This window comes from Trachurus trachurus (assembly GCF_905171665.1).
Source record: "Trachurus trachurus genome assembly, chromosome: 18".
NCBI lineage: Eukaryota > Metazoa > Chordata > Actinopteri > Carangiformes > Carangidae > Trachurus > Trachurus trachurus.
The window spans coordinates 8,914,907-9,059,085 of NC_139909.1; the positions used below are offsets into that span (position 1 = coordinate 8,914,907).

At 41.0% G+C, this 144,179-nt stretch overlaps 10 protein-coding genes and 1 long non-coding RNA gene across 11 annotated transcripts in view; 3 read left to right on the forward strand and 8 right to left on the reverse strand.

Moving 5' to 3' along the window:
• Nucleotides 1-33,382: 33,382 nt before the first annotated feature.
• Nucleotides 33,383-66,393, reverse strand: LOC311001847 (butyrophilin subfamily 2 member A1-like; the record flags this gene model as incomplete). The annotated part of the gene is made up of 5 exons (XM_083993026.1): nucleotides 66,323-66,393; nucleotides 33,908-34,270; nucleotides 33,720-33,809; nucleotides 33,525-33,646; nucleotides 33,383-33,436 (listed from the first exon to the last, which is right to left on the reverse strand). Exons 1-5 carry the CDS (start codon nucleotides 66,387-66,389, stop codon nucleotides 33,383-33,385), a joined length of 696 nt encoding a protein of 231 aa, XP_083849152.1. The 5' UTR covers nucleotides 66,390-66,393.
• On the forward strand, nucleotides 57,464-60,407 carry LOC311001487 (uncharacterized protein; the record flags this gene model as incomplete). The annotated part of the gene is made up of 4 exons (XM_083992575.1): nucleotides 57,464-57,584; nucleotides 58,027-58,275; nucleotides 58,357-58,473; nucleotides 60,265-60,407. The coding sequence occupies 4 exons, from the start codon at nucleotides 57,464-57,466 to the stop codon at nucleotides 60,405-60,407; spliced, it is 630 nt and encodes a 209-aa protein (XP_083848701.1).
• Nucleotides 63,737-64,775, reverse strand: LOC311001291. Its single transcript, XR_014596157.1, has 4 exons — nucleotides 64,662-64,775; nucleotides 64,405-64,538; nucleotides 64,123-64,309; nucleotides 63,737-64,025 (listed from the first exon to the last, which is right to left on the reverse strand). It is a non-coding gene; the product is annotated as an uncharacterized lncRNA (long non-coding RNA).
• A 4,532-nt stretch (nucleotides 66,394-70,925) lies between the features above and the next one.
• On the reverse strand, nucleotides 70,926-84,111 carry LOC311001848 (myelin-oligodendrocyte glycoprotein-like; the record flags this gene model as incomplete). Its single annotated transcript, XM_083993027.1, has 5 exons — nucleotides 83,925-84,111; nucleotides 82,649-83,011; nucleotides 72,367-72,456; nucleotides 71,034-71,158; nucleotides 70,926-70,937 (listed from the first exon to the last, which is right to left on the reverse strand). Exons 1-5 carry the CDS (start codon nucleotides 83,986-83,988, stop codon nucleotides 70,926-70,928), a joined length of 654 nt encoding a protein of 217 aa, XP_083849153.1. The 5' UTR covers nucleotides 83,989-84,111.
• A 7,902-nt stretch (nucleotides 84,112-92,013) lies between these two features.
• On the forward strand, nucleotides 92,014-97,877 carry LOC311001849 (uncharacterized protein). Its single transcript, XM_083993028.1, has 6 exons — nucleotides 92,014-92,154; nucleotides 92,780-93,037; nucleotides 93,505-93,753; nucleotides 93,926-94,042; nucleotides 95,967-96,032; nucleotides 97,761-97,877. Exons 1-6 carry the CDS (start codon nucleotides 92,124-92,126, stop codon nucleotides 97,814-97,816), a joined length of 777 nt encoding a protein of 258 aa, XP_083849154.1. The 5' UTR covers nucleotides 92,014-92,123; the 3' UTR covers nucleotides 97,817-97,877.
• A 7,172-nt stretch (nucleotides 97,878-105,049) lies between these two features.
• On the reverse strand, nucleotides 105,050-111,871 carry LOC311001850 (tripartite motif-containing protein 16-like; the record flags this gene model as incomplete). The annotated part of the gene is made up of 2 exons (XM_083993029.1): nucleotides 105,050-106,267; nucleotides 111,395-111,871. 2 exons carry the CDS (start codon nucleotides 111,869-111,871, stop codon nucleotides 105,050-105,052), a joined length of 1,695 nt encoding a protein of 564 aa, XP_083849155.1.
• A 3,772-nt stretch (nucleotides 111,872-115,643) lies between these two features.
• Nucleotides 115,644-117,323, reverse strand: LOC311001852 (tripartite motif-containing protein 16-like; the record flags this gene model as incomplete). Its single annotated transcript, XM_083993031.1, has 2 exons — nucleotides 115,644-116,626; nucleotides 116,717-117,323. The coding sequence occupies 2 exons, from the start codon at nucleotides 117,321-117,323 to the stop codon at nucleotides 115,644-115,646; spliced, it is 1,590 nt and encodes a 529-aa protein (XP_083849157.1).
• Nucleotides 117,324-124,279: 6,956 nt separating this feature from the next.
• On the reverse strand, nucleotides 124,280-127,864 carry LOC311001853 (tripartite motif-containing protein 16-like; the record flags this gene model as incomplete). Its single annotated transcript, XM_083993032.1, has 2 exons — nucleotides 124,280-124,377; nucleotides 126,343-127,864. The coding sequence occupies 2 exons, from the start codon at nucleotides 127,862-127,864 to the stop codon at nucleotides 124,280-124,282; spliced, it is 1,620 nt and encodes a 539-aa protein (XP_083849158.1).
• A 2,102-nt stretch (nucleotides 127,865-129,966) lies between these two features.
• LOC311001854 (tripartite motif-containing protein 16-like) lies at nucleotides 129,967-131,649 on the reverse strand (the record flags this gene model as incomplete). Its single annotated transcript, XM_083993033.1, has 1 exon — nucleotides 129,967-131,649. One exon carries the CDS (start codon nucleotides 131,647-131,649, stop codon nucleotides 129,967-129,969), a length of 1,683 nt encoding a protein of 560 aa, XP_083849159.1.
• Nucleotides 131,650-133,662: 2,013 nt separating this feature from the next.
• LOC311001855 (tripartite motif-containing protein 16-like) lies at nucleotides 133,663-135,333 on the reverse strand (the record flags this gene model as incomplete). Its single annotated transcript, XM_083993034.1, has 1 exon — nucleotides 133,663-135,333. The coding sequence occupies one exon, from the start codon at nucleotides 135,331-135,333 to the stop codon at nucleotides 133,663-133,665; it is 1,671 nt and encodes a 556-aa protein (XP_083849160.1).
• Nucleotides 135,334-142,891: 7,558 nt separating this feature from the next.
• Nucleotides 142,892-144,179, forward strand: part of ovol1a (ovo-like zinc finger 1a) — a gene marked incomplete at both ends in the record, with an annotated part of 10,148 nt that continues 8,860 nt past the window's right edge. Inside the window, one exon of the mRNA XM_083993035.1 lies at nucleotides 142,892-142,991. Coding sequence (XP_083849161.1) covers nucleotides 142,892-142,991 — 100 coding nt within the window. The remainder of the gene's footprint in view (nucleotides 142,992-144,179) is intronic.

Consider the following 144,179-nt stretch of genomic DNA (forward strand, 5'->3'; position numbering starts at 1 on the left):
AAGATCAACTAAGGGACTTCGCTCCTCCTCTTCATGTCCCTAGTTCCACTTTTCCACCACTAGAGGACGCTAGACAACAGGACAAAGTTTCCTCATTGTGACTAAAAAGAAACTTCTCTGTTGTATCAGCTCCTCTTTGAACAACACTGTCAGAGTTTGTGAAACAAACTGCAACTTCCTCACACATTATCTTCCAGTGCTGTAGTTGTGACTACAGCACTGGAATAAGATTCCTGATGGAGGAATATGGGTATTGCAAAACTGCCCAAGAGCTGACATCTCTGCATTGTTGGTGAATGAGCAAGTGTGGTATTTTCAATAATATAGGACATTTATAGATCACCCACGTTAATAGCATCATCGTGGATCCTTTACAGATAAACATTAACACATAGGCTAGTAAAAGAAACAAAAAAAACAAAACCAAAACAGTTTCTACATCTACATTTTATAATAAACGAATTATAAGTGTAATTTAATATGACCAAGACATCTAAACACAAAAACACGTCCGTTTTCATCAATTTACAAGCAAGTGGGCAACACACATACATTGGAGTGAATGGGTTTTCTGGGCGCTTTTGCAATACCCATATCCTGCCACTCGGGGCACAAAACCCTTATTACCACGGGAGTCAATGGTGGTGTCATTACTCTCTTATTCCAGTGCTCTAGTTGTGATTAAAGAGAAACTTCTCTGTTGTATCACATCCTCTTTTACAGTCACAACACAGAGAGAGTTTGGAGCCTGTGAGACAAACTGCAACTTCCTGACACATTACATTATATTTACACATTACATACATTACATACATTACATATATAGCCTATGATGAGCACAATACTATATGTAAGTAGCTATCAATTCATCACAGATCTTGACAGTTTACATTATTCTCACTCCACCACAGCTCAGCTTTCACATGAGAACTGGTTGGATCTTGTTGAAAAGTTTGGTATCTGAAATAAAAGTCTGATATCAAGTGACTCTGCTGCTGATCGTCAACAACAACTATCAATGTTCTTCCAGTTAAGGCACCTGGACTGGACATTGTGTAGTTGGGGCGACATGGTGTCCTGCAGCCTGGATGAACAGAGATCAGATGTTCAGTTATTATTAGTCAGTTTGACACAGTTTCAACAAGAATTGACAATGTTTGTTCATTTACTTTCTGACGTTGCTTAACCACGTATCCAATGACGATCAGGACCAAGAAGAAGAAGCAGAAAACCAGCAGCCGGATCCAAACACTGATCCGATCAACATCTGTGACTGAATGAAACACAGACGACAGCTACAGTCAGAAACAATAACAAAACACAGCTGAGAGTTGGAAAAAGTCTAGGTATTAAAGGGATAGTTCAACATTTTGGCAAATTGGCCCATTGCCATAATCCCTATAGTCATAGCAGTAGGTTCGTTACCTTTATTTGTCTGTGCAAGCTATTTTTAGAACGGCGGAGGCTGCTCAGAGCTACGCTATGGAGGCTTTCCCTCATCAAACTCATCAAATACACAATCCAACAACTCCAAAACGCTTTTGTGGACAAGTTGTGACCTGCACATTCACCACGCTATGAGATAATAACAGAACGTTACCAGACAGAGTTGTTTTAGAGGTAAATACAGAGACTGCTTGATGAAAAACTGTCCCTGAAGGCAACACGCATCAGCGATTTTGCATGTATTTACCTCTAAAACAACTCTGTCTGGTAACGTTGTGTTATTGGGCCCTAATTTCTTGGCGCAACTCACGGGGGCGCAGCGAAGCGAGCCCTGACGCAGCTGGCGCAGTGGCATTTTCCTCCAGTGCAACAAGGTGCGCAGCGGATTCGGTAAATTGGTGGACTGCTGTGCGCTGAGATGGGAGTGGTCGCGCAGCAGGGGGAGGTGTCGACAGATTCGCCGTGGCGCAGTGACAATTTGTTGCCGATAGACCGCGCGGAGAGTGCGCCGAAAGCTCGCCAGCTCCAACCTGGTCTAATGTCAGCGCAAGGCGAAGCGCAGCCAGCGCAGTGGCAATTTGACTGCCCAGCGCGCAGTGCAGACACGTCACCAAGACCTCACAGGCAGATTTCCACACTTCCAGGCACATTTAAATGCAATTAATAATAATAATAATCATCACAATAACCCCTATTTATTGTATCTGAATCAGCACATACACCTATATCTATATAGATTGTCCCGTCACACTGATGACCATCAAAGGCTTGCGTAATGGAAACTCAGCCTGACCGAATTAACACAGATGAAACCAGGGAGGGACTGAGACAGCCGTGGATGTCCCAAGAGCAGGTGTTGACACTACACACTGTGCCGTTGCAGATGATCAGCTATTTATTTATTTATTTATTTACTTATTGATTTATTAGGGGCCAGCGCCGCATCGTCACGCGACCATAACAAATACAACTGAAAACAAATAAACTATCATCTCTCACAGCAAACCACAATCAGCCTCGGCACCATAGTGAGCAGATATTAACATCTCCATCTCAGGTAAATTCTAAAGAAAAAAGAAAAAGAGAGACGCTCCGCGATGCCTCGTTACGCCCAGCTGTTTGTTATGTTGTGATCTGTGCACACTTGTTTAAATATAGGTTACTAAATATGAGTGTCTTTATTAATGGAAAAGGGCTGTGTGTGTTTTGTTTTTTGTTTTTTTTTACTGGGCAACAGCAAACTGTCAGAGCAAACATCATAACCTCCTCCCTCCCAGACTACTTTTGCACCATCAGCCCGTGAGGTCTGTTCGCGTGACCGGACACTGCCAGCTTGGACCGGACCAGAACATCAGTTTCCTCCCGTCTCACTTGCTCTGACAGATTGAGAGCTGTTGCCCAGTAAAAACAAAACAAAAAACAAAACACACACACCCCTTTTCCATTAATAAAGACACTCATATTTAGTAACCTATATTTAAACACGTGTGCACAAACAGCTGTGCGTAATGGATGCATCGCGGAGCGTCTCTCTTTTTCTTTTTTCTTTAGAATTTACCTGAGAGGGGAGATGTTAATATCTGCTCACTATGAGCACTATGCCAGGCTGATTGTGGTTTGCTGTGAGAAATGATAGTTTATTTGTTTTCAGTTTTATTTGTTATGGTCGCGTGACGATGCGGCTCAATAAATCAATAAGTAAATACATAAATATAGCAGATAATCGTGTAGTGTCAACACAGCAGTAATCCATCCTCATCTTTCATCTGTGCAGCCTTTGATCTGTCATCAGTGTGACGGGACAATCGATATACTGTAGATGTGCTGAATGTGTATGCTGTAATCTGTAGGTGCTGATTCAAATCTTCTCTTCCACGGTGAAATCAAACGTCCGCCTTGCGCGCGCGGCGGATTTAAAGGTGAGGAGAGGAGCTCATTTGATTGGTGAAGATCTGACTCGGCTGTGTCAAACCCACTCCACGCCTTCTCTCCACCCTCTATGCCATTTGCGCCGGTGGGAGGGAAGTAGGCGGGATGCGCTCCGCTGCGTCTCGAAGCAAAATCGCAATCTGCTCCTGGCCACTCCCCGTTGGCGAAGCGAAGGCGAGGCGCAGGGCAGATGCGCCTCGCCTGCACCTAGTCTACCAAAGTAGAGCCCATTATCTCATAGCGTGGTGAATGTGCAGGTCACAACTTGTCCACCAGAGCGTTGTGGAGTTGTTGGATTGTATATTTGATGAGTTGATGAGGGAAACCAAGAAATTCCTTTAGCCTCCGTAGCGTAGCTCTGAGCAGCTCGCCGCTCTGCTCCACCGTTCTATAAATAGCTTGCACCGACAATTAAAGGTAACAAACCTACTGCTATGACTATAGGGATCATGGCAATGGGCCAATTTGCCAAAATGTTGAACTATCCCTTTAAAGCAGATATCAGTGGAATGTTTTTGTTAATATAAGTCCTAAATAGTCCTATTTTCCGTCAGCAATCACTTACATGAAGTATTTCAGCCTAAACATGAGTCTCTCCGTCACTCTGCTCTGCTGTAACCCGAGGAGAAAATTTTCCTTGTGGGATACAAGTGTTATCCAATGAGGAGAGAGAACGGCATGAAGGGCTGTGTGTGCAGCCAAGGGATGTGCGTGAATGTGGTGACGTAGCACGAGGACCAATTGATGCCTGACAAGGGCGGGGGCTGCTAACTCATGGTGCGTTCAAAGAAACTCGTACTTTGTGTTTTTCCTTCCTGTGAAGTCATACCAGTTCGATCTGGTACGAGTTCACGGGTCGGAAGTAACGAGTGGCCGTTATAGGGAACTTTCACAGACAACAGGACGGTAAAAACACGAGCTACGGGTTACCTGGAACGCTACCAAGTCGTAGTTGTGACTTGAAGCTGTAACTTACGGTTTCAAAAGCCTGCCTTGAACAGAGCATTAGCCGAAACGGCCATGAAGCTGATATCTGCTTTAAGTTGACTACAAAAATAAAATAATATTTACTCACCAACAAGTTGAACAACTGCAAACTTGTTTCGGGTGTAACATCTGTATCTCCCTGCATCTCCAGATGTTACTTTCAGGATCTTCAGTGACACATTTCCATGTTGCAGCTCCTCTGTGAACATCTGAGTCCTGTTGACGTACGATGGGATCTTCAGGTCCAGGACCTCTCTCCCACCCCGGTACAGAAGAACATAGTAGGCCCAGTTCTCTGAACGTTTGGTTTTGAGATCAGGCCTCGACCACTGCACAGATAAATCCTGTGCATCTGATGCAGGATCTAGTTGACATGGTAGGATGACATCATCTCCTGGAGCCGCAACGACTGGCTCAGATGAACTATTCATCTTAAACTCCACTGGAAAATGGAGAGAAGATTAAAACTTGTGAAAAGTGTTTAAGTCTGGAAACTTTCAGATTTCACTTGTGAATCCAAAACTTTTCCTTATTCCTTATTCCTTTTCCCTCTAGATGGCATCACCCAGACCTCAAGTACAACTGCGAGGAACCTTGGAGTCATTTTTGACCAGGACCTTTCCTTCAGATCCCACATAAAACACGTGACTAGGACCGCCTTCCTCCATCTGCGCAGTATCACTAAGATTAGGAATATCCTCTCCCAGAGTGACGCTGAGAAACTGGTGCATGCATTTATCACTTCTAGGCTAGACTACTGTAACTCTCTCCTGTCAGGATGTCCGAAAAACTCTCTAAAGAGTCTCCAGCTGGTCCAGAATGCTGCAGCGAGGGTTTTGACAGGAGTTAGGAAGAGAGAGCACATCTCTCCCACCTTAGCTTCTCTCCACTGGCTTCCTGTAGGATTTAGAATAGACTTCAAAATCCTTCTGCTGACTTATAAGGCTCTTAATGATAAAGCTCCAACCTATCTGAAAGAACTAATCATTCCTTACTGTCCTACCAGAGCACTGCGCTCCCAGAACGCAGGTCTGTTAGTGACTCCCAGTATCTCTAAAAACAGACTGGGAGGTAGAGCCTTCAGTTACCGGGCTCCTTTACTGTGGAACCAGCTCTCTCCATGGGTCAGAGAGGCAGACACTCTAACTACATTTAAGTCTAGACTTAAGACCTTCCTTTATGACAGGGCTTTTAGTTAGGGCTGGTTCAGGTAGCTCTGAACCATTTTATAGCTACGCTGCTATAGGCTTAGACTGCTGGGGACACATCTGGTCACACAGAGCCCTCTCCACTCCTCTCCTCTGATTTTATAAACATATGTACTCACCAACAACAAGTTGAACTATTGAATACTTCATTAAGTTTTGGATGTCACATCTGTATCTCCCTGTATCTGCAGATGTTACGTTCAGGATCTTCAGTGATATGTTTCCATGTCTCAGCTCCTCTGTGAACAGCTGAGTCCTGTTGACGTACGATGGGATCTTCTCTGGAGCTTCTTTCAAATAGTACAGAAGAACAACGTTGACCCAGTTCTTATCTGATGGGTCTGGTTTAAAGTCACGCCTCCACCACCGCACAACAAACTTCTCCACATTTAACGGAGGATCTAGTTGACATGGTAGGATGACATCATCTCCTGGCTCTGCAATGATCGGCTGAGATGGACTGATCATCCTAACCTCATCTGGAAAATGGAGAGAAGATTAAAACTTGTGTACAGTGAGTGAAGTCTGCTTGATTGATTGTAGGTTTAATATTTCACTTTCGAACCCAAACTTTCTTTAGTTCACACTGCTCTGGTAGCAACGACTGGACTGGACATGCAGATAAGAAGCGTTAGAAATAGGGCTGGGTAGGGATGTCACGATTACTTGTTTTCACAATTAATCGTAGATGTGCACCAAAATAAAGGTACATAACATTGAATTGGTAGGAATTTAAATGCTAGCTTGTCATTTGTAATTAAAAAGAAACAAAAACAAAACAAAAAAACGATTGAAATAAACATAAACATTTGGTTTAAATAACAATTTATGACCTGAATATATACACTTCTTCTGGGTGATTAATAATTGCTCATATATTATATGACATAATAAATACTTGAAATATTTTGTGTAAACAATGAGTAATGTAATTATATTTTGACTATATTTGATTTTACACATTCATAGTGTTGTGAAATTAATAAATGCATAATAATAGTGATAATCGTAGCACCGTGATTATTTCTCTGACAATAATTGTACCAAGACAATGTATAATCGTGACATCCATAGGGCAGGGTGACGTTACGTGGCATGCTGAAGGCTCTGGCTTTCATATCACAGAACACATTTTACAACAATAGCCAGCCTATACAAGGAGCGCCTTCTCTATCCAAATGACAATTATAGGAGTGAATGAGAAAAAGTGGTATCGGAGGACAAGACAAGCAGCGAGAGTGGCCAACGCCAAACAAAATAAAGTATAGCTGGAGAAACCCCTCCAGGCTGGGCCCAAGAACTATTAAGACAATCTGCTGAAGTTAACTCCCAACTCCTTCTGTCATTCTATTTAAAGACCCAGGTACTTAAAGGGATAGTTCACCCAAAATTGAAATTTCACTCATTATCTACTCACCCTCATGTCGACTAAGGGCTGGGAGAAGTTTCAGAGTCCTCCGTGGCTTCTCTGAGTTACAGCGGGGCTCCGTGCAGCACTGCATGTCCATATGACGGTTGCGAACGGAGCTCACTTTTCTTCTTTTCTTCAAAAAACATCCAAATACCTCCACACATCTCGTCTGTAATGTCTCATGAGATTTGGACGAACCAGGAAGAGCAACACTGGGAGCTTCCGCTACAAACAAGCTTAAAATATAGACTTATTTAATTTTTTTCGGAACAATTTCTCATGTTGGGGCTTCAATACAAGAGGGACATTACAGACGAGCACTATGGAGGTATTTGGATGTTTTTTGATGTGTCTTTTTGGACGAAGAAAAATGAGCCCCGTTCGCAACCGTCATATGGACATGCAGTGCTGCACGGAGCCCCCCTGTAACTCAGAGAAGCCACGGAGGACTCTGAAACTTCTCCCAGCCCTTAGTCGATATGAGGGTGAGTAGATAATGAAATTTCAATTTTGGGTGAACTATCCCTTGAAATTCAAAGAAAACATATAAATGCAATTCAAATTTTGTCCCCTCGTGACCATCCAGTCCGCTACATGGAAGCGAGCAACACTCAAACACCGAGCCGACCGGTTTGCCAGTGCCACACTTCGGTAAAATTGGAAAGATATTCACAGCGTTGAATAGAGGGTTCTGGTTGCAAGGGTTGGAGGATGCAGCTTTAACTCTTTACTGAGGTATATTCTTCAGTACAGCACAACAACGCAGCAGACCCACTGAATATACAGCAAATCAGGTAAATAGGTGAATGTATGTTGGTGTGTGTGTGTGTGTGTGTGTGTGTGGTTAGTCTATAAGCTCTGCCATAAACTGACACCTGATCAGAAACCACTTCCTCGCTTCTCGTCAGCTCCAGCCCTCGACCAACCCCAGTACGCAGCGTAAAGACGGTCGATGCATGAGAGCAAAAAGCAGACAACATGTTTCCAGCGTCTGATACAGTAGTTGTGTAGACGGTGAGGATCTATTTACCTTTACCAGCTGAGCAGCAGACAACAGCCAGCAGGAGAATCAAAGTCCAAAGAGGAAAGTTGTCCCTGAACTCTTCACAGTCCACCTGCATTGTTCTTCATGGATGGAAACAGATGAAAAGACCCAGTTGTCTTCTGATGATGTCCACAGATCACGTTTTTTAAAGTGCGTCTCTCTTTTCTAGTGATGATACGTAGCTACTGCGCTGAGGATCCGGGGCGCGTGTGGAGAAATCCAGGAAGTCTATTAGTTGAGGTTTGCTTTTATAGCATGAGTGACGTCACTGTGTTTTATCCTATAGGTCCTATCCCTGCTTAGGGGAATATTTACAGTCAGTGTTCAGGGAAAGGAGAGCGTTAAAAAGCCAGATAATTACAGGTTCAAACCCATAATTTAACAGCCATTGTCAGGACGTTACATTATATGGGCGATTCCACCAAAAGAATGCCATTTCCAAATGTATAATAATATATATTTCATTCATTTAAAGAATTTTAAAAAGGCTGTAAAAGACAAAACAAAACAAAAAAAACTGTGAAACATCCTTCACAAACAAGTGCAGGATGTTGTGGCCTCTGTGATCTCAACATGTAAGAGGAAAGTGATGCAGCCCCCACAACCAGTCAGTTCATCGATCAGCATCGAAGAAGCATGGAGATATCTGCACTGTGCACCATCGTTGGTGAGTCCTTGTCACAAATCGTTAGCCTCATGGCATAATTGCCTACGTCATATTTGAAAATTTTCGGGGAAAAAAAGAAAAAACACAATTTCTAGCAAGCAAAGTCAAAAAGATGACTTAGAACACTTTTAGAGTCCAAAATCACTATCTGCCTGATTGGTTGAGGACATAGCCAATAAGGCAAGGTGATGCAGCAGTGGTAGGAGAGGAAAGTTAGGCAGATATCTCAATTTGGCCAAAAAATGACTTAGGCAATTATGCTATGAGGCTAACGAAATAACAAATGAAAGCTGAAGTTGATGTGTTCTTGATTTGATCCAATGCAAACCATTTCACTGTTAAAAGATGAGTAATAAGAAGACTAATCTAATCTATTAAACTGTGCATTTCCATGACATTTATCATCCAGAGTTCCAGCCACTGTTAGCGGCTGCTGCTAAACATTAGTGTTGCCGCTTTGATCATGTGCAAGGTGTAAACTTGTCATTGCTCATGTTGTATGAACCATAGCACCCTGCAGCTGCAGATTGAATTCATTTAGTTTTATTGCATTATATGGTGAAGAGGCAGGAGGCATCGTTCAAAATCACATCCGTAGTGAAACAAGGAAGAACACTGATCTGAAAAAACAGAAAAGCGACCTTTAATCATGAACACAAAACATACTCACGATGAAATAAAAAGCTGTTTGTCATCGTCTGTGTTTCTTGCAGCTACTCTGACAGTCCTGCAGAACAGATCCCAGTTCTTCAAGTACGAGTCCTTCTCTCTGAGCTGTGGGCAGCAGAGAAACTCCTCTGAGTGGAGGGTTAGGAGGAACACATCCCAAAATATAAATGAAGACTGTTACACCCCAGCTAGGGGTATCTGAGGAGCAACATGATCGTGTGACATTCTCTCCCCAAAACTCAAGCAGCCACGGAGCCAGAAGTAAATAAACCAATATTTATTGGTACAGAATAAATGATAATTAAATAATGACAGGATTCAGTAACTTCGGGGTGGACCTCGGCCAAAATAACAAACAAAAGAGGATCTAACTCAGAGGGACAAACTAACCTGCAAAGGAAACCAAAAACAACATAACACAGGCTGACCTCCCTGACTTAACCAAAAACAGGAGAAAACTGGATAACTCAAATGGCGGTCCACCCCTACGGGAGAACACAACAAAGACTAAAGGTGGCTGGTTGGGTGAAGGGGAGGAACGCGTGGCCTGCCTCGCTCTGGCCCAGCTGCCGACTGCCACTCGGGGTTTTTATGCCAGGACCCAGGCCCGCTCTCAGACGCCGCACCAATCACCAGCCAGCTCAGAAGCGCCGCACCAATCCCCAGCCAGCTCAGAAGCACCAATCGGGACCAGAGGGGGAGGAGTCTGGCCACCCGACTAAGGAGCTGCAAAGAGACATAAACACACACGCAAGCACACCCACACACATACCCAATACACACCAAGCCAGCGACGGCAGAAATACATATGCACCCTTATAATCACCCAGGCCAAACGACGGCAGTCGTAACACCCACGTACAGAAACAATCAGTCTGATTGCCCCATTAATCATGTTTTCACATTGGACTCTGGAGTTTACTGGTGTGAGTCTGCAGCAGGAAAGTGCAGTAACACCATCAACATCACAGTAGCAGGTGAGTTAGATAAACTAGTCGAATGTTTAAGCAAATGAAAAAGACCATTTTAATTAATTTTGTTAACCACAGTCGATCTAGTTCAGTGCTGTTTTTAAATATAAAATGAACAGGGCCTATTTCCGTTTTCCTGTGCAGCAACGTGTGGTCGCGCACGTGACCTTCTCTGGATTCACACTATTCACACAAACATGTTGCATCGCCCACTCACTGCGAGTTAAGTCTGTATATCTGAATATAACTAAAGTCTATGTAACTCTATACATCTAAAATCTATACAACTCCATATAACTAACTAGTTAAACTACCGTAGGCCTATATATAACAAAATCTATACAACACTATATGACCAAAGTCTATATACTGTAACTCGCCAGATAACGGATATTATTCATATTGTCATAACCCCTATGACAAGACTAGAACAATCATCTCGTATCCTTTTGACGATTTCCTGAGGTTTCCCATGTTCAAAAAGCTAAAACCCAGTTAATGTCCCTGTGACCATAAACTCTGAATTGTAACTAACTAGTTGACTTTGGTTCTGGTCTGAAACGTGTTTTGTCCAGGAGGCTCTGTGCTCCTGGAGAGCCCGGTCCTCCGTGTGATGGAGGGAGACGATGTGACTCTGAGCTGTAGAGGTAGGGATGGTTCCTCCTCCAATCGCACCACTGATTTCTCCAAAGACGAGGTCTTCATCAGGAGCAGCTCCACAGGAAACATGACCATCCACAGAGTCTCCAGGTCTGATGAAGGACTCTACAGGTGCAACATCTCTGGAGCTGGAGGCTCACCAGGCAGCTGGTTGACTGTCAGAGGTGAGCTCAACGTCTAAAACATCAAATATATATAATATGTTTGATTGAGGCCAACCTGTCTGTGGTGTTTCTGTTTTGAAGCGAGGCCTGCTGAGCTACCTCAGCCTCCCCCCCTTACATGTGTTCTACTTCCTGTGTTCGGGGTCTGCCTGCTGCTGGTGATGGTGATGCTGCTCTTCCTCTGGAGACACCACAAAGGTCAGTCTGTTTTAGTCATTGTTGTATTAGTTTGATTCTTGTGTAGTTGTGTAACGGACTGTTTTCTTCAGGCTGTAAAAACGGGAATAATATCTACGATCGTCTTGTGATTCATTGTATGAAAGACTTCTGTTAGATCCTGGTCTCAAGAAATACAATGAAAAGCATGAGACGCTACCCTGCACACAATAACTCGGACTACTTCAAAAGGTTTACAACTATCCAGGACGAGCCCCCAATTTGTTACGACCCCCCCCTCGTGTCTAGGGGTGTGGGAGCAGTAACAAAACGAATGCGCAATGAAACAAGTGACAATGATACGTGGATTTATTGGTTAAACAATAACGTAACAGGATAATGGGGACGTAACGGGTGGTGTCAAATCAACAACAAAACAAAAGGATCAAATGGAATACAAAACGAGAACGCCACCCATAACCTAAAAGAAAAACACAAGAAAACCAGGGGGAAAAGCAATCCCCAAACAAAATAGCAACAACCAAAACGAAGTCCTAATCCCCAAACAAAGACAAAGCAAAATGAAGGAGCGAGGCGTGGGGCCGACAGCCACATGAAGACTGTGCCCACCGAACTGGCCTTCCAGCCGGCTTTTGAAGCGTCCCGGCTTCCGGCACGGACGAGAGATGACGCGGGATGACGCGGGATGACGCGGGATGACGAGGGATGCGTGATGACGTATGACGGCAGCAGCACACACCGGGACCTGTGCAAAGACAAAGGAGCACCACACACACACACACACTCAGACCTATACCCATAACAGTATTCTTTTGTGTTTTGTGACCACAAGCAACACATGCAGTCGTGCAGCTCTACATCAATTACGCCTTTGACTTTCTGTTGTGAGGTACAAATATCAACCAATCTTAAAGGGACGAGGAGTTTCTATTTGGTTATAAAAAAGTGTCACGTTAATGTGGATGAATCTACGTTACCACTTGTTAATGGGCCCATTTTCGATAAATATATCGTTTTGTCTCTATCGTTATTTTGTTATTTTAATTAATGGTGGAAATGCTGGGCGAGCCGTCCAGCGTTTCCTTACTTTCGGTTTTGTGGTCGCCGCCGTATTGCCGTTTATGGTCAGGATTACGACGGTAACTGAACCTCTTTGAACCTCTGACTTTAATTCTTGATGAATGAAAACATGAGTCTGTCTTGCGCCGGTCAAAGAATTCTACGGTGCGCGCGGAGGCTCATAAATGTAGTGTGAAAACGCTTCGCTTTTCCAAAACTCCTCGTTGTCCCTTTAATGATTTCTGTATCTCTTAACAACAACAACAGCACTAATCCATTATGGATAGTCTGGTAAAGATATTGACCAGGTTGCTCCACATCCTTAGTAGACACTCTGTGTAGGTAACCGAGTATGTGACTGAACCACTGAAGGTCACATGATGATTTATATGACTATGATGCTGTCTGGGAAAAAAATAAAACACACAGATTAAAGACCTTAAGTCTGATATCAGATGTATTTATTGTAAACCAATTATCTTGTCTCTCACACAGCTCATGGCCTCCATCTGGATCCACAACAGTTTAATGTTTGCGCAGTGTATCGGAAGTCCTCCTCCTCTTCCCTCCGGTTCCCAAGCAACCTGAAACCAGACCAGCTCGTCTTTCGCTCGGTACGGTATCGAGTCGTATCCTAGGCTGTGAAGACGAGCAGGAAGGAGGCAGCGACTGACAACTTTATAAAATACAATATTCAAACTGTAACATCATCTATAACAATATATTTATTTCAGTCTTTTTGATAGATTGATGACATGTTGTAGCTTTGAAAGAATAAAAAACATAATTTACTGAACTGCTGCACTGATGTATTACAGTAAAATCCTAAATGTTTGTTTGTGGAAGCCACTGCAAGTCAAATCGATCAATACTGATGATAGTTTAAGAGCAACACATCAAAATCTGATGACAACTCAAGAGCCAATCAGATGTTTGTGTCCAACAACTGTCAGTCTTCTGTTTCTGCTTTGATGTGAATTATAGTTGTGAAATTGTGCCATCTAGTGACCAACTCCTGGTACTTCATCTGTATTGGCTGGAAGGTAAGATAGAAGAAGTTACAGGTTGATGAGGCTCTGATACAGATAAAATGAATCCATGATGCACTGCAACACAAGGACCATGAAATAATTAATTAAACACTTAATTAATTGTATTTATTTTTTATTTTTTTACATAAAATTAATTAGTGACAAATTCAATAACACCGGCCATTCATCCGGTTCACCTCAAAGATCAGCAAATAAGTAACGTTTTTAAATTATTATTTTAAAGCCATAAATTGGTAGATCCATGTGTCTTTGGCTTATACAACTTAAAAAAACAATAACCCCCCCCATTCTTTTTTTTTTATCAGTTGCTAGACGACAGACAAATTTGCATGTCCCTGGTGACCAGAGTCACTTTTTCATTGAATTTAAAACAATGCAATTACTGTAACCTACTGTTGTTCAACAGGATGTTTTAGAATAACAATAACAACAACATTAAACCTTGAACATACACATACATCTTCTTTATTTCATTTAAAGCAAAGATGTTAAACCTCCAAAAGACTTCAGTGTTATGTGTTTTTCTCTCCACAACAAATTTCCCCCATGGGGAAAATAAAGTAGCCTACACCTTATCTTAATTGCACCACACTATAGTAACAACGAGCAGAATAAACATGATATTGTTATTAAGCACTTGATTAATCTCTCCTAATTATGTGAATCCTGAGCTCTTCTTGTTAATATAAACACCAAAATCTAAAAACCTAGGATTTTGTACCTGCATAGTAACGGCAGTTTGTTTTAGTTTAGCTGCAGTGTAGAAATTTTTGCATAAAAAACATAAAAATTAATTGAGTTTCCAGTAAATTATTCAAACCACAAATAAATAAAATGTACAATAATAACAAAAGTAACAAAATGGACAGAGTTACACAAACATCAACAGACATTAAGTGTGTAGACATGACAAATACATAATAACACATCCTTAGTGCTGTAGAAAGACAGTATTTTAACTTTAACACTTCTGTAGAGGAGAAAGATCAACAAGGGGACCTCGCTCCTCTTCATGTCCTTAGTTCCACCACTAGAGGACACTAGACACCAGGACAAAGTTTCCAAAGCCAACGTGATTGAAGAGAAACTTCTGTTCTGTCAGCTCCTAGTGTCAGAGTTTGGAGCCTCTGAAACAAACTGCAACTTCCTGACACATTATCTTCATATAGACATTTATACATTGTTTTTCTGTATTGCACCACAGCTCAGTTTTGACATCAGAGTTGGTTGGATCTTGTTGAGAAGTCTTCAAGAATCAAAAGTCACAGTCACAAATGTACAACTTGATCTGGAGTGAAAGTGTCTCTGCTGCTGATTCTGATCAAGATCAAAACCAAAAGTTTTACAGCTGTCAAAAGGGATTAGATCCAGTTTTTGGAGCTGTGGATGAGCAGGAGTTGCTGCCTGGTTTGAATCTCCAAACTGATTTGATAGATCCAGGACAGTGACGTCTGGGTGAGGGATCCCTCCTCTGTTGCTCACCCTGAGGTTGCAGTGGATGTGAGGGTCTAAGGACAGAGGATGTTGTTATGATGTCATGTGAAGCCCTTTGAGACAAACTGTTTGTCAACAACTACTATCAATGTTCCTCCAGTCAAGGTACCTAGTCTGGAGACTGTGTGTTCAGGGCGACATCACACTCCACATCCTGGATGAACAGAGAACGGAGGTTCAGTCATTAGTCTGATAGATGCAGAAAGGTTTGACACAACAGGAATTAACAATGTTTGTAAATTTACTTACTTTTTTTTGTGTTTGTGTTTGTTTCTGACGTTGTAGCTTAATCAAGACTCCAATGACAACAACAACAATCAGGACCAACGAGCAGCAAACCCCCAGCACGATCCAAACCCTGTGTCTGGTCTGATCAACTTCTGTGACAGAATGAAACAACAGCTACAGTCACTGACAGAACAGAAACTAGAACAAAACACCAAAAATGACTGAAGACGTTGTCTTCTTCCAGTCGTCCTCACAGAGTCAGACTGTTTCCTCACCTTCATCGTCTGTCTTGTTTCTTGGATCAGGAGTTTGGAGATCTCCAGAGTACAGTGGCGTCTCTGTCGTCCTGGTTTCTAGAAAAACAAAGATTTGCAAACATTTACAACTCAACATTAAAAGAAACATGACAATAAAAGATCAAAACCCAAAAATCTAAACAAATGTACTCACCAACAACAAGCTGAACGACTGCATGCTCCCTTAGGTTTGGGATGAAACACTTGTATCTCCCTGCATCTGCAGATGTTACATTCAGGATCTTCAGTGATATGTTTCCATGTTGCAGCTCCTCTGTGAACATCTGAGTCCTGCTGATGTACGACGGGAGCTTCAGGTCCAGGATCTCTCTCCCACGCCAGTGCAGGTGAACATAGTGATTCTGGTCCAGACCAGCTGAGGGGTCGGGTTTAAAGTCGGGCTTTGTCCACTCCACAATTAAATTACGTGCATCTATTGCAGGATCCAGTTGACATGGTAGGATGACGTCATCTCCTGTAGCAGCAACGACTGGCTCAGACGACCTGATAATGAGACCTGCAACATGAGGGAACATTTTAATTTGTTGATTTATTGTATGTCATATTTCACTTGTGAATGCAGAAACCCTTCTTTGACTTCTGGTAGCAACAACTGGACTTCCTCATTCCTCACCAAGGTCCAAGGGTTGAAGGATATCTTTATTATCATCTAGGGGCAATTAGTTTTGCAGCTAGCAATCAGAGGTATGAAAAGAACAACAGCAGCTGATATAACTCATGTTAGTTCTGGCAGGCCATGACGTCAAGCTCTAATCAGCACAGCGTAGCTGTCATCACCGGTGCAGATCAGCTGATGGCTTAGCAGAGCGCGCTATTTAAACTGCTCTAGTCCGATGTCACCTCCCTTGCTGCTGCTGCTTCCTCTGCCGGCTTTTTGCAACCCACCTCCTCAGCTCCTCCTGTCATTGTACATGTTGGTTGCTCTGCTCTGTCTGGGTTTTCTTTGCTGCTGCGCTCCCTGCTATGCCGTTCATGATGGCTCGTGAAGGGCAGGAAGGTGTGCTCTTCCTGCCTCAGGCTTTCCACGCAAGCGCGTGGAAGAGCAGGGGGTCCCAGAACAGTACCATACCGCCAAATAAAACTTGTGCAAGTAAATAAATATTATTTTGACATAGTGGTCCTGACAGAACTGATCTTATGAAAATTTAAACACATGAATAAGCCTTTAATTAGATGGTTGCAGCCAACACAAATATATAAACTATTAACTCTATAAATATTAGAGGTGTATTAACTAACATTAGACATTACTCAAATTTAAACATTACATAAACAAATGAAGATTTAAAAAAAAAAAAAAAAAAACGAGGTTTACCTTTAACAGGTGAGCAGGAGACAACAGCCAACACGGAAATTAAAGTCCATAGAGGAGAGTTGTCCCTGAACTCTTTAAAGTGCATTGTTCTTCATGGATGGTAACAGCTGAAAAAAAAAGTTGTTTTCTCCACAGATCACATCTTTCAAGTGTGTTCCTCTTTTCTTAACTGGGACACGAGGTGAGTTAAGGACGGACAACTTCCAGACTGAAGTAAGACCGGGTCCGCCAGTAAAAAATATAATCAGTTGGTTGACTAGAGGTGTGGCTTTTAGTGGTGCTTGTAGTGCAGGCGTCAGTGAAGGCTAACATGTTGGGTTAATGTGTGACAAAGTGAAGTATCATATTACATTTTTCTGTAACCCATTGCTGTTGATAACGTCATTCATACATTACAGTTACAAACAACAACAAAAATCGATCTCTCTTCTCTGTCCATGCATGCTTACACAATGCACTTTTGTGACACGGACCTCATCAAGAACAAGAAGAGAAGTGAGGAGACAGGACGAGAATGGCAATATCCTTGGAGAGGTGGAGATTTGCACACTACTTTGAATTTGTTGAAAGGACAAGAACGGGACAGTAAAATGTGTGTGGGTCAGAAACAAACAGCTCTCCACCACTGTGAACACAACGTCAAATCTTTCCAAGCACCTGCAACCATAGCAACATGCTAACATAAAGCTAGTTACTGCTGAAGATCCACGGGCCCTGACTGAAGATAAGAGCATGTGGCCGACACAATGACCAAGCAGCCAACAACAACAACAACAACACTTACATACAGACATCTTCAGGGCAAAAAGCAGGACAGCAGTGGCAGTTACATTACAACACATAATCACATCAACGGGGCATGGTGTTCAGTGCCCCAATTGCATTAGGAATAAAGGAATTTAAAAAAAATATTACGATTTGCCCTTGGCACTTTGTAACGTCTACCAGAGGGAAGAAGTTCAAACTCCCTATTGAGTGGATGAGAGGGATCATTTGCTATTTTGACAGCTTTTTTCCAAAGCACTTCCTCATACATACAACTTATACAAAATAAAGCAGCACGTGTTGCACTTATGTGTGGAATAAGGTCGAATATTTGTCAAATGCATGCCAGTCTTGGTTGGCTGGATGTTAAGCACAGATTGTCATATTTGTTGATGGTTTTTCTTAAAAATATAATAACAACTAAAATGCCATACACATTTTGTATAGAAAATTGTCTTTTAGTTCAAACATACATAATTATTCAACTCGACATGCTGCTGGAGGTTATTTTATTTTACCCAGGGCACTCTCTCAAGGTACAGTATTATATAGAGCTATGAAGGAGTGGAATGCCCTTTAGAATTATGTTATACAACAAAGAAACATGGTTAGTTTTAAAATGAAACTAAGAGATTATTATTTTGATCGCAATTTTGACCATTAGTAGCCTATTTGTAAAACTGGGTCCTGGTATTCTTGTTGTGTAGTGATTCAATGTAGGAGCGGGTAACATATGTTAAGTGTTTTTGTCTTGGATGTTTTGTTTTTGTATTGAGTATGTGTTTTCTGTATGTATTTTTTGTTTTATGTATTAATGTGTTGTGTGTTAATGGTTTGTATTTGTCATTTATTATGATGAAAACACCCCAGGAAGAATAGCTGCTGCGTGGCAAAAGCTAATGGGGATCTAAATAAACTAAACTAAACTTAATTGTTTCTGTCTTGTCCCTATGATTTTTGAGGCAAGGTTTACTATTCTCTGCAGCTGCTTCTTCCTTTAATATTTAGATAACCATACCACATTGCCATGTTGAAAGTTAGAATGCCCTCTATCAGGTTCTTATAAACTGTTTCCATAATGTGCTTATACTCACTCTAAAGGAGTTGAGCTTGCGCAGTAGATGGAGACGTTGGTTACAGGTTTTAAAGATATAGTCTGTGTTTTCACTGAAATTTAGGTTACAAGCAATATATGTACCTAGATATTTGAACTTGTCTACTACCTCTACAATTTGTCCCCTAATTATAAGGGGCTGCACACGGTCCTTTTCATGAAAAACAAGTTCCTGTGTTTTTGTTACATTGACCTCTAAGGAACTTTCATTGCACCACTTCTGGAGAGATGACACATGTGCTCTATATACTTCCTCTCCAACTATGTCCCCCTTCTTTAATAAGGCAACCAGGGCCATATCATCCGCATACTTGAACAAACGAAACTTTTCCAGATCTAATTGGAATTCGTTTGTGTATATGGAAAAAGTAATGGGGATAAAATAGTACAGTATTAAGCACAATGATGTCGGACCGAGTATTATTAACCAGGACCTGTTGAGGGCGGTCAGAGAGGACCTAACAAGGTGGATAATACCACCGTTTACTCCTACATAAGTCTCTACAGAGCATAGAGGCCTATCCTCCAGTTTATAATTAACATTTAATTATAATTATATATATATATATTATAAGCTGATATATACACACACACACACACACACACACACACACACACACACACACACACACACACACACACACACACACACACACACACACACACACATATATATACCATATACATATATGAACAGCCACAGAGGATCAGAGGTAAACACACACTCAAACACTCAACACATTAATAATGACCTCATTAAATAGGACACATTGTTAAACATTAAATTAAATTATCGCTGCCTTACCACTGTTGTAATTACTCTTTTAAGTATTTAGTAGATTTAACGTGGACTTTGATCAGTGAGTATTATAAAGTTTTACAGCTGATTGCACTCACCTGCCACACCTCTGCCTCTGCCATGTGTTTGTTGTGGTTACCGTCCGCCTCTTCACCCACTTCTCCGTTGATCCTGTTGTAAAAGTAGTTTATTAGTAGTTTAATAGTATGTGATTCAACCACTGAAGGTCACATGCTGATTTACATGACGCAGTCTGGGAAAAATCAAACACACAGATCAAAGACCTTAAATGATCTCAGCTCCTGAATTTATTGTAGAATAGGGGATACCGGGCATGGTTGTAACAAGGGGGTGTTGTAACAGCATCACTTTCACCAATAAGGGATAACATTAGAGTTATGTGCTCAGTATCATGTGTACCCACTCACTCCCAGACATTGCATGTGAATTTGCATGGCAGTGTCAATAAGTGTGTAGGTTTTACAGCCAGAAAACACTTTTTTAGGTCAGAAACTAATGTTTTGGACCAAGCCTAAATTTTGACTAGTATCAATACCGTTGAAGTTTGAATTAGATAACTTGTATAAGATGAAAGAGCAGGTTCCTATAAAATATGAGTCAGTTCATTAATGTTTATTTCAAGCCACCACGCTGGTACAGATGGTCAAACAGTGACTGACAGGGGGCGGGATTGTTCTAACACCTTTTACCTTTGTTGTTTTATTAAGTGTCACTAACTGACAACCATCTTTCCTGGAATTATACATGAATTATTAGCTGCTTCTGGCCTCTTGCTGAAGGTTTCCATTAATACATGTTCACCTTTCATCTGTATTATCAGAAGATGCTTTCTAATGTTAGGATCCACACCACTGTCACTGTTCTTCATTAAACCATCAGTGATGAGTTATTTTTGTTCATACTGAACCATCGGAAGATGCTTTAGTGTTGGAACGTGCACAATAAACTTACATAGATGCATGTTTTTTTGGTTTGGTCTTAGTTTGTAGTTTTTAATCTCACTGTTACAATTGACCCCAGGTTGTGCTACAACCTCCCCCGGTAGTGGGGTAGGTTGTAACAGTGGCACTCCTTGCATTTGACATCAAATTGTGAATTATTTTATATACTTTGAGAAGTCTAAGGCACTGCTATTTGTAGAGGACAAATTGGGGTACTCTGTGTCAGAATTTGAGAGCCCTATCATGAACACTATGCAAGTTATGGGAGCTGAGACAAAAAGTGTTACAACCATCCCCGGTCTCCCTACTCGGGAGTTTATCAACAATATAACCAAGGTTTATTATGAGTGTATGTGTGTGTGTGTGTGTGTGTGTGTGTGTGTGTGTGTGTGTGTGTGTGTGTGTGTGTGTGTGTGTGTGTATTATAGGTGAGTCAGACAAGAACCGTTGGCCCGACTGCTGACAGGACTGTTAGATAATTAGCCTACATGATCTATCACAAAGAAATAAAACATTTCAAGGGTTTGTGGGGAATTTTCAGTGTCCATGGGACCACTGAGAAGATTAATAATGATCTAGAAAAGACTATTTTGCTTGTACTGGAGGGTAGACTAAAACTACACAGGAAACACTTAAAAGTGTAACAACACTTACAAGACCAATCAGTTTTCCCATCCCCACACGGACAAAAAAATTTCAATCAATAGTGTTATCACGTGTGCGTCCACCCACGTGATATACATGATACGATGTCCGTGTGGTCTGGCTTATGTTGGGAAAACCACAAGAAAACTCAAACAAAGAATAAGTGAACATAAAAGCAGTATCCGCAGAAATGACCCGAACTACCCCATAGCCATACACTTTAATAATTCTCATCATGACATCTCCTCTTTACAGTTCTGTGGCATTGAGCAGGTCACCTTACCACCCAGGGGAGGTGACCATGACAAATTATTAAAGCAGAGAGAAGCGTTCTGGATCGACACCCTCCAAACACTGGCACCTAAGGGACTTAATGATGAAATGTTGTTTACTTGTTTTCCTGTGATCCCTTAGTGATGAAATGTTGTTCACCTGTTTGTGTCCAGCTGATGAGGGGGGGGGCATAGGCGGCGCTATCAATAGGCTAGGGGAAGCTTAGCTTCCCCTAGATTGTCACAGAAAATAAAATAAAAATCATCACAAATAATAAAATGGAAAATTTAGATTTAGATTTAGAATTTTCGGTCGTATTTGACTGGTTACCTGCGTCATTACGTAGGTTTAAATGTGTCAGCATGTGTCAGGCAGCGGCCGAAGAAACCACTGGCCGTCTCGTTGTATTTCAGAGGAGAGGCAGCGAGTGTGGTGCTTTGCCTCTGTACGCCGAGGGAGGCTGAGGCTACGCTGCTTCACTGCCTCAGTGTGAGCCGCACGTACGTTCACGTTGTTTTCGTGAATTGTAAACAAACAGTCGCCCCCTCGGTTTTAGCTTCCAGCAGTCTAGCGGCTAATTCAACAGCAGTGATGGATAACTGTACCGGAGAGGCTGAATAACTGCATGAGCTTCATTTGAGGAATAAACGGCAGCTTTTACCTGACGGACCGACGCCTGAGCTACGGTAGCTAGCAGCTAGCAGGTTACGTACTTTCTCTTCCCTCCCTCTCTTTCTTTATACACGCACACACACAGCCTGTCATATCTGTTGTAAACCTTGTAATAACAGCTTGTTGAGTACAGTTAACACTATTGTTGCTTCGGTTTGAGTGTGGATTAATTGTTAACGGTTTGTTGTGTAATGTGAGCGGTGGTCATCGCGTCCTGATGAGTTGGGTTTTAATAACAGCTGAGCTGATAGATGGTGTGGATTGTGATGAGAAGGTGTTGCACATATTTTAAGACTTATCTGTGCAAACCATTGTGCAAAACCTGTTTGTTGTGACTTTTTGCGTGATAAGATGATTTGCCGAATTCTTCTTCCATTCCTGCAGCCTTTTGTCTCAATGTTAACGACGGCAAAATGTCGAGATATTTTATTACTTTATGAAAATAAATGTCTGTGAGTTAAAAAGATGTGGGCTACGCATTTCTGATTTGATTTGGCTTTTCGTGCATTTGGTTAAACACATAAGTAACAGGAGAGAGAGAGAGAGAGAGAGAGAGAGAGAGAGAGAGAGAGAGAGAGAGAGAGAGAGAGAGAGAGAGAGAGAGAGAGAGAGAGAGATCTCCACTGGGTGAGCTAGATTAACTTTTAACGGGAGAGAGAGCGGCGCACCGCGCTGTCAAAGCTCGTCTCAGCAGAAATTATGTGTGCTTTCAATATAGACACGAACGAGTCATTCAGGAATAATTTCCAACTCTATGTATGTTAGTGTTATTTTTTCCTAAGTAGTGGCCCATCCAAAATTACTGTGGCCCGTCCAAAATTGAAATCCTGTCACCTGACACCTGTGTGAGCGCACATTCTCAGCGATGCAGCGGGTGCGCAACTGGATGAGGACAACTATGGCACAGCAGATACTGTCAACTGTGTCGCTTCTGTACATCGAGAGCAATAACTACGGTAAAAGGATTTAACCCTGAAGAAATAGTTGAGAAATACGACACAAACGCCCCGTGGCGTATGCTAAGAACATTGATTAATTGATTATGGGCTACTACACCAGCAAAAAAAAAAAAAAAAAAAAAAAACAAGTAGAGAATGAAAGAAATCATTCTACTGCATCTCATTTTGATGAATATAATCAAAATTTATATATCTGCCTAGTGCCTATGGGTAAAAACTTTCTCTTTTTTTTTGTCCCGTAGCTTCCCCATTCCTACTGTCCTAGCGCCGCCTATGGGGGGGGGGGATGAATAATTGGCAGAATATTAACTATAAAATATAAACAACTTAACAATGAGGCGTGATCATGATCTTTACGTATCATTAATTATAATCGATTTGTTTGGGACTCGAAACAAAAATCTTAGGACTTGGACTTGACTTGGGACTTGAGAGCAAAGACTTGAGACTCTACTTGGACTTGCAACATAGGGACTTTCTCCCACCTCTGGTAACATTTCAAGGGTTTGTGGGGAATTTTCACTGGAGGGTAGACTAAAACTACACAGGAAACACTTAAAAGATGAGAAATTAGAAAACTAATCTAATCTATTAAACTGTGCATTTCCATGATATTCATCATCCAGCCACTGTCAGCAGCTGCTGCTAAACATTACTGTTGCCACTTTGATCATGTGCAAGGTGTGAACTTGGGATTGCACGTTATATGTACGATAGCATCCTGCAGCTGCAGATTGAATTGATTTAGTTTAGCAGGTTCTTGTCAGACTCACCTATAATAATAAACCTTGGTTATATTGTTGATACCAGACAGAGTCCATGAGTCCACATACACACACACACACACACACACACACACACACACACACATATATATACAGTGGGTACGGAAAGTATTCAGACCCCTTTAAATTTTTCACTCTTTGTTTCATTGCACCCATTTGCTAAAATCAAAAAAGTTCATTTTATTTCTCATTAATGTACACTCAGCACCCCATCTTGACAGAATTTTTTTTTTGCAAATTTATTAAAAAAGAAAAACTGAAGTATCACATGGTCATAAGTATTCAGACCCTTTGCTCAGTACTGAGTAGAAGCACCCTTTTGAGCTAGTACAGCCATGAGTCTTCTTGGGAATGATGCAACAGGTTTTTCACACCTGGATTTGGGGATCCTCTGCCATTCTTCCTTGCAGATCCTCTCCAGTTCCGTCAGGTTGGATGGTGAATGTTGGTGGACAGCCATTTTCAGGTCTCTCCAGAGATGCTCAATTGGGTTTAGGTCAGGGCCCTGGCTGGGCCAGTCAAGAATGGTCACAGAGTTGTTCCGAAGCCACTCCTTTGTTATTTTAGCTGTGTGCTTAGGGTCATTGTCTTGTTGGAAGGTGAACCTTCGGCCCAGTCTGAGGTCCTGAGCACTCTGGAAGAGGTTTTCTTCCAGGATATCTCTGTACTTGGCCGCATTCATCTTTCCTTCAATTGCAACCAGTCGTCCTGTCTCAGCAGCTGAAAAACACCCCCATAGCAGGATGCTGCCACCACCATGCTTCACTGTTGGGATTGTTTTGGGCAGGTGATGAGCAGTGCCTGGTTTTCTCCACACATACCGCTTAGAATTAAGGCCAAAAAGTTCAATCTTCGTCTCATCAGACCAGAGAATCCTATTTCTCATAGTCTGGGAGTCCTTCATGTGTTTTTTGGCAAACTCTATGCGGGCTTTCATGCAGTGATAGTTGACTGTCTGGAACTTTCTCCCATCTCCCCACTGCATCTCTGGAGCTCAGCCACAGTGATCTTTGGGTTCTTCTTTACCTCTCTCACCAAGGCTCTTCTCCCACGATTGCTCAGTTTGGCTGGACGGCCAGGTCTAGGAAGAGTTCTGGTCGTCCCAAACTTCTTCCGTTTAAGGATTATGGAGGCCACTGTGCTCTTAGGAACCTTGAGTGCTGCAGAAATTCTTTTGTAACCTCCAATGAAGGAGTAGAACCATCTCAAGGAGGATCAGAAGAAATGGACAGCATGCGAGTTAAGTATGAGTGTCACAGCAAAGGGTTACTTATGACCATGTGATATTTCAGTTTTTCTTTTTTATTAGATTTGCAAAAATGTCTACATTTCTGCTTTTTTCTGTCAAGATTGGGTGCTGAGTGTACATTAATGAGAAATAAAATGAACTTTTTTGATTTTAGCAAATGGCTGCAATGAAATAGAGTGAAAAATTTAAAGGGGTCTGAATACTTTCTGTACCCACTGTATATACATAGTATATATATAGTATATACCATATACATATATGCACAGCCACAGAGGATCAGAGGTAAACACACACTCAAACATTAGGTCTTTAGTAGATTTAACATGGACTTTGATCAGTGAGTATTATAAAGTTTTACAGCTGATTTCACTCACCTGCCACGCCTCTGCCATGTGTGGTTACCGCCTCTTCACCCACTTCTCCGTTGAACCTGTTGTAAATATGGAGTTTATATTTATATTGGAGTTCCATCCTATAATTTCCCTCCTGAATATTTTCTGATCTTTATCTTCCTGCTGTGCCTTATTTGGGCTTTTTTTTTTATATATACAGTACAGGCCAAAAGTTTGGACACACCTTCTCATTCAATGTGTTTCCTTTATTCTCACTGAAGGCACCAAAACTATGAATGAACACATGTGGAATTAACAAAAAAAGTGTGAAATAACTAAAAACATGTCTTGTCTTCTTTGTCTTATCTTTCTTCTTTTCTTCTTCCTCTCCTTCTTCCTCCCCCTCCTCTATCTCTGACCCCACCAATTCTAGTTTCTTCAAAGTAGCCCCCCTTTGCTCTGATTACTGCTTTTTGCTCTTGGCATTCTCTTGATGAGCTTCAAGAGGTGAACCTGACCTGAACATGGTTTTCACTTCACACCAGTGTGCCTTGTCAGGGTTCATTAGTGGAATTTCAGTGAGAATCTACAATGTAAATAGTGATGAAAATAAAGGAAATGCATTGAGTGTGTCCAAACTTTTGGTCTGTACTGTATATTTTTAGGGGCTTTTTTGCCTTGAATGTACAGACGAGTTGAGAGAGACAGGAAATGGGAGGCAGAGAGGGGGGGAATGACATGCAGGATAGGGCCGCTCGGCGCGGGATTCGAACCAGTGTCGCCTGCAGAGGACCATAGCCTCAACACATGGGGCAGGTGCTCTACCAACTGAGCTAAACACCACCCCTGCCTTATTTAATTTGGGCATTGAAAAGATGAACAGATCGTATCACCTTGTCTTTGTGTCCAGCTGATGAATGCGAATCATCTCTTGTTGGTATCTGTAGTTCAGCTTCAGTTCTCATCTATATGAGCTAGATGAGTTTTGTAAAAGACAACACACGCAACAACACGCAACCGCCTCTATACTGGGCCAAAATACAAAATATGTGGGTAACCCTTTATAATAAGTACACACTGACAAGCATCATTTTAAAGGATTTTTCCTATATTGATACCAATTAGTCCATACTTTATAAAACTGTTTTAAGTGTTTTATTCTGGATTAATTAAAGGGATAGTTCAACATTTTGGCAAATTGGCCCCTTGTCAAATCCCTATAGTCATAGCAGTAGGTTCGTTACCTTTAATTGTCGGTGCAAGCTGTTTTTAGAACGGCGGAGCAGAGCCGTGAGCTGCTCAGAGCTACGCTACGGAGGGTCATGGGATTTCTTGGTTTCCCTCATCAAACTCATCAAATACACAATCCAACAACTCCACAACGCTCTGGTGGACAAGTTGTGACCTGCACATTCACCACACTATGAGATAATAACACAACGTTACCAGACAGAGTTGTTTTAGAGGGAAATTCATGCAAAACCGCTGATGCGCGTTGCCTTCAGGGACAGTTTTTCATCAAGCAGTCTCTGTATTTACCTCTAAAACAATAGTATGTGATTCAACCACTGAAGGTCACATGCTGATTTACATGACGCAGTCTGGGAAAAATCAAACACACAGATCAAAGACCTTAAATGATCTCAGCTCCTGAATTTATTGTAGAATAGGGGATACCGGGCATGGTTGTAACAAGGGGGTGTTGTAACAGCATCACTTTCACCAATAAGGGATAACATTAGAGTTATGTGCTCAGTATCATGTGTACCCACTCACTCCCAGACATTGCATGTGAATTTGCATGGCAGTGTCAATAAGTGTGTAGGTTTTACAGCCAGAAAACACTTTTTTAGGTCAGAAACTAATGTTTTGGACCAAGCCTAAATTTTGACTAGTATCAATACCGTTGAAGTTTGAATTAGATAACTTGTATAAGATGAAAGAGCAGGTTCCTATAAAATATGAGTCAGTTCATTCATGTTTATTTCAAGCCACCACGCTGGTACAGATGGTCAAACAGTGACTGACAGGGGGCGGGATTGTTCTAACACCTTTTACCTTTGTTGTTTTATTAAGTGTCACTAACTGTCAACCATCTTTCCTGGAATTATACATGAATTATTAGCTGCTTCTGGCCTCTTGCTGAAGGTTTCCATTAATACATGTTCACCTTTCATCTGTATTATCAGAAGATGCTTTCTAATGTTAGGATCCACACCACTGTCACTGTTCTTCATTAAACCATCAGTGATGAGTTATTTTTGTTCATACTGAACCATCGGAAGATGCTTTAGTGTTGGAACGTGCACAATAAACTTACATAGATGCATGTTTTTTTGGTTTGGTCTTAGTTTGTAGTTTTTAAAGCAGATATCAGCTTCACGGCCGTTTCGGCTAATGCTGCGTTCAAGGCAGGCTTTTGAAACCGTAAGTTACAGCTTCAAGTCACAACTACGACTTGGTAGCGTTCCAGGTAACCCGTAGCTCGTGTTTTTACCATCCTGTTGTCTGTGAAAGTTCCCTATAACGGCCACTCGTAACTTCCGACCCGTGAACTCGTACCAGATCGAACTGGTATGACTTCACAGGAAGGAAAAACACAAAGTACGAGTTTCTTTGAACGCACCATGAGTTAGCAGCCCCCGCCCTTGTCAGGCATCAATTGGTCCTCGTGCTACGTCACCACATTCACGCGCATCCCTTGGCTGCACACACAGCCCTTCATGCCGTTCTCTCTCCTCATTGGATAACACTTGTATCCCACAAGGAAAATTTTCTCCTCGGGTTACAGCAGAGCAGAGTGACGGAGAGACTCGTGTTTAGGCTGAAATACTTCATGTAAGTGATTGCTGACGGAAAATAGGACTATTTAGGACTTATATTAACAAAAACATTCCACTGATATCTGCTTTAATCTCACTGTTACAATTGACCCCAGGTTGTGCTATAACCTCCCCCGGTAGTGGGGTAGGTTGTAACAGTGGCACTCCTTGCATTTGACATCAAATTGTGAATTATTTTATATAGGCTACTTTGAGAAGTTTAAGGCACTGCTATTTGTAGAGGACAAATTGGGGTACTCTGTGTCAGAATTTGAGAGCCCTATCATGAACACTATGCAAGTTATGGGAGCTGAGACCAAAAGTGTTACAACCATCCCCGGTCTCCCTACTCGGTAAGAGAGAAACCAATCAGAGACAGAGTATTATCTTGTTAACCACATGGACTTTGTCTGGTATCAACAATATAACCAAGGTTTAGGTGAGTCTGACAAGACCTTTGGCCCGACTGCTGACAGGACTGTTAGATAATCAAGTCAAGTCAAGTTTAACTTTATTATCCTCAAAGAGGAAATTCATATGGTCATTGCACGGCCCATGTCAGATAGATAAAAAGAAGTAGTTAAAATAAATACAAACATACATACAAACATTTAAAAGAACAGAAAAACAACAGAAGTGCATACAGGCATACAGGTCAGTTCACATTATCTGCTATTGAGCATTCTAATTGCTGTTGGCACGAAGGAATTGCTGTATCTCACAGTCCTAATTTTTTGCTGGAGGATTCTGCCCCCTGGCCTACCACTCCTTCGAAACCTTAGATGGAGAGGGTGCGTGTGAGCCTACATGATCTATCACAAAGAAATAAAACATTTCAAGCTCTATTGTGTGGACGCGAGACTTGAGACTTGACTTGGAACCGATTTTGATGACTTAAGACTTGCTTGATCAAATCAAAAAAAGACTTGGACTCGCTTGGGACTTGATGCCAAAGACTTGAGACTCTACTTGGACTTGAGAGCAAAGACTTGAATTCAAGTCAAGTCACAAGCATAGACTGTAAAAAGAATGGACGTAGCGTCCGTGACGTCACCCATTGGTTTTGGGGAGTCGTTTTTGTGACTCAAATATGGCGGCCTGAACAGCGCCATGTTGGATTGGCCGGCCGAGAACCGCCGAGAACCCGCCCACTGGCCTCGAAGCAGCTGTCCACGGAGCTGCTCGGGCCTGTCACTCAACATTTCCGCGCCCTAATTGGCCAGAGTTTTAACCTAATAACAGTAAAACGGTAGAGTTAAAAAAAAATTCACCCCCCTCAGAGTGTGTGCGGGGGTAGAAACTATCGATTGAGAAAAAAAAACGTTCTGACACCAGGCTTTTAACATGTTTACTGAGGATGTAAAATCGGCGATTTTAACATGGGGGTCTATGGGGAATGCTCCCTTCTGACACCAGCCCCCAGAGGAAGCCGGGGGGATTGCAGTTTTTTGAACGCGGAAGTGAGCTTCACTTCTCAGATCCACAACTGCCCCCTTGGTCACAAGCAGCTAGCACAAATATTAAAATATTTTAAAAAGTGTCACATCAATGTTACTGCAGCAGCCACCCAGAGACGTTCTATATAGAACCCACTCCTGTTATCAGTCTTGGCTGTGTAGGCTATAATTAATGCCAACACACTAATTCCTACCACACACATAAAGATAATCTGGCTGATTTTGCCCCGATTTTCCCCCTTCTGACCAAAGACAAAAATCGCCCGATTATCTTGGCTCTTAAGATTATCTTATGAGATTCTCCTGTAGTGTGTGGTGTTGTAAGATTTAAATTCTCCCAACGATCGGCTCGTAAAACGGTCGGCGGCGACAATCGTAAATATTGAACATGTTCAGTATTTACGATTGTTGGTCGCAACAATCGTGACTGTTTGGATCAAAAATCGGCTTGTGTGTGGGGGAAGCCGACCATCTCACCGGCTTTATGTTTTCTTTATGTAACCAATAAAGAAGCAGCTGACTGCAGCACACTTAGCATAACAAACCAGTGTGGCTAAAGGCTCCATGGCATGGATCTATATAATACATCCATGCACCATGGCTACCATCAACAGAGTAGCCTACGTCAGATCACGTTTGATCACACGAGATTTCTGGTGTGTTACTGTACGTCAATTTTAAATAGCTTTATTGGCATGAGAAGGCAGTGCTTATATTGACAAAGCATATCACAATAGAATATTAATAAAAATAAACAGATGAATAAGTGGCAGAACATTAACAATAAAATATAAACAACTTAACAATTGAGGCGTGGTCATGATCTTTACTTGTCATTAGTTATAATCGATTTGTTTGGGACTTGAAAAAAAATCTTAGGACTTGGTTGGGACTCGAAACAAAAATCTTAGGACTTGGACTTGACTTGGGACTTGAGAGCAAAGACTTGAGACTCTACTTGGACTTGCAACATAGGGACTTTCTCCCACCTCTGGTAACATTTCAAGGGTTTGTGGGGAATTTTCACTGGAGGGTAGACTAAAACTACACAGGAAACACTTAAAAGATGAGAAATTAGAAAACTAATCTAATCTATTAAACTGTGCATTTCCATGATATTCATCATCCAGCCACTGTTAGCAGCTGCTGCTAAACATTACTGTTGCCACTTTGATCATGTGCGAGGTGTGAATTTGGGATTGCACATGTTATATGTAGCCTACGATAGCACCCTGCAGCTGCAGATTGAATTGATTTAGTTTTATTGTATGGTGAAGAGGCAGGAGGTAACTTTGCTTATATTGACTCAGTCATCGCTCAAAATCACAAACAAACAAGTTAGAACAGAGATCTGAACGACCCCAACACACAAGCGACCTTGTTACACAAAACATATTCGTGATGAAATAAAAACCTGTTTGTCATCGTCTGTGTTTCTTGCAGGAAACTGTGGCCTGTGTGATGTGAACATATTGATGCAGCCCCCACAATCCGTCAGATTAGAAATGGAAATTGGGAGTTGATGCCATCTAGTGTTCAATATCTGATACTGTGAGTAAGAACTGACTCAACAAAACAATGGAAGATTATAGCTGCTGCGCAGCGATGGGTCGGGTCCGGGCTACTTTTGGGCAAATTTAGGCAATTCTGAGCAACAAACAGGAGAATAGGAAGACAAGACAGTTGACCTTATAATGTCCAATTTGGACCAGTTGAGGATTGAACCCACAACCTCGGGAACCAAAGACCATTGTCTATCGCACTGAGCTAATTGACAAATGGCAGTTCAACAGTGGCTTCACAAATTGAGTAAATTGAGTGTTTTATGAAGGGACCTGAGTTTCTTTATCAATTTGTAGCTTTGACAGAATAATAGTCAAGCGAACCAGGCTTCAGTTGTTGAAGACGAAGATGGTGACAACATCTGACACTGCACAGTGATCTGTCTGGATGAGCATGAGAAGAAAGGCTTCATATTCAGGTTTTTCTTTTTTTTAGTTTTAAATTTCATTTTAAACTGTAATGAAAGAGTCATTTTATCCTCTGTGTGTAAAATAATGTTTTATAAAAATAAATAAATGAACATTGAACATACACATACAGTAAGTCTTTTTTTTTTTTTTTTTAAAGCAAAGATGATAATACTTTTCTGTAAAAAGACAGAATGCATTTCTCAATACATGCAGTGAGGAGGATAAAGACTTCTCTGTGATTAGTTTTTCTCTCCACAGATCAGGTTAAACTACAGATCACACAGAGCCTGACTCGAGTGCATTTTAGGCAAGGCAAGGCATCTTTATTTATATAGCACATTTCATACCAAGGCAACTCAATTTTAATGTACATGTGTCTTCTCACTGGAAGTAAAATCTAAAAAGTGAACTTTGACCAGAATGAACGACATGGTTCAGTGTTGGATCCTTTCTCTTCAGTTTCTTTTTCCTCACTAGACCTGTAATATTCACTATTCGCTCTGTTTGGTGTTCACAGTGATCAGTTATCATCTCCAAACTCTGTGATTCCTGAGTTTTTCTCATTAACATACATTTTAACATTTAAAAACCTAGACCACCTTGAAACCTCCTCAATTAAATAAACTGTATTCATTTGTAGTTGCATAGTGATGACAATTTGTCTTTGTTTAGATGCAGTGTGGACAGTTTTGTATAAAAAATATAAAATTTATTGAGTCTCCAGTAAATTATTAAAACCAGATAAATACACAACATATAAATAAATCAAATTTACAATAATAAAAAGTAACAAGAACAAAACGGACAAAAAAAATAGTAACACAATAAACATTACCAGACAGAAAGTCTGTAAACTTCACACATACATCATAACACATCCTAAGTGCTGTAGACAGTTTGAACTTTCCACCACTAGAGGACGCTAGACAACAGGACAAAGTGTCTCAGTTATCATGAATAAAGAGAAACTTCTCTGTCCTCTTTTAACAACACTGAGAGTTTGGAGCCTGTGAGACAAACTGCAGCTTCCTGACACATTATCTTCATATAGACATATTATATTTACATATTACATACATTACATGCTGTACATAGCCTATGATGAACATACTAGATGTATGTAGCCATTAATTCATCACAGACCTTGACACATAGTTTTGCTCCACCATAGCTCAGCTTTGACATGAGAACTGGTTGGATCTTGTTGAAAAGTCTCCAAGGATCAAAGTCAAAGGTAGAAATGTGCAACTTGATCTGGAGTGGAAACACCATCACTGCAGCAAAGTTTGGTGTCTGAAATAAAAGTCTGACAAGTGACTCTGCTGCTGATCGTCAACACTTCTGATCCAAGTTCTTCTTTTGAAGATCAAACCCAAAAGTGTCCGTGAACAAAAGCCAACAGTTTTAGCAGCTTTCATTTAAAGTAATCTGTTTCCACCAAAGGGTTTAGATCCATTTTTTGTAGCTGTAAATTAAGAGAAAAAAGCACATTATGTAAGTAACATGTCAGTGGAACAACCAGGAAATACAAAAACCATCATCCAGTTGTTGAAATACAAACCTTTGACACTTTTGTGTTTTTCCAAACGACTCGTCCTCTTATCCTGAGGAAAACTTGCCCATAAAAAGGAGGTCGAAGACTTTGAAGGATCTCACTCCTGCTGCTACAGTGGGTTCAGGAATCGCTGGTTTGAATCCTCAAACTGATTTGAAAGATCCAGGACAGTGAAATGTACAAGACCCTCATCTCCATCAACAACAACTATGTTCTTCCAGTCAAGGCACCTGGACTGGACATTGTGTAGTTGAGGTGACATCGTACTCTGCAGCCTGGATGAACAGAGATCAGATGTTCAGATGTTCAGTTATTAGTGGGTTTGACACGACAGGAACTGGCAATGTTTGTTCATTAACTTACACTTTGGTTTTGATGTCGCTTCATCGAGAATCCAATAACAACAACAACAACAGTCAGGACCAACGAGCAGAAAACCACCGGCAGGATCCAATAATGGTGTCTGGTCTGATCAACTTCTGTGACTGAATGAAACAACAGCTACAGTCACTGACAGGACAGAAACTAGAACAAAACAGAGTCAGACTGTTTCCTCACCTTCATCATCCATCTTGTCTCTTGGATCAGGAGTTTGGAGATCTTGGGAAAACGACGGCATCTCCGTCGTCCTGGTTTTGAGGTCTGGGTCTAAAGACACAGATTTAAAACATTAACAAGACAACATTAAACAGAAACAACATGACAGTAAAAAACCAAAGGCTAAAGATCTAAACAAATGTACTCACCAACAACAAGTTGAATTATTGAATACTTCCTTAAGTTTCGGATGTCACATCTGTATCTGCCTGTATCTCCAGATGTTACATTCAGGATCTTCAGTGATACGTTTCCATGTTTCAGCTCCTCTGTGAACAGCTGAGTCCTGTTGACGTACGATGGGATCTTCTCTGGAGCTTCTTTCATGTCACAGTACAGAAGAACAATGTCGATCCAGTTCTGATCTGAGGGGTCTGGTTGGAGATCAGGCCTCGACCACCGCACAACAAACATCTCCACATCTGATGGAGGATCTAGTTGACATGGTAGGATGACATCATCTCCTGGAGAAGCAACGATCGGCTGAGATGAACTATTCATCCTAACCTCCACTGGAAAATGGAGAGAACAGTAAAACATCTGGAATTTAAATTATATATTGTAAGTTCGATATTTCACTTGTGAGTCCAAAAACTTTCTTTGAGTTCAGACAGTTCTGGCAGTGGCTGGACTAGACATCTGTCATAACTTTTCCAGAAAACCCAATTCATGGCTCCTACAATTGACCATTTGGTCAAAATATGAACATTGCTGATAAATAGACAAATAGACGCGTTTTCAGTGTTGGTAACGTATCAGTTTACCTTTAAAAGGTGAGCCAGACACAAAAGCCAAGAGGGGAATAAAAGTCCAGAGAGAAGTATCCATGAAGTCTTTGAAGTTCAACTCCAACTCCAGGATTGCAAGTGGTGACGGACGGTACCGTTCTCCTCCTCCTTAATATTGTTCTTCCTGGGAGATCCCACTTCCTGCACAGGGTTCCAGTCCCATATTTCCCAGATTTGCTCCACTGCACCTGCAAGCATGTCAATGTCAACACACACACATCATTTTTCTTTTTTACTTATGGAGCAAAACACATATTGTTAAAAGCAAATCACCAACATCTCTATGCTGTCAGGATGCAACATATGTTTTATCAGATTTTTGTCTTGATAACAGAACTTTTTGGCATTTTGACAACTGTTGCACACGGGCTTCAACACCAGCGGGTCGGGCCAGGTCGGTAATTGACAACGCTAAGCGGAGCATGGAGCAGAGACGCTTTTCTGAAGCAAAACTAAAGTTAACATGAACAAAAACAAAAAATACACAAATAAAATCTCCTCATGGCTGGTCATCATTTGATGATCTGTAACTCCAGAGGTGTCTTCAGTGATGTTCATGGGTCATGAGAGGTTTCTAGTCTTTCACCATCAACCCTTCACTCAGGTGACTCAGCTGTTGGTGGTCAGATCCCACAGCTCAGCCCTTTTGTACTGTCACCACCATATGACCATCTCTTTGTAAGCTCAGCAAATGTGAGTTCTGCAGGCATGTGATCTACCAGCACCAAGGCTGAAAATGTAAACACCATGATGCAAAATCTGTGGTTCTGCATCTGTGGAAAAAAAGAACATAGGGGGAGGCATGAAAAAAAGATTCTGGGGTTTGTTGCAACTCGATTTAAAGATATCACCCTCAACATCCCAAAAAAGACCAAAAAAAGTACTGTTCACCTGACAAATTCTCATGAAAATTATTATTTTTCAGCACTTTATGGAGAATATCTATGCTTAACATGTATAAAATTTCCTTAATTCATAAGCTTCCATTTGAGTCCAAGATAGCCTTTCTATCTCAACAGCCCCACTTGCTGTGGCCAACGGTCTTCTCTATCTATCTGTTCACTTTGGGGAGACCAGAAATAGAATGGTTTCTGATCAGGCCAGTTAACATGTAGCTTTTCACAATAGGTGTTGCATTGTTTGGAGACAGCCTGTAGCTTTCCAGTAGCTAGAAAGGCTATCTTGGACTCAAATAGAAGCTTATGAATTAAGGAAGTTTTCTATATGTTAAGCATAGATATTCTCCATAAAGTGCTGAAAAATAATAACTTTCTTGAGAATTTGTCAGGCGAACAGTACTTTTTTTGGTCTTTTTTGGGATGTTGAGGGTGATATCTTTAAATCGAGTTGCAACAAACCCCAGAATCTTTTTTTCATGCCTCCCCCTATGTGTCAAGATACTCTCTGTCAAATTTTATAGTTGTATGACTATTTATGCCATTGTAGTACCTAAATATTTGCATTTACATCATTTCGCCAGCAAAATTACCCCAGAAAGGGGTTTTGGCCCCTGTAGCTTTCCAGCAGCTAGTTGACCAGGTTGTCCACCCAGGTTTTAATCCTTCAAGTTCCTAGATATCATTTCTGGTGTCAAACCTTTTACAACGCTCCGTGTCCGTTTTTCAGAAAACTGGGATTTTGCCCCCTGGGTATACAGTAAATAATGATGCGAATTAAACACATTTCCCCAACTAGGATTTATTAGGACTTTTAGTATGTTGTTCTGGACACCTCATAGAAATGTATGGTGAAAAACATTGTGTTACAATTAGTCTGTCGTAAAACGCTATTTTGCCTGGATTATAAGACACCTGGGTTTGATGCAAAGTCACACTCTTTATACCACATTTCCTCACTGAGCCAAGTGTGAGTTTTGGTTCAAGGTTTAAAGACGTGGACGTGTCCTTTAGAGCTTCAGACTCTGGTTCAGAGAGACTGAGGATCAAGACTCAGGAAACTGAATGAGCATTGAGCACATGAGCTGTTGGTTTAATGTGAACTCATGATTTATGCAGAAAAACAACAGATACATTTAAGTCAAAGCACAATGACATCAACACACTGTGGTTATTTCATAATCAAATTTATTTCAATACTTTTTTGGAACATGTTTATGTTAGTGTTTTTAAACAAAGACAAAACAAAAACATCTTTTGGTGCAGGTACAGGAAGGTGCCCTGCTGAAGGAAACATTATCAGCCGATGTTCAGGGAACAGAGAGCAAGATATAAAAAATAAACTAAATAAATACAAACTTTTACTAACACGCACTCTCCAACAAAACTCTCAGGAACAAACTAAAGAGGTGCACGGCCAAAAGATAAACTTAAAGAAACAAAAGAAAGGCCAGCAGCACTCGTGTCCTTCTCATTGTCTTTTATTACATACTGCGTTGGCGCTTAACATGCACAAACCGGTTTCGACAACGTCTTCCTCAGTGTGCAAAATACAGCAAGAAGTGATGCATTTAAATATCACAGGCAAATCCACAGGTAAATAGACCCATTTCTTTTCTAATGGGTCTATTTACCTGTGGATTTGCCTGTGAGATATGTCTGGGTTGTTGAATATTTGTTGTTTTTTTTATATATTGTTACATTTTTCTACATATTTCTATTTTTCTAATGTCTGTAATTTGTTATTTGTCTCGAATGTTAATACTGATCAATCAAGTGATTAACCACACCTGTGAGTATTTAAATGCATCACTTCTTGCTGTATTTTGCACACTGAGGAAGACGTTGTCGAAACCAGTTTGTGCATGTTAAGCGCCAACGCAGTATGTAATAAAAGACAATGAGAAGGACACGAGTGCTGCTGGCCTTTCTTTTGTTTCTTACAATACAAAAATGACTAAATAAAAAACTAGTTCTTATCCAACATCGTTACAACCTTGAAGAGATAAATATCAGTGCTCCTCCACTTTCTTAACGTCTGAATAACTGGAGGAATCTGATCATGTCACAGTTCTGAATAAATTCAACCTCAGTCTGTTCTGTTACAGTATATCGATCTACGATATGTTATTTTTGTGAAATGTCAAGAAACCTCTCTGTCACAGATAAAGGAGGATTCATCAAGTGTTAGAGACATAATAGTCTCTGGAATATCTATTAGGTGTGACCTTTATGAACTCGGGCCGTCACACCTCTGAAACTGTGACGACAACTGACATTTGAACGCCCTTGTATCTTGTACCACAACAAACAGAAAGAGGACAAACAGTGCTGCTGATTTAAGTCTTGACAACCCAGACATGGACATGGACATGGACAGACGTCTGGACCAGCAACATGAGAAAGATGAGCGTCATAGTTTTCTACGGCCAAATAAATCAGATTCTCCATGACTTTACAGCCACCTCATTTGTATTTTATCTTCGAAGCTTGTAGCTCTTCAGGAAGATTTTCTAATGTTTTCTCCGTTATGATCTATGACTGAGATCTCCAAGATGTTCATGCAGGTTCTAGGTTGAGGCTAGAAAGTTCAGTCCAGACAAAATAGTGCCCTCACTATTGTCCTCCATTGGCTAAGAAGACCTTGACAATAAATATATTTTCCAAAAAAAAAAAAAAAACACATGGTAGAATGATAAGAAGCGCTTCACTTAAAGCCTGCTGTACCTGATTACAGCCTCACAGAGCGGGTTGCTTAGTCAATTAGGCTATTAGTTTTGTCCTATTTGTCTTTAGAAGAGTCTATTCAGAACTCGGCTGAGAATCAACAGGATTTTTTTTTTCAGCGTCAAAGTAGTAGTAAAATATTCCATACACCGAGTGGTGAACCGCAAACAAGGTCTTTTAATACCTAAATTTGTCATAATTAGTCTTGGCTAAGTTATAGTTTCCTAATAAAGGGGCGTGAGTCGCCTGACACGACGCTTCATTTACAGTGAAAACTTTAAAACTTTGTACAGTAACAGCGTTCAAACACGAGTTTTAATCTGCTACTAGTTAACAATGGTAGTCAGGTAAGTAAGTTAACGTGTCTGTCTGTTTACCTTCAGCGAGGATCCAGCAGACAGAGATCCAGAGCAGACTGAAGCTGAAGCCCCGAAAGTTCATCACCTGGGTCCGCGGGATGTGTCCAGACAGATTCACAGCCACTGATAAAGAGTTTCAAACTCACACGGTATCACTCCTCTGTTACTCCTTTATCAGTTTGAGTCAGTCACGACGAGCACAGAAAAATCCTTGTTTGGTGCACCGTCCAGACAGATTTCGTCTCACTGACATTGCCTTCCTCGCGCTGCTCACTTTAATAGTTGCTTTAAGCCCCGCCCACATAAATCTCTAGCAACCACTAGAAACAACATAACGGCTGTTTCTAAATGGAAAACGGAATGGCTAGTGGCTACGTCATCACATTCTAAAACATCACTTCCGTGTCCAATCGCAGGATATTCAGAGCTGGGTCAAAAACACCGCGGGAGCTTTCATTTATGAATAAATAATCATATATCGAGGGCTTAGAACCAAAAGGGCGTAAGTGACATTTGACAAACTTTACAGGAGAGGCAAAACAAAATTTTGACCAGACTTCAATCAACTGTATTCATTAACCTTAAACCACAACATTGCAACCACAGACATGCTTATATGAATGAGTATTTATGTAATAAACTTATGACATATTAACACAATGAACATGTTCTTAAACATTTTAAAATTAAAAAAATATGTCAAAAACGTCACATACGCCTTTTTGGCACCAAACATTTCCAAGTCTTCTAGGACATATTGGGCGTATCTGCTGAACAATGCATTGAACTGATTGAATAATTAACACTTGAATAAGTAATTAATTGTCATGTAACTCATTCATTAATTATTTTAAAAGGGTCCTATGTTTCCCGCTGTTGCTGGTCGATGGACTCTCTCTACTTATCTGGACTCTATCCATCTATCTGGCCTGTCTAGCCTCTACCTGGTCTTTTTACTGTACTAAACTTAACCAACTCCTGTCTTTATTGCCTAAACCCAACCAATGGGACAATTACACTTCTCACTCAAAGTCACAACTCAACTTCTCACTCAAAAATAGGCAAAAATCTGCAAAGTCACAACTCCACTGCAGGTATGGGACAAAAAATGGCATGTTGCCCTGGTCTTTTTGGGGAAAAGCGGGGAACATAGGACCCTTTTTCTATGAAAGGGTTCTATGTTGCCCAGTCACACACATAACAGGTACATAGGAGCCGGGGAACATAGGGATGACTCCAGTAAGGCTCTCAAGGCATGATTCTGTCTTATTGTAATCACTCTTGTGAGGGCATACATTCAAAAACAACTCTGCCTCATCTTTAACTTCTTTAATATAGGATTCATCAGTTTGTTTCATAATATTCTTCAAAATCTTTTCTGCCTCAGACAGTTCCATGTCTGCAGTTTTCTCAGCCATTTTCAATGCTGTTTAAGGGCAACAACTACACTTACGCCCTTCTGGCTCTGAACCAACATGTGGGTCCGACATGTATTTAGATGTATTTTTCAGTGCCAGAAGGGCGCAAGTGCACTTACGCCCTTCTGGCTCCAAACATTACTCACATTTTTGAGTTAGGTCTTTATGGTTTTGTTGCTTTATTCAATACAGTTTGATCTCAGATGGGTCATTTTGGCATCATTGGATAGAGCTCATCAAGACCTTTCTTTTGATATATAGAACTCATTTTCGCCCAAAATGTCACTTACGCCCTTTTGGTTCTAACCCCTCGATATACGGTATTCATGTATATTCAACTCAATGCACAATATAGTATTCATTAGATTCACATGACGTCACTGTGTTTCTGCGCCGCCATATTTGTGTCCGAATCAGGGCAACCTGGGCACAGATCACAGCGTCACGTTACCAGAACAAGTGGAGTAGTAGGAGGAAATCAGCAAGAGACCGAAAATTGACGTTATAGATGCCAGGATTATATTGTGCTGTTGACTGTGATAGCAGTCGCCAAAGAACCCCGGACTGCAGTTTTATTCCATCCCAAAAGACGTAAAGTTATAGGCGGAATAAATAGTTGACTGCAGGCAGTCTATCAGTGGCAGCGTGGGCTGTGACAAGTCTCACAAAAAGAGGGGATTCACTTTTTTTTTTAAATAACATGGATATATTGAATTCTGCACTTTGATTACTTTCTTATTAATTACTCACTGATTCTGCATTTAGGGTCTTTTATTTCTGTATAACAGACCGTTGCTAAGTAAAACGGGCCGTTGCTAGGGACGCCGCTCTGATCAGCGGAGCAGGGCAGAAGAACTATCAAGGATTTTTACCTCGTGTTTAATTTTTACCAGCTTCAGACTAATTGTGATGTTAGAGAAATGACGTGTAGCTTGTTAGAGGGAGAGTGGAGGCTCTCTGCCTCCCTCACCGCTGCTGGAACCAAACCTGCGATCAGAGCGGACAGAGCGGACGGGCCAGCGCAGTGTCACAGCTGTGACCAGCTGTGTCTGTGCCACCGCGAGTCCGTGACACAAACGTGTCCCGTATCGTAACCTCTTATGACAGACAGGACGACATAAATGCGCACATCGTAACATTTACATGATAATTCATCAATCTACTGATTGATTATCAAAAGCTCGTTGAAAACAACTACACACGAGTCGACCGGGAGGAGGGTGAGGAGCAAACAGCGGAGAAGTGACCGGACTAAGGACTTTGATCAACATTACGTCTCAAATTAATTCATTAAGTCATAAACTGTGTAATAAGTGGGATAATATAGAGTTTGTCTGTTGTTATAGAGATATAAACCCAGACAGGATGTATGAAACCCTGTCATTTTGTCAAGAAACTGTCATTTCCATCCTGCGGTTTGCATGCTGTCATATGAGGAGACCTGTAAAATCGGACACAAATATGGCGGCGGTCCCTTCGACGTGACGTCACTGCAAACCATGAATAGGCTATATATTTTTTTTTACCGAGAGAGAGAGAGAGAGAGAGAGAGAGAGAGAGAGAGAGAGAGAGAGAGAGAGAGAGATGAACGTAACATGGGACGAAAGTAACAAAGCGATTTTGTAGGCCTACATCATGTATACATATAACCTAACAGAAGAAAATCTTGAGGTTATGTCTGACTTTGACCGAGTTACATTCAAGAACCAGCTGTTTTCAATGACTGAAAGTAAATTCACTCTGTGATTTATTTCGATCGATCAGCTGTGTTTACGTTACCGTTTCAGGTGTCATAGACGGTTACACAGATTAATTAATTAGTCCAACACATCCTAAAGTTTGACTTGTCAAGAGTTTTTCAGTAGAAGCAGCTCAGGTTTAAGTAGTCTATAACCTGGCAGTCTGCCACCCTGAAGAACCTCCGTTCACCTACTCGATGGTGCACAAAAATCCTGTGTGATGAACCAGATTGAATTTTGATCCATCAGTCCGTAACACCTAATTCCAGTTGTTAGTAGCAGTTTTTTGTTAGTTTTTTTTTTACATTATTTTCCCATTTTGGGTAACCTTACCTTTAAAAAAACAAATAAAACAAAACTCTGGCAGTTCACCACTTCAAAAACTGGAAAAATTGGGGTGTTCTTAAACTTAGTGTAACAATAAAGTCAAAAGAACAATGACATCAACACAACGTAGTCATTTGAAAATCAGCTTTATTTGGCTTTTTGACAACAAACAACAAAGTGCACAAAACTTAATAGCAGCTGTCTGTTTTATAACATTTATTAACTATAAATAACAATGTTGTGTTTTTTCAGCAACAAACAAACACATATTTTTTTAAAGTGTAACCAGTGCAACTCTTTATTATGAATGTTTATACAGTATACAGTATACACAAACAAGTAGGCGCCCTGCTGAAGGGAACATTAACAGTCACTGCCCTGGGAGAGGAGAGCGTTTAAAAATGGATAAAACAAAACAAAACATCAGGGTGTGTAAAAATGAAACTTCTTTGTGTGCCTTTATCAATAATAACCTTGTTCTGTTTAACAATGTGTGACCATTGAATGTGTGGTCAACTGCTCTTCTTACAGCACTTTAACACTGCTAGTTGTGATACTAACTAAGATTGATAGCTTTTATAAAAAGTCTAAAGATATTACAACCCTCAACGGAGGGGTCTTAAATGCAAAAATAACTAACTACTTAACTTCTAACTAATATCTACGCATGTTTCAACAGAATGTCCTTACAAACATTAATTTAAGAGACATCTTCATACTTCGGTCTGATCAACAGATTCAACCTTTAATGAGTGTTACTGCACTGCAGTATTTTTAACCTCTGAATTACCTGAGAAATCTGAGAATGTCACAGTCTTGAATGAATCTCTGCTTTTTCTTTGTCATTTGAGGTATCATTTTTGTGAAATGTCAAGAAAACTCTACATCATAGATAAAAGAGGATTCATCAAGTGTTAGATCAAATATATAGTCTAATCTATCTATTAGGTGTGGCCCATGAACTCAGGCCGTCACACCTTTGAAACTGTAACTAAAATGCCCTCGTATCTTGTACCACAACAAGCACAAACAGTTTGCATAAAGTGCTGCTGATTTAAATCTTGACAACCCAGACATGGACTGGAGTCTGGACCAGAACCTCTCACACAACTTCATGTCTGACGTTTGTCACAATCATTGTTGAAATGTCAACAAAAAAGATGAGCATCATGGTTTTCTACGGCCAATTAAATCACATCCTCTGTGACTTTACAGCCACCTCATTTTTATTTTTATCTACCAAGCTTGTAGCTCATCAAGAAGATTGTCTAATGTTTTCTCCATTATGATCTAGGACTGAGATGTTCTTGCAGGTTCTGGGTCGAGACTACAAAGTCCAGTCCTCCATTGGCTAAGAAGACCTTGACAGGTTAAGGTGCATTAAACACAGTCTGTTGGTCACCTTTGAGGTTAGTGTATACGGTATGTGCTTGAGGACTAATGTCAGAGGTCGAATAGGAATGGCAAAAGTAACAGTGCTGCGATATTCAATCTGGCAGCAAGTGATCCTGCTGCTCTGATCTGAGGTCAGCTTTTAAGAGTCTGAACCAAATATGTCCATGAAAACAAGCGAACCGTCTCTTGGCTCCTTTTACAGTCACGTGTCTCCAAGGGAATTAGACCCATCCAATGCGAATGAGCTTCAGTTCCACTGTGGATAAAGAAAACAAAGAGCATCTTAGTTTGCTAGTCGACAAAATTGCATAGAAATGAGTGTATATGTAGGATCAAAGTCCTACAAGAGATACATACAGTCATTTGACTTAATATCTAATGCAAAGTGAGCTAAAAGCCAAATGTGATGCAAATTTAGACGCATAAAGACGATGATTAAAGATTTTTCCAAATGACTCACCCTCGTATGCAGTGGAAACATTGTCATTGTCTCACTCCTGCTGGTCGAGTGGGTTCGCTCATGGCTGCGGAAGTTGCTGGAAGGATCCAGTCAGTGTAGGGAAAATGTGAAACGCTCTCATTCCCATCAACAACAACGATTAATGTTCCCCTCAAGCAAGGCACCTAGCCTGGAGGCAGCGTGTTCAGGACGACATCACACTCCACATCCTGGATGAACAGAGAACAGACGTTCAGTCATTAGTCTGATAGATCTCAGTAAAGTTCAACACAACAGGAACTGACCATGTACTTACATGTTTTTGTTTCTGTGTTTGTTTTTGACGTTGTAGCTTAATCACGTATCCAGTGAAGATCATAGCCAGGACCAAGAAGAAGCAGAAAACCACCGGCAGGATCCAATAAAGGTGTCTGGTCTGATCAACTTCTGTGACAGAATGAAACAACAGCTACAGTCACTGACAGAACAGAAACAATAGCAAGACACCACAATGGCTGAACGTGTCACTTTTCTTCCAGTCGTCCTCAGAGAGTCAGACTGTTTCCTCACCTTCATCGTCTGTCTTGTTTCTTGGATCAGGAGTTTGCAGATCTCCAGAGTACGGTGGCGTCTCTGTCGTCCTGGTTTCTAGAAAAACAAAGATTTGAAAACATTTACACAACAACATTTTAAAAAACCATGACTACAAAGATCAAAACCCAAAAATCTAAAAAATAAAATAAAAAAAAATGTACTCACCAACAACAAGTTCAACAATTGAATGGGCATTTAACTTTGGGATGAAACACTTGTATCTCCCTGCATCTCCAGACGTTACATTCAGGATCTTCAGTGATATGTTTCCATGTTTCAGTTCCTTTGTGAACAGCTGAGTCCTGTTGATGTACGACTTTAGCTTCATGTCGAGGTCCTCTCGCCTGTAACGGTACAAGAAAACGAAGTCCACCCAGCCCTGCGGATCTGAGGGGTCTGGTTTGAGGTCAGGGTTCGACCACTCCACAGCGAACCTCTCCAAGTTTAGTGCAGGATCCAGGTGACATGGTAGGATGACATCATCTCCTGGCTCTGCAACGATTGGCTGAGATGGACCGATCATCGTAAACTCACCTGCAAAATTGACGGAAAATTAAAACTTGCGTACAACATGGTTATCAGTCATGCTGATACAACGCACTATAAATTAGTCTTTCATTCATTTATTCCATCCACGATTAAAGCAGAAGTAAGTGATATATTTGTGTTAATATAAGTCTTAAATAGTTATATCTTCCGACAGCAATCACTTCTATAGAGTGTTTGGTCTGAAACACGGGTCTGTCAGTCCCTCTGCTCTGCTCTGAGCCGAAGAGAAAACATTTATCGTATCCTACAGTTTTTATCCAATGAGGAGAGAGAACGGCATGCAGGGCTGTGTGTGCAGCCAAGGAACGCCGTGAATGTGGTGACGTAGGGACGAGGACTGTTATGGTGCGTTCAAGGAAACTCGTAACTCGTATTTTTCCGACCTGTGAAGTGGTACCAGTTCGATCTGGTACGAGTTCACGGGTCAGAAGTTACGAGTGGCCGTTATAGTGACTTTCACCGGTAAAACAGGTCGGAAAAACACGAGTGGGTTGCCTGGAACGCTACAAAGTCGTAAGTTGTGACTTGAAGCTGTAATTTACGGTTTCAAAAGCCTGCCTGGAACGCAGCATTAGCCAAAACGACCGGATCACTTACTTCTGCTTTAATTTGATTATTGTTTTATTTATTGAATATGTAAATCCAAGATAACTGTCTTGAACAACAAAATGTCCCAAAAGCCAGAGCCATGCAGTTTATTATTAGAAGACAAAGGCTAAGTTAGCGTTAAATAATTTTGTGGTAATATTGAAGAATTACAACAGAAACAGGAAACAAAGGAGCAGCAGTTAAGGAAGTAGTGGAGCTGTGCAAAGAGCCCATTGTTGACATTTGAATAGTCTGCTCTGCTGCGATTAGCCTTCTGATTGGTGGAATGCGCCACCCGAAGTTCCGCCTTCCTGTTACAGTTTTCACCGTCCCCTCCGGGAAAGGAAACAACAGCAGGAACCACGGATATTTCGATATGTAGCCTAAAGATATTCAAAGCGTATGTTTACGCCATTTGCTGTCCAAGAAGGACATTCTGGCTTGTTTGCCGACCGGTGACGGCAAAAGTTTTATTTATCAAGCTTGGCCCATCGTCTTCAGTGTAACGCTTACCCCAACCATAGGAACGGGTCGGAAAAATACGAGTTACGGGTTGTTTGTTCCCCATTCATTGAACATCACCTAAATTGCTACATTTACTAAATGAGGGTAACACACACACGCGCGCACACACGCACACACACACACACACACACACACACACACACACACACAAAGGTCTAACAATCACACTCAAGTCATTGTGTCTGTTGACTGCGGTCAAGTGAGCCGTCGTTCTTCCTCGCGGAGTCAAGCCAGCCGCACAAACATTTGAACTGCGCCCGTATCATAGAACTTACGGTAAATTCTCCGAGTCCACTGACGAAGCTAACGCTAGTTCAGAACCAAGCGAGATGACTTCCGGTTTTCAAAGTAAGACGCGGATAATACAAAGGCAAGGTGTGTGTGTGTGTGTGTGTGTGTGTGTGTGTGTGTGTGTGTGTGTGTGTGTGTGTGTGTGTGTGTGTGTGTGTGTGTGTGTGTGTGTGTGTGTTCCCGTGTGTGTGTGTGTGTGTGTGTGTTCCCGTGTGTGTGTGTGTGTGCGCGCGCGCGCGTGTGTTCCCGTGTGTGTGTGTGTGTGTGTGTGTGTGTGTTCCCGTGTACCTACCTAACAGGGCCTTATGAATTTTAAACAGGAAAAGAGCCTTATACTCCATTTTTACTGTGCAGTAACATGACTTTGGCCCATAAGTTCTGGCAATACTTGGTACAGGTGACTTCAGGACCACCCTGGCTACTTCCTTAGTCATTATCAAACAATTTTACTGTATAATTTTGGAGAAATTAAGCCTCAAATTTGCATCTCAGTTTTTTTTAAACAGGAAAAATGCCTTATACTCCATTTTTACTGTACAATAACATGACTTTGGCCCATAAGTTCTGGCAATACTTGGTACGGGTGACTTCAGGACCACCCTGGCTACTTCCTCAGTCATTATCAAACAATTTTACTGTATAATTTTGGAGAAATTAAGCCTCAAAGTTGCATCTCTAGTTTTTTTTGTTTTTTTCTTTACGGGAAAAGTGCCTCATACTCCATTTTTACTGTACAGTAACATGACTTTGGCCCATAAGTTCTGGCAATACTTGGTACAGGTGACTTCAGGACCACCCTGGCTACTTCCACAGTCATTATCAAACAATTTTACTGTATAATTTTGGAGAAATTAAGCCTCAAAGTTGCATCTCTAGTTTTTTTGTTTTTTTCTTTACGGGAAAAGTGCCTCATACTCCATTTTTACTGTACAGTAACATGACTTTGGCCCATAAGTTCTGGCAATACTTGGTACAGGTGACTTCAGGACCACCCTGGCTACTTCCACAGTCATTATCAAACAATTTTACTGTATCATTTTGGAGAAATTAAGCCTCAAAGTTGCATCTCTAGTTTTTTTGTTTTTTTCTTTACGGGAAAAGTGCCTCATACTCCATTTTTACTGTACAATAACATGACTTTGGCCCATAAGTTCTGGCAATACTTGGTACAGGTGACTTCAGGACCACCCTGGCTACTTCCACAGTCATTATCAAACAATTTTACTGTATCATTTTGGAGAAATTAAGCCTCAAAGTTGCATCTATAGTTTTTTTTTTTTTTTTCTTTACGGGAAAAGTGCCTCATACTCCATTTTTACTGTACAGTAACATGACTTTGGCCCATAAGTTCTGGCAATACTTGGTACAGGTGACTTCAGGACCACCCTGGCTACTTCCACAGTCATTATCAAACAATTTTACTGTATCATTTTGGAGAAATTAAGCCTCAAAGTTGCATCTCTAGTTTTTTTGTTTTTTTCTTTACGGGAAAAGTGCCTCATACTCCATTTTTACTGTACAATAACATGACTTTGGCCCATAAGTTCTGGCAATACTTGGTACAGGTGACTTCAGGACCACCCTGGCTACTTCCACAGTCATTATCAAACAATTTTACTGTATCATTTTGGAGAAATTAAGCCTCAAAGTTGCATCTCTAGTTTTTTTGTTTTTTTCTTTACGGGAAAAGTGCCTCATACTCCATTTTTACTGTACAATAACATGACTTTGGCCCATAAGTTCTGGCAATACTTGGTACAGGTGACTTCAGGACCACCCTGACTACTCTCTCAGTCATTATCAAATATTTTTACTGTATCATTTTGGAAAAATGAAGCCTCAAAGTTGCATTTCTTGATTTTTTTTTGAAGGAAAAAATGCCTTATACTCTTTATTTACTGTACTATAACATCACTTTGGTCCATAAGTTCAGGCAATACTTGGTACAGTTGACTTCAGGACCACCCTGACTACTCCTCCAGTCATTATTAAACATTTTTACTGTATCATTTTGGAGAAATTAAGCCTCAAAGTTGCATTTTTTGATTTTTTTTTTTTTTTTTTTTAAGGAAAAAAGGCCGTATACTCCATATTTACTGTACAATAACAACACTTTGGTCCATAAGTTCAGACAAAGGTTGGTACAGTTGACTTCAGGACCACCCTGACTATTCCCTCAGTCATTATCAAACATTTTTACTGTATCATTTTGGAAAAATTAAGCCTCAAAGTTGCATTTTTTTTTATTTTTTTTAAAGGAAAAATGCCTTATACTCTTTATTTACTGTACTATAACATCACTTTGGTCCATAAGTTCAGGCAATGGTTGGTACAGTTGACTTCAGGACCACCCTGACTACTCCCTCAGTCATTATCAAACATTTTTACTGTATCATTTTAGAGAAATTAAGCCTCAAAGTTGCATCTTTAGCTTCTTTCAAACAGGAAAAATGCCCTATACTCCATTTTTACTGTACAATAACAACACTTTGGTCCATAAGTTCAGACAAAGGTTGGTACAGTTGACTTCAGGACCACCCTGACTATTCCCTCAGTCATTATCAAACATTTTTACTGTATCATTTTGGAAAAATTAAGCCTCAAAGTTGCATTTTTTGATTTTTTTTAAAGGAAAAATGCCTTATACTCTTTATTTACTGTACTATAACATCACTTTGGTCCATAAGTTCAGGCAATGGTTGGTACAGTTGACTTCAGGACCACCCTGACTACTCCCTCAGTCATTATCAAACATTTTTACTGTATCATTTTAGAGAAATTAAGCCTCAAAGTTGCATCTTTAGCTTCTTTCAAACAGGAAAAATGCCCTATACTCAATTTTTACTGTACAATAACAACACTTTGGTCCATAAGTTCAGACAAAGGTTGGTACAGTTGACTTCAGGACCACCCTGACCGATCCTTCAGTCATTATCAAACATTTTTACTGTATCATTTTGGAGAAATTAAGCCTCAAATTTGCATCTGTAGCTTCTTTTAAACAGGAAGAAGGCCTTATATGCCATATTTACTGTACAGTAACATCAACATGGTGCATAAGTTCGGTCAATACTTGGTACAGTTGACTTCAGGTCCACCCTGGCTACTTCCTCAGTCATTATCAAACATATGACTGTATCATTTTGGAGAAATTAAGCGTCAAAGTTGCATCTTTAGCTTTAGCTGTATCTTATAATTATTTTGGCAACAACAAAGGTCTAGCCTACTACATAGAATAACATCACTTTAATTAATAAATACATTAATTATTCAATTACATTTTAATTTGATAGTTACTTTTTTAAATTTTTGCATATAAATTTACAATAGTTAGTTGGTAACGATCCAATGCGTCAGCGCATGCGCAAATGAGATTTTCCCTGTTGATTGCCTCCTCGACGTTCACTGGACGATCTTCACTTGGTTGCAAGAATGGCTGCAAGAAAAGGGTAAGTGGGGCTTTCAAATAATTTCCAATGTTACTTGGGTAAAGGACACTGGATTTTGAAATTCCTATATCCTTTTCAATTAAAATTATGTGGGTTAAAAAAAAAAGTGCGTCATCACAAATATTTTTTTAATTGGCCAAATAGTATTGCCTTGGGTTAACCGAGACGGGAGCGTACCTATGTTCCCCGGGTCCTATGTTCCCCGCTGTTGCCGGTCGATGAACAAACCAGGGAACATAGGACCTTTTTGTGTGAATGTGTGTATTAATTCCTCTGTTCAGCATCCCTGTTAAGTTGAACAAACACAAATCTCCACAGAGCGCGAGCCTGGCACAGAGGTGCGCGCTCTGGCGCATCTGGCACAATCGGTTAACGGCCCCCGCTTGCCAGAGCGCATTAAAATAGCTATATAATGTGCACAAAGTGCATGTAAGCTGACCACGTGTCTCGGTTAACCCAAGCTAATAATATTTGGCCAATTAAATAGATATTTGTGATGACACACTTTTTTTTTTTAACCCACATAATTTTAATTGAAAAAGATATAGGAATTTCAAAATCCAGTGTCCTTTACCCAAGTAACATTGGAAATTATTTGAAAGCCCCACTTACCCTTTTCTTGCAGCCATTCTTGCAACCAAGTGAAGATCGTCCAGTGAACGTCGAGGAGGCAATCAACAGGGAAAATCTCATTTGCGCATGCGCTGACGCATTGGATCGTTACCAACTAACTATTGTAAATTTATATGCAAAAATTTAAAAAAGTAACTATCAAATTAAAATGTAATTGAATAATTAATGTATTTATTAATTAAAGTGATGTTATTCTATGTAGTAGGCTAGACCTTTGTTGTTGCCAAAATAATTATAAGATACAGCTAAAGCTAAAGATGCAACTTTGAGGCTTAATTTCTCCAAAATGATACAGTACAAATGTTTGATAATGACTGAGGAAGTAGCCAGGGTGGACCTGAAGTCAACTGTACCAAGTATTGACCGAACTTATGCACCATGTTGATGTTACTGTACAGTAAAAATGGCGTATAAGGCCTTTTTTCCTGTTTAAAAGAAGCTACAGATGCAACTTTGAGGCTTAATTTCTCCAAAATGATACAGTAAAAATGTTTAATAATGACTGAGGAAGTAGCCAGGGTGGACCTGAAGTCAACTGTACCAAGTATTGACCGAACTTATGCACCATGTTGATGTTACTGTACAGTAAATATGGCATATAAGGCCTTCTTCCTGTTTAAAAGAAGCTACAGATGCAACTTTGAGGCTTAATTTCTCCAAAATGATACAGTAAAAATGTTTAATAATGACTGAAGGAGTAGTCAGGGTGGTCCTGAAGTCAACTGTACTAACCTTTGTCTGAACTTATGGACCAAAGTGTTGTTATTGTACAGTAAATATGGAGTATAAGGCCTTTTTTCCTTATAAAAAAAAAAAAAAAATCAAAAAATGCAACTTTGAGGCTTAATTTCTCCAAAATGATACAGTAAAAATGTTTGATAATGACTGAAGGATTGGTCAGGGTGGTCCTGAAGTCAACTGTACAAACCTTTGTCTGAACTTATGGACCAAAGTGTTGTTATTGTACAGTAAAAATTGAGTATAGGGCATTTTTCCTGTTTGAAAGAAGCTAAAGATGCAACTTTGAGGCTTAATTTCTCCAAAATGATACAGTAAAAATGTTTAATAATGACTGAAGGAGTAGTCAGGGTGGTCCTGAAGTCAACTGTACTAACCTTTGTCTGAACTTATGGACCAAAGTGTTGTTATTGTACAGTAAATATGGAGTATACGGCCTTTTTTCCTTAAAAAAAAAAAAAAAAAAAATCAAAAAATGCAACTTTGAGGCTTAATTTCTCCAAAATGATACAGTAAAAATGTTTAATAATGACTGGAGGAGTAGTCAGGGTGGTCCTGAAGTCAACTGTACCAAGTATTGCCTGAACTTATGGACCAAAGTGATGTTATAGTACAGTAAATAAAGAGTATAAGGCATTTTTTCCTTAAAAAAAAAATCAAAAAATGCAACTTTGAGGCTTAATTTCTCCAAAATGATACAGTAAAATTGTTTGATAATGACTGTGGAAGTAGCCAGGGTGGTCCTGAAGTCACCTGTACCAAGTATTGCCAGAACTTATGGGCCAAAGTCATGTTACTGTACAGTAAAAATGGAGTATGAGGCACTTTTCCCGTAAAGAAAAAAACAAAAAAACTAGAGATGCAACTTTGAGGCTTAATTTCTCCAAAATTATACAGTAAAATTGTTTGATAATGACTGTGGAAGTAGCCAGGGTGGTCCTGAAGTCACCTGTACCAAGTATTGCCAGAACTTATGGGCCAAAGTCATGTTACTGTACAGTAAATATGGAGTATGAGGCACTTTTCCCGTAAAGAAAAAAACAAAAAAACTAGAGATGCAACTTTGAGGCTTAATTTCTCCAAAATGATACAGTAAAATTGTTTGATAATGACTGTGGAAGTAGCCAGGGTGGTCCTGAAGTCACCTGTACCAAGTATTGCCAGAACTTATGGGCCAAAGTCATGTTATTGTACAGTAAAAATGGAGTATGAGGCACTTTTCCCGTAAAGAAAAAAACAATAAAACTAGAGATGCAACTTTGAGGCTTAATTTCTCCAAAATTATACAGTAAAATTGTTTGATAATGACTGTGGAAGTAGCCAGGGTGGTCCTGAAGTCACCTGTACCAAGTATTGCCAGAACTTATGGGCCAAAGTCATGTTACTGTACAGTAAAAATGGAGTATGAGGCACTTTTCCCGTAAAGAAAAAAACAAAAAAACTATAGATGCAACTTTGAGGCTTAATTTCTCCAAAATGATACAGTAAAATTGTTTGATAATGACTGTGGAAGTAGCCAGGGTGGTCCTGAAGTCACCTGTACCAAGTATTGCCAGAACTTATGGGCCAAAGTCATGTTATTGTACAGTAAAAATGGAGTATGAGGCACTTTTCCCGTAAAGAAAAAAACAAAAAAACTAGAGATGCAACTTTGAGGCTTAATTTCTCCAAAATTATACAGTAAAATTGTTTGATAATGACTGTGGAAGTAACCAGGGTGGTCCTGAAGTCACCTGTACCAAGTATTGCCAGAACTTATGGGCCAAAGTCATGTTACTGTACAGTAAAAATGGAGTATGAGGCACTTTTCCCGTAAAGAAAAAAACAAAAAAACTAGAGATGCAACTTTGAGGTTTAATTTCTCCAAAATTATACAGTAAAATTGTTTGATAATGACTGTGGAAGTAGCCAGGGTGGTCCTGAAATCACCTGTACCAAGTATTGCCAGAACTTATGGGCCAAAGTCATGTTATTGTACAGTAAAAATGGAGTATGAGGCACTTTTCCCGTAAAGAAAAAAACAAAAAAACTAGAGATGCAACTTTGAGGCTTAATTTCTCCAAAATGATACAGTAAAATTGTTTGATAATGACTGTGGAAGTAGCCAGGGTGGTCCTGAAGTCACCTGTACCAAGTATTGCCAGAACTTATGGGCCAAAGTCATGTTATTGTACAGTAAAAATGGAGTATGAGGCACTTTTCCCGTAAAGAAAAAAACAAAAAAACTAGAGATGCAACTTTGAGGCTTAATTTCTCCAAAATTATACAGTAAAATTGTTTGATAATGACTGTGGAAGTAGCCAGGGTGGTCCTGAAGTCACCTGTACCAAGTATTGCCAGAACTTATGGGCCAAAGTCATGTTACTGTACAGTAAAAATGGAGTATGAGGCACTTTTCCCGTAAAGAAAAAAACAAAAAAAACTAGAGATGCAACTTTGAGGCTTAATTTCTCCAAAATTATACAGTAAAATTGTTTGATAATGACTGAGGAAGTAGCCAGGGTGGTCCTGAAGTCACCTGTACCAAGTATTGCCAGAACTTATGGGCCAAAGTCATGTTATTGTACAGTAAAAATGGAGTATAAGGCATTTTTCCTGTTTAAAAAAAACTGAGATGCAACTTTGAGGCTTAATTTCTCCAAAATTATACAGTAAAATTGTTTGATAATGACTGTGGAAGTAGCCAGGGTGGTCCTGAAGTCACCTGTACCAAGTATTGCCAGAACTTATGGGCCAAAGTCATGTTACTGTACAGTAAAAATGGAGTATGAGGCACTTTTCCCGTAAAGAAAAAAACAAAAAAAACTAGAGATGCAACTTTGAGGCTTAATTTCTCCAAAATTATACAGTAAAATTGTTTGATAATGACTGAGGAAGTAGCCAGGGTGGTCCTGAAGTCACCCGTACCAAGTATTGCCAGAACTTATGGGCCAAAGTCATGTTATTGTACAGTAAAAATGGAGTATAAGGCATTTTTCCTGTTTAAAAAAAACTGAGATGCAAATTTGAGGCTTAATTTCTCCAAAATTATACAGTAAAATTGTTTGATAATGACTGTGGAAGTAGCCAGGGTGGTCCTGAAGTCACCTGTACCAAGTATTGCCAGAACTTATGGGCCAAAGTCATGTTACTGCACAGTAAAAATGGAGTATAAGGCTCTTTTCCTGTTTAAAATTCATAAGGCCCTGTTAGGTAGGTACACGGGAACACACACACACACACACACACACACACACACACACACACACACACACACACCTTGCCTTTGTATTATCCGCGTCTTACTTTGAAAACCGGAAGTCATCTCGCTTGGTTCTGAACTAGCGTTAGCTTCGTCAGTGGACTCGGAGAATTTACCGTAAGTTCTATGATACGGGCGCAGTTCAAATGTTTGTGCGGCTGGCTTGACTCCGCGAGGAAGAACGACGGCTCACTTGACCGCAGTGTCTGACGGCATGTGTTTTGTAGCAACACGTCAGCATTGTTGAACTGAGTAAAGACCAAAACGCTACAAAAAACACCGACTTCGACTGTTCAGATTAATAAGCGAGCAACACAATGTAAGGAAGTAAACAGCAATATTACTAAGTTTACGGAGAGACATGAATCTATGAAGCTGAACACTAGTTTTCAGGAGCGTAGAGCATACGGTGGTAACATATCTGTTTACCTTTAACAGGTGAGCACGAGACGAAAGCCAAGAGGAAAATTAAAGTCCAGAGAGAAGAAGTATCCATGAAGTCTTCGAAGTTCAACTCCAACATCTTCATTCACGATGGTAGCAGCTCGACACTCGAGACTTTGCTCAATATGACTCGCCGCTTCAGTCCAGTCTGTTTAAGGTTTGAATCAACCATCTTTGTCAACACGTCATGATGAGTCACGGTTTTGATCCGTCAGATCATGCGTCATCTCGGGCCTGCCCATGGGGCGTGCCTGTCCCTATATTGCAAAAGCGCCCAAGAACTGACAACTCTGCACTGTTAGTGAATGAGCAAGTGTATATTTTCACATTTCTAGATCACCGACGTTAATAGCATCACCGTGGATCCTTTACAGATTAATATTAACACATAGGCAAAAAAAAAAAAAAAACAGTTGTCTACATTTTGTAATAGGCCTAAACAAATTATAAGTGTAATTTGATATGACCAAGACACCTGTGTTTTTGTTTAAATCTAGTAATGGCTGATTGAATAAACTAATTTTGAAATGATTCAGTGATTGCTGGCAACATGTCATTGTCCGTGGATTGTCAGTGGACCTCCCGTTTTGGGAGGGGAGCTGGAGATCATTGTCGAGTCCTTATCTGACCTCACTTTTAACTACATATTTTATCGGGTTTGTGTGTCCACCGCTATCCTTCACCACATTGAGGGAGGGAGGTTTGTTTTGCCACTCAGTCTGAACGAAAGGGCCCTGTCCCAGGGCAACATTACATTGAGTGCTAAAGTGGATCCAACTTTAAATCATTCTGAGCTCAACGTGTCAATAACTATAAACCTATAAAATACCTACAGACTGGGAAGTAGGCTACCATCACTACCAGATAAACATGGTGATTTCTGGCTATTACAATAGACATTTAAAACAATTAGGGGAGAGTCCCTAAAATTCATGTTGTTACCCTGTTATATTTCACTTTCAGAATTTAGATGACAACATATCTCCTTGACAGTATGTTGGCTGTATTAAGTTAAAATATCATAGCATATGTCTGCATATCTTCCTTTAATTAAACAGTAGCTACAGTGGGGCAAAGGGCAGGGAGGTCAGATGACAATGAGTCAGACTAGAACCACTGGCCAAGCTGCTGACAGGACTGTTAGATAATCACATGATAAATCACAAAGAAATAAACAGAACATTTCAAGCTCTATCGTTGAAAATTTCTAGGGTTTAAGGGTGTTTTTCGGTGCCCATGGGACCACTGAGAAGATTTATAATGATTTAGAAAATAAAGACAATTTTGCTTGTATTTGGAAGGCAGACTCTGGTGGTGTCAAGCTTTGTCCTTAAAGAGTTGGTAAGGCAGTCATGGCCGATACTCTTAAACTCACAGTGTAGTTCAAGTTACCTGTGTCTGTTTAATGAAAAAAAAAAAAACCTCACATGAGATCATCAGTAAAAGTAAAAGGGGCCCAGAGTCTCTAAGCTTTGACATTTGAGGTGTGAAGGACAAAAAAACCGTGAAGCATCCTGCACAAACAAGTTCTTCACACTTTAGAGCTGATGCAGCAGGAAACTGTGGCCTGTGTGATGTAAAGACATAAAAAGAGAGATGCAGCCCCCACGATCAGTCAGTTCATCTGTTTGCAATGGAGATATCTGCACTGTGTACCATTGTTGGTGAGTCCTGAACTTTGTGTCATGAATAATGACTGAAAGCTGAAGTTGATGTGTTATTGATGACCTCATGGTCATGCAAAAACATGCTACTGTATGCAAACCACTTCTAGTGGTTTATTATTTCTTAAGGTCCCTTTTGTACATTCAGAGTTTGGTAAATCTGCCTTTTTGGGGCTGGAGAGTATTCCCTCTTGCTGATTTTAAACGTATGGTGGCTGACCTTTGTAAATCATCCTGCAATTGTTATTCAATGCAGTTGTATCTATGTTCTGCTGCTGCTTGTAAACTTTTTGTCCCTGTAAATGAGGGAAACCTCAGTGACCAACGAGTTAAAATAAAGGTTTAAATACAACTTCACATGATATTATAACTACAGAGGAAATACGAGGAATTAGAAAACAAATCTAATAAAATTTTGCATTTCCATGATATTCAGCCACTGTTAGCAGCTGCTCCTTGTTGCAGCTTTGATCATGTACAAGGTGTGAACTTGGGATTGCACATGTTATATGTACTGTAGCACTCTGCAGCTGTTGACTGAACTGATTTTGTTTTATTGCATCGTATGGTGAAGAGGCAGGAGGCAACGAAATTTGAGCAGCTTAAATTAACTCAATTATCGTTCAAAATCACATCCGTAGTGAAACAAGGAAGACCAGAGATCAGAAAAAACACACAAGCGACCTTGTTAATCATGAACACAAAACATATTCATGATGAAATAAAAATCTGTTTGCCATCGTCTGTGTTTCTTGCAGCTACTCTGACAGTCCTGCCAAACAGATCCCAGTTCTTCAAGTATGAGTCTGTGTCTCTGAGCTGTGGGCAGCAGAGAAACTCCTCTGAGTGGAGGGTTAGGAGGAACACATCCCAAAACATAAATGAAGACTGTCCCACAGATATGGACAGAGAAGAGGCGTCCCACTGCTCTGTTGATACCGTTTACCCAGCAGACTCTGGAGTTTACTGGTGTGAGTCTGCAGCAGGAAAGTGCAGCGACACCGTCAACATCACAGTAACAGGTGAGTTAACTTTAAACAAGCTGCAGCCAGTAGACAGTGACACTCAGAGTCGGATGTTTAGACAAATGAACAAAACCATTTTAATGGATTTTGTTAACCACAGTTGATCTAGTTCAGTGCCGTCCTAAATAGATAACGAACAGGGCCTATTTTCGTTTTCCTGTGCAGCAACGTGTGGTCGAGCACGTGACCTTCTCTGGATTCACACTATTCACACACATCATGCATCGCCCACTCACTGCGATCAAAGTCTATATGTAACTCGCCAGATAACGGATATTATTCATAAACCCTACAACAAGAAATCATCTCGTATCCCTTTGACGATTTCCTGAGGTTTCCTATGTTCAAAAAGCCAAAACCCTTTGGTTCCTGTGACCATAAACTCTGACTTATACTGACTTGTTCACTTTGGTTCTTGTCTGAAACGTGTTTTGTCCAGGAGGCTCTGTGATCCTGGAGAGCCCGGTCCTCCCTGTGATGGAGGGAGACGATGTGACTCTGAGCTGTAGAGGTAGGGATGGTTCCTCCTCCAATCTCACCACTGATTTCTCCAAAGACGAGGTCTTCATCAGGAGCAGCTCCACAGGAAACATGACCATCCACAGAGTCTCCAGGTCTGATGAAGGACTCTACAGGTGCAACATCTCTGGAGCTGGAGGCTCACCAGGCAGCTGGTTGACTGTCAGAGGTGAGGTTGAAGTTTAAAACGTCAAATATATATAATATGTTTGATTGAGGCCAACCTGTCTGTGGTGTTTCTGTTTTGAAGCGAGGCCTGCTGAGCTGCCTCAGCCTTCCCCCCTTACATGTGTTCTACTTCCTGTGTTCGGGGTCTTCCTGCTGCTGGTGATGGTGATGCTGCTCTTCCTCTGGAGACACCACAAAGGTCAGTCTGTTTTCGTTATTGTTGTATTAGTTTGATTCTTGTGTAGTCGTAACGGACTGTTTTCTTCAGGCTGTAAAACGGTGTTAAAGGATAATTTTCGTTTTTTACAACCTGGACCTTATTTCTAGCATAAAATATGATCATTCTACTCACCCAGACAACTTTGGTGTCATTTGGAGTTGTTTTGAAGAAATTAGCCCCAGTGGAGCGGCGCGTACGTCCGTATAATGCGCGAGCACGGGGCACGCAATGCAGCCTCTAAATAACACATTATCCGCCGCAAAACTCGTTCATTTCGCCAATATTTTGTTATGATACACTAGTGATATTCCCCTCCGAGCCCGTGGTGGCATGTTATCAACATGCTGCGCCTGTAGGTTGACCTACTAACCTCTGACCTGGATGATGTCATCTCCGACGGCTGCCCGGCTCATTCTGATAATAATCATTCTGCTTCGGCATTCAGGTCCATTTTTAGCGCAACTAGCCGGAGCTTTAGTGAGTTCAGGTTGAGGAGAGGAAGCCTGTGGAAGCTCAACTTCATCCAGCTGCTCATTTTGTTCTGACAAGTCAGAAACACGCAGAAACGAACCATAGCATTGGGCAGCGGTCGGAGATGACATCATCCAGATCAGAGGTTAGTAGTCAACCTACAGGCGCAGCATGTTGATGACATGCCACCACGGGCTCGGAGGGGAATAGCACGAGTGTATCATAACAAAATATTGGCGAAATGAGCGAGTTTTGCGGCGGATAATGTGTTATTTAGAGGCTGCATTGCGCTGCCCCGTGTTTATACGGACGTACGCGCCGCTCCACTGGGGCTAATTTCTTCAAAACAACTCCAAATGACACCAAAGTTGTCTGGGTGAGTAGAATGATCATATTTTATGCTAGAAATAAGGTCCAGGTTGTAAAAAACGAAAATTATCCTTTAAGGTCTACGACCATCTTGTGATTCATTGTATGAAAAACTTCTGTTAGATCCTGGTCTCAAGAAATACAATGAAAAGCATGAGAATGTATTCTTTTTGTGGTTTGTGACCACAAGCAACACATGCAGTCGTGCAGCGCTACATCAATTACGCCTTTGACTTTCTGTTGTGAGGTGCAGATATCAACCAATCTTAAAGGGACAACGAGGAGTTTCTACTTAGTTATAAAAAAGTCTCACGTTAATGTGGATGAATCTACGCTACGCACACTTGTTAATGGCTCCATTTTCGATAAATATATCGTTTTGTCTCTATCGTTATTTTGTTATTTTAATTAATGGTGGAAATGCTGGGCGAGCCGACCAGCGTTTCCTTACTTTCGGTTTCGCGGACGCTCATGAGAATAACGCAGCTGAATCGCCGTTTATGGTCGGAACTACGACGGTATGTGATCGTCTTCCAACCTCTGACTTTAATTCTTGATGAATAAAAACATGAGTCTGTCTTGCGCCGGCCAAAGAATTTCACGGTGCGCGGAGGCTCATAAATGTAGTGTGAAAACGCTTCGCTTTTCCAAAACTCCTCGTTGTCCCTTTAATGATTTCTGTATCTCTTAACAACAACAACAACAACACTAATCCATTATGGAAAGTCTGGTAAAGATATTGACCAGGTAGCTCCACATCCTTAGTAGATACTCTATCGTAGGTAACCTAGTATGTGACTGAACCACTGAAGGTCACATGATGATTTATATAACTATGATGCTGTCTGGGAAAAAATAGAACACAAGACGTAGATTAAGTCTGATCTCAGATGTATTTATTGTAAAACAATTATCTTGTCTCTCACACAGCTCATGGTCCCCGTCTGGATCCACAACAGTTTAATGTTTGCGCAGTGTATCGGAAGTCCTCCTCCTCTTCCCTCTGGTTCCCAAGCAACCTGAAACCAGAGCAGCTCGTCTTTCGCTCGGTACGGTATCGAGTCGTATCCTAGACTGTGAAGACGAGCGGGAAGGAGGCAGCGACTGACAACCTGAAGAAAAAGAATTGGTCGAGCTCTGCTAAAGAAACAAAATGTTTGGTGGCGATTTGGGGATCGGCAGAATTTCAAGAAAAGCTACAAAACAGAACTAGAAAGAACAAGTTGTATGAATTTCCCTTTGGGGCTTAATAAAGTTAAGTAATTCTCAAGACCTGGTCAGGGCTGGGTTCACTCCAACATCAGACCAAATAATTAATAAACTCAAAAAACTGAAAAAGGAACTAAGACAAAAGGCAAAAAAGCAAAAATATATCCACTGTTGTGTTTACGTCCACCTGAGGAAGGGAGAGTAACGTCCTCCCACTTTGGTTCCACTTGAACTGGTGTGAACGCTGCTGGTTCAGATTCACCAGAAACCACAGATATTCCGAAACACAAAAACCGAACCAGAACCAGAACCAGAACCAGAACCAGAACCGTGTCGGTCTGAAAGCACCTTCAGTGACATAACAGATTTCAGGGCCGATCCTGCTGTTGTAGTCCAGCCAAACAAACAAAAAAAGCATTTGTTGGTGCATTAAGAGTTACCTACAACTGTTTTCTCAACAACACTCAGTTTCACTTTATAAAATACAATATTGAAACTGAAATAAATATATTGTTATAGATTATGTTACAGTCTTCTTGATTGATTGATGACATGTTTGGTCGGTGTGGTTACAGGCAGATTGGGGACGGCCCCACCCAGTCATTTTAGTAAAAAGCCTTCAGATGTTTTCCCTTGATTCATCAAATGTTCATTCAGTAAATTGCAGTAGCCTAAATATTTTCACGGGCAAAACCAGATCAAAACACTACAAGTATTCTTGGAACAAGGGAAATAAATTATAAACCTAACAATATCTGAACATGCTGATGTAATGGGATAATATGTTAATTGAGATCCTTTTGTTTTTCTGTGTACATCATATTGTGTTTATTGTGTAAAGTAACTGAGAATCACACCGTTATCATTAACGTTCAATGAGATTCCACTGATCCTGTGTATCAGGTCTACAGGTAACAGGTGTATAAACTCTCAACAGAGTCTAAAACTTACAGATTGGATGAAAAAACATTTCCAACGGTTGGGGTGAAGCGTCACTATGACAGGAAGTGAGTTAACCAACAACTGTCACATTAAGAGAGTGTTTTCAAAATAAAATGAGAAACATCAGAGTCCAGGCATAAGCAGGTAAGAAGGTTGTTACAGTAAATGTTCAGTCATTACATTACTTCTTTGTTGTCAAGAATCGCAACAAATAAGGTTTCATTATGAAGTGTTTGAAAATGAAGATGATGACACCTAGTGGTCAATCCTGATACTGCACCTTTAAATGAGTACAAATGAATAAAATGTTGTTCCTGTTGGATTTACAGTAATATTAAGCTTTGGCTTCTTCCCGCTCCTTTTGCACATAAATCAGTGTTAAGTCTTGTTGTTGTTTCATTTTGTTTTGTTGTCTTGTATTTATTGTCATTTGTTTTTATTCTGTGTTCAAATAAACTTTCATCCATCACTTCATCATCACAAATTATCAAATATATCCATAAATACATAGATAATAATAAACCTGATTTACAATCATAACAAAAGTAACAAGAAGAAGAAAAAAAATACAAAGTTACACAACAAACATTAACAGACAATGAGTCAGGAAAGGCAACCGTGAAATCACAAAGAGTCCGGCAAATATGTAAACATGCACATACGTACATCATAACACATCCTAAGTGCTGTTGACAGGTTTAACTTTAACACCTCTGCAGAGGAGAAAGGTCAATAAAGTGACCTTGCTCCTCTTAGTTCCACCATTCCACCACTAGAGGTCACTAGACAACAGGACAAAGTTTCTCTGCTGCTGATCTGAAACATTTCTGATCAAGATCAAAGCCAAATGTTTTAACAGTTGTCATTTAAAGTTGTTTCTTTCCACCATTATTGGATTGGATCCAGTTTTTGAAGCTGTGGATGAGCAGGGAGGGTTTTCCAGAAACGAGGTTCAATAAACTCTGAGCCCAACGCTGTCGCTGAAGCTCATCTAAACGAATCTGATTGTGGATTGTGTATTTGATGAGTTTGATGAGGGAAACCAAGAAATCCCATTAGCCTCCGTAGCGTAGCTCTGAGCAGCTCACGGCTCTGCTCCACCGTTCTAAAAATATCTTGCACCGACGGTTAAAGGTAACAAACCTACTGCTATGACTATAGGGATTATGGCAATGGGCCAATTTGCCAAAATGTTGAACTATCCCTTTAAACTATGTGAATTATTTCTGTTTCAACTTGATCGGACTGAGAAGTAAAGGACAGACAGCTTGGTCAGACTCAGGGTTTCTTCAGGTTATGTTCACAGAGTCTGTTACCATGGTGACTGACTCAGAGTTTAAGTTGAAGGCTAAAGAGCCTGAGTGCATTTTATTTACATGTGTCTTCTCACTGAAAGTAAAATCTAAAACTCCTGACATGAAAATACTGAGTGAACTTTGACCAGAATGAACGACATGGTTCAGTGTTGGATCCTTTCTCTTCAGTTTCGTTTTCCTCACTAGACCTGTAATATTCACTGTTTGCTGTGTTCGGTGTTCACAGTGATCAGTCATCAAATACTTTAATAATCTCCAAACTTTGTGAATCCTGAGTTTTTCTCATTAACATACATTTTAACATTTAAAAACCTAGATCACCTTGAAACCCCCTCAATTAAATAAACTGTTTTAATTTGTAGTTGCATAGTGATGACAATTTATTTCTAGATGCAGTGTAGATCGTTTTGTAGAAAAATAATATATAATTTATTGGGTTTCCAGTAAATTATTAAAACCAGATAAATACACATGACATATAAATAAATAAATAAATAAATAAATAAATAAATAAATAAATAAATAAATAATAAACAATAAAAAAGCGACAAGAACAAAACAGACAAAGTTTAACAGACTGTAGACATGACACACACATCATAACACATCCTTAGTGCTGTGACAGAAGTTTAACTTTAACACTTCTGCAGAGGAGAAAGTCAAAGTGACCTCGCTCCTCTTAGTTCCACCTTTCACCACTAGAGGACACTAGACAACAGGACAACGTTTTTGACTAAAGAGAAACTTACAACACTGACAGTTTGGAGCCTGTGAGACAAACGGCAACTTCCTGACACATTATCTTCATATAGACATATTATATTTACATATTACATACATTACATGCTGTACATAGCCTATGATTAACATACTAGATGTATGTAGCCATTAATTCATCACAGATCTTGACACATAGTTTTGCTCCACCAGCTCAGCTTTGACATGAGAACTGGTTGCATCGTGTTGAAAAGTCTTCAAGGATCAAAGTCAAAGGTAGAAATGTGCAACTTGATCTGGAGTGGAAACACCATCACGGCAGCAAAGTTTGGTGTCTGAAATAAAAGTCTGACAAGTGACTCTGCTGCTGCTCGTCAACACTTCTGATCCAAGTTCTTCTTTTGAAGATCAAACCCAAAAGTGTCCGTGAACAAAAGCCAACAGTTTTAGCAGCTTTCATTTAAAGTCATCTGTTTCCACCAAAGGGTTTAGATCCAGTTTTTGTAGCTGTAAATTAAGAGAAAAAAAGCACATTATGTAAATAACATGTCAGTAGAACAATCAGGAAATACAAAAACCATCATCCAGTTGTTCAAATACAAACCTTTGACACCTTTGTGTTTTTCCAAACGACTCTTCCTCTTATCCTGAGGAAAACTTGTCCATAAAAAGATTTGAAAGATCCAGGACAGTGAAACTTTCATCTCCATCAACAACAACTATCAATGTTCTTCCAATCAAAGCACCTGGACTGGACATTGTGTGTTCAATACGACATCACACTCCACATCCTGGATGAACAGAGAACAGATGTTCAGTCATTAGTCAGACAGATCCCAGACAAGTTTGCCACAACAGGAACTGACAAGTTTGTTAATTTACTTACATGTTTTTGTTTATGTGTTTGTTTTTGATGTTGTTGCTTAATCGAGAATCCAATGAAAATAACAGTCAGGACCAACGAGCAGAAAACCACCGGCAGGATCCAATAACGGTGTCTGGTCTGATCAACTTCTGTGACTGAATGAAACAACAGCTACAGTCACTGACAGGACAGAAACAACAACAATAACAAAACACCACACTGACTGAAAATGTCGCTTTTGTTCCAGTCGTCCTCACAAACTCAGACTGTTTCCTCACCTTTATGGTCTGTCTTGTCTCTTGGATCAGGAGTTTGGAGATCTTGGGAAAACGACAGAATCTCCGTCATCCTGGTTTTGAGGTCTGAGTCTAAAGACACAGATTTAAAACATTTACAAAACAACATTAAACAGAAACATGATAATTAAAAACCAAATGTTAAAGATCTAAACAAATGTACTCACCAACAACAAGCTGAACTATCAAATACTTCCTTAAGTGTGGGATGTCACATCTGTATCTCCCTGCATCTCCAGATGTTACATTCAGGATCTTCAGTGATACGTTTCCATGTTTCAGCTCCTCTGTGAACAGCTGAGTCCTGTTGACGTACGATGGGATCTTCTCTGGAGCTTCTTTCATGTCACAGTACAGGAGAACAATGTCGATCCAGTTCTGATCTGAGGGGTCTGGTTGGAGATCGGGTCTCGACCACTCCACAACAAACTTCTCCATGTCTGATGGAGGATCCAGGTGACATGGTAGGATGACATCATCTCCTGGGGCAGCAACGATTGGCTGAGATGGACTATTCATCCTAAACACACCTGGAAAATGGAGAGAACAGTAAAATGTCTGGAATTTAAATTATTGTAGCTATGTTTTATATTTCACTTGTGAGTCCAAAAACTTTCTTTGACTTCAGACAGCTCTAGCAGTGGCTGGACTAGACATCTGTCATAACTTGATTCTTGTTTTATTGATTTAGCAGCTTAAACCAAAAGAGCTGCTGAGTGTGGTGGCCCTGAAGTGCAAAACACAACGGCAAATCAGACAACAACGGCAAAAGAGGAAACACAACGGCAAAAGAGAAAACACAACACAAAAAGAGAAAACACAACACAAAAAGAGAAAACACAACGGCAAATCAGAAAACACAAAAGCAAAAGAGAAAACACAACACAGAAAGAGAAAACACAACGGCATTAACCAAACCGGAAAAGGTAGGTACCCTCGAGTGGAATACGTCAACGCGGCCGCCATCTTGGTCCGGGGGAAGCCGTGTCTACTTCCTGCACTAGTCAACAGAGGCAGAGGTCTATCAACCATTAAAATCACCATAACTCACTGAATATTCAACCGATTCTCAAGCCGTTTGGTTTATTATAAATGTCAGACACATATTTATGATACAACAACAACAACAAAATTTAGAAAAATTTTATAATTTTTTTTTATGTATTAAACATACACGTAGATAGCCTACTCAGACACCCCACATGCACAAATACACTGTTTTCTGATTTGCCGTTGTTTAGTAATTTGTCTTTGTGTTTTCTCTTTTTGTGTTGTGTTTTCTCTTTTGCCGTTGTGTTTTCTCTTTTTGTGTTGTGTTTTCTCTTTTGCCGTTGTGTTTTCTCTTTTGCCGTTGTTGTCTGATTTGCCACCGTAGCTGAGAGGCTAAGAGTGTCCGACGTGTTAACAAAAGAAACGCACTGTGATTTCTGTACTAAAGATCAATCTGTTAACAATGAACAAAAAACAAACAAGATCAACGCATAATAAAAAGTGTACAAACTTCAACTAAAGTAATCACAGTGATCAACGAAATAGAAAACCCAATTCATGGCTCCTACAATTGACCGTTTGGTCAAAATGTGAACATTGCTGATGAATAGACAAATAGACGCGTTTTCAGTGTTGGTAACGTATCAGTTTACCTTTAACAGGTGAGCAGGAGACAAAAGCCAAGAGGGGAATAAAAGTCCAGAGAGAAGTAGTATCCATGAAGTCTTTGAAGTTCAACTCCAACTCCAGAAACTATAGTTTCCTATAGGCTCTCAAAGGACTGCAAGTGGTGATGGTACTGTTCTCCTCCTCCTTAATATTGTTCTTCCTAGGACACGGACACACACACACACGGACACACCAGTTTTCTTTTACTTATGGAGCAAAACATATTGTTAAAAGCAAATCACCAACATCTCTATGCTGTCAGGATGCAACATATGTTTTATCAGATTTCTGTCTTGATAACAGAATTTTAGCATTATACAGGTCGGAAAAACTGTAGCAACACGTCAGCATTGTTGCACTGAGTAAAGACCAAAACGCAACAAAAAACACCGACTTCGACTGTTCAGATTAATAAGCGAGCAACACAATGTAAGGAAGTAAACAGCAATATTACTAAGTTTACGGAGAGACATGAATCTCTGAAGCTGAACACTAGTTTTCAGGAGCGTAGAGCATAGGCTACGGTGGTAACATATCTGTTTACCTTTAACAGGTGAGCACGAGACGAAAGCCAAGAGGAAAATTAAAGTCCAGAGAGAAGAAGTAGGCTATCCATGAAGTCTTCGAAGTTTAACTCCAACATCTTCATTCACGATGGAGCAGCTCGGAGTTGCTCAATGACTCGCCGCTTCAGTCCAGTCTGTTTAAGGTTTGAACCAACCGTCTTTGTTTAAATGTCAACACGTCAGGATCATAGATATATAAATGTTTATATATCTATGGTCAGGATGACTCACGGTTTTGATCCGTCAGATCATGCGTCATCTCAGGCCTGCCCATGGGGCGTGCCTGTCCCAGGCACGAGCACAACGACACGCATTGGTCCAATGGAAGCTCATCCTGGTGGCGGAATATGGGTAGGCCTAGCTATTATTGCAAAAGCGCCCAAGAACTGACAACTTTGCACTGAAGAAAGATTCCCACTGCTATGTGCAGGGGACAATAAAGGTTTTCTGATTCTGATTCTGATTCTGATTCTGGTGTTTAGTCCTTAATCTGCCTCCTTTAGTCACAGTGATTCATATAATAATTGTACATTGATTCATTCATTCATTCAGTGTATTGGAAATGTACTTCATCTTCCCCTCAGCAGCCTAAAACCAGAGCAGCTCGGCCTTGGCTGGTTTCAGTATCTGAGCTGTAAACAGTGGAGTTGTAAACATCTTCTAAATAAACCTGTTCACACCAGAATCTCTCTCTTAATGACCAGGCATTTTAGTGGTGGTGCTATCATCACTGAGGCATTCAGTGGCAATGCCATATGGCAGACCCTCCAAAAATGCAAACAAACAACAAATCAACTGCTATACGTAGAGGTTTATCCACAACTGTTCTATCAAAAACACTCAAACCAACCTCATGCAAACCAACAACTGTCACATTAAGAGAGTGATTTCAAAATAAAATGAGAAGCATCAGAGTCCAGGCAGAAGCAGGTAAGAAGGTTGTTACAGTAAATGTTCAGTCATTACATTACTTCTTTGTAGTTGACACCATACTTCATATCGCCGGTGCATATTCTCATTTGTCCAGGTCATAGTATTTCAAAGGAGGTTAAATCGAAAGCAACTGGACTTAGTTATTTGTCTAGGAAGACGTTTCACCTCTCATCCAAGAGGCTTCATCAGTTCATGTAGCATCTGACCAGGCTGGGACTGGTCCAACTATCTGGTGTGGAGACTCACTATTTAACCTCTTGTGTGGGCGTTTCACAAGGGTGATGATGTCACTGGTTCCCTTTTGTGCTCCAAGTGACAACGACAGTAGTTGGAGTGACAGTCGTTGGTGGGAAGTTGGTTTCGACTTCGTTAGTGCCCTATTGTGTTCTAACGACAGTCGTTGGAGTCACTTGCCACTTGTGAACAGTAGTTGTAACAACTACTGTTCACAAGTGGCAAGTGACTCCAACGACTGTCGTTAGAACACAATAGGGCCCACACAAGAGGTTAAATAGTGAGTCTCCACACCAGATAGTTGGACCAGTCCCAGCCTGGTCAGCTGCGTACATGAACTGATGAAGCCTCTTGGATGAGAGGTGAAACGTCTTCCTAGACAAATAACTAAGTCCAGTTGCTTTCGATTTAACCTCCTTTGAAACATACTTCATATCGCAGCATAATGAGGTTTCATTATAAAGTGTTTGAAAATGAAGATGATGACATCTAGTGGTCACTCTTTAATACTGCACCTCTGAAGGAGGACAAATGAATACAATGTAATAATATTTTGTATTCATACAAATCAACATTGAACCTTAAACTTACGGGGTTTTTTTTTTAGTTACAGCAAAGATGTTAATACTTCTCTGTTATATGATAGAATGTATTTCTTAATCCATGCAGTGAAGGGGTTAAACTTCTGACTGTTGTGTGTTTTTCTCTCCACAGATCTAGAGATCGCACGGAGCCTGAGTGCATTTTAATGTACATGTGTTTTCTCACTGGAAGTAAATCTAAAACATCTAAAACTCCTGACATGAAAATACTGAGTGAACTTTGACCAGAATGAACAACATGGTTCAGTTGGATCTTTTCTCTTCAGTTTCTTTTCCTCAATAGATTTTAAATATGAATATTAATATTCACAGTTCATTGGCTCTGTTCGCAGTAAAGGTCACTGACACATAGTAAAGTGTATCACACTATAGTAACAACAAGCAGAAAAAATGTGATGTTGAATGAATTAACATAGGGAGAAGGTTTAATAAGATTTGATCAGCTTTGGCTTCTTCCCACTCTTTTTGAACATAAATAAGTGTTAAGTCTTGTTGTTGTTGTTGTTGTTGTTTCATTTTTATTCTGTTCTGCTTCTATTCTGTGTTCAAATAAACTTTCATTCATCACAAATTATTAAATATATTCATAAATAAATAGATAAATACATCTCCTTTACAATAATAACAAAAGTAGTAACAAGAAGGGGAAAAAAGGACAAAGTTACACAACAAACATAAACAGACAATGAGTCGGGAAAGTCAACCGTTCAACATCAAACAGGAGCTGTTTGATGTTGAACTCATGATTTATGCAGAAAAACAACAGATACATTAAAGTCAAAGCACAACGACATCAACACGCTGTGGTATTTTCAATACTTTTTAGGAACATGTTTATGTTAGTGTTTTTGACAAAGACAAAACAAAAACATCTTTTGGTGCAGGTACAGGAAGGTGTCCTGCTGAAGGAAACATTATCAGCCGATGTTCAGGGAACAGAGAGCAAGATATATAAAAATAAATAAATTAAACTAAATAAATACAAATTATTTTACTTAACACCACCAGGGTGTTTAAAAATGAAAACTCTTTGTAAATGTTCAGTCTATAAACAAAAACAAGAAAGGAGTGGTAACCACACTGTCTAACTAATTGTTATTCCAAGTCTTTAGAACAAATGTTGAATTGAATTGAATTACAACCCTCAATGTCTTAAAATACAAAAGTAACTAAATAAAAAACTACCGTAGTTCTTATCTAACATCATTACAACATTGAAGAGATAAATATCAGTGCTCCTTCACTTTCTTAACGTCTGAATAACTGGAGCAATCTGATCATGTTACAGTTCTGAATAAATTCAACCTCTGTTACAGTATATCGATCTATGATATGTTGTTTTTGTGAAATGTCCAGAAACCTCTCTGTCACAGATAAAGTGTTAGATCAGACACAGTCTCTGTAATATCTATTAGGTGTGACCTTTATGAACTCGGGCCGTCACACCTCTGAAACTATGACTATAACTGAGATTTAAACGCCCTCGTATCTTGTACAACAACAAACAGAAGGAGGACAAACCCTCTCCAAGATGTTCATGCAGGTTCTGGGTCGAGGCTAGAAAGTTTAGTCCAGACAAAATAGAGCCCTCACTGTTGTCCTCCAAGAAGACCTTGACAGGTTAAGTTGCATTGAACCACCATTGGTCAGTTTTCAGGGGTCTCATTATAATCATTGCGTGCACACAAAACGGGACTGAAAGTGGCGTACGTGACTTTCCACGCCGAGGTTGTGATCTATAAAAAACAATCTTGACGGGAGAATGTGCGCAGCCCTAAGCAAACTCTGAGGAAAAGGGGAATTGGCGACACAGACGGTGTGGTGGTGAACTGAAGTCAGACTCAGGAAATGTAGAGTGAGAAAAACGATTATGTTGTGAACGGTTAGATCCATGTTGCCACGGTGATTTAATTCAACAGCGCCCTTATTTTGCATCGGACTGGTGTTTCAGAAACATCTTCTTAGAATTTAACTGAAAATTCAAAATCAAAATTCCTTCTCTATATTTAATCACCACCATCTCTCCGTCATATTGTCCACTCCCAGAGCGCAGGAGGAGGAGAGGAGGCCGCGGCTGCATGGGATAAATACATGGTGTAAATAACTATATGTTGACCTGACAGCAGCGGTCCTGCTGCTAAACAAGAACATTTCTGATCCGAGTTCAGCTTTGGAAAATATGAACCAGATGTGTCCATGGAGACAAGTTAAGGCATCGAGTCTGGAGAATGTGTGTCCAGGGCAACATCACACTATACGACATCCTGGATGAACAGAGAACAGAGGTTCAGTCATTGGTCTGATAGAGCTCAGAAAAGTTTGACACAACAGGAAGTAACAATGTTTGTTCATTTACTTACATGTTTCTGTGTTTGTTTTTGACGTTGTTGCTTAATCAGGAATCCAACGACAACAACAACAGTCAGGACCAACGAGCAGCAAACCACCGGCAGGATCCAAACCCTGTGTCTGGTCTGATCAACTCCTGTGACTGAATGAAACACCGACGACAGCTACAGTCACTGACAGGACAGAAACATTGACTGAAGGAGTTTCCTCACTGCAGGAGCTATTCTAGCTTTTATTCTGGTGTTTTGTTGGTGGCAGGGTTGTTGTTTGTTGTTGTTTATTGTTTATTTCGGTCTCATAAAAACAAATACAATAGACAAATATAGAGGTATAAATACAAAACAAAACAAATCAGAACAAAAAACAACAACAAGCAAATCAATTTACTTTGACCGAAAAGGTGTAGGCTGAAGCATCAGCTTATTTTGCCTACCCTTCTTAAATTAACATTTTCCGTTCACTCAATTTAAAACAATTTTTACAGAGCAACAACAAAAAGAAAAAGAAAAAAACCAGCATATTCTACATACAGCAGTTTATAAGCACACTGGTATTTATAAATCAGTTTTATATTTAATAATAATATTATTTTTAAATAATTTTTTGAATCTATTAAGTGTGTTGCACAGTTTGATTTCTAATTCTAGATTATTCCATAGATTGACTCCTGTAATTGATTAATACATCTTTGTTTCACATTTGTTCGTACTTTTGCTTTTGTATACACATGAGTCCCTCTTAGTTCATATCTACTGGTTCGGGTCTGAAACATCCTCTGGACACCATCTGGAAGCAGATTATTATTTATTTACTTTATACATCATTTGAGCAGTTTTATAGTCCACAAGATCATTAAATTTCAAGATCTGTAGGTTTATGAAAAATGTGTTTGTTGAGTCTCGATAATCGGCCCTGTTGATGATCCTTATTGCTCTCTTTTGTAATATGAAAATTGGTTTTGTAATTGTTTTATACGCATGCCCCCAGACCTCTATGCAATAAGTAATGTATGGCTCAACAAATGTTCGATACAATAAATGTAATGAGCATTTGTTGAGGGTTTATTGCACTTCGGGTCACGGAGGTGATTTAAACCAAGGACAATTAGTATCTGGTCAAAGGCAAACAGTTTTTGACCGTGTTGATGTGCCATTCGTGTCCTGCCTGCAGCTACATGGAAGAGGTATTTATTTTGTTGTTAATAAATGTTGTTGTTTTTTATCATTGAAACCTTGTTTTGGGCACTCATTGTTTAATTGCACATGCACGCGCCCGAACACCGAGGACCAGCCACCGTGACCTTTTTTTTAATCATTGGGATGGAAAGAAGGCAAATACACTCACCTTTATCTTCCGTCTTGTCTCTGGGATCAGGAGTTTGCAGATCTCCAGAGTACGGTGGCGTCTCTGTCGTCCTGGTTTTGAAGTCTGGGTCTGGAAAACAAAGAGTTGCAAACATTTACAATACAACATTAAAAGAAACATGATAATAAAAGATCAAAAACTAAAAATGTAAACAAATGTACTCACCAACAACAAGCTGAACATCTGCATACTCCCCTATATTTGGGATGAAACACTTGTATCTCCCTGCATCTGCAGATGTTACGTTCAGGATCTTCAGTGACATGTTTCCACGCTGCAGCTCCTCTGTGAACAGCTGAGTCCTGCTGATGTACGACGGGAGCTTCATGTCTGGGTTCTCTCTCCCTTGCCGGTAAAGGTGCACATAGTGATCCTGACCCAGACCCCCTGAGGGTTCAAAGTCGGGTTTTGTCCACTCCACAATTAAATTATGTGGCTCTTTTGCAGGATCCAGTTGACACGGTAGTATGACGTTATCTCCTGGAGCAGCAACGACTGGCTCAGACGACCTGATAATGAGACCTGCAACATGAGGGGGAAATTTTAATTTGTGAAGAGCAAAATTGACCCTTGAGCCAGCTGAATACCATGAACCACAGACAAGCAGGGAACAATTGAAAAGCTGGAGATTAAAGGGATAGTTCACCCAAAATTGAAATTTCACTCATTATCTCCTCACCCTCATGTGGACTAAGGGCTGGGAGAAGTTTCAGAGTCCTCCGTGGCTTCTCTGAGTTACAGGGGGTCTCGGCGTAGCAGTGCATGTCCATATAACGGTTGCAAATGGATACCAACTGTCTTCGTAACAAAAAGACACACCAAAAAACATCCAAATACCTCCATGCTGCTCGTATGTAATGTCCGTCTTGTATTGAAGTATTGAAGAAAAAATTGAATAAGTCTATATTTCAAGCTTGTTTTGTAGCTGAAGCTCCACTTCCCGGTTCGTCAAATTTGGACGAACTGGGAAGAGGACGGACCCTGGTTCGTCCAAATTTGATGAACCGGGAAGAGGAGCTTCCGCTATAAACAAGCTTGAAATATAGACTTATTTAATTTTTTTCGGGACAATTTCGCATTTCGGGGCTTCAATACAAGACGGACATTACATACGAGCAGCATGGAGGTATTTGGATGTTTTTTGGTGTGTCTTTTTGTTACGAAGACAGTTGGTATTCATTGACAACCGTTATATGGACATGCACTGCTACACCGAGACCCCCTGTAACTCAGAGAAGCCACGGAGGACTCTGAAACTTCTCCCAACCCTTAAGTCGACATGAGGGTGAGTAGATAATGAGTGAAATTTCAATTTTGGGTGAACTATCCCTTTAATGAACAAGATTTGATGCTCCTAGTTTATAGGTCCAAATTCCATTAAATATCATGGCTGAATCCTCAAGCTGAATAAACTAAACAACTTAGAAAATATATTCCAAGAAGATCAATATCCTCCATGTCAACGTTAATAAAGATCTTAACACTTAAGAGTCTATCCAGAACTCGGCTGAAAATCAACTGGTTCTTTTCAGCGTCAAAGTTCGTCAGAGATTATTGAACATTTTCCATACACCTAGTGGTGAACCGCAAACAGGGTCTTTTAATAACTAAATTTGTCATAATTAAGACTACCTTAGCCTAGATAGCCTATAGAGAGAACGACTGTCACAGTGGACCCCAACAATGGTCAAGTGAAACCAGAACCTTTGTAAACACACCCACAGGTACTCTGGTGACCACTCCCACAGAGGTTAAATACTGGGTCCTACTCCACTGTCTTTGTCTAACTAGTGCGGACTAGTGAGACTTGCATACAAACTGATGAAGCCCCCTGGACAAGAGGCAAAACGTCTTAATACAAGTCCAGTTGCCTACAATTCAATTTGCCCAGAAAAGAACGATGACCTGGATGAATAGACATTGATCATGTGGAATATGGTCAATCCAACAGAGAAAAAACACTCAGTAGGTTTATTTACTTAACAGCGACTGATAGGCTACTATTGGAAATTTACATACTGTATTAGGATTTGTATCAGATGGTTCAGCAATATACTGAACCCGTTGGGTGAAATCAGCCAATGAAACTGCAATGTGTCAACAAAGATTGTGATAGCCTCAATGAGTGACTTCTACTGATTCACAGAGCTATAAATAGACCACTAGTAGTACTACAGCTATTTAATGTCAACAATGTCAATGTCAATTTAATCATCTAGTGAATGTGGAAACTTTAAAACAACACGTCGCTAGTTAAGGAGTTTTAAGTAGCCTGTAAACATCTTACAAAGTTGTAAAAGTTGTGTCACGTGCACTTCTTTATCTGCCTTTATAGGCTACTAGGCTACACAATGTGTCCGGTGTTGGTGTCCGTTTACCTTCACAGACAGTCCAAAAGATCAGGATAAAAGTCCAAATGGGGGATTTATGCGTGAAGCCCCTCAACATCATCTATCACCGTGGGTTAACACCGAAGACTGCGTGTTTAGTCCGGACATGTCCAGCTCCTGAAGAAGGACAGGATCTGACTCATAGATCTGACTCATAGATCTGACTATGCGCAGACGTGACTCGGGCGGCCATCATGCGTCGGTCCGTTCTGCACTGCTCTGAAACTAGGTAGGCCTATCCTACCATTTAATTCGTTAATTAGGTTATGCAATAGTGTCAAGAAATAACAATTAATTGTGTACTGTTGTCAAGAAATGCCCTAGAAATAGCAACCAATTTCATAATGTCATGTTTTTCAAGTTTCAATGTTCAAGTCCTTGCAATTGACCGTTATTTCTAGACATTATGATAGGCCTACAATGATTTCTTATCACATAATTAGCGGCCTGTAAATTAAAGGGTTACCAAAAACTACTCATAACTCAGTGAAAATTTGAACAGATTATTTTAACTAGCATCTACTGTAAAAGTTGGCTACATGGTTAACATTATGTGTATGTAGGCAGCCTGTCCAGTATCATAACTGCATTTCTGACGTCATAACAAACCAAACCGTTTGAAACTCGGTCAACAACTGAGCAGGTTGTGGTTATTATAGGAGTAGACCAGGCCTAATGCTCTGAGGGAGGGGGAGGACCGACGCAAGATGGCGGCCCCGTGTGGCGACACTGTACAGTCGGAACTAAAAAAGAAAAAAAGAAAAAACTCTAAGCTCATGTGACAGTGAGTCACCACGTCACGGGGAAACACGGGGAAACACCGCTGCTCGTGAGTCATATTGGAATGCGACCAGAAAACACGTCATCATGCTTCTATTTTCGATGGGACTGAGGAGACTGTAGCGTGTGTGTGGGTGTGTGTGTGTGTGTGTGTGTGTGAGTGCGTGCGTGTGTGCGTGTGTGTGTGGATACACCAACAAGAGGCTGTTGCATTAAAAATTAAAGTAGAGATGGTAATGCTCCACTGTAACATGATTGATTGATGCATTTCCAAATAGTCTATAGTCAGAGTGACAAAGACCTCTGGGTTAGCTATTGTTATTTCATATTTAAGGCTGAACTGCAGGCTACAGTCTGTGCATTTGCATGTTTCTAAATAAACTCAATAATGCGGCTGAAAAACAACCCAACTGGACTTCTAATATTCACTCAAGTTGGAGGATGTGTACAAACTTCTGGGTGACACCTGTGTGTGTTGTTCATCACTAGATAGAGCCACAGCCACAGCACAAAGTTTCTTAATGGACATGGGAGATAACTCTTTTCTCTATCTTCTTTACTTGTTTCTATAATCTTTTTCTATCTGTTTTCGACAGCGTTCTGTTGAGTTGGTGCATGTGTGGTTGTGTGTGCATTTGTGAGTTTAAGTGTGTATGTGGTGAAGATGGCTACATACTGTATGAATGTTTAATTCTATTCAATTCAATTAAAAAAACTTTATTGTCTATCACAAGGGCAGAAAATTGTCACCAGTTTGGGCTCTGAACAGTTAGACAAACACCAACTCAAACCCCACGTTAAAAAAAAAAAAAAAAACTCACATAAAACAGCTATAAAATTCACATTTACCTGCACTCACACTCTCCGATTGATTTCAAATTGATTTTTCATGATTGGTTTTTACTGTAACTATGCACAGGCTACCTGTTGTGAAGCACATTGAGTCTGCCTTGTGAATGAAATGCGCTTTATAAATTAAGTTGAATAAAGAATAAAGAAACAAAGTGGCGGTCACTGTTGTAGAAGAATTTCAATCTCCTGTGCAGTCTTTTGTGGTTTAAAGGGATAGTAGCATTTTTTAAAAGTTAAATCAATGTTTGTGCTTGAGAAATAGGCTATTCATGTTTAATACAGGTGTTTTTTTCTGTTGATTAATTGTTTTGTCTCTGTCACTGCCATTCCCTCTCTCTCTTAAAAAAAAGAGAAGAAAAACACATGCAGCACATCACATTGTCTGTCATGTCTCTGTCTATTTTATACCTGCTGACTGTCAGCTGAATGTCTGGTTGGATGGATGACAAAGCATGAACTTTACTTTATACAGTTCATGCTTGCGTCTTTTTCAGTGTTGTGGCAACTTTAGTTTTAAAAGGCGTCGCTGAGATACAAGCAGTAAAAGCCATGAGCGTGGCGTCCAAAAGTCAGTAGGTTACCTAGCAACTGTGATGAACTTAACTTCTCCTCACAAAGACCTGAGATCTTATCTTGATTCAGGTTGGGCCGGCCCACAAAGGCTTGACCTTCTGAAGCGGGACGAAGCTTGTTTGGGTTTGTTGTCATGGCTCAAAAATAGAAGGACGTGGAAATTTTTTAATATTTCGTGGAAATGTTATAATATTTCTTTACCAGTCTAACAGAAAATGAAAGATGAAAGAAACAGAATTGTTTGGTAAAATCCAGAAGAGTGCAAGGTGTCATCACATTCACTTTCATCATATCCAGATTGTATCTATTTGTTAGGGTCCGGGCAGCGCAGCTGACAGGACACTATTGTATTCCTAGGAATTCTTCTTTCTTTCTTTCTTTCTTTCTTTCTTTCTTTCTTTCTTTCTTTCTTTCTTTCTTTCTTTCTTTCTTCTTCCAAGGAAGTCATACTTCCCATGGGCGAAAACTCACCAAACTTTGCACAAAGGTTCAGTCCCATGCCAGATTCACTCAACTCCAAGGACATGTGCCCCCCCTCCTAGGGCGGGCACAATAAGTGTTTAAATTTAAAAACTTTAGCCTCAATACTGCTGAAACTTTTGTCCACTTAAACTCATTACAAATTATGAAGTCCATCACTCTGTTTTTTTCAATAACTGTAAAACTTTTAAAATGTATCTCCTCCCACAATTTTTGCTCAATTGACACCCAACTTGCTACAGAGCATCTCCAGACCGTCCTCCACAAAACTTGTTTCTCGGATTCTTGATTAAGCAAAAATTGAGCCTACAGTGCATGAAAACGTTTGACTGTAAACGGTACTGTAAACATATACCATCAAATTCTTGCTAAATACATTTTCAAACTTCCTGAAAAAAACTGAGAATATTCTGGAGTCATGGTTGATGAAGTTTAGCAAATATCAGAATTTTAATTCAAAAACTGAATTTTCTAGAACATTTTGAATTCTGCTCTCATGGGAACAACTGCAGTCAATGTGAGAGTGGAATTTTTAAACATCAGATTTTCTCTTATGAAGCAAAACACTTATCATTAAAAACAAATCACCAACATTTCCATGCTGTCAAGATGCAATTTATGTATTATCAGATTTTTGTTTAGATGACTGAATTTCTGACTTTTGACCATTTCATCACAACAGCTGCCCGGGCATTGACCCCCTGAGTCGATAAATGAAGCTACACAGCAGGTCTCACTACCAGATAATTAGCTCAGCGAGTTAGGAGCTGGTTCTTGGTGTCAGAGGTTGTGAGTTCGAGACCCAGCAAGGGGGATGATGATGATGACAGATCAAAATGTCAGATGTCCTCCACATGAAATACAAGACAATTGTCCTAATTGTTGCGTCACAGAAAGCCTCTAAGTTTAAAAATCCAAATAGCTTGGACTGGACCATGTGCAAAGGCTCCTAACATCTTAGACTCATAGTAGGTGTTTGACAAATACATATTATTATTTTACCTCAAAAACAGATTTTTCTTTTTACTGTGGTTTCAAATCTGCCTACACGACAGTGAATGGCTTACTCAATTTGTGAAGCCACTGTTGATCTGCCTCTTGTCAATTAGCTCAGTGCGATAGACACAGGTCTATGGTTCCCGAGGTTGTGGGTTCAATCCTCAACTGATGCAAATTGGACATTATAAGGTCAACTGTCTTGTCTTCCTATTCTCCTGTTTGTTGCTCAGAATTGCCTAAATTTGCCCAAAAGTAGCCCGGACCCAACCCATCGCTGCGCAGCAGCTATAATCTTCTTCTTCTTCTTCCTGCATCGCCTCAGATTTTCTCCCTAACAGTCACAAATCTGATATTCATGCATTCAGACTCATCACATTTACTTCCGATCCTCTTGGAGTCTACACACTGAACTGATCAACGGCCATGATGTCTGGTTGTTTGGTCAAAATATGCCATGAATTGTTCATAAAATAAACATTTACTGTTACACAAGAAAAAAAACTAGAGTTTTAAACGTTTAAATCAATGTTTGTGCTTGAGAAATACTCATGTTTAATACAGATGTTGTTTTTTTCTGTTGATTAATTGTCTCCAATTTGAAACCATATGCAGAGGCTATAGTTCAAATCCCACATTGGGCGGCCCTTTACTGCCACTGTCATTCCCTCTCTATCTGCCTCCCCATTTTGTCGGAAAAAAAATGCCCAAAAAACATATTTAAAAAAAGGAAGGAAAAGATCATGCGGCACATCACGTTGTCTGTGTCATGTTACCATCTATTTTAGTGGTTAAATATAATAAATAACTGGTGTCTGTTTTTAGTGTTGTTTTTAACGGTGTTGCTGAGATACAAGAGGTTCCTTGTATCTCGCGTCGCTGAGATACAAGCAGCAGAAGCCATGACCGTGGCGTCCCAAAGTAGAGCAGTACCAAGTAACTGGGATAAACTTAAAGCAAGTCGTACCAGTTCGATCTGGTACGAGTTCACCGGTCGGAAGTTACGAGTGGCCGTTATAGTGACTTTCACCAGTAAAACAGGTCGGAAAAACACGAGTGGGTTGCCTGGAACGCTACAAAGTCGTAAGTTGTGACTTGAAGCTGTAATTTACGATTTCAAAAGCCTGCCTGGAACGCAGCATTAGCGAAAACGACCGGACCACTTACTTCTGCTTTAACTTCTCTTCACAAAGACTTTGATTTAGGCGGTTGAATAAAGCACACAGACAATCTCAGGTTGGGCCGGGCCACAAAGGCTTGACCTTCTGAAGTGGGCAAAGCTTGTTTGGGTTTGTTGTCATGGCTAAAAAAAAAAAAAACACATGTGGAAAATTTAAAATATTTCTTTACCAGTCAAACAGAAAATGAAATATGAAAGAAACAGAATTGTTTGGTAAGTCCAGAAGAGTTCAACAGGTGAATGTATCACATTCACTTTCACCATAGCCTATCCATTTCATCTAGTTTGTTTTTTCAGTCTGAACAACCAAGATTTCATTTTTACAAATCTGATTCAAACCACATACGGAGGGGGTTTCAAATGTGGTTGTGATTGGATGTGTACACATCCATTTCTCTGTGAACGGCTCCTTCGACAGTTAAGCATCTTGGTTTAAGGCTTAAAGATGTGGACGTGTCCTTCAGAGCTTCAGACTCCAGAGAGACTGAGGATCAAGACTCAGGAAACTGAACGAGCGTTGAGCACATGAGCTGTTGGTTTTATGTGAACTCGTGATTTATGCAGAAAAACAACAGATACATTAAGGTCAAAGCACAACGACATCAACACACTGTGGTCATTTCTAAATCAGCTTTATTCCTCAGCTTATATTCTGAATACTTTTTAGGAACATGTTTATAGTGTTTTTGACAAAGACAAAACAAAAACATCTTTTGGTGCTAACAGGTAAGGTGCCCAGCTGAAGGAAACATTATCAGCAGATGTTCTGGGAACGGGGAGCAAGAAATAAAAAATAAATTAAACTAAATAAATAAATTGTTACTAAACACCACCGGGGTGTTTAAAAATGAAACTCTTTGTCAATGTTCAATCTATAAACAAAAACAAGAAGGAGTGTCAACCACACTAACTGTGTAACTGTCTTCTTAACCATTATTTACGCGATACAAACTGAGGTAGTCGACTCTTATTCCAAGTCTTTAGACATAAAAAAAAATGTTGAATTGAATTGAATTACAACCCTCAGTGTCCTAAAATATAAAAAAATAACTTAAAACATTAGTTTTTATCTAACCTCGTTACAACCTTGAAGAGATAAATATCAGCTCCTTCACTTTCTTAACGTCTGAATAACTGGAGGAATCTGATCATGTTACAGTTCTGAATAAACTGAACTTCCGTTCTGTCATATCGATCTACGATATGTTGTTTTTGTGAAATGTTCAGAAACCTCTCTGTCACAGATATGTGTTATGTGTTAGATCAGACACATATATTATCTATTAGGTGTGACCTTTATGAACTCTGGCCGTCACACCTCTGAAACTATGACTACAACTGAGATTTAAACGCCCTCGTATCTTGTACCACAACAAAACTGACAAAACAAAACAACAGACATGGACGGACGTCCGAACCAGAGTTATATCATATCATATATATCATATCAAAGTGCTTCAGGATTAAAGTTGCAATGTGAGCGAACAGGAATGGTAAAGTTAACAGTGCAGCAAAGTTTGACTTCACAGCAGCGATCCTGCTGCTAAACAGGAACATTTCTGATCCGAGGTCAGCTTTGGAAAATAACCAAATAACCAAATATGTCCATGGAGAAAAGCAAAAACAGTTGTAACTGGCTCCTGTCCAGTCTGAGACCTTTGAGTCTTTCCCATGACCCGGCCTCTTACACTGAGGAAAACTTCTCCATAGAAGGAGCTAGAAGACTCTGAAGACTTTGTAGGATCTGGCTCCTTCTGGTCACTCCTAGTGGGTTCACACAAACTGATGGTGAAGGTCCAGGGAAAGGAAAATGTGCAATGATAAATGTTCATCCAATCAAGGCACCTAGTCTGGAGACTGTGTGTTCAGGACGACATCACACTATACGACATCCTGGATGAACAGAGAACGGAGGTTCAGTCATTAGTCTGATAGATCTCAGAAAAGTTCAACACAACAGGAAGTAACAATGTTTGTTCATTTACTTACATGTTTTTGTGTTAGTTTCTGACGTTGTTGCTTAATCAGGAATCCAATGATGATCACAGTCAGGACAAAGGAGAAGCAGCAAACCACCGGCACGATCCAAACCCTTTGTCTGGTCTGATCAACTTCTGTGACAGAATGAAACAACAGCTACAGTCACTGACAGGACAGAAACTAGAACAAAACACCACAATGACTGGAAATGTCGTCTTCTTCCAGTCGTCCTCACAGAGTCAGACTGTTTCCTCACCTTTATCTTCTGTCTTGTTTCTTGGATCAGGAGTTTGCAGATCTCCAGAGTACAGTGGCGTCTCTGTCGTCCTGGTTTCTAGAAAAACAAAGATTTGAAAACATTTACAACACAGCATTAAAGGGATAGTTCACCCAAAATTGAAATTTCACTCATTATCTACTCACCCTCATGTGGACTAAGGGCTGGGAGAAGTTTCAGAGTCCTCCGTGGCTTCTCTGAGTTACGGGGGGGTCCGCACAGCAGTATTTGTCCATATAATGGTTGTCAATGGATACCAACTTTCTTTGTCCAAAAAGACACACCAATAAACATCCAAATACCTCCATACTGCTCGTCTGTAATGTCCCGCTTGTGTTGAAACCCTGACAAGAGAAATTGTTCCGGAAAAAATTAAATAAGTCTATATTTTAAGCTTGTTTGTAGCGGAAGCTCCCAGTGTCTCAGTTCACTGCTCTTCCTGAGAGATTTGCACTGACTGGCAGAACAATTTCTCATGTCCGGGCTTCAATACCAGAGGGACATTACAGACGAGCAGCATGGAGGTATTTGGATGTTTTTTGGTGTGTCTTTTTGGACGAAGAAAGTTGGTATCCATTCACAACCATTATATGGACAAATACTGCTGCGCGGACCCCCCCGTAACTCAGAGAAGGCACGGAGGACTCTGAAACTTCTCCCAGCCCTTAGTCGACATGAGGGTGAGTAGATAAACTATCCCTTTAAAAGAAACATGATAATAAAAGATCAAAAAATCTAAACAAATGTACTCACCAACAACAAGCTGAACGACTGCATGCTCCCTTAGGTTTGGGATGAAACACTTGTAGCTCCCTGCATCTGCAGATGTTACGTTCAGGATCTTCAGTGATATGTTTCCATGCTGCAGCTCCTCTGTGAACAGCTGAGTCCTGCTGATGTATGATGGGAGCTTCAGGTCCAGGACTTCTCTCCTTCCCCGGTACAGGTGCACATAGTGATCCTGACCCAGACCCGCTGAGGGGTCGGGTTCAAAGTCGGGCTTTGACCACTCCACAATGAAATTACGCGCCTCTATTGCAGGATCTAGTTGACATGGTAGGATGATGTTATCTCCTGGAGCCGCAACGATTGGCTCAGACGACCTGATAATGAGACCTGCAACATGAAGGGGAGATTTTAATTTGTGAAGAGCGAGTGTGGTCTGAGATCTGGTTTCCTGTTTGCTGAAAACTGTGATATTTCACAGAAGAAATTAATCCTTTATTCAATATGTCAAGATTCATCTGAATATCAGTTCCTTGGTTGACTGGTCTGAACAAAAAATTAAGAAGAATAAAAGGAAAAAGGGAATACTGTAGACCCTTGAGCCAGCTGAATACCATTAACCAAAGACAAACAGGTAACAATTGAAAAGCTGGAGATTAATGACCACCACTTCTCAATACATTAAAAATTCATATAAAATATTACATGTGTTTAAATGCAATAAAAACAGGTGTGTCTCATAGAGGAGGCTTACCCCTACCATCCTGTTGATTTTGAGTCAACAGGTCACATGAATTTTGTATTTATACTGTAAATATGAGCATTATAGCTCAATAATGTTGGCTCAAAATCAACACAGGATGGTAGACCTAAATCTCCTCTATGACACACACCTGTTTTATTGCATTTGAACACATCTTATATTTTCTATGAATTTTTAATGTATTGAGAAGGAGTGAATGTCTGTCAAATATCCAACTTAAAACTAACTTCACTGCGGTAGATTAATGAACAAGATGCTCTTAGTTTATAGGTACAAATTCCATTAGATATGATGAATATTCCATACACATAGTGGTGAACCACAAACAGGGTCTTTTAATAACTAAATTCATCATAATTAATCCTACCTTAGCCTATAAAGGGGCGTGACAAAGCGACAACAGATTTACAGGTACAACACCAGGAAACGTGTTTTCAGGTGTTCTGCTTCAATTACAGTGAAAACTTGAACAGCGTCCAAACACGAGTTACTAAGTTACTAGTTAACAATGGTAGTCAGGTAAGTAACGTGTCTGTTTACCTTCAGCGAGGATCCAGCAGACAGAGATCCAGAGGAGAGTGTAGTTGAAGCCCCGAAAGTTCATCACCTGGGTCCGCGGGATGTGTCCAGACAGATTCACAGCCACTGATGAAGCGATATCACTCCTCTGTCACTCCTTTATGAGCCAGTCACTAGCACAGAAAAATCTATCTTTGTGCGGTGTTTCCGTCCAGGCAGATCTTGACTCACTGACACACTTTCTGGTTCACTTATAAATACATTCGGCAGGGAACGCCCACAGGCGACGCCCATAAGCGTCACTTCTTCAGAGGTAAGTTTCCAGAAGTGCCTGGCAACGGCTGGCAAAAAAAACAACAACACCACCATCCTCTGTTAGAACAAACAACCTTATTTACCACTAAACCAGTTTTTAAATCGTAGCCTATTTGACCAACAACTATGGAAGTCCGGCCGCTTTTTCCAATGTTTTCCCTCCTCCTCACGGCCACGTGCGTTTGTTTTCAACGAAGCCGGGTAAGAAAGCAAAATACTGAGCGGTGAATAACGTTATTTATTCTACATGTTATACCATGTGTTCTATCTGTCATAAACAAGAGATTGCGGATTATGTGGTGTCGTGGTGCGGTTCAGCCAGGTACAGACAGCCATTCCCCCTAAGTTACGAGTCATTTATTTAACCAACCTTACCAACCTTAAAGCTCTCTCTGTCTGTCCACCGACTGTCCTGACCTGTCCCTGAACATCACACAGGGACTGTAGCTATATTGAGTTTTAACAACAAATCAATACTACTGTGATTTAAGTAGTGAAATAATGAGATATAGTTTCTATCAGAGTTAATATCATAATATAGTGTAGCGGCAGGAAAGACCAATTCACCAAATATTGTGGTCATAATATAGAAGTTACCCCCCGTCCCCCGCCTTTGACACCTTATTGGTCTCAAAAAACCCAGGGAAACCCTGGGGGGACGTATTCGCAGTAAGTTAAACTATATCACGGGTTGGCTTCAACACAGAGGAAAGCACCAAATCTAACGCGGGACGAGGCTACTAAACACTGAGCAGCCGAAACAATACACAAGGAAGAGAGACCAAATCCACGGGGGAGTAGTAGTAGTAGTAGGCTACAGCTGAAACGGAAACCATCCAAGTGTCGTAGACTGGCTCTGGTATCGCTCGCTTCAACAGTCATGTGACATAGCGACGCAGCGCGATTACGTCATGGACACGTTCCACGTTGCGTATAACTCATCATCATGGAAGAGGCAAAGACGTGAAGCATAAGGGCCCATTCACATGGAGCGTCTTTTGCGCGAGCGTTTCCATTGTTTTCAATGTAACCGCGCGCCTTGCGCGCGCAAAATCCGAAGCGACGCCGACGCGCCGCGCACGCGGTGCGACGCGCCTTTTTTTCCGTGCGCACCGAGATGAAAATATCTCAACTTTTTCGAATGCCGCACGCGCACCGCGTGTCATGTGATCAGAATCCGCTGCACGGACCTGCTTCACCAGCAGCAACAAGCAGCCCGGCTCTCAGTACTTGCCCGCTTTCAGCAGTTCCCTCTCGGCGAGCGGCAGCTCAGTTCTCCCCCGGTCCAGCCCCGGTGTTGTGGCCCTACTGGTTTCAAGTTAACTGGTTGCAGATGCAGATGTTTTGCGCTCCCTGAGCAGATTCGTCACAAATTCACAAACATACACAACATATTACCAGCGAGTTTCAAGCCACAATTCACATCTACCGCGGCGAATATGCTGCTGTGAGTGAGCACTAACAGTTACGTACCAGCCACATGGGAAAAAAAATAAAGTGGAGAAAAAATAATCTTCACATATTTGCGTGGGTCGGGACTCGATCTCGCTTCAGCAAAACCAATTACACCACTAACCACCTGTCTAGCTCTGTGAGCCACTCAAGCTCACAGGTGCCAGCCGCTTCACTGGATATCAGTCAATTACGTCACTACAGGTAACGTTTTGACTCGAGCTGATCTGAGACAACTGGTTACCATCGGTTTGCCTTTGAAATACACGGACAATGCCTCGGTGTATTGTTCTTTTTCCTCCAGTCTAATCAACACATTCAGCGCTACACTTCTCTCCGCACAACGCTACGCACCACAACAAAGCCTGTCGTGTTGAGAAAGTGATGAACTAGCTCGGAAATACTGTCAAAATACGCTCAACAATATGTAAACAAAAGCGAAACACTTGAGCCACTGCATGTGTACATGGTTGAAAAGTACTACTTGCATTTAATCACATTACTGTATTGCGAATGTTTTGTGTACTTACATTTCTTTACACTTCTCTACAGATCTTATAAAACGCACAACGTATTTATTGGCGTGCATTAAAAGAAATGTTCACTTCAAGTCGCCGTGGTCGAGGAGGAGGTGAAGTTAGCTCTGAGTCTACCTGTTTCTGCCTGATGCGTTCAAGGGAACAGGGCAGCGTCGGACGTGAGTCGATTGTTTGAAATTTAGATTTCGTGTGTCGACATATTTTATCATTGCCCTTTGTAAAGGTATACTTTTCATTAAAACTAGTTTGACATACACAAAAAAAACTGACATATCTATGACAGAAAATCATTCTGGACTAATGTTCAAATAGAGATTGATAATTTTCTTGCCATTTAGATCGCCATGGACCCAAAACTGTTTAGTTTGTCAGTTTTTTCTGTGAATCCGTCCGACGCTGCCCTGTTCCCTTGAACGCATCATAGCCACAAGGCAGAAACAGCAGAGGTTAACATCACCTCTTCCGCGAACCACGGCGACTTGAAGTGAACATTTCTTTTAATGCACGCCAATAAATACGTTGTGCGTTTTATAAGATAGAAGTGTAAAGAAATGTAAGTACACAAAACATTCGCAATACAGTAATGTGATTAAATGCAAATAGTACTTTTCAACCATGTACACATGCAGTGGCTCAAGTGTTTCGCTTTTGTTTACATATTGTTGAGCGTATTTTGACAGTATTTCCGAGCTAGTTCATCACTTTCTCAACACGACAGGCTTTGTTGTGGTGCGTAGCGTTGTGCGGAGAGAAGTGTAGCGCTGAATGTGTTGATTAGACTGGAGGAAAAAGAACAATACACCGAGGCATTGTCCGTGTATTTCAAAGGCAAACCGATGGTAACCAGTTGTCTCAGATCAGCTCGAGTCAAAACGTTACCTGTAGTGACGTAATTGACTGATATCCAGTGAAGCGACTGGCACCTGTGAGCTTGAGTGGCTCACAGAGCTAGACAGGTGTTTAGTGGTGTAATTGGTTTTGCTGAAGCGAGATCGAGTCCCGACCCACGCAAATATGTGAAGATTATTTTTTCTCCACTTTATTTTTTTCCCCATGTGGCTGGTACGTAACTGTTAGTGCTCACTCACAGCAGCATATTCGCCGCGGTAGATGTGAATTGTGGCTTGAAACTCGCTGGTAATATGTTGTGTATGTTTGTGAATTTGTGACGAATCTGCTCAGGGAGCGCAAAACATCTGCATCTGCAACCAGTTAACTTGAAACCAGTAGGGCCACAACACCGGATCTCTACTCCATAGCTGCCGTAGCAGCAGTGTGATACCAGTACATTTAACCGCATTTTTAACTTTTATTAGACACAAGGTAGGGAGTTCACGTTTCGCCTGCCTCCCTCCTCTCCACACGGCGGTGAGTCCTCCGTTCAAACTGACAGACAGACAGGCAGATCGAGCAGTGAAGCTGCTGAGAGGGTTGCTTAGTAACGGTGTTGTGGCCCTACTGGTTTCAAGTTAACTGGTTGCAGATGCAGATGTTTTGCGCTCCCTGAGCAGATTCGTCACAAATTCACAAACATACACAACATATTACCAGCGAGTTTCAAGCCACAATTCACATCTACCGCGGCGAATATGCTGCTGTGAGTGAGCACTAACAGTTACGTACCAGCCACATGGGAAAAAAATAAAGTGGAGAAAAAATAATCTTCACATATTTGCGTGGGTCGGGACTCGATCTCGCTTCAGCAAAACCAATTACACCACTAACCACCTGTCTAGCTCTGTGAGACACTCAAGCTCACAGGTGCCAGCCGCTTCACTGGATATCAGTCAATTACGTCACTACAGGTAACGCTTTGACTCGAGCTGATCTGAGACAACTGGTTACCATCGGTTTGCCTTTGAAATACACGGACAATGCCTCGGTGTATTGTTCTTTTTCCTCCAGTCTAATCAACACATTCAGCGCTACACTTCTCTCCGCACAACGCTACGCACCACAACAAAGCCTGTCGTGTTGAGAAAGTGATGAACTAGCTCGGAAATACTGTCAAAATACGCTCAACAATATGTAAACAAAAGCGAAACACTTGAGCCACTGCATGTGTACATGGTTGAAAAGTACTACTTGCATTTAATCACATTACTGTATTGCGAATGTTTTGTGTACTTACATTTCTTTACACTTCTCTACAGATCTTATAAAACGCACAACGTATTTATTGGCGTGCATTAAAAGAAATGTTCACTTCAAGTCGCCGTGGTTCGCGGAAGAGGTGATGTTAACCTCTGCTGTTTCTGCCTTGTGGCTATGATGCGTTCAAGGGAACAGGGCAGCGTCGGACGGATTCACAGAAAAAACTGACAAACTAAACAGTTTTGGGTCCATGGCGATCTAAATGGCAAGAAAATTATCAATCTCTATTTGAACATTAGTCCAGAATGATTTTCTGTCATAGATATGTCAGTTTTTTTTGTGAATGTCAAACTAGTTTTAATGAAAAGTATACCTTTACAAAGGGCAATGATAAAATATGTCGACACACGAAATCTAAATTTCAAACAATCGACTCACGTCCGACGCTGCCCTGTTCCCTTGAACGCATCAGGCAGAAACAGGTAGACTCAGAGCTAACTTCACCTCCTCCTCGACCACGGCGACTTGAAGTGAACATTTCTTTTAATGCACGCCAATAAATACGTTGTGCGTTTTATAAGATCTGTAGAGAAGTGTAAAGAAATGTAAGTACACAAAACATTCGCAATACAGTAATGTGATTAAATGCAAGTAGTACTTTTCAACCATGTACACATGCAGTGGCTCAAGTGTTTCGCTTTTGTTTACATATTGTTGAGCGTATTTTGACAGTATTTCCGAGCTAGTTCATCACTTTCTCAACACGACAGGCTTTGTTGTGGTGCGTAGCGTTGTGCGGAGAGAAGTGTAGCGCTGAATATGTTGATTAGACTGGAGGAAAGAGAACAATAAACACCGAGGCATTGTCTGTGTATTTTCAATGGTAACCAGTTGTCTCAGATCAGCTCGAGTCAAAACGTTACATGTAGTGACGTAATTGACTGATATGCAGTGACGCGGCTGTCATCTGTGAGCTTGAGTGGCTCACAGAGCTAGACAGGTGGTTAGTGGTGTAATTGGTTTTGCTGAAGCGAGATCGAGTCCCGACCCACGCAAATATGTGAAGATTATTTTTTCTCCACTTTATTTTTTTCCCATGTGGCTGGTACGTAACTGTTAGTGCTCACTCACAGCAGCATATTCGCCGCGGTAGATGTGAATTGTGGCTTGAAACTCGCTGGTAATATGTTGTGTATGTTTGTGAATTTGTGACGAATCTGCTCAGGGAGCGCAAAACATCTGCATCTGCAACCAGTTAACTTGAAACCAGTAGGGCCACAACAACGGCAGACGCGACCATAGACACGAGCTCAGAACAGTCTATGGCTCAGAAGCGCTTTGAAAAACGCATGCAAAACGCTCCAGCTGGCGTTTTGCACGCGTTTTCAGGCGCTTCATGTGAATGGGGCCTAATTGTTGTTTTTCTTCATTTAGGCTTACCGTATTTGTTTTTACTTTAGGCTATTATTTGTAGAGTAGACTTTATGGTTTTTCCCCTTCATAATTCTTTGAAGTTAGATTAGTTATATTTAGTTTTCAAAGTGGGTTGCTGGTTCACATTGATGGATGGATGGATGGATAGATAGATAGATAGATAGATAGATAGATAGATAGATAGATAGATAGATAGATAGATAGATAGATAGATAGATAGATAGATAGATAGATAGATAGATAGATAGATAGATAGAAGCTTTATTGTCACCGTAAAAAAACAACAACAACGAAATGGCCAGTGGCCTTAGTGTCATAAACAAATAGGCTATATATTAATGAACATACATAAGAAGACTGGTCTGGGGCCTGTTGTTCGAAACCTAGATATGGGATTAAGCCGGGATATGTTGGTTATCCTGGCCTAATTTAGCCTCAAGTCGGTTGTTCGAAAGCTGGATACCTTTATCCTGGTCAAGTTACTATGGTGATTTATTCTCTGCAGCTAGCCTGCTCCATACCAGGCTAACAGCCAGGCTTAGTTGATTCTGTTGTCTTTATCTGTGAAGCCAGCAGTCACTCTGATCAGAAATCAATGTGTTTCATACACGTTCTTATGTACATATTGGCCTGAATTATAAACAAATAAAATGCATTAACAATAATCAAAAAACATCTTCAAAATTATTATTATTTTTAAATATGTCACGATTATATTGGCCTAAATATTGGTTGAGGTAAGAAAATAAGAATAAAATTGAGTGAGTGTGAGCACCTTCCAAATAATTTATACACCTCATCACTGTTATCTGCAATTTATTGAAGCACCAAACATAATAATGTTCTAATATTTAATTAATTTTCACCTGTTGCACATTTGGCCATGTGCTGTAAACTTTACTTCAGATTTGTGCAATGAATCAACCTCCACTGCTCATCATTAAGGCAAAGTGCACAACTGTTAATTTGTGAAAGGAATTTGAGTTGTGATTATAATTTTGGATTATTAAATTAGTCCGCAGTTGTCCGCCGTGCTCTCTCTGAGCTTTACGACAGCAGCAGTGTTTTTTTTTTTTTTTTTTTTTTAAGAGAGGTGTGTCCCCTGACATCAGCATTAAGATCCGCTGTTGATTGGAGGAAAGTGGCCACACCTGTCCTCTCATCAGTGAATCTGTGATCAATCTCTGTGGTCTACTGACGAGAGAATAAGTTACACCTGGCTTGACAAAGCTGCTCCTCCTCAGCCTGGCTCGGCGTTCCAACAACCAACTAAACCAGGATGGACTTATGAGACTTTGTCCAACCTGGCTTTTCCACTTATCCTGGATATCTTTATTCTACTTTCGAACAACAGGCCCCTGGATGTTTCATAGTGTGTGTTTTGGACGATTCAAAAGTGAACTCTATCCACCACCCTTATATGAAAATCCGTTGCCAGCCGGACCCCCCCCTGGAACTCCAAAAGCGTTTTGATGACTCCAAAAGTTCTCCAAACCCTTCCTTGGCATGATGGTGAGTAGATGATTGGGGAATTACTGTATTGATTTTGGGTGAAGTAAGACTTGAATCATCTTCTTTAATGCTTTCTTGTCCACCACAGAGCATGCCCCTATAGCACACCGTGACGCCATACATGAGGATGCTCTCGATGGCCGAGCAAATGAAAGCCACTTCATGCACAGGTCGTTTCATTTGAGGACACGTAGGAGATGCAGGTGTGGCTTCATTTATATAATTTACATTAGTATCCAAACCACTTGAATTAAAATATAAAACAATATAAAAATAAGTACATTGGTACTTGTTTTTCTATAGTATTTTAGTTATGTCCAAAATAAGTTTCAGCGTTCACTGTGAACAAATGAATTATATTTCTAATATTCTGATCACTATATAATTTATTCTAAGTATCATCAGACTCCACTTCATGTAGCAGCCACAGAAGAGCACTTATAGACTACTAACGACTCTGAAGGTTACAACACGTCAGGTGAGTGCGTTTACATGCACACTAACAAAATGATTATGATAGTTGCCGACAGTTATCAGTTTATGCAGTTTACATGACCGCTTAAGCAATCCAAAAACTGCAGTTTTACGATTATAATCATGTTATGCATGCACTTCAGTACACACCATTGTAGCCCACTGTTTTCCTGATGATCTTATGAGATCATCAGTGAGAGTAAAGGGGGCTCAGACCTTTGACATTTGAGGTGTAAAGGACAAAAAACACAGTCAAACATCCTGCACAAACAAGTTCTTCACACTTTAGAGCTGAATATACGATGCAGCAGGAAACTGTGGCCTGTGTGATGTGAACATGTAAGAGGAAAGTGATGCAGCCCCCACAATCAGTCAGTCTATCGATCAACATCAAAGCAGCATGGAGATATCTGCACTGTGCACCGTCTTTGGTAAGTCCTGAACTTCTTGACACGAATAATGACTGAAAACTAAAGTTGATGTGTTATTGATTTGAATCTATTTAATAACAACCAGAAATGAACTTTATGCAAATCAGGCTGCTGATACGACATGACTTCATGGTCCTGAACAAACGTCCTATGTTACCAGTTCACACTGCAGTGCATCATCACTACAGAGGAAAAACATCACTTTCCTATAGAGAAAAGAAAATATATAAATCAAACATGTGTCTTTTGAAAGTCAGATATTCATGTTGCTGTTTGCATGTTGATCATGATTCATGCACCATATTGTATTATTGTATTGCATGGTGAACAGGAAGGACAAGAACCGACTCTTGAGTTATTTTTAAAAACCAAGTTGTGTTTTAAACTTCGAGCCGATAACATTGTTCAATATCACATCTGTAAGAGAAACAAACAAGAAATGCAGCATCCTTGTTGTTCAGGTGCTCTGTCGTCATTCGTCAAGAGTTACAGTACATCCCATATATAGGTACAGTCTGCCTCAAAGTAGTCGATCACCGGTTCGACTCCTGGGCCGAGATGATCCTGACAGCTTGTCTCTCTTCCTTTTAATAACTCAGTTTGTCATCGTCTGTGTTTCTTGCAGTTACTCTGACAGTCCTGCCAAACAGATCCCAGTTCTTCAAGTACGAGTCTGTGTCTCTGAGCTGTGGGCAGCAGAGAAACTCCTCTGAGTGGAGGATTAGGAGGAACACATCCCAAAATATAAATGAAGACTGTCCTGAGAACGGAAACAATCAATCTGAATGCATCTTTGATCATATTTACACATTGGACTCTGGAGTTTACTGGTGTGAGTCTGCAGCAGGAAAGTGCAGCGACACCGTCAACATCACAGTAGCAGGTGAGTTAGATAAACTACGAGCTGCAGCCGGTAGACACAGTCGGATGTTTAGGCAAATGAAACAAAACCATTTTAATGGATTTTGTTAACCACAGTTGATCTAGTTCAGTGCCGTCCTAAATAGATAATGAACAGGACCTATTTTCGTTTTCCTGTGCAGCAACGTGTGGTCGCGCACGTGACCTTCTCTGGATTCGCACTATTTGCACACACATCTTACATCGCCCACTCACTGCGATCAAAGTCTATATAACTAAAGTCTATGTAACTCGTCAGATAAACGATTATGCTTTTCATATTGTCATAAACCCTATGACAAGACTAGAACCATCATCTCGTATCCCTTTGACGATTTCCTGATGTTTCCTATGTTCAAAAAGCCAAAACCCTTTGGTTCCTGTGACCATAAACTCTGACTTGTACTGACTTGTTCACTTTGGTTCTTGTCTGAAACCTGTTTTGTCCAGGAGGCTCTGTGATCCTGGAGAGCCCGGTCCTCCCTGTGATGGAGGGAGACGATGTGACTCTGAGCTGTAGAGGTAGGGATGGTTCCTCCTCCAATCTCACCACTGATTTCTCCAAAGACGAGGTCTTCATCAGGAGCAGCTCCACAGGAAACATGACCATCCACAGAGTCTCCAGGTCTGATGAAGGACTCTACAGGTGCAACATCTCTGGAGCTGAAGGCTCACCAGGCAGCTGGTTGACTGTCAGAGGTGAGGTTGAAGTTTAAAACGTCAAATATTAACATTGAAATACATCACTGAGATTTATTGATACCGTATGTGACCTAGCTTAACAAAGTTCCTCCCATCAGTGTGAGCAGAGCTTTCAGCTCTCAGCTTGTTTGATTGAGGCCAACCTGTCTGTGGTGTTTCTGTTTTGAAGCGAGGCCTGCTGAGCTGCCTCAGCCTTCCCCCCTTACATGCGTTCTGCTTCCTGTGTTTGGGGTCTGCCTGCTGCTGGTGATGGTGATGCTGCTCTTCCTCTGGAGACACCACAAAGGTCAGTCTGTTTTCATTATAGAAATGTCATTTTGCATCCTGCAGTGTCAAACTACAAGTCATTGTTCAAGGTCCGCTTACTGGCCTTTGTCCTGATTTAAACTGAGCTATGCGCGTTCACTTGAATTGGTTCCAACTTGACTTTTGGCCTTTTCAGTGACACTCGTTGATGGTGAGTTTTCTCTCCTCCATTTGATCAGTTGTGTTTCAGGTTTTGAGATATCAGTACATGACGAAACAACCCTAACCCAAGGTACGGTAGAGCACCAATGCTACTGAAGCTAGTCCACAACACGATTTGTGGACTAGCTGGACAAAGGGCACATTTTGAATTTGATGGCAGCAACACATCTCAAAAATGTTGGAACAGGGGCAACAAAAGACTGATAAAGAAAGTGGTACTAATAAAAAACAAAACAAGTGCAACTAAATAGGTCATTAGGTCAGGTCAGGTGCTGCATTAAAAATAGGCAGGAGCTCAGGAAGATTAGCAGAACTTGCTGTCTATGAACACAGTTTGCAGTTCCATCCACATTTGCAGCCAGATAAAGCTGTATGATACAAAGCGGAAGCCATATGTGAACACAGCCCGGAAACACTGGTGTCTTCTCCAAAGCTCATCTGTGGTGAGATGAATCAAAATTCAAAATTTCTGTTTGGAAACCACAAGTGCCACATCCTGCAACTAAAGAGGAGATGAGCAAAGGCCACATTATTCCTCTTATCAATACAGGTACTTGATAAAAAGCATGGATTTCCTCTTCATAATGTTTAACATCATATACAGTATACATACCGGTAAAAGCCAACTTTTCAACCAAACTAACAAAGCAATCAATCAACCAACCAGCCAATCAACCATCCAACAAAGCGACCAAACAACCATTTTATTTACTTCCCCTGGGGAAAATGCTTAACGCGAGTGGGATGTACAGTACTGTGTGCACAAAAAGCCCCTGAAACCACATAGGCCTACTGTAAGTAGAACATGAAGACTGAGTGATAAAGAACAAAGAAGTTCAGATAAAACAGAAACAAGAGATCAGAAGAAGTTACTGTAAGACAACCCGTCCCTTGGCCTCCTAGAAGTTTCAGGATGATGGCAGACGAATGTAAAGAGTGTGGGAACTGTCAGCCTGGACAGATGAACATCTAAACCAGGAATGTCCAACACAACAAGTTGGGGCGTCTCAAAGTGAGACTTGTTATCTATCTGGTATTGATTTGAAGCAGACCTCATCATAACTCGTCAGCAGTAGTTCTTATCATTAGTCTGTTTTTGGTGACAACACGCTGAACTTCGACAGTGGAGATTAGATAGAAGAACGTTTTTCTCCATTGTGATGAATCATATTATTTACTGTATGTCTGATGCAGTTTCATTGGTTGATTAAACTTCATCCAGACGCATACTTGTCCAGACTTGTAATTTCAGTGAAAAAGCCCCTGGTTTACCACCATCAACAAGTACATTGTCAGATCAACAAGTCCATTGTCTGTATGTTTGGATGAATTACTGTATTTACTGCAGACAGCATGTGACTGAAACACAGTCTCAACAACAGTAACACTCATTATGTTACAAAGAGACATTGGTAGAGAGTTGGACATGAATACAAGATCCAAACTGATAAATAAAACAATGGCTGTAAGTGACTAAGAGAAGGAACAGACAAACCAAAAACAGTCCTTAACGTAAAAAGTGATAAACAGGAGCAAGTATGGAGTGATAGAAAAACAGTTTCATGCTGTTCTACAGCTGTTACCACTGCATTTACATAGACGTTTATTTTCAGATTTTCAGTTCGATTTTCAGTCTGTAAACATCTGGATTCGAAACCAGCTGCTGCGGAACAGTGAATATATGTATTTGTATAGTTATATGTACTGTATGTGTATGTGTGAATGTGTGTGTTGTGTTGCAGGTAAAGCTGATCTTTCGTACACTGACGTCGTCATCACACAGGCTGCACAGCCACAGAGGATCAGAGGTAAACACATACTCCACACTCAACTAATTACCTCACTGAATAGGACACATTGTTAAAAATTTTATTAAATTATTGCCACCTTCCCAATGTTGTAATTATCATTATCATTATACTGATTATGTATATTACCAACAAATATTTGCTTAAAGCAGAAGTGAGTGATCCGGTCGTTTTCGCTAATGCTGCGTTCCAGGCCGGCTTTTGAAATCGGAAATTACAGCTTCAAGTCACAACTTACGACTTTGTAGCGTTCCAGGCAACCCACTCGTGTTTTTCCGACCTGTTTTACCGGTGAAAGTCACTATAACGGCCACTCGTAACTTCCGACCGGTGAACTCGTACCAGATCGAACTGGTACAACTTCACGGTCGGAAAAATACGAGTTTCCTTGAACGCACCATAACAGTCCTCGTCCCTACGTCACTACATTCACGGCGTCCCTTGGCTGCACACACAGCCCTGCATGCCGTTCTCTCTCCTCATTGGATAAAAACTGTAGGATACGATAAATGTTTTCTCCTCGGCTCAGAGCAGAGCAGAGTGACTGACAGACCCGTGTTTCGGTCCAAACACTCTATGTAAGTGATTGCTGTCTGAAGATATAACTATTTAAGACTTATATTAACACAAATATATCACTCACTTCTGCTTTAATGAGTCATTTTTAAAACTCTCAGTGAGTTTTATTGCTGATACTATGACGTAGGCCTAAGTAGATTTATAACGTGGACTTTGATCAGTGAGTATTTTACAGTGTTACAGCTGATTGCACTCGCCTGACACACCTCTGCCACATGTTTATTGTTGTTACACCTGAGACTGGAGGTTTCCCCCTCTTCACCCACTTCTCTGTGCTATTATTAGATTCATATCTGTGGCATTTATCACCTGGTAACTGATACTGTCAACAAAAAGCAATGAAGTCATAGCTCTTCTCATGTAACCCTTTCATCCTGTTCTAAATCTGGAGTTTCTATTTAAATTGGAGTTCCCTCCTGAATATTTTCCGAGCTTTATTTTCCTGTTGTGTGTCATTCTGGCACTGAAAAGATGAAGAGATAGTATCATCTGGCCTTGTATCCAGATGATGGAGGGAAATCCTCTATTCTCTTGTTGGTATCTGTAGTTCAGCTTCAGTTCTCATCTATATGAGCTAGATGAGTGTTGTAAAAGACAACACACGCAACAACATGCAACCGCCTCTATACTGGGCCAAAATACAAAATATATAACTACACACTAACAAGAATGGGTTAAGCTTTATGCAACTCATTATTTATAAAGGATTATTCCTATATTGATACTTATTAGATTGTTATAAATGTTATTTAGTAAGACAATCTATGGTGTGTTTAATGATTATTTTTAATAAATGATGGATACAGTTTTTATAAATAAAAGAGTTAGATGAATTATATCAATTACAAGCAGAGAGGAACAATGAACTCACACAGGGAAGAACCACAGATCAATAAACAACAATAAACACAAAGGAAATAAAATTCCCAGGAAGTGAAAGATGAAAGGTGACAGGTGTGACGTTGGGAAAGTAAACATGACATGTGACAGAAAGACAAACGATTATTAAGAAAATCATTTACACAAACAGTGATATAGACGTGTCCTAACGTCAGAGAGTGTCTTGTGTTTATTAATCCAGAGTGAATCATTTATCACTGTGTTGTTTATAACTCATACATTAATGACGTGTGTGTGTTTCCTCCACAGATCAGGTCGACGCTGCTCCGACCTTTTACTCAACAGTCAGACCAGGATTCACCTGACAGGACACAACAGCACCAGTGTTTCAGTGTACAGTGTAAATTGTGGTTTTTATTAATTAAACAGAAGAAATGCTCCTTTGTATTTGTTTATAATTTGTATTAGTTTGGTTTCTCTTTGTAGTAGTTTTATGGACTGTTTTCTTCAGGCTGTAAAAAGCGGGAAAATGTATACGATCATCTTCCTATTCATTGTATGAAAAACTTCTCTCACTTGATAGTGAATTTGTTATTAAATCGACCTTTTCACCTGTGCCATAAACATGCGTCAGTAATGATGTAGGTTACTTAACCATGTCTCTTGACATACCAAACGAAGAAAACTATCGACTGTTGGGTTTGAATGGTCAAAATACATAAGTTATGTGAACCCATGTTGCGGTAAAAACAATAAAAATAAAAGATTGATTCTGTGGAAACCCTGCCTTACAGGTGGGGGGGGGCCCTACTGTAACGGGGGGCCCCGGCTGACCAGGCCCAGCTTTTCACACAAACCGAAAAAACCCCACATGCATCACATGTAAATATTTAAATTCCCTAAGGACAGGCCTACGTTTTCACTTCCTGATTATACTTGTACCAGAACCTGAATACATCAGATTTTAGTTTATTTGATTATTTGATATTAGGAAATAAATAATTAAAGACAAAGTCAGTATGACTGAAAACAAACTCTGGTGCTTATCAGGGGGGTATAACTCTGTAAAGTGAAACTCTGAGGTTTCAGTTTCAGAACAGCTGATCTGAGTTAGTTCAGTCGACTCTATAAAATAAAATAAAACCTGCAAAGTGATAAAAATGAAGAGGATTGTTCAGATCTGATAGCACGTCAGTGGTGACGTGTAGCCTGATATTTGATGTGCGGCTGGAGAAGTGTTGAGATAAATGACGTACTGATGAGAAGTGGTAGGCTACAGTTTGGCTCAGGGAACGAGAGCTCATCTAAACTGGACGAATTCTCCTCCTGACAGGAAAGGAAGCTCCATCAGACTCAGGGTTTCTTCAGGTAAACCTGCCAGTGAGCGGGTTGTGTTCACAGTCATTAATGGTAACTGACTCAGAGTTTAAGTTACTTCTCTTTCTGGAACAGAAAACTCAGAGTTTCCCTCATCTCGGGGTTCACTTACTCTGGCTTTTCACATAACCTGGTTTCTGGAATAGGATACTGCTCTGATGTTACCACCAGCTTATCTCTACCTTCATCAGTCACGCAAAACAATGAATTAACAGACTAAACAGAGATGAGGGTCTCACCTTCTCCATCAGGGTCTAAAACCACAGTCTGACCCAACAGATGCAGACTAAGATTATGGTTGTGTGATCGAGCCATTCTGCATGGGCGCCATCATCACCACCATCATCTGCTGCTACATCCTGGACTCATCGTCATCACAGACAATGCAATTGCATTTGTCAAGGTAATACAAACAAAAGCATAATGAGATCATATTTCTCTCTGTGTTTTGTAACAACAAACAACACATGCTGTCATTCAATCCATTATTTACTACATAAACACTGTGAGGGTGCAGCATTAAACGAGGTACGTCTTTGACTTTCTGTAGTGACGTACCGATATCAGTCAAGTTATTTATCTCTAAACAACATTAATGCGTAATGGAAAGTCTGGTAAATATAGCTGATTGAACAGGTAGCTCTACATTCCTTTGGCACATGGATCAGATAGTCTACAGTAGATACTGTAGAATGTGACTGAACCACTTACTGTAAGGTCACATGATGATTTACATAACTATGACATAGTCTGGGAAAAATCAACAAACAGATTAAATACAAAGATCAACGCCTGGATCAACAGCAGTTCAGCATTTGTTTCTTCCAACTCTACAATGTAACCATTTTTTTTTTTTTTTTTTTTTTACAGATTATTATTATATTATTATGTTATTATACTTATTATAGAGCGTGTAGAGTTAGTGCAAAACTTCATCTCCTGCTTGTTGTGTCTTATGTTAAGTCCTCCTTTAGTCACTATACGTCACTATGATTCATATAATCATTTGTTGTGAATAAACATAATTCAGTGTCTTGGGAGTGCTCTTCCTCCTCCCCTCAGCTTCCTAAAACCAGAGCAGCGGTTTCATCTGAGTTGTAAACAGTAGAGCTGGAAACATCTTCTAATTCACATCAGAATCTCTCTCTTAATGACCAGGCACTTTAGTGGTACTATCATCCTGACTAAGGCATTCAGTCAGTCATTCAGTGACAATGCAGTTTTTATGGCCAACTCTACAAAAATGCAAACAAACAACAAATCAACTGTTTGCTAGTAGGTACATAGAGGTTTATCCACAACTGTTCTATCAAAACCAACCTCATACAAACCAACAACTGTCACATTAAGAGAGTGTTTTCAAAATAAAATAAGAAGCATCAGAGTCCAGAGTCAGGTTGTTACAGTAAATGTTCAGTCATTACATCACATCTTTGTGGTCAAGAATCGCAACAAATGAGGTTTCATTATGAAGTGTTTGAAAATGAAGATGATGACATCTAGTGGTCAATCTTTGATACTGCACCTCTGAATAAAATGTTGTTCCTGTGTATCTTGTATTGTTCTTGAGTGTCTTGGTCATTTTGTAGCTTTGATAGAATAAACAACACAAAAACGTACTGAACTGCTGCACTGATTTATTACAGTAAAATCTTAAATATTTGTTTGTGGAAGCCACTACAATGCTAGAAAAATTAGTCCAAAAATAAAATGTAGACACAAATCAATCAATACTGATGATAGTCTCAGAAGAACAGATAAAGGATATAAGACATTTCCCTACAGTTGGGTGACCTATAAATTCATATTTGTCCAGCAGTGAAAGTATTTATACTAAATAAGCTATATTCATTCTTTCTTGGAACACTAACAGTTTAGTAACAACATATCACATGAGGTTAATAATCAGATATAATTAAGTAAAGTAACAAATTATTTTGTATCAATCAGAGTATTGATTACATGTTACACAGCTAAGTGCAAATATAACAATAAAACATTAAACCTGATAAACTATTAATCTCCTGTCTACTACTCAAGCTCAATAAACTTGGCTGTGGAACTGCCCCAAAAACTCGACCAAATCCAAAGTCCACCATAGAGGGGCTCGGTGAACGTGGTCTGGACTCTGTGGAGTAGAGTCATGGTGTCAGAAACACTGTAGAAGGACAAGATACCTGCCCTGGTGTCAAGATACACCCCCACTCTGGAGGACAGAGGGCCTGAGACAATATATCTAACACTGTTATGTCTGAATTCATATCTCTGTCCGTAGCAATCTAATGCCCACGACTTCTTATTGTTTCCAAATCCACCATCATTGACTCCATAGGAATTCTTGTATGCCACTGCTACTGAAACTCCTCTTCCGCTCCACTCCACCTCCCAGTAGCAACGCGCCGTCAGACTCTCTCTACTCAGGGCCTGCTGCGTATTAGAAGAGATAATTGCAGGTAAATTTCCCCCTGATACTTTTCTTTTCTTATCACATAGAAAGAGCTGATTGTGAACTGTGGCTGGATCCAGTGTCATTTGATATGAATATTTTAAAAACTCATCCCTGGTCTTGGGCTCTGCTTTAGGCAGCAAAACATCCACTGATTTCACCATCAGTGACATTTTCCTCCATTGTTCACCAAGGATGCTCTGCTGTATTTCCTCTCTGGTCTTTGACAAAGCTGCTTTCACGTCCTCAAAGTAGCTCAGAGGACGGATTTTGATGCTTGATGAGTCTGGTGGTAAGTCGTCACTGACCTTTGACTTCAATGGGTAAAGCAGTAGAAATTCTGTGTGGTCCTCTGTGCGACAGAGCTCCTTCAGCTCGGCCTCGTTCCTCCTCAGCTCAGTGATCTCCTGCTCCAGCTTCTTCTTAAATTCTTTGGCTCGAGTCGCTTCAGTTCTCTGCTCGGACCTGATCTGCTGCCTCACTTTGGAAATTTTTTCCGTGATGAGACGGATCAGCTCATTGAGGATCTCGTCACAGTCCTCCACAGTTTTATCTGCAGCCTGTTTGATGGCCTCCACCTCCTGTTGAAGGACCTTCACTTCCTCCTCTCTGGTCTGGATTCTCTGCTGGATTTGTTGCAGACTTGCATCAAGTTCTTTCTGCCTCCCAGTCCTCTCTTCCTCAGCTGAAACTGTAATGTGGCCTTTGTGTTTGTCCATGGAACAGAGATAACAGATACACTGCTGATCAGTTTGGCAGAACATCTTCATTACCTCGTTGTGATCAGAACAGATGTTCTCTTTCAGTTTCTTGGAAGGAACAACCAGCTTGTGGTTTTCAAAGGCAGCAGATTCATAATGAGGCTGAAGGTGATTCTGACAGTAAGACACCAGACATTGCCAACAGGACTTGACGGCCTTCAGTTTCCTCCCAGTGCAGAAATCACAGGCTACATCTTCAGGTCCAGCGTAGCAGTGATCAGCAGGAGCAGCTTGGAGTCCAGTCTTCTTCAGCTCCTCCACTAAAGCTGCTAACATGGTGTTTTTCACCAGTTCAGGTCTCGGTGTGAAAGTCTTTCTACACTGAGGACAGTTGTGGATTCCTCTCTGATCTTCTCCATCAAAGTGGCTTTTAATGCATCTCATGCAGTAGTTGTGTCCACAGGGAATCGTCACCGGGTCCTTCAGTAGATCTTGACAAATCGAACAACAAAACTTTTCTTGGTCGTTCTGATTTCCTCGTTGCGCCATTTCACCTGACTGAAACAATGACAGCCAAACAGCTTCACATAAACATGGCCGTGAAGAAAAAACAAAGTAACACCCCAAAAACAGAGTTCTCCTTCTTCGTGAGGGAAACGATCCCGAAAGTAGTTGATCAGGTAGACAGAACTACTGGTAACTACTAGTAATTTTCAGTGACAATAAACCTTTCCCAGTCAAGCTGAAACCTTCTGTGCTTGTCTAACAGTGGAGTCCCTATCAGATAAACACTTTTCTCTGATGCAACTTAAAAACACAGTTCACTTCCTCATTGTGGACTTGGTGATTAGCATCACCTGGGGCGGGTGGCCTGTTTTGGGAGAGGCAGGATTTTTCATTGAGGCTGTATGACCTTTGTTCACAGCAAACTCAACCAAAAACACATTTTCTTTGCAAAACCAACTCTATAACCCTGCATGTGAATAATGCCATTACAGATTTGTTTTGATGCAGTACTCTCACATTTGCTTTTGTTAGAAGCAGCTGTTAAAAGGGTTTTCCTGGAGTTTTTCCTCGGTCGATGTGAGGGTCTAAGGGCAGAGGATGTTGTTATGATGCCATGTAAAGCCCTTTGAGACAAACTGTTTGTTAAAATGGGCTTTACAAATGAAATTGCCTTGCCTTGCCTCACATGACCTGGTAAGTTATGCATGTTAATCTTCCGATGGCAGATAGAAAACAGGAATTACTGCTTTGTTGCATTTTATGTCCGTGTCTGTCTAATAATCTTTATGAACACTACATAGGCATACTGAAATGAATGTTGTATACGAATAGCATACTGTACAACTACTCAACTGTACTCACGTAAAAATTTGAGTATCTTTACAAGAGGGATTCAATTTTAAGCTACTTCAAAGAAGGCTACTATGTATAGGGCTACAGTCTGTCATTCATTTAAAGTAACATTGCAGAGTTTTTCGGCCTTAAAATAATGTTTCCAGACTCCTTGCAATGATAGAAAAATGGTTAATAGGATGAATGGTGCTGCCGCCGCAGCCTGAGCCGGGTCGCGTCGGCTGAAACTGCACTATGTAACTTCCCTGCACAGGTACGAAACACTGCCCCCCCTCCTCCCCCCCTCCCCTCTGCGTCGGAGAGAGACGTAGTGGGTAAAAGCGAAACTTACGTTCCCCTCCGGTCGTCGTCGCCGCTGCCGTCGCTGCCGTCGGCCACAATGGCAGAGTATCTTTGGCGGCAGCTAGCTAGTCGGCTAGCAACAGCTCCTGCTAATTTAGCAATATGCTGAGAGAAAACTATTTCCTACACGGCTCGCTGGCCTGTTTTACAGGATACACAAACAAAAACTCCGGTCATTAGCTTTAGACGTAAAAATAGTGTTTGACATCTCCGGATTTTTCACCCGTTGCCTTCAGTTTTCAAACGGCGTTTAGTCCCGCCCCTCCAGGAATCCGGTTGGTTACAATGTTCACCTGGTTAGCCAATACACAAACAGGAAACAACACGAGATGTTCAAGGTCTACTTAAAACATAGGACATTTCTAGATTTTACTGAAATGATAAATGTCTTCATATTTATGCAAAACAAATTTATTTTCACAAGTGATAACTGAAAGCAGGTCAATTTGAAAATGTTCCATGTAAATATTTAACTGAAATATGGATTAAATACTCAAACGAAAATCAGCATGGTGCTACAATGGATCAAGTTTATTAATTCATTCTTAATCACGGTTAAATCACAGTTTTAAAAAATTACAGTATATTAGATCTGATTTTAGGCAGCTGTAATAAAACTAAAATAAACATCTATAGATGAAAAGAAGAAGAAAACATTACAACATTGTAGGCTATAATAACATAGGCTACTATATGAACTGCAAAACAAGCTACATTTTAGGTGGATAAATGCTCTTTTTTTTATGTCATATGATATAAATACACAAGCAGGTCACCTACCTACAACCTAAAACCGCAGGGAATGAAAACAAGATGTTCACGGTCTACTTAAAACAGAGGAAATTTCTAGATTTTTCTGAGATCATAGCCTACATTTCCTCATATTTATGCAAAACAAATTTAGTTTCAAAGGTGATAACTGAAAGCAGGTCAATTTGAAAAATTTCCATGTAAATATTAAACTGAAATATAGATTAAATACACTAAATGTAAACGAAAATCAGCAGGGTTCTTCTCTTGATCAAGTTTATTAATTTAATCTAAATCACAGTTAAATGAGTAATGATCACAGTTTAAAGAAAACAATAAAGTATTAGATCTGAACCACTCAGCTGTAATAAAACTAACATTGCTTCCTATAGAGGAAAAGAAGAAAAAAACATTACAACATTGTATAACATGTAGGCCTACTCTATTGACCCCAAAGCAGGTTATATTTTATGTGGATGCCTACTCGTTTTTTATGTCATGACACAAGAATCAGGTTACACCTACAGCCTAAAACCACATCAACAGGAAATCACACAAGGATATCAGAGTCCTACCCACAGTGTTTGATCGACAATTGATGAGAAGTACTTTTTATCTCCTGTCTACTCAAGCTCAAGAAACTTGGCACTCGAACTGCCCCAAAAACTCGACCAAATCCAAAATCCAGCATAGAGAGGCTCAGTGAACGTGGTCTGGACTCTGTGGAGTAGAGTCATGGTGTCAGAAACACTGTAGAAGGACAAGATACCTGCCCTGGTGTCAAGATAGACCCCCACTCTGGAGGACAGAGGACCGGAGACACTGGTTTTAACACTGTTATGTCTGAACTCATAACTCTGTTCGTAGCAATCTAATGCCCACGACTTCTTATTGTTTCCAAATCCACAACGATCCATTTCACGGATGTTCTTGAATGCCACTGCTACTGAAACTCCTTTACCGTTCATCTCCAGCTCCCAGTAGCAACGTCCGGTCAGACTCTCTCTACTCAGGGCCTGCTTAGTCAGTCTGAATCTTTCTGTGTCACCAAAGCGAATTGGCAGTCTGAGTCGGCCTACTTCTGAAAAACTTGATAATCTTCTTTTCTCACCACGTGGAATCAGAAAATAATGGGCTGTGGTTGGATCCAGTGTTGTTCGATGTGAATACTTTAAAACCTCATCTTTGGTCTTGGGCTCCACTTTAGGCAGCAAAACATCCACTGATTTCACAATCTGTGACATTTCCCACCATTGTTCACCAAGGAAGCTCTGTATTTCCTCTCTGGTCTTTGACAAAGCTGCTTTCACGTCCTCAAAGTAGCTCAAAGGACGGATTTTGATGCTTGGTGAGTCTGGTGGTAAGTTGTCACCAACCTTTGACTTCAATGGATAACTGAGTAGAAATGCTGTGTGGTCCACTGTGTGACAGAGCTCCTTCAGCTCGGCCTCGTTGCTCCTCAGCTCAGTGATCTCCTGCTCCAGTTTCATCTTAAGATCTTTGGCTCGAGTCGCTTCAGTTTTCTGCTCAGACCTGATCTGCTGCTTCAGCTCAGAATTTTTTTCCTTGATGAGACGGATCAGCTCATTGAGGATATTGTCACAGTCTTCGACAGTCTTATCAGCAGACTGATTTATGGCCTCCAATTCCTGTTGAAGGACCTTCACTTTCTCCTCTCTGGTCTGGATTCTCTTCTGGATTTGTTGCAGACTTACATCAAGCTGTTTCTGCCTCCCAGTCCTCTCCTTTTCAGCTGAAATTGTTCTGTGGAATTTGTGTTTATCCATGGAACAGAGATAACAGATACACTTCTTATCAGTGCAGCAGAACATCTTCATCAACTCATTGTGATCAGAGCAGATGCTCTCTTTCAGTTTTTTCGAAGGAACGACCAGCTTATGATTTTGAAAAGCAGCAGATTCATAGTGAGGCTGGAGGTGATTCTCACAGTAAGACACCAGACATTGCCAACAGGACTTGACGGCCTTCAGCTTCCTCCCAGTACAAAAATCACAGGCCACATCTTCAGGTCCAGCATAGAAGTCATCGGGAACAGCAGCTTGAAGTCCAGTCTTCTTCCGATCCTCCACTAAATCTGCTAACATGGTGTTTTTCACCAGTTGAGGCCTCGGCATGAAAGTCTTTCTACACTGAGGACAGCTGTGGATCCCTCTCTGATCTTCTTTACTAAAGTGGCTTTTAATGCATCTCATGCAGTAGTTGTGTCCACAGGGAATCGTCACCGGGTCCTTCAGTAGATCCAGACAGATCGGACAACAGTATTTTACCCGGTCGCTCTGATTTCCTTGTTGCGCCATCTCACCTCAATGGAACAATGAAAGTCGAATAGCTTCACTTCCAGATAAACACAGTCCAGTGATTCGAACCAAAAGACAGACAGTTCTTCTTATTTTTGTGGGCAACAAATATAGAAGCAGGTGATCAGGTAGACAGAACTACTTCAGTCATTTTCAATGATAATGAACCTTTCACCATTGAGCTGCTACCTTCTGTGCACTGTCTCACAGTGGAGTTACTATCATAAAAATGCTGCTTTATTGTGCACCTAAAAACAAAGTTCACTTCCTGATGAATTTACAATCACTGACTGGCATCACATGAGGCGGGTGGCCTTTTTTGGTCATCCAAAGACAGGAAGGGATTTTATTGAGGCTGTACGTGTTCATGACACCTGTTTACAGAAAGTTCAACCTAACACATCTTCTTCACAAAACTAACCCTGAACTATTAAAATATGAATAATGCCATTTTAGGTTGCTGTGTTAATGAAGTCCTCTCACATTTCCTACTGTTAGAAGCAGCTGTATGACATGACTCGGTTCAAGTTATGTTTGTGAACCTCTTTACTGCAGTAAGAAACCATAAACTGCTGCATTGCTGCAGTTTATGTCCATGTCTGTTTAGACTTTGATTCACCATACGAATCATAATGAAACTGAATGAGTAGCACACAAACATTTACAGTATCAACGTAAAAATGTGAAGATCATTTCCATTTTAAACTACCCAATACTTCTACGTGATTCTGACCTAATCGGATGTCTGTTTGCTGATGTAGTTTTGTCCTGTGAATCTCCCTACAGACGCCAATAAAAATGATGAACTTTGTGTGTTTCTCAAATCTGATACAAGGTGACTTTCAGCTGTGCTTGCCTATCAGTGAAAGAAAATATCACTGTATTCAACTGCTTTAGAGCTATTTTAAAAAGAGGTTGGTATGCTTGTGTTCAACAACTGTCATCTATCTGTGTCTTGGTTCCTGCTTTGAAGTGAATTATATTTGGAACATGGTGCCATCTAGTGGCCAAATCCTGGTATTTCATTTATATTGACTGGGTAGTTTAAAACAGAGCCTTGAGTTACAGGTTGACACTCTGCTGGATAAATAAGTAATTTTCTTACGGTTGGGCGACCGATAAATTCATATTAATAGAGCATGGCTGAGAGGACACGACTTTAAGTTACATTTTAACATTTTCATATGGGATTTTGTCTTTTTGGGATTGCAACAGAAAGCCCAAACATCTCATCCTCTACCTGTGACATTTATTATGTTCTTTATCTGTTCCTTCATATTCATTAACTCGTGTGCATTTTCATTTGCTCTTAATCACAGATTAAGATTGTTTTAATCACGTTATGTGTGTGTAAAACGTCCCTGGGTGGGCTTGAACCCTTAACCCTTAACTCTTTGACTGCCAGCCATTCTCACAGCAGCTTCCTCCAGCTTGCCAGGCATTTTCCAGCTTTTTGACTGATTTCCATAGACCCACCATATATTATGTACTGTTACTACATACACATTCAACCCATCAAAGGAAAGATGACGGTCTCTACTTTCCAGCAAAAAAACCTGTTTGTTTCTATCTTGTTCCAGTCTTGTGAAATTGGTGGTTGAATATAGGTTACTTTAGCCCAAAATGCCATTTTGGCACCAAAATCTTGAGAAAAAGAGGTTTTTGTGTCGGCTGTCATTTTCAGGTTTACTAGTACAATTTGCTCCATTATATTTTGCTTTAGTGACGCCTCAATATCTGTACAGTTGTTCTCTTGTAAACAACAACTAAATCAACACTGACAAATGACTTTTGATGACAAAAGACAAAACATTTAGCTACTGACACACACTACTGCAGCCTTTTTTCTTTCTTTCCTTTGAGTTACAACTTTTTCTTTCCTTTTTTTTTTAGTGTGTGTGCGTACGTGACGTGTGCGTGCGTGTGCATGTACGTGTGTGTGTGCGTGCGTGTGTGTCTGTGTGTGTGTGTGTGTGTGTGTGTGTGTGTGTGTGTTCGTGCGCGGATCAGTTCGACAGGTTTTTGTAGCCGAAACACGGCGCTTTAGATCAGATCCAGCTTCCTCTGGTCAGCAGGCAGCGGTCTCACTCACTCTCTCTGTCTCACACACACACACACACACACACACACACACACACACAGCCTACAGCTCTGGCTGACGTGCCCCCTGAACCCACAGCCACAGACAGTCTGCTCACAGACACTCCCACCATCTTTAGCTCTCCTCGTCACGTTCGCCGCGGCGCCGTCCGCTCCTCATCCACACTAGATCGCGGGATTCTCAAGCTGCTATCCGAGTGATTTCTCGCAAAATCTGGCGACTTTCCAAACGCTCTTGACGACTAACGACGAGCGATCGACGGGGTTGTTGTTACTAACGTTTGTGCTTTGTATCACGGAGCTGCACGGAGCTTCGACGAGCTGCCGAGCCGCCATGAGCCCCGCCGCCGCCCCCGAAGCTCTCACCGGCGGCCAGAGTCACGGAGCGGCGCCGCTGCAGTCAGACACCCGCTCCGCTCCGTGAGGGGGGAAAAACACGCTATATTTTTTATATCTCTCAATCCAAATGTGTTTTTCTGCACTTTATTTTGATGATACAAGTCTGATCTTCACAGAGGAGTAGGGCAAGACATTCAACATGGCGTTGCCATTAAAAAAACGCTAAGACGAGTTATCTCGTCTTAGGCAGACTACGCTTGGATTCGCTAAGACGAGATAACTCGTCTTTGGCAGTGAAAGAGTTAAGTTAACAGCTGAACAAGCTAACGTATTGTGCCACAGAGACATGATTAGCCTTGATGGGTGTGGCCCTAAGATTCATGCCCCTGTATAGATGTGGCTTCAAGTTCAGCCCCCTTAATGTTTAACCCTACCTGACCAGAGCTGCATTCATGCAATGGACACAAGAAATATAGTAGGCTACCTTATATTTTCAATACTTAATCAACTTTATTCATTCTTTCTTGAAACACCAACGGTTTAGTCAAAGCATATCACATTTAGTAAGTAAGTAATTTCAGATGTAATATTTTCGTATTGATCAGAGTATTGATTACATGTTACTACACAGTTTATATGACAATAAAAGTTAAATCTGATAAACTACTCAGCTGTTAAGAAATTGCGATCATTAATGCTTCATACAACGTGATACAGTATTATGTGAACTACACAGCAAGTTACATTTGATGTAAATAAATGTTGATTTAAAATATGATGGGATATAAATTACACAAGAAGAAGCAGGTCACCTAACTACACAAGTATGAGTGTCTGGACCCCTAGAAGAATAGTCCTCACCAAGGTTTAGAGGACTAAGGGGATACATAATAAGACAATACTAAACTAAACTACAAACTACAACCTGAAACCACACAAGGATATCAGAGAACTGCCCACACAGTTTGATTGACATTTGATCTCTGAGAAGTATTTTTTAATATCTCCTCTCTACTCTAACTCAATAATCTGAGCAGTGGTAGTACCCAATAAACTCTTCCAAATCCAAAATCCAGCATAGAGGGGCTCGGTGAACGTGGTCTGGACTCTGTGGAGTAGAGTCATGGAGTCAGAAACACTGTAGAAGGACAAGATACCTGCCCTGGCGTCAAGGTAAACCCCCACTCTGGAGGACAGAGGACCTGAGACACGTGTTTTGACACTGTCATGTCTGAACTCATATCTCTGTTCGTAGCAATCTAATGCCCATGACTTGCTATTGTTTCCAAATCCACTCTTATCCATCTCAGGAATATTCTTGTATGCCACTGCCACTGAAACTCCTTTACCGCTCCACTCCACCTCCCAGTAACAACGTGCCGTCAGACTGTCTCTACTCAGAACCTGCTTCGTCAGTCTGAATCTTTCTTGTTTTTGAAAATGAAATGGCTGTGTAGCTTTCTCTGATACTTTTCTGTCTTTATCAGTTAGAAACAACTGATCGTGGGCTGTGGTTGGATCGAGTGACATTTGATACGAATATTTCAGAAACTCAGCTCTGGTAATGGGCTCTCCTTTAGGCAGCAAAACATCCACTGATTTCACCATCAGTGACATCTTCCACCAGTCCTCACCAAGGATGCTCTGCTGTATTTCTTCTCTGGTCTTTGACAAACCTGCTTTCACGTCCTCAAAGTAGCTCAGAGGACGGATTTTGAAGCTTGGTGTGCCTGTTTCTTCACTGACCTTTGATTTCAATGGGTAACTGAGTAGAAATTCTGTGTGGTCCTCTGTGCGACAGAGCTCCTTCAGTTCGGCCTCCTTCCTTCTCAGCTCAGTGATGTCCTGCTCCAGCTTCTTCTTAAACTCTTTGGCTTGAGTGACTAATGTTTTCTGTTCAGACCTGATCTGCTGCTTCAGTTCCAAGCTTCTCTCCTTGATGAGACGGATCAGCTCATTTATGATCTTGTCACAGTCCTCCATAGTTTTATCTGCAGCCTGTTCAATGGCCACCACCTCCTGTTGAAGGACCTTCACTTCCTCCTCTCTGGTCTGGATTCTCTTCTGGATTTCTTGCAGACTTACATCAAGTTCGTTTTGCCTCGCAGTCCTCTCTTCTCCAATGGAAACACAGATGTGGCCTTGGTGTTTATTAATGGAACAGAGATAACAGATGCACATCTTATCAGTGTAGCAGAACATCTTCATCACCTCATTGTGATCAGAGCAGATGCTCTCTTTCAGTTTCTTGGAAGGAACAACCAGCTTATGATTTTGAAAAGCAGGAGATTCATAGTGAGGCTGAAGGTGTTTCTCACAGTAAGACACCAGACATTGCCAACAGAACTTGACGGCCTTCAGTTTCCTCCCAGTGCAGACGTCACAGGCCACATCTCCAGGTCCAGCGTAGCAGTGATCAGCAGGAGCAGCTTGGAGTCCAGTCTTCTTCAGCTCCTCCACCAAATCTGCTAACATGGTGTTTTTCACTAGTTGAGGTCTCGGTCTGAAAGTCTTTCTACACTGAGGACAGCTGTGGATCCCTCTCTGATCTTCTCCATCAAATTGGATTTTAATGCATCTCATGCAGTAGTTGTGTCCACAGGGAATCGTCACCGGGTCCTTCAGTAGATCCAGACAGATCGGACAACAGTATTTTACCCGGTCGCTCTGATTTCCTTGTTGCGCCATCTCACCTCAATGAAACAATGAGAGTCAAACAGCTTCAATTCCAAACAGTCCAGTGATCCAAACCAAAAGACAGAGTTCTTCTTATTTTTGTGGGCAACAAACTTAAAAGTAGTAAAATTAGTTCCCATAAAAGTAGATGATGAGGTAGAGAGAACTACTTCAGTCTTTTTCAATGATAATAATGATGACTTATAACCTGTCGAGCTGATACCTTCTGTGCCCCTCCTTACAGTGGAGTCACTATCAGATAAATGCTGCTTTATGGTTCACCTGAAAACAAAGTTCACTTCCTGATGAATGTCCAGTCACTGATTGGCATTACATGGGGCGGGTGGCCTTTTTTCTTCATCTAAGGAGATAAAGGGGTTTTATTGAGGTTATACGTGTTCATGACACCTGTTTATAGAAAGTTTATATTTTCTTCACAAACCTGCATTTGCAAATATGAATGATTCCATTATAGGTTGCAGTGTTGATGCAGTCCCTCACATTTACTACTGTTAGGAACAGCTGTTTCAATGTATGTTTGTTAACATCTTTACTGCAGTTAGAAACCAACCAGGAATTACTGCCTTATTACAGTTGCAGTCTATGTCTGTCTGTGGTTTAATCTTAATTAAAACTTCATACTGAATTGAATGATGTATGAGTAGCACATCAATTGTGTACATTTACGGTACTAAAGTAAAAAAAAAAAAATCTTTACTCTTTTACTCTTTAATCTTTCTCTTTTTTAAAAAGATCTTTACTGGAGCATTTCCATTTTAAACTACCCAATACTTCTTGGTCACTTAACCTGATCTGATGTTTGTTTACTGATGTAGTTTTGTCCTGTGAATCGCCAATAAAAATGATGAACTTTGTGTGTTTCTCAAATCTGATACACGGTGATTTTCAGCTGTGCTTTACGGAAGCCGAGAACGGCCAGGTCCGTATAAATTTTTTTTATTACCGTTTTCTCGTGATAACGACTTATTATTTCGTTATCTCGAGATAACAAAGTCCGTTTTCTCGTGATAACGAATTAATTTATTTCGTTATCTCGAGATAACAAAGACCGTTTTCTCGTGATAACGAAATAATCATAGAATGTGTCGTTGACATGGTTGCCTAGCAACAGGAGGCTACTGTTCAGCTCGAGCATGGGGCAGTTAACTTTAGTCTACTCTAGCCCAGAGCGATAGCTCTGCTCTAGCCTACTCACTGGTGTGATTATTGTCCACACCAGCTGTCAACAATAACTTACCAGTAAGTTACACGTTAGTTTGTATAACGTCACTGTGCTGGGTTTATTTAAGGGGCTACTGGCCGGTGGTCCCATCTATCCTGTTTCAGCTAAGCTAACGTTAGCTACTGGCTGCTGCTGTCAGACATCACAACCTTATCTCGAACCATCAGACACCTGTTGCCTGCGACCAGTGACATGTAGGCTAATGTTAATTTGGCAAGACAGCAGTGTTCATATGGTGTTCATGAGCTTTATCTGAGCAGCAACTAGCTAACATTACCTTAGCTGAAGCTGCCATAACATAGTCAACTCTCATATGTTTATGCTAAGTTAACCTGTAGCCCCTTAAATAAACCCAGCTCAGTAAACAAACTAACGTTAAGTGTAACTTACCGGTACTTCATTGTTGACAGCTCCTCAGAGCAGACTAACGTTAGTGGCAGCTCTTGAAGGCTGAAGTCAGGATGATGTGATCACATAAATCAGCTGACTGATTTGAGTTCTACACATGGTTCTGGGCAATTATCCCACGAAAACATCTCTTCTGTTACGTTAGATCTTTATGTGGCAAGGTGAAGAGGGCCCGGGCGGGGATTGAACCCACACCTCCCGGGTAAGAGTCATGCGCACTTGCCAGTCACCCAAAGGGACATCCCCTTGGCCAAGTAGCCAGGGCACATGATCAATTGGAGGCATAGTGACAGGACCACCACTGTCACATTTAGATGTGTAGTGTTTCCAACAGACTCGCTTTAGTAGCCTCCTGCTACGAACATACAGCGACTAACCAGCTGCTACCATGGATGTATTATATTAACCCCATAAGCAGAAGCGATTGCACCGGGTAAACATGTTGCTAGGCAACCATGTCAACGACACATTCAATGATTATTTCGTTATCATGAGAAAACGGTCTTTGTTATCTCGAGATAACGAAATAATAAGTCGTTATCACGAGAAAACGATAATAAAAAAAATATTATGGACGTGGCCGTTCTCGGCTTCCGTAGTGCTTGCCTATCAGTGAAAGAAAATATCACTGTATTCAACTGCTTTAGAGCTATTTTAAAAAGAGGTTGGTATGCTTGTGTTCAACAACTGTTATCTTTCTGAAACACTGGTTTCCCTGGCAACAGCAAAGTCCAACAGCGCACCTTGACTGCAGCAGCTCAGTGGCCGTGTCCGAAGCACACTATCAACAGAAATTCATAAACTCTAATAAACCCGCTACCTGTTAACCATAAATGTTCATGTTGTTCAATTTTTTAGGATCCATACTCACTCAGAAGCTTGGTAGAAAAACGTTGTTTGTGTTTTTTTCCATCGAGCTAAAGTGACAGAGTATCTTTGGCGGCAGCTAGTCGGCTAACAACAGCTCATGCTAATTTAGCAATATTGCTGAGAGAAAACGATTTCATACACGGCTCACTGGCCCATTTTACAGGGTACCTATATATATATATAAAAAAAAGAAAACTCCGGTCGTTAGCTTAACTAGAGACTTAAAAATAGTGTTTGACATCTCTGGATTTTTCACCCGTTGCCTTCAGTTTTCAAATGACGTTTAGTCCCGCCCCTACAGGAATCCGGTTGGTTAGCAAACAGGAAACAAATCCGAGATGTTCACGGTCTACTTAAAACATAGGAAATTTCTAGATTTTAATGAAATGATCGATTTCTTCATATTTATGCAAAACAAATTTATTTTCACAAGTGATAACTGAAAGCAGGTCAATTTGAAAATGTTCCATATAAATATTGAACTGAAATATGGATTAAATACTCAAACGAAAATCAGCATGGTGCTACAATGGATCAAGTTTATTAATTCATTCTTAATCACAGTTAAATCACAGTTTTAAAAAATTACAGTAAAATATTAGATCTGATTTTAGTCAGCTGTAATAAAACTAAAATAAACATCTATAGATGAAAAGAAGAAGAAAACATTACAACATTGTAGGCTATAACATGTAGGCTAAACTGCAAAGCAAGCTACATTTTATGTGGATAAATACTCTTTTTTTATGTCATATGATATAAATACACACAAGAAGCTAGGTCACCTACAACCTAAAATCACAGGACACAATAACAAGATGTTCACGGTCTACTTAAAACAGAAAAAATATTTTAGATTTTACTGAAATTAGGACATTTCTTCATGCAAAACAAATGTATTTTCACAGGTGATAACTGAAAGCAGGTCAAATTGAAAATTTATTCATGTAAAAATTAAACTGAAATATAGATTAAAGACACAATATGATCAAGTTTATTAATTCATTCTTAATCACAGTTAAAAAAGAAAATTAACTTTTTTTTTTGTAATGATTACAGTTACTGCATGAACTGCAAAGCAGGGTTACATTTTAAGTGGATGCATATTCATTTTTAATGTGATATAAATACACACAAGAAGAAGGAGTTTACCTACCTACAACCTGAAACCACATTAACAGGAAACCACAGAAGGTTATCAGATTCCTGCCCACATAGTGTTCAATTGACATTTGAGGAGAACCACTTTTTAATATCTCCTGCCTACTCACGCTCAATAATCTTAGCAGTGGTAGTACCCAATAAACTCTTCCAAATCCAAAGTCCACCATAGAGAGGCTCAGTGAACGTGGTCTGGACTCTGTGGAGTAGAGTCATGGTGTCAGAAACACTGTAGAAGGACAAGATACCTGCCCTGGTGTCAAGATACACCCCCACTCTGGAGGACAGAGGACCTGGGATGCGAATTTTAACACTGTCATGTCTGAACTCATATCTCTGTTTGAAACAATCTAATGCCCACGACTTGCTATTGTTTCCAAATCCTCTCTTATCCATCTCAGGAATATTTTTGTATGCCACTGCTACTGAAACTCCTTTCCCGCTCCACTCCACCTCCCAGTAACAACGTCTGATCAGCCTCTCTTTACTCAGAACCTGTTTTGTCCGAAAGAATCTGTCTGCATCAGAATAGTAAAATGACTGCGAAGCATTCTCTGATACTTTTCTGTCCTTATCACACAGGAACAGATGAAAATGGACTGTGGCTGGATCCAGTGTCATTTCATATGAATATTTTAAAAACTCATCTCTGGTCTTGGGCTCTGCTTTAGGCAGCAAAACATCCACTGATTTCACAGTCAGTGACATCTTCCACCAGTCCTCACCAAGGATGCTCTGCTGTATTTCCTCTCTGGTCTTTGACAAAGCTGCTTTCACGTCCTCAAAGTAGCTCAGAGGACGGATTTTGATGTTTGGCAACTCTAGTAAGTCATCACTGACCTTTGGCTTCAATGGGTAAAGCAGTAGAAATTCTGTGTGGTCCTCTGTGCAACAGAGCTCCTTCAGTTCGGCCTCGTTCCTCCTCAGCTCAGTGATCTCCTGCTCCAGCTTCTTCTTAAACTCTTTGGCTCGAGTCACTTCAGTTTTCTGCTCAGACCTGATCTGCTGCCTCAGTTCAGACCTTCTCTTCTTGATGAGACGGATCAGCTCATTGAGGATCTCGTCACAGTCCTCCATAGTTTTATCTGCAGCCTTTTCGATGGCCACCACCTCCTGTTGAAGGACCTTCACTTCCTCCTCTCTGGTCTGGATTCTCTGCTGGATTTGTTGCAGACTTAGATCAAGTTCTTTCTGCTTCTCAGTCCTCTCTTCTTCAGCTGAAACTGTTCTGTGTCCTTTGTGTTTATTCATGGAACAGAGATAACAGATACACTGCTGATCAGTGCAGCAGAACATCTTCATCACCTCGTTGTGATCACAGCAGATGCTCTCTTTCAGTCTCTTTGAAGGAACAACCAGCTTGTGGTTTTGAAAAGCAGCAGATTCATAGTGAGGCTGGAGATGTTTCTCACAGTAAGACACCAGACATTGCCAACAGGACTTAATGGCGTTCTGTTTTTTCCCAGTGCAGACGTCACAGGCCACATCTTCAGGTCCAGCATAGAAGTCATCTGGAACAGCAGCTTGAAGTCCAGTCTTCTTCAGATCCTCCACTAAATCTGCTAACATGGTGTTTTTCACTAGTTCAGGCCTCGGCATGAAAGTCTTTCTACACTGAGGACAGCTGTGGATTCCTCTCTGATCTTCTCCATCAAAGTGGCTTTTAATGCATCTCATGCAGTAGTTGTGTCCACAGGGAATCGTCACCGGGTCCTTTAGTAGATCCAGACAGACTGAACAGCAAATGGTTTCCCTGTGTCTCTGATTTCCTTGTTGCGCCATTTTACCGCTCAGAATTAATTAAAGTCGAACAGCTTCATTTCCTGATAACCACAGTCCAGCGATCCAAACCAAAACACGGTTCTTCTTGTTTATGTCTGCAAGAAAAGCTTTCGGTCTATTCCTGGTCGAGCTGATACCTTTTCTGAGCCACATCTAAGACCCAGTGAACTCAAATAGTTTCGCTCTCAGATAAATAGGCTACTGCCATGCAAATTAAGACACACTTCCTTCTATTATATAGCACTGACTGGGACAACCTGTGCATGAGCACCTGTTCACAACATGAATGTGGGTGTGACTAATGACAATATGTTTCACTGTCAGTTTTCCACATTATTATTAGGCAAGTAAAGGTCAACTGTTGGGGTGAGCTTGAATCCTTGTATCCTTTAGGTTAACAGTTGAAGGCATTACCTGAATGCACCTCAGATAACTTTTTGTCCTTAGTGTGGCCTTGGCCTTCCAATCTCCACCCACTTTTTTTTCTAGGCCTCAGCCTTGTCTTTACGTAGCATTATATAACATATTTGTTACAAAATGTTACTTTCTTAAAAAAAAGTTTTTTTGAGCTGTCAGAGTAAGTCTTTGAACATCACAGTTGATGATGTCTCATTGCCTTGTAATCTCAGAGAGCAGTTTCATTCTACAGCTGAGAAAGAACCGTCCCTGGGTACATATTAGGTATAAAACACAACTTCCTGATAAAATCTGTTACTTTGTGTCATCTGTCTTATCTGGAGTTGTCAAAGTTGGACTTTTGACCTTTCTATAGTCATGGACATCACTGTTGACAATGTCGTTTCTGAGTGAGAAGCTGTTGACTAATTTAATTGTGAAAATAAAGAGTAGCTGACAAATTCATGAATTTATGGATTCATATTCTTATTTTGGAGGTTGTCCCTTGGCAAATAATGTCCATCTCTAATGTTACACATTTGTAGCTCTGGCATAGCCTGGCTAACACCAGACCTCATCTCAGTGTAGATTAAGATTCGGTCTGGGAACCACCCGTTCATTTTTTCGTATTTGAGGCGTGGTTTACGAAAGCCCAGAGCTGTTCATTGGGCGCTACGAATGTCTATCAAATGCGTCTGTACGTAGTTTATAGCCAATCGTATCAATCATACCCGATGACGTATGTAGAGCGACAGAAATCCGATGAGGAAAAAAAAGTTAAAAGTTGCTCTTTTTCAAAACAAACTTGCGGTTTAAACTACTTGAAAGACTTTCTAACGCTGCATCGAAAGCTAAAGCGTCTGCCGCCATTGTCAGGGTTGAGGGAAGCAGGACCCAAATGCAGACAGCCACGATACCAGTCTCACCAGGAGCAAGACCAGGGGACATGGCGGGCAGAGCCGAGGACCTCGGGCGGACGGCCCGAGGGATGAGCAGAGGGGCATGGACAGAGATGGACTGGGGTGCCAGCTGGACACCTGCGGCAGGAGCCGGACTGACCACTGGCTGGACACTGGGGATAGGAGTCAGGCCACCAACTGGACGGTGGCGACTGGTGTTGAGTGGACCACCGGCTGGACGCTGGAGACAGGGGTCAAACACTCCAACTGCTCAACACTGGAGGCAGCAACTGGTGAGGCCTCTGACCAGACATTGGAAACAGGAGCAGGACGGTTCTCCTGCTGGACACAGGAAACAGGCGCCGGGCTCAAGACCGGCTGGACACTGGAAACAGGAGTGGATGAGCGCCTTGGCTGGAGGCTGGGAACCTGGGACTGCTCGCCACCAGGTTGGAGACAGGAAACTCCGAGCTCTGGCACACCAGAGCTGTGGGACGCTGAGGATCGGCGCCTTCGCAGTCTACGTCTCCTCCTCAGTGCCCTGACCTCCACAGGAGAGCTGGGTGCTGCGTCGTGTGATGCCAGAACAGGCGTGGCGTCTGCCCGGACCCCCGACGCTGGAACAAGAGTGGCGACCAAGGGTGACTGCTGTTCAGAAGGTGGCGCAGGAGAACGCTGCAGCTTTGGAGGGGATGCTGGAGAAAGCTGCACTCCGGAAAGCGCCACCAGAGGAAGCTGCAGCTCTGAAGAGGGCGCCGGGGGATGCTGCAGCGCTGGAGTTAGTGCCCAAACTGCCGTCGCCAAGGCACAGGGAGCAGGAGTCGGCCGGTACACCGACTGCCTCACCACAGGTAGGGGACATGGAGGCTGCGGCCCAGCCAGACAAGGTTTGCCAGCCAGCTTCCCTATAGCAGGCTGGGAGGCCCTGACTGGCCTGGAGGCGGCTAGCCCCGCTCTGTAGGCCTGTTGAACTGAGCGGGTGGCCCCCAGTGCCAGCCGGGTGCCCCTGAAAGGGTTGTCCTCTTCTGGGGAGTTGATAAAGCTGGAATTTCCTATCATTGTGGACATCACTGTTGACAATGTAGTTTTGCTGAACATTGCCTTATAACACTAAGTGAACAGGTTTTACATCATTGCTACAGCATCGTTGCATCATTAAACTAAGAATGAACCGTCCCGGGATGGGCTCAACCCATCAACCTTTCTGTTATCAGCCTAACGCACTAACTGGGTGTGTCCCAAAGATTGACACCCCTGTATGGATGTGGTTTCACGTTCAGTCCCCGTAAGGTATGAAGGTATGCTACCTGACCAGTGCTGCATCCATGCAGTGGACAAAATTAATACAGTACCTGATATATTTTGAAGATTGAATCAACTTTATTCATTCTTTCTTGAACCACAAACAGTTTAGTCACAGCATATCACATATAGTAAGTAATCACAGATAAGTAAAGTAGCCTAACAAATGATTTTTATTCATTATTCATCAGGGTATTGATCACATGTTACAACATAGTTAAAATATAAGACTAAAAATCTGATGAAGTATTCAGCTGTGAAGAAATGGGGATAAGTAATGCTTCGTATAGAGTAAAAGAAAAAAAAGGGGAAAAGATTACAATGTGATATATAAAATAACATGTATTATGTGAACTTCACAGCAGGTTACATCTCCTGCCTACTCTAACTCAATAATCTGAGCAGTGGTAGTACCCAATAAACTCTTCCAAATCCAAAGTCCAGCATAGAGGGGCTCGGTGAACGTGGACTGGACTCTGCAGAGTGGAGTCATGGTGTCAGAAACACTGTAGAAGGACAAGATACCTGCCCTGGTGTCAAGGTACACCCCAACTCTGGAGGACAGAGGACCTGAGATGCGAGTTTTGACACTGTTATGCCTGAACTCATAACCCTGTCCATAGCAATCTAATGTCCACGACTTGCTGTTGTTTCCAAACCCAGTCTTATCCATCTCAGGAATATTCTTGTATGCCACTGCTACTGAAACTCCTTTACCGCTCCACTCCACCTCCCAGTAGCAACGTCCGGTCAGACTGTCTCTACTCAGAACCTGCTTTGTCAGTCTGAATCTTTCTTGTTTTTGAAAGTGAAATGGCTGTGTAGCTTTCTCTAATACTTTTCTGTCCTTATCAGATAGAAACAACTGATCATGTGCAGTGGTTGGATCCAGTGTCATTTGATATGAATATTTCAGAAATCCAGTTCTGGTCTTGGGCTCTGCTTTAGGCAGCAAAACATCCACTGATTTCACCATCAGTGACATTTTCCACCAGTCCTCACCAAGGATGCTCTGCTGTATTTCCTCTCTGGTCTTTGACAAAGCTGCTTTCACGTCCTCAAAGTAGCTCAGAGGACGGACTTTGATGCTTGGTGAGTCTGTTAAGTTGTCACAAACCTGTGACCCCAGGGGATAACTGAGTATAAATTCTGTGTGGTCCTCTGTGCGACAGAGCTCCTTCAGCTCAGCCTCGTTCCTCCTCAGCTCAGTGATCTCCTGCTCCAGCTTCATCTTAAACTCTTTGGCTCGTGTCACTTCAGTTTTCTCTTCAGACCTGATCTGCTGCCTCAGCTCCAAGCTTCTCTCCTTGATGAGACGGATCAGCTCATTGAGGATCTCGTCACAGTCCTCCATAGTTTTATCAGCAGCCTGTTTGATAACCTCCACCTCCTGTTGAAGGACCTTCACTTCCTCCTCTCTGGTCTGGATTCTCTTCTGGATTTGTTTCAGATTTTCATTAAGCTCTTTCTGCTTCTCTGTTCTTTCTTCTTCAGCTGAAACCATTGTGTGGCCTCTGTGTTTATTCATGGAACAGAAAGAACAGATACACTGCTGATCAGTGCGGCAGAACATCCTCATCACCTCGTTGTGGTCAGAGCAGATGCTCTCTTTCAGTTTCTTGGAAGGAACAACCAGCTTGTGGTTTCTAAAAGCAGGAGATTTATAGTGAGGCTGGAGGTGATTCTCACAGTAAGACACCAGACAAACCAGACAAACCAGACAGGACTTGACGGCCTTCAGCTTCCTCCCAGTGCAGACGTCACAGGCCACATCTCCAGGTCTGGCGTAGCAGTGATCAGCAGCAGTCATCTTCAGATCCTCCACCAACTCTGCTAACATGGTGTTTTTCACTAGTTGAGGCCTCGGTATGAAAGTCTTTCTACACTGAGGACAGCTGTGGACCCCTCTCTGATCTTCTTTACTAAAGTGGCTTTTAATGCAGCTCATGCAGTAGTTGTGTCCACAGGGAATCGTCACCGGGTCCTTCAGTAGATCTAGACAGATTGAACAACAGCATTTTACCCGGTCGCTCTGATTTCCTTGTTGTGACAATTTATTTCAATAAAACAATGAAAGTCAAACAGCTTCAGCTCCAGATAAAAACAGTCCGGAAGAGTTCTTCTTCTTTATGTCTGCAAGAAAAGCTTTCGACTGACTCCTGGTCGAACTGAACCTTTTGTGAGCCACATCTCAGAAACAGTGAACTCAAATAGTTTCACTCTGAGATAAATACTGCCCTCTGATGCAAATGATAACACATTTCCTTTGACTGATGAGCACTGACTGGAACAACCTGCGTATGAGCACCTGATCACAGCAAGAATGTACGGGTGTGTACTGTTGGGTATGTGACTGTCTATAAGGACATTTCATTGAGTTTCACCGTTCATTTCCTAAACTCTTCCCTCTCAGAACAAGTAGGTAAATCCTTGATGATGTGAGAGGGAAATTGTTGGGGTGAGTTTGAATCCACCATCCTTTAGGTTCATGTTTGAAAGCATTACCTGAATGCACCTCAGAGACATGTTTGGCCTTGGCCTTCCAATCTCCACCCACCTTTTTTTGTATCATTGTTTGCTTTTCTAGGCCTCACCCCACATGCTATATTATGTATTAGGTAGACAATGTTTGAAGCTGTCTATGGTACACAGTGGTATGATCGCAGACATCACAGTTGGCGTCGCATTGCCTTGCAACCTCAGAGAGCAGTTTTATTGTAGTGCTAAGAAACAATCGTCCCTGGGTGGGCTCGAACCACCAACCTTTCGGTTAACAGCCGAACGTGCTAGCCCATTGCGCCACAGAGACCTGTTTAAAGAAAGGGGGCGTGGCCTCAAACTTCGATCCACTCCCCTGCTGTGTTTGTGATTTCTACTGTTGTTGTTTTTTTCCCCTCTGGACCTCATACAACAATAATAGTGTTTCTATTTGTTGACTAATTTAATTGTAAATATATGGAATAGCTGACAAACACATGAATTTATGGACTTATATTTGCATTTTGGGGTTTGACAATGTCTCTAAGGTTTTACATTTGTTGACTTGGGATTCACCACTCAGTAACTTTTTTTTCTTCCAGTTTTGTGAACTCTTATATTGTATTGTATGTGTCTTTGTATTCTCTCTTTTAATGTTTTAATGGACCTGAGTCCGGAATAAAGACTATCTGTATCTAAAACGGGCTTGAACCACCAACCTTTCGGTTAACAGCCGAACCAATTGCGTCACAGAGACTTTGTTACTTGGTTTTGGCGCTAGCCTTGGTCTCGAATCACCACCCACTTTTTTTTCTTTTTTTTCTATGCTTCAGCCTTGTTTTTACAGGTTCCTGTCTGTCCTCAAAAACCAAAAACTTTCTGAGTGGTATATTACATTAGGTATAAAACTCAAGTTTCTGATAACATATGTTACTTCTTGTCGTCTGTCTTGTCAAAGTTCAACCTTTGACCTTTCTGTCATTGTGGGCATAACTGTTGACAATGTAGTTCTGCAGAATATTGCCTTACAATGTCAAGTGAACAGGTTTTACATCATGTTTCATCATTAAACTAAGAGTGAACCGTCCCTGGGTGGGCTCGAACCACCAACCTTTCAGTTAACAGCCGATTACGCCACAGAGACACGTGTGGCACAAAGGGGCGTGGCCTGAAACAATTGTATAATTTTCTATGACTATTTTTTTAAACCACACCTTTTCTTCTTGTTTTCTTCACTATTAAAGTCTCAGCTCGTATGTATCAGTCAGCCACACACCTTAATTCACATATTTTATTATTACATGAGCTTTTCTTGGCATAAACAACTCTCCCCCAACACACACACACGCCAACACACTCAGGTATGCCACTTGACCAGTGCTCCCGCATATTACCGAGAAGACAAAGCCTATAAAGTATGCAAAGTAGCCGACAATTATGACATGACGCTGACAAAGAGAGACACAACTGAGGAGAATCGAAAGTCAAAAAACAGGATTAGCCGCAGTAAGTCAGAAAATATGTGTCCACTCCTTTTTCTCACCAAATGACATTTTTAAAGCCAGGAACACACCGGCCCGACAGTCGGGCGTCGGGTCTCGTCGGACAGTGTCGGGTCCTCGTCTGTTTGGTGCATTCAAATGGCACACAAAATAAAAAGAGAAGTAAAGCAATATATTAAGCGGCAATATTTAAGCATCAAAGATGTTCAATCAAACCCACATAGTGTGAAACAACGTTCGAAACACACACAGCCAGTGTCACAACTAAGCATATAAAGTCTGCTAGCTTAATGCTAGCGTATAATGTAAAACACCATAGATGGGCTAACAGAAATCCCCAGTCTGTGGAAGCCGCGACCGGGGACCAGGGCAGCGGCTGTCACAGCGGCAGCAGCTGCTCTACTGACCTGATCCACCGGGGCAGAGCTCCGTCCTCATCCCGGGGGATCCCGCACACTTTTAGAGGTTTACCGTTGGCTGGTTAAATTGTTTTTAAGAGATTAATGTTGGTCTGATGAAATTTAACAACAGTGGCAGTGGCATTAGTTTGTTTGAATGAAAAGTGAGCAGGGCTGCTGCCTCTGGGCTACGTACTGAAATCACAACATTTACGTAAATAAATAAATGTTTTACAATGAACCGATCAGTCTAATAAATTATATTTTGTTAAATCAACATGTTTACTGTACATGGCAAAGATTATTAGCCTACCACTTTATGACTTAGAATTGGTCTGTATTTCTATGGGAGTCCTCGCCACTCAATCGCTCTGGTCGGCAGTAGTCGGGGCGGTGTGTTTCACTGTTTACCTTCTCCCGACTGTGGCCGACAAGAGGCGACAGACTCGTCAACCAATGGCCGTCGACGTCGGGTCGCATCGGGGCGCGTTGGGGCGGTGTGTTCCTGGCTTAAAAGCACCAGGGGAGTGGTTGATATCTTCAAAAAGCCAAACATTTTTGTTCTGACATGTTTTATTTAGAGCTAAAGGTTTTACACTTTGACTCAGCTGGAGTTTAAACCTTTTAAAAACAAATTAGAAAACAATGGTAGCTCCCAGGAAGCACAGAAACCGGTTTTACTGTAATGTTGAAGGTGTTGGGAGACGGCAGCATCTTCAGAAATATTTCCAATCAGGGCAACAAGCAACAGGCAGGAAGTCAGACTGTTACAGTGATGGGTAAACAGTGCACACTTCGAAACACATTAAATCAATAAAGAGTTGGGGGGGGGGGGGGGGGGGGTTGTAATTGAAGCATCTTTACATCAATTCTAAAATGTTCAGAAGTTTCTTGATGTTGTTTCTGCCATTAAGTGTTATTTCTGATGTCACCAAAGTCACGTCTGAAAAAATGTTCAATTTGCACTAAGAGCCAATCAGATCACTCAATCAAGGTGATTTAAATAGAGGTTCAGATGTTTGTGTTTAATAGCTTTCATTTCTCTCTGCCTTGGTTTCTGCTTTGAAGTGAATTATATTTGAAGATTTGTGCCATCTACTGGCCGACTTCTGGTATTTCATTTGTATTGACTGGGTAGAGCCAAAAAGAGCTTTGTGAGTTACAGGTTGATACTCTGCTGAGTAAAGGCTCTGATGCAGATAAAGGATATGTAAGAAATGTCCTTACTTTTGGGTAACCTACAAATTCATATTTGTCCAGTAGTGAAAGTTGCATTTTAAATTTCAGATGCAGGTTTTGGTCCTTTGGGGTAAAACTCACAACAGAAAGCCCCAAACACCTCATCCTCTGTGTCTATCTTCATATCTATCTCCTCTTCCGCATCATCATTTCTACTGTCAAACATACACTACCTGATCAGTGCTGCATTCATGCAATGGACACAAGAAATAACTCATATTTTGAGACTTAATCACCTTTATTCATTCTTTCTTGAAACACTAACAGATTAGTCACAGCACATCACATATATTAAGTATTCACAGATAATTAAAGTAAAGTAAGAAATTATTTTGTATTGATCAGAGTATTGATTACATGTTACAACACTACGAATATGACAAAAAATTAAATCTGATCAACTATTCAGCTGTGTGAAAATTGTGATGACTGATGCCTTATAAAGAAGAAATAAATAAATAAAAACATTACAACATTATGTAGCAGGTCACATTTTATATCCTGAATGCTCATCTTTTATGTCATATGATAGCTACATGTACACACAAGGTCACTGACCTACAACCTGAAACCACATCACAGGAAAATCACATGAGGATATTTAAGTCCTGCCCACATTGACATTTGGTCTCTGTGAAGTACTTTCTAGTACCCCATATCTATTCTAGCTGAATCATCTCTGCAGAGGTACTGTAAAATAAACTCTTCCAAATCCAAAGTCCACCATAGAGGGGCTCGGTGAACGTGGTCTGGACTCTGTGGAGTAGAGTCATGGAGTCAGAAACACTGTAGAAAGACAAGATACCTGCCCTGGTGTCAAGATACACCCCCACTCTGGAGGACAGAGGACCTGAGATGCGAGTTTTAACGCTGTTATGTCTGAACTCATAACCCTGTCCGTAGCAATCTAACGCCCACGACTGCCTATTGTCTCCAAACCCTCTCTTATCTATCCCAATATTCTTGTATGCCACTGCTACTGAAACTCCTCCTCCGCTCCACTGCACCTCCCAGTAACAACGTCCAGTCAGACTGTCTCTACTCAGAAACTGCCTCTCTGTGATTGACCTATCAGCAAAGATCATTGCAGGTATTGATACCCTTGATACTTCTATTTTCTTATCAAACATATACAGCTGAAAGTGGGCTGCGGCTGGAACCAGTGCCATTCGATATGAATATTTCAGAAACTCATCCCTGGTCTTGGGCTCTGCTTTAGGCAGCAAAACATCCACTGATTTCACCATCAGCGTCATCTTCCACCAGTCCTCACCAAGGATGCTCCGCTGTATTTCATCTCTGGCCTTTGACAAAGCTGCTTTCACGTCCTCAAAGTAGCTCAGAGGACAGATTTTGATATTTAGTGAGGCTGTATCACCTCTGATCTGTGGCTTCAATGGGTAACTGAGTAGAAATTTTGTGTGGTCCTCTGTGCGACAGAGCTCCTTCAGTTCGGCCTCGTTCCTCCTCAGCTCAGTGATCTCCTGCTCCAGCTTCTTCGTAAGATCTTTGACTCGAGTCACTTCAGTTCTCTGCTCAGACCTGATCTGCTGCCTCACTTTGGAAATTTCTTCCGTGATGACACGGATCAGCTCATTGAGGATCTTGTCACAGTCCTCCACAGTTTTATCTGCAGACTGCTTGATAGCCTCCACCTCCTGTTGAAGGACCTTCACTTCCTCCTCTCTGGTCTGGATTCTCTGCTGGATTTGTTTGAGTCTTGCATCAAGCTTTTTCTGCCTCCCAGTCCTCTTTTCCTCAGCTGAAACAGTTTTATGGCCTTTGTGTTTGTCCATGGAACAGAGATAACAGATACACTGCTGATCAGTGCAGCAGAACATCCTCATAACCTCGTTGTGATCACAGCAGATGCTCTCTTTCAGTTTCTTGGAAGGAACAACCAATTTGTGATTTTTAAATGCGGCAGATTTATAGTGAGGCTGGAGATGTTTCTCACAGTAAGACACCAGACAAACCAGACAGGACTTGACGGCCTTCAGCTTCCTCCCAGTGCAGACGTCACAGGCCACATCTCCAGGTTTGGCATAGCAGCGATCAGGAAGAGCAGCTTGGAGTCCAGTCTTCTTCAGCTCCTCCACTAAATCTGCTAACATGTTGTTTTTCACTAGTTCAGGTCTCGGCATGAAAGTCTTTCTACACTGAGGACAGCTGTGGATCCCTCTCTGATCTTCTTTACTAAAGTGGCTTTTAATGCATCTCATGCAGTAGTTATGTCCACAGGGAATCGTCACCGGGTCCTTCAGTAGATCCAGACAGATCGGACAACAATATTTTACCCGGTCGCCCTGATTTCCTTGTTGCGCCATCTCACCTCAATGAACCAATGAGAGTCAAACAGCTTCACTTCCAAACAGTCCAGTGATCCAAACCAAAAGACAGAATTCTTCTTATTTTGTGGGCAACAAACATAGAAGCGGTTGATCAGGTAGACAGAACTACATCAGTCATTTTCAATGATAATGAACCTTTCACCATTGAGCTGATACCTTCTCTGCCCCGTCTCACAGTGGAGTCACTATCAAATAAATGCTGCTTTATTGTGCACCTGAAAACAAAGTTCACTTCCTGATGAATTTACAATTACTGACTGGCATCACATGAGGCGGCATCACATGAGGCGGGGGGCCTTTTTTGGTCATCCAAAGACAGGAAGGGTTTTTATTGAGGCTGTACGTGTGACACCTGTTTACAGAAAGTTCAACCTAACACATCTAATTCACAAAACTAACCCTGAACTATTCAAATATGAATAATGCCATTTTAGGTTGCTGTGTTGATGAAGTCCTCTCACATTTCCTACTGTTAGAAGCAGCTGTATCACATGACTTGGTTCAAGTTATGTTTGTTTACCTCTCCACTGCAGTAAGAAACCATAAACTGTTGCTTGCTTGCTGCAGTTTATGTCCATGTCTGTTTAGACTGTGATTTACCATACTAATCATAATGAAACTGAATGTTGTATATGAGTAGCACACAAACATTTACAGTATCAAAGTAAAAATTTGAAGATCTTTCGATTTTAAACTACCCAATACTTCTATGTGATTTTGACCTAATCGGATGTCTGTTTGCTGATGTAGTTTTGTCCTGTGAATCTCCCTACAGACGCCAATAAAAATGATTAACTTTGTGTGTTTCTCAAATCTGATACAAGGTGACCTTCAGCTGTGCTTGCCTAATAGTGAAAGAAAATATCACTGTATCCTACTACTGCTTTAGAGGTATTTTAAAGAGGTTTGTATGCTTGTGTTCAACAACTGTCATCTTTCTGTGTCTTGGTTCCTGCTTTGAAGTAAATTTTATTTGGAACATGGTGCCATCTAGTGGCCAAATCCTGGTATTTCATTTATATTGACTGGGTAGATTAAAACAGGGCCTTGAGTTACAGGTTAACACTCTGCTGGATAAATAAGTCATTTTCTTACAGTTGGGTGACCTATAAATTCATATTAATAGAGCATGGCTGAGAGGACATGAGTTTAAGTTATATTTTAACATTTTCATATAGGATTTAGTCCTTTTGGGATAACATTCACAACAGAAAGCCCAAACATCTCATCCTCTGCCTGTGACATTTATTATGTTCTTTACAGTACCTGTTCCTTCATATTCATTTACTCTTGTGCATTTTCATTTGCTCTTAATCACAGAACATATTTGTTTTAATCACGTTATGATTGATTGTAAAACGTCCCCCAACCCTTAAGTTAACAGCCGAACAAGCTAACGGATTGTGCCACAGAGACATGATTAGCCTTGATGGGTGTGGCCCTAAGATTCACGCCCCTGTATGGATGTGGCTTCAAGTTCAGTCCGCAGGTATGCTACCTGACCAGAGCTGCATTCATGCAATGGACACAAGAAATACAGTACCTCATATTTTCAATACTTAATCAACTTTACTCATTCTTTCTTGAAACACCAACAGTTTAGTCACAGCATATCACATATAGTGAATCACATATAGTAAGTAAAAGTACGTAATTTCAGATAATTAACTAATAATTTTGTTTGAGTATTGATTACATGTTACTACACAGTTTATATGACAATAAAAGTTAAATCTGATAAACTACTCAGCTGTTAAGAAATTGCGATCATTAATGCTTCATACAACGTGATACAGTATTATGTGAACTACACAGCAAGTTACATTTTAAGTAAATAAATGTTTATTTAAAATATGATGGGATATAAATTACACAAGAAGAAGCAGGTCACCTAACTACACAAGTATGAGTGTCTGGACCCCCAGAAGAATAGTCCTCACCAAGGTTTAGAGGACTAAGGCGATCTATAATAAAACTATACTAAACTACAACCTGAAACCACACAATGATATCAGAGAACTGCCCACACAGTTTGATTGACATTTCATCTCTGAGAAGTATTTTTTAATATCTCCTCTCTACTCTAACTCAATAATCTGAGCAGTGGTAGTACCCAATAAACTCTTCCAAATCCAAAGTCCAGCATAGAGGGGCTCGGTGAACGTGGTCTGGACTCTGTGGAGTAGAGTCATGGAGTCAGAGGCGCTGAAGAAGGACAAGATACCTGCCCTGGCGTCAAGGTAAACCCCCACTCTGGAGGACAGAGGACCTGAGACACGTGTTTTGACACTGTCATGTCTGAACTCATATCTCTGTTCGTAGCAATCTAAGGCCCAGGACTTGCTATTGTTTCCAAATCCACTCTTATCCATCTCAGGAATATTCTTGTATGCCACTGCGACTGAAACTCCTTTACCGCTCCACTCCACCTCCCAGTAACAACGTGCCGTCAGACTGTCTCTACTCAAAACCTGTTTTGTCAGTTTGAATCTTTCCTTTCTATGAAAGTGAAATGACTGCGCAGAACCCTCTGATACGTTTCTTTTCTTATCACATAGAAAGAGCTGATTGTGGGCTGTGGTTTGATCCAGTGTCATTTGATATGAATATTTTAAAAACTCATCTCTGGTCTTGGGCTCTGCTTTAGGCAGCAAAACATCCACTGCTCTCACCATCAGTGACATTTTCCACCATTCCTCACCAAGGATGCTCTGCTGTATTTCCTCTCTGGTCTTTGACAAAGCTGCTTTCACGTCCTCAAAGTAGCTCAGAGGACGGATTTTGATGTTTGATGAGTCTGGTGGTAAGTCGTCACTGACCTTTGACTTCAATGGATAACTGAGTAGAAATTCTGTGTGGTCCTCTGTGCGACAGAGCTCCTTCAGCTCGGCCTCGTTCCTCCTCAGCTCAGTGATCTCCTGCTCCAGCTTCATCTTAAGATCTTTGGCTCGTGTCACTTCAGTTTTCTGTTCAGACCTGATCTGCTGCTTCAGCTCCAAGCTTCTCTCCTTGATGAGACGGATCAGCTCATTGATGATCTTGTCATTGTCCTCCACAGTCTTATCTGCAGCCTGTTTGATGGCCTCCATCTCCTGTTGAAGGACCTTCACTTCCTCCTCTCTGGTCTGGATTCTCTGCTGGATTTCTTGCAGACTTGCATCAAGTTCTTTCTGCTTCTCAGTCCTCTCCTCTTTAGCTGAAACAGTCCTGTGGAATTTGTGTTTGTCCATGGAACAGAGATAACAGATACACTGCTGATCAGTGCAGCAGAACATCTTCATCACCTCGTTGTGATCACAGCAGATGTTCTGTTTCAGTTTCTTTGAAGGAAAAACCAACTTGTGATTTTCAAAAGCGGCAGATTTATAGTGAGGCTGGAGGTGATTCTCACAGTAAGACACCAGACAAACCAGACAGGACTTGACGGCCTTCAGCTTCCTCCCAGTGCAGACGTCACAGGCCACATCTCCAGGTTCAGCGTAGCAGTGATCAGCAGGAGCAGCTTGAAGTCCAGTCTTCTTCAGCTCCTCCACTAAATCTGCTAGCATGGTGTTTTTCACCAGTAGAGGCCTGGGTATGAAAATCTTTCTACACAGAGGACAGCTGTGGAATGATTTCTGATCTTCTTCATCAAAGTGGCTTTTAATGCAGCCCTTGCAGTAGTTGTGTCCACAGGGAATCGTCACCGGGTCCTTCAGTAGATCCAGACAGACTGAACAGCAAAATTTTTCCCGGTCATTGAGATTTTCTTGTTGCGCCATTTCACCTCAATGAAAAAATGTAAGTCAAACAACTTCACCTCCTGATAAAGACAGTCCTAAAGGAAAACCAAAGAAAATCCAAAGAAAAACTATTCTCTCTCTTTATGAAGGCAACGAAAAGTAGTTGATCAGGTAGACAGAACTATTAGTACCAGTAATTTTCAGTGGCAATAAACCTTGCCCAGTCGAGCTGAAAAACCTTCTGTCCTCGTCTCACAGTGGAGTCACTATCAGATAAACACTTCTCACTGATGCAACTTAAAAATACAGTTCACTTCCTGATTGTGGACTTGGTGATTAGCATCACCCAGGGCGGGTGACCTGTTTTGGTCACCTACGGAGAGGCAGGATTTTTTATCGAGGCTGTATGTGTTCATAACACAGCAACCAAAAACACATTTTCTTCACAAAACCAATCCTAACCCTGCAAATGTGAATAATGCCATGCCATTATAGGTTGCAGTTCTGATGCAGTCCTCTCACATTTGCCACTGTTATAAACAGCTGAATCACATGACCTGGTGCAAGTTATGCGTGTTAATCTTCCGACTGCAGATAGAAAACAGGAATTACTGCATTGTTGCAATGTGGATTACCATACTAATCTCAATTAACACTACTGTATGTAGGCATACTGAAATGAATGTTCTATGTATACGAGTAGCACACAAATACTTATTTACTCAAGTACCAACTGTACCCAGGTAAAAATTTGAGTATCTTTACTTGAGGGTTTCCATTTTTTTAAGCTACTTCGAAGGAGGCTATGGCCTGTCAATCATTTATTATTATATGTCAGGAAATGTCATGTCATGTAAAATTATTTAAATGTTTAAACAAGTTCTACACCGTCGCTCAGTTAATGGTACCGTAGGTCGGCGCATCGCTAGTGCTCATTTGAAAATCACAAGGAAAAATGTTTCTGTGTACTCACTGTTTCCATGGAAACGCAGAAAGTTGCGGCACCAACCATCAGTTCAAACCCTAGTCTGAGCCGTTAGCTGGTCCTAGTGCAAAAACACTGATTTCCATGGCAACAGCTCAGTGGCCCTGTCCGAAGCACACTATCAACAGAAATTCATAAACTCTAATAAACCCCGCTACCTGTTAACCATAAATGTTCATGTTGTTCAATTTTTAGGATTCATACTCAGAAGCTTGGTAGAGAAACGTTGTTTGTGTATTTTTCCATCGAGCTATAAAGTGGCAGAGTATCTTTGGCAGCAGCTAGTCGGCTAACAACAGCTCGTGCTAATTTAGCGAGTTGAGAAAAAAATATTGCATACGTCTCGCTAGACCGTTTTACAGGGTACACAAAAAAACCCCGGTCGTTAGCTTCAGACGTAAAAATAGTGTTTGACATCTCTGGATTTTTCACCCTTTGCCTTCAGTTTTCAAACGGCGTTTAGTCCCGCCTCTCCAGGAATCCGGTTGGTTACAATGTTCACCTGGTTAGCCAATACACAAACAGGAAACGAAAACGAGATGTTCAAATTCTACTTAAAACAGAGGAATTTTCTAGGTTATACTGAAATTATCCATTCATGCAAAGCAAATGTATTTTCACAGATGATAAATTAAAGTCATACAAAACTTGCCATAAATCAATAGATTAAAAATAGATTAAAGAAACAATATGTAAATGAAAAACAGGAGGGTGCCATACACTTGATGAAGTTTATTAATTCTTTTTTAATTACAATTGAGTAAACTAACAAAATATTTTGTATTGATCAGGGTATTATTTACTTATTACACCACAGTAAAAAATATGACAATAAAAAAATAAATCATTAATGTTTCATACAGTGGAAAAGAAAAATAATAAAACATTACAATGACACAATACATGTAAGCTAGTATATGAACTAAACAGCCAGTTAAATTTTTGTGGATATGTAATTATTATCGTATAAAATTCACACATGATAAGGTCAGCTACAACCTGAAACCAGGAAATCACTCCACAAGTCCTGTGTGTATCTCTGAGAGGTACGTTTTATTTTCTCCTGTCTACTCTAACTCAATCATCTTGGCAGTGGCATCATTCCAAAAAGTCCACCAAATCCAAAGTCCAGCATAGAGGGGCTCGGTGAACGTGGTCTGGACTCTGTGGAGTAGAGTCATGGTGTCAGAGACACTGTAGAAGGACAAGATACCTGCCCTGGTGTCAAGATAAACCCCCACTCTGGAGGACAGAGGACCTGGGGTGTGAGTTGTAAAACTGTCATGTCTGAATTCATAACTCAATTTTGAACAATCTAAGGCCCAGGACTTGCTATTGTTTCCAAATCCACTATGATCCATCTCAGGAATATTCTTGTATGCCACTGCTACTGAAACTCCTCTTCCGCTCCACTCCACCTCCCAGTAGCAACGTCCGGTCAGACTCTCTCTACTCAGGACCTGTTTTGTGTGAATGAATCTGTCTACACTGGGAACATAAAGTGGTTGTGAAAGTCTCTCTGATACTTTTCTGTCCTTATCATACAGAAACAGCTGATTGTGAACTGTGGCTGGATCCAGTGTCATTTGATATGAATACTTTAAAAACTCATCCCTGGTCTTGGGCTCTGCTTTAGGCAGCAAAACGTCCACTGATCTCACCATCAGCGAGACTTTGCACCATTTCTCACCAAGGAAGCTCTGTAGTTCATCTCTGGTTTTTGACAAAGCTGCTTTTACGTCCTCAAAGTAGCTCAGAGGACGGACTTTGATGTTTGGTGAGTCTGGTATGTAGTCATGGACCTTTGACTTCGAACCGAGTAGAAATTCTGTGTGGTCCTCAGTGCGACAGAGCTCCTTCAGCTCGGCCTCGTTCCTCCTCAGCTCAGTGATCTCCTGCTCCAGCTTCTGCTTAAGATCCTTGGCTCGAGTCACTTCAGTTTTCTGCTCAGACCTGATCTGCTGCTTCAGCTCCAAGCTTCTCTCCTTGATGAGACGGATCAGCTCATTGATGATCTTGTCATTGTCCTCCACAGTCTTATCTGCAGCCTGTTTGATGGCCACCACCTCCTGTTGAAGGACCGTCACTTCCTCCTCTCTGGTCTGGATTCTCTGCTGGATTTGTTGCAGACTTACATCAAGCTCCTTCTGCTTCTCAGTCCTCTCTTCTTCAGCCGAAACTGTTGCATGACCTTTGTGTTTATTCATGGAACAGAGATAACAGATACACTGCTGATCGGTGCGGCAGAACATCTTCATCACCTCGTTGTGATCACAGCAGATGCTCTCTTTAAGTTTCTTGGAAGGAACAACCAGCTTGTGATTTTTAAATGCAGCAGATTCATAGTGAGGCTGGAGGTGTTTCTCACAGTAAGACACCAGACAAACCAGACAGGACTTGAGGGCCTTCAGTTTCCTCCCAGTACAAAAATCACAAGCCACATCTTCAGGTCCAGCGTAGCAGTGATCAGCAGGAGCAGCTTGGAGTCCAGTCTTCTTCAGCTCCTCCACTAAATCTGCTAACATGGTGTTTTTCACCAGTTGAGGTCTCGGCATGAAAGTCTTTCTACACTGAGGACAGCTGTAGATCCCTCTTTGATCTTCTTCATCAAAGTGGTTTTTAATGCATCTCATGCAGTAGTTGTGTCCACAGGGAATCGTCACCGGGTCCTTCAGTAGATCCAGACAGATCGGACAACAACATTTTTCCCGGTCGCTCTGATTTCCTTGTTGTGCCATCTCACCTCAATGAAGCAATGAGAGTCAAACAGCTTCACTTCCAGATAAAAACAGTCCTGAAGAAAAACCAGAACAGAGTTCTTCTTCTTCTTTATGTCTGCACGAAAAGCTTTCGACTGACTCCTGGTCGAACTGAACCTTTTGTGAGCCACATCTCAGAAACAGTGAACTCAAATAGTTTCACTCTGAGATAAATACTGCCCTCTGATGCAAATGAAAACGCACTTCCTTTGGCTGATAAGCACTGACTGGAACAACCTGTGTATGAGCACCTGATCACAGCAAGAATGTACGGGTGTGTACTGTTGGGTATGTGACTGTCTATAAGGACATTTCAGTGAGTTTCACTGTTAATTTCCTAAACTCTTCCCTCTCAGAAGTAGATGACAAATCCTTGATGAGGTGAGAGGGAAATTGTTGGGTTGAGTTTGAATCCACCATTCTTTAGGGTCAATGTTTGAAGGCGTTACCTGAATGCACCACAGAGACATGTTTGTCCTTATGAGTTTGGCCTTGGCCTTCCAATCTCCACCCACCTTTTTTTGTATCATTGTTTTTTTTTTCTAGGTCTCACCCCACATGCTATATTATGTATTAGGTAGACAATGTTTGGAGCTGTCTATGGTACACAGTGGTATGATCGCAGACATCACAGTTGGCATTGCATTACCTTGCAACCTCAGAGAGCAGTTTTATTGTAGTGCTAAGAAACAACCTCATGGAATTATGGACTTATATTTCTATTTCGGAGACATAGACGTTGACCTGGTTGACAATGTCTCTCTAAGGTTTTACATTTATTTACTAGGGATTCAACACTCTAACTATTTTTCCCGGTTTTGTGAACTCTTATACCTCTGTATCTAATACTCCCCTCCCCTGGGTGGGCTTGAACCACCAACCTTTTGGGTAACAGCCAAACAGATTGCTGTCTTACCTTTCTGTCATTGTGGACATACTAACTGTTGACAATGTTGTTTTGCTGAATATTGCCTTATAATGTCAAATGAACAGGTTTTACATCATGTTTCATCGTTAAACCAAGAGTGACCCGTCCCTGGGTGGGCTCGAACCACCAACCTTTCGGTTAACAGCCGAACGCGCTAGCCGATTGCGCCACAGAGACCTGTTTAAGCAAAAGGGGTGTGGCCTGAAAAAGAATTCCGCTCCCCTTCCGTGTTTGTGATGTCTATTGTTAGTTTTTCCCTCTGGACCCCATGCAATAATAATAATAATGTTTCTATTTGTTGACTAATTTAATTGTGAAAGTAAGGAATAGCTGAGAAACTCATGGAATTATGGACTTATATTTCTTTTTTGGAGACATAGACATTGTCCCTGGTTGACAGCGTCTCTCTTAACTTGGGATTCAACACTCAGTAACTTTTTTTTCCAGTTTTGTGAACTCTTATACCTCTGTATCTAATACTTCCCTGGGTGGGCTTGAACCACCAACCTTTCGGTTAACAGTTGAACCAATTGCGCCACAAAGCCTTTGTTGCTTTTGCCGTAGCCTTGGTCTCAAATCACCACCCACTTTTTTTCCCTATGCTTCAGCCTCGTTTTTACAGGTTCCTGTCTGTCCTCTAAAACCAAAAACTTTCTGAGTGGTATATTACATTAGGTATAAAACTCAAGTTCCTGATAACATATGTTACTTCGTCGTTTTATCTGGAGTTGTTTGACCTTTGACCTTTCTGTCATTGTGGGCATAACTGTTGACAATGTAGTTCTGCAGAATATTGCCTTACAATGTCAAGTGAACAGGTTTTACATCATGTTTCATCATTAAACTAAGAACGAATCGTCCCTGGGTGGGCTCGAACCACCAACCTTTCGGTTAACAGCCGCACGCGCTAGCCGGTTGCGCCACAGAGACAGATGTGGCACAAAGGGGCGTGGCCTGAAACAACTGTATGATTTTCTATGATTATTTTTTTTAAACCACACCTTTTCTTCTGGTTTTCTTTACTTTTAAAGTCTCAGCTTGTATATATCAGTCAGCCACACACCTTAATTCACATATTTTATTATCACATGAGCTTTTCTTGGCATAAACAACTCTCCCCCAACACACACACACGCCAACACACTCAGGTATGCCACCTGACCAGTGCTCCCGCATATTACCGAGAAGACAAAGCCTATAAAGTATGCAAAGTAGCCGACAATTATGACATGACGCTCACAAAGAGAGGCACAACTGAGGAGAATCGAAAGTCAAAAAACAGGATCAGCCGCAGTAGGTCAGAAAATATGTGTCCACTCCTTTTCTCACCAAATGACATTTAAAAGCACAGAGGGAGTGGTTGATATCTTTAAAATGCCAAACATTTTTGTTCTGACATGTTTTATATTTAGAGCTAAAGGTTTTACACTTCAAGTTTGACTCATCTGGAGTTTAAACCTTTAAAAAAAAAACAAATTAGAAAACAATGGTAGCTCCCAGGAAGCACACAAACCGGTTTTACTGTAATGTTGAAGATGTTGGGAGGCGGCAGCATCTTCAAATGTATTTCCAATCAGGGCAACAAGCAACAGGAAGTCAGACTGTTATAGTGATGGGTGAACAGTGCACACTTCAAAACACATTAAATCAATAAAGAGTTGTGTGTTTTTTTGTAATTGAAGCCTCTTTAAATCAATTCTAGAGTTTGTTGCTGTTGTTTCTGCCATTAAGTGTAATTTCTGATGTCACCACCGGTGGTCACTAAAGTCCCATCTAACAAAATGTTCAATTTGCACTCACGGGTTTTTGAATATTTGTTGAGATTTCCACTTGAAATGAATGAAAAACTTGTTCCTGAGTCGTTGTTACAGCTTCACAGCTTCACTCACTGAACTTTCTCCAAACATCCAGTCGAGAGAAAACCAGAAGTGACTCATCATCAGTTTGTTACGGTGCGTTCACAGGCAACAGGCTCAGGAGGAGATGTGAGTCTTTTACCCTCCCCCTGGGTTTTTGTCTCTCAGGCAACATGCAAGGTGCATAAAGGTGCTGTCACATCCTAAAATGACTTATTATATATAATAAACTCTAACAAAAAAACAATATTAATAGGCTGTCTGGACTTACATTAAACATAATTTTAAGGAGGATTTGAACATTATCAATACATTTTAGATACAATAAAGTGCAGGAAACATTGTAAACATGCTTGTTCTACCTAGTGCCACATTATCAGTCGACTGTCACAGGTGAAAGCGACCGAACCCACGAGTTAAATCAGCAAAATTTGAATACGGCCTCTATTTATTTTCTCATTAGGAAGCTATAAATAAATGACAAAGCCATGTCTGTCATTTTCACACCTCAGGCTTATCAGCTGATCAGTATGAATAATAAGAACAACAATAATGATGATAAATAAGTTTATTCATACAGCACCAAGTGCGTCACATGAAAAAACAAGAATGAGTGATGGAAAGATTAAAATGGAAAACATTACAACGAGATGGAATATAAAATAACAAGTGATCAAATGAGGGATAACATGGATAAAACATCAATAATCACAGAAAGCATTAAAAGAGGAGCAGATAAGTCGAGTTTTCTTTCTTTAGAAAAAGAAAAACTAGAGGAGGAAAAAATCAGTGTGTTGCTTTCAAGTGGAAACACAAACAGAGGAGAGACAAAGAAGTAACAGTCGTGTCGGAGGCGAGAGAATGAGACAGAGATGAGGTCGTCGATCAGGTCCGACTGGTCCGAGGTGAAGTCGACTCTCCTGTCGCTGCCACACGAGCTGCAGAGAAAAAACAACAACAAGGACAACGACAACAATGAGCGGCCAAAAACAACGAAACGAGTAGATTTGTTTAAATGTGAAGACGAAGACGAAGAGACGAAGGAGGGAAGAAAACGAAATGAAACACATGAAGGGAAAGAAACTGGTTGTTATATGTGTTATAAGGTTTCAGGTGTTTCAAAGAGGCCTTTTAGTGTGTGTGTGTGTGTGTGTGTGTGTGTGTGTGTGTGTGTGTGTGTGTGTGTGTGTGTGTGTGTGTGTGTGTGTGTGTGTGTGTGTGTTAATTACAAAGCTGGAGGGGGCCGTAAACACACAGCAGGGAGGTAAAGGTGGAGTTGAATGAGTCATTTACATGTCTACAGACAATGTACTGGTCTTGTTTTAGGTGTGATATTAAACAAATTAACTAAGTATCACTCTGGTATTGATTATCTATAATATCTCACTAGCAGTCTATCCAATATAAAATCAGATAAGCAGATCGAACAAGTATTGTCTTTGTTTTTAAATTTTCAATTTCATGTTAAACAAGAAAGAAAAACCACAAATTGTCACATTTTAGAGGCTGAACTGGAAAGTCAGTATATTTTCTATCAGTCAACTAATCAATCCGTTCAATTATTCACCTGTCAGCCGCATCAATGTGTCGGATATTTTACATCAAAACCCAGCAGTCCCGCCCTGTCGATCAGCTCTTATGCAAATCGGTTCAAGACTTTTTGTGAGTTATGTAAATAATCCTGCTGATAATCAAAGAAACAAACAAACACAACAACTGTCGGCTAACTAATAACTAACTGTCACGACTGCAGGTTTGATCTCAATTAACATAAAGTGGCACTGGCAGCAGAGACTTCAGCTCTTTGTATTTCCATTATTTCATTCAGCTTTTACTGAATTTTTTATATTATTTAGAAATCTGAAGATTTTTCTTTAAAGGGCCAGTACGTAAAATCGGGGGAAAACCGTGGCATCACCCACTCGCGCTCATCCCTCCCGTCAGCAAAGTGACGGTGGCCCCCGAGGACAAAAAAACTTGTGCTCCATTTGCAAACTTTCAGGTTTATAACTCACTATCTTCTTACTATTCTCTACCGACTAACTACTAAGTCCCTCTCTCTGCTATTTCCTACTCCTTCTTTCCTCCCGCCTTCTTTTTCGTTCGTTTATTTATGAACACAAAACTTGCAAAACATGCTCTCTGGCTGGCTGGATTTTCCACAACGGGTGCAAGATGGCGACGCTCTCTAAAGCAAGACCCTTAAAGGTGTACAGAAATGTCCGTTTGTCCTGTTTGTCGCGCCGAGTTGTCACGAGCTGCAACACGAGTTTACCCGAGTGAGGAAAACGAATTTGATTGGTCGTTATCGAGCGGGCGCGATATTCAAAGCTTGGGGCGACACCGAGCTCCGTGTGTGTGTGTTGTCTCAGACGTTTGAATGACGGATGATGGATCCAATATCAGTGGCTAGTGAATCGTGTACAGGCTGACGTATAATCCGTGCGCCTGCATTATCCAATGCGAAAAAAAAAATACACACTTTCATCCCAGATTTACTCAAAAATAGAATTTTGCACAAAGTTTGGCCTACAACGTCTGAAAGATGAGTTATCACATTAATTTTATGACCCAAAGTGGGCTCAAATTCAATTTTCTTTTCTGTACACCTTTAAAGCAGATATCAGTGGAATGTTTTTGTTAATATAAGTCCTAAATAGTCCTATTTTCCGTCAGCAATCACTTACATGAAGTATTTCAGCCTAAACACGAGTCTCTCCGTCACTCTGCTCTGCTGTAACCCGAGGAGAAAATTTTCCTTGTGGGATACAAGTGTTATCCAATGAGGAGAGAGAACGGCATGAAGGGCTGTGTGTGCAGCCAAGGGATGCGCGTGAATGTGGTGACGTAGCACGAGGACCAATTGATGCCTGACAAGGGCGGGGGCTGCTAACTCATGGTGCGTTCAAAGAAACTCGTACTTTGTGTTTTTCCTTCCTGTGAAGTCATACCAGTTCGATCTGGTACGAGTTCACGGGTCGGAAGTTACGAGTGGCCGTTATAGGGAACTTTCACAGACAACAGGATGGTAAAAACACGAGCTACGGGTTACCTGGAACGCTACCAAGTCGTAGTTGTGACTTGAAGCTGTAACTTACGGTTTCAAAAGCCTGCCTTGAACGCAGCATTAGCCGAAACGGCCGTGAAGCTGATATCTGCTTTAAGACTACGAAAACCAAACAGATTTTATTTTATAGCGATTATACACTTATACAAATATATTCATGGGTAGTAGACTCAGATTTTGCCAATAAACCTTGACAGTTATTACACACTGGAGCTTTAAAGCCCGACTGGAAGAATGAGTTGTCTCTGCTCCCTGGCTCCCCCTACAGGTGAGTAGGAGTGGGATTTCCTTTTCACAAAAAAGTCGTAAATACAACTGAACTGAACTGAACCGAACGAGTTTCTGTTGACAAGCTGAAGTCTACGTAACCAAGACAACACCAACTAGTCTAGAGACAAGATGATGATTTTTTAAAGTATATTCATTTAAAAACAAACAAACAAAAAAACCTGTTATTGAATCGTAAGATTTGATGATTCACAAAGACTCTTTGGTGCCACCAAACCAAGAAACCGACAGAAAAACAAGGTTTGGATGTATAAAAGAAAAGTCACGGGTGAGTTTTATCTTTTTATCCTCTGACATTTCATACATCTACAAACTTTTTTTTTTTTTTGTTAAAATCAAATCTGATTGGAACAAATAATGTCTTCTGGGCCTGAAGCGAAGGGTCAGGGGTCAGGTTGTAGAGTCGACTCGAGACCCTCAACATGAAAATGACCAGAAAAGAAGAACAACAACAAAAGGTCAAAGGTCAAACTCTTAGACAAGACTGCACAGCTTATTGGTTCATGCATCTCGCAGAGGAGGAAAGTGTGTTCAGACCAAGAGTAGAAGAGCAGCTTTACGTTACTGTATATTATATATTATCCTTTACCTCCTACACACACACACACACACACACACACACACACACACACACACACACACACACACACACACACACACACCTAGTCCCTATATTCTCTTCCTCCTCTTGTCTTTTCTCCACACCTTAAAGCGGAATGGAGAAGCGGTGGAGGCAGAGAGAGGTGGAGAGAGGCAGAGAGAGAGGGAGGAAGGAGGGGTAAACCGGTCGAGCAGGTATGAGGCCGAGCCCTGCAGCCTGTTGTCACCGTTATTTCTGACGCGCATGCGCGGTGGCGCCCGTTTCCTGCTTTTTTAAATGAGTACCTGGCTTGGCTGCGTTTCGACCCACCTCTGTCTGTCGAGTCGAGTCGGTGCGTGCGTGCGTGTGCGTGATCGGAGTATTTTTCTCTCTCACACTCACACTCACTCACTCACTCCCGTTATTCCAGCGCAGCGGCTCATTCTCGTCTCTCTTCTACCTGCGGCTCGTTCACCTGAGCGGACTCACCTGTCTTTCTGTTTCTCCGCGGAGCCAGCGACACTTTTCTCATTCTTTCTTCTCTCTTTTCTCTTCTTTCTTCCTCCGGAGGACCGACAGTCAGCGGGCTGAGGAGAGCCAGGAGGCGGGAGGAGAAACAGCGAACAGCGGCTTACGAAACCTGAGTGAAGGTGGAAGGTGTCGCTCCTTCTTCCTCCTTCGCACTGTTTTGTTTTTTCTTTCTGGAGTTTCCTGCTTTTTTTTTTTTTTTTTTTTTGTGACTCCGTGTTGGGGACTAGTCTCCCTCTTCTTGCCCCACCGGACCCCCCTTGCCCCCCCAGCCCCCAGCCAGCAGCAGCATGCCACGGGCCTTCTTGGTGAAAAAGGCGAACGTGTCGCCGGGGAAGCGGAACTGGAGCGAGCTCCCGGATCATGAACGAGGCGACGTCTACATCCCAGGTGAGTCCAGTCCACGCTGCTGCCGCTGGAGATAATGACTGAGCCACGTTTAGGTTGGTTTGTTTCTGGGGGTTTTTTGTTTTGTTTTGTTTGTTTTTATTTAAAAAAGTCAACAAAAAGTCGGTGGAGCCTCGCGGTGCGTATCTGGACGACTTTTACGCGCGGGTTTGTCCTCGGTGGATTTGATGTTTGGATCCAGTGGCGGGTGAAGAGGGGAGGAGGGGTCGGGTGGGGATTGTAACGGGGCCGCTGTGGGACACGGAATAACGGGAAACACAGAGAGGCCCAAGAGGAGGCCCCGTTACAAGTCACTCCCAGTTTATAGTTTTATATTCTGTATCTTTTTTTTTAACCCTCATTTATTTATTTTTTTATTATAAAAACAAGATTCAAATAAGAGAAAGCATTTTTTTTATTTAGTATTATAAAAGAATATAAACAAAACAGCAATTAACTCTTACATAAAACTCATAACAGGAGAATTAAAGTGCAGTTTATTGACACCGGAACTCGCTGAGGCCTATAAACTCTGCAGGGCCCGTTGCTTTTCACACCGACCTTCAACCCCTGATTACTGCCTCTCCCTCTCTTCCTCGTTCACTTAGGTGTGTATGTGTGTGAGAGTTTGTGTGTGTGTGTGTCTGTGTGGCCTTTATACAGCTTTATATAATCTTTCTGTCTCTATTGAACCACAGTGTCGGTGGTTGATGGAGACGGAGTTTTCCTGCGTATGTTACAGTTATAAAGACACTTTTTATTATCAGCTGTAATTTAAATCCTCTTCTTAAGGATCGATATATAATCTATAGATATCTATCTGTCTATCAGATCGTGGTGAATCTGGATTAATCGATCCCTGATTTGATGATAATAATGTGACGGCAGTTGAACAGTGTAACGTGTCCAGACCGAGGAGGAGCAGGCGCTGACATGTGGAAACTGTCAGAGCTGTTTGTCTGTCTGCGGCTGCTTTTACATTTCTATGACAGGTAGAAAGAGAGAGAGAGAGACCCCCTCCTCCTCCTCCCCCCTTTACTCCCCCTCCTCCTCCTCCTCTCTCTCTCTCCCCCCTCCCTCAGTGAGAACAATCCCCATTGTTGCCATCGGCAGAGGTTTTATTGTAGGACCACGTCGGTATCAGATAACAAGTAACGGACTACACCCTAAAACCTCTTTCTCTCGCTCCTT

Coding starts and splice junctions, on each gene's coding strand:
- LOC311001849 (XM_083993028.1), top strand. CDS start 92,124: ATGGAGATATCTGCACTGTGCACCGTCTTTG. Junction 93,038..93,504: donor CGTCAACATCACAGTAGCAG/GTGAGTTAGATA, acceptor TGTTTTGTCCAG/GAGGCTCTGTGATCCTGGAG. Junction 96,033..97,760: donor ACAGCCACAGAGGATCAGAG/GTAAACACATAC, acceptor TTTCCTCCACAG/ATCAGGTCGACGCTGCTCCG.